This window comes from Melampsora larici-populina, assembly GCF_000204055.1.
Source record: "Melampsora larici-populina 98AG31 unplaced genomic scaffold MELLAscaffold_67, whole genome shotgun sequence".
NCBI lineage: Eukaryota > Fungi > Basidiomycota > Pucciniomycetes > Pucciniales > Melampsoraceae > Melampsora > Melampsora laricis-populina.
The window spans coordinates 240,146-382,357 of record NW_006768831.1 but is presented as its reverse complement, the minus strand read 5'-3'; the positions used below and the strand labels follow the sequence as shown (position 1 = coordinate 382,357).

Here is a 142,212-nt window from a genome sequence, read left to right as displayed (position 1 = left end):
AAAGAAAATGACAAGAATTCTGAGATGTGACATAATCAAAGGTAATTACTTCTTTTGTGTTATCTGGATCATAAAATCCTGACACATCTTGTACCCACTTTTCTCACAAAACTCAACAATATTCCCTGCCAATCCAGCAATTTTCACTTTTATAAAAATTCAAAATCAGGACACACTTGATTGTGATAATGAAGGAAATACATGTTCATCAATTCTGAAGGGACTTGTGAGATTGAATTGATTCTCATCAATGAAGTGGGTATTCCACCAACATATATAGTGGTTTTGTAGCTTTCTATAGCAATGATAACACTTACAAGCCCCAGTAGGAATGGGAAATAACAGAGCGGCGCCCGCCGCCCCAAAAGGCTAGTGTAATGTGAATCTAGAGGATGAACAAACGTTAGCATTATTGCACGCCAACCACAAGATTACCACAGGTACCCTAGTAAAATACATCACTGGGATACAGTCCTGGCAGTTATTTCACAACCTACCTTTGCCACCAGAAAATGACAAAATGGTTAAATTACAGCTTAAAGCCTCAAGGGTGGCAGATGCAAAAGCAAGCGAACTTACCACTACCAAGAAACACCCGGTCCAATTTTGCCACCAAGGGAGACCAAAAAGAACAAATTGCCTTGACAGTGGCCTTGGTAGCCTTCTGAGGGATGGCACGACTTGGGGAATTAGTGACTGATAATGAATCAAAGCAGGTGATTTGTGACAAAGATTTGATAAACAACCCAACTTGCACTTACATGAAGATCACCTTACACAGGGCCAAAACGGTGAACCCCGGGGAGATTCAGTGGTTACACCTGCCAAAATTGGATTTGCTGTTATGTCCTATCGCGGCCCTATCTCAAATGTTTTCTGAAGGTCACTTACAATCTATCCACAAGGTCACTCTTTCAGACTAGGTGGAACAACTTATAATTGGAATGATAAGCAGCCACTCACAGATATCGTGGAATTTGGAAGGTGGGAATCGACTGCGTACCCAGTATACCTTTGAACATACTCAGCTGAGGAATTGGCTGATGTGAATTACATTTGGGATCTTATGAAGAAATAAAAACAAAACAAGGAATGAGTGAGGAGACTAAAAAGAACAATTTTATACTGCCGATCAAGGGGTGTGGCCTTCTGTAGAAACTTTATTCAAGTAGTATGTATGACCAATGGACCCATTCTATGAAGGCAGTTGATTCCATATGGCATAGATAATTACTGGTGGCAGCCAAGGTGCTCCTGGATGGTGCAAGGCTGTGTCCATCAGTATCAGATTCACATATTCATCCGCCTGTAATTCATTTTCCAATGCATCCTCATGTTCATTCGTCTTAACTTCTTTGAACCACATTTTGTCAAACTCCAGTTCTTCCAAGAATGCATCCTCCGGTGTAGTATTAAAAGCTCAACAAAAGCTTTACAACACCTAAGAAGGGATAATCTACTAATGTAAGGATAAAAGAAATTGCCTAAAGACTGCCTTCTTCAAAGAAACCAGCACAAGGGCACTTGCTGACCACTTCATGATAACGAAGAAAAAGATAAAGGCACCAGAGAACGTTTCTCAATACTGTTGTAAATATCATTCCCAAAGAGACCTATAGTCTTTAACACACATAAATAAATTTCTCCTTGTGTTGAAAGGGCGGATTTAAGTGATCTCAGTACAAATGTAGTAAATAAATGATGATTTATAACACTACAACGGTATAAGATGCAGAAAGGAGAACAACAATCCCAAAATTGTTGGTGAGTATATACATTGATGTGTAACAACTCCTACAATGGTCAACAGCCTCAAAAACAAATCAATTCCGCCCAAAAACCCCTAAAAACTATGTGATGACGCAATGTAATGATCTTGTTACTAATGTATGATGTAATTTACACAGTCAAAAGTGATCAATGACTTAGTTGAATGATGTACAGAACTTCTTATGATGAATACAGGTGATTTTTTCCTTGTAAACTAGCTGAAAACCTATTTTTGAGATTACAATTTTTTTCAAATGGGCCCAATTTTGGATTACTAAAGTGCATCTTGTAGAGCTCGTGTTACTGATCAATAATTGGTGCCATATCAAGGTTTGCCAATTCCCCTTGAGTTGTCCTCCGCTGGCCCCGTGTGTGTACAGACACATCATAAACCACAATGACCCCTTTCAACATCACTCACCTTCACCCTCACTTGTAAGCCTGAGGATCTGTGACAAGGGGCGAGATAGTCTGACAGTCAGAATCAAAGGTTTTGAAGGCAATGTGTATGTATGTAATGGTGTACTCAAGGGAAATTGGCAAACGTAATGCTAACATGTGGTTTATTTTATAGCTTGTTAACTGAATCTTAATATCTTATATCAATAACTAGAGAGATCAGTGATGAATCATAATAGTAGCAAATCTATAAATGGCATGGGAGGCGCGCCAGAGTCAGAGAGGTGAAGAGGCAGAAATTCTTGGCTTGAACACAAGCCTTGCCAATAGGGGATTAAACAATGAGAAAGCTGAAGACTGTGAGAGACAACTTTCAGCTACTACCATGTATGTACACCACAGGGTAAACATCCTCAGCCTCATCTGGTGCCGGGGACTTTTCTAGATAAGACGATTCCGACAACAAAGTCAGAATGGTCTCAGTCACGGAACGTACATTAACCATGGGACAATCAATTTTGTTCACCCCTTTTTCTGGGTTTGAAAAGGTTGAAAAACATGGTCAAAGAGGGTATGAAGGGTGAGGAAGACCTGGCTGAGATCATATCTTGAGCCAAGTGCAAGCATCCTATCAGGATGCAATCATCTTATCCTCCTGAATCTTTGCCTGGCTGAGCTTTGATTGATAGGTTGGATAAAGTCTGATACAGCCTGATTTCCGGTGACTTGTAATGATTTCAATTTCATAAAAACTTATTACGTAACAAGATAAAAATCATACACATATTGTAAAGACTTATTTCAAATAAAGTGTTATGTGGATAAGTTTCAAATATGTTAGAGTATTTCAAAGATCTGATAAAAGATTTCGAAGTTAGATGTTTTAAAAGATGTTATTGGAAATAGGTTGCTAAAGCAGAATATAGTAGTTAGGAAATATTTGTAAAGGATATGTGTATATATATGTTGTGTCAAGTTTTATGTTAGTTCTCTTTCTTCATCAAATTATTAACATATTTTGTCACCTTTCAAAATCTGAGTTAAAATCTTGAATAACAGGAATGCGTTTTGAGACCCTAGACCACGGCCCTTACATGACTGTTATTGTTCCGGGAGCGATGTTTGTCTGGTCCCATCTAGAAATGTCTCAGTCACCGTTCTTTTGAATTGAAAACAAGGGAATCAGTTGTGGGTCGTTTGGCACTGGGCACGCATGCTACCTACAGAGGCCTGGGGGCCTGAATTGCAGAATTGTGTTTTAGGCCTGGGGCCTGAGAAAAAATGAGAAGTGAGCACCACTGCCCTCATATTGTGTGAGAGTCGTTGATGGTAGGTATAAAGATTGCTTGATGTAGGTGGAGCTTTGGTGTTGTGAGACTCTTAATCACTGTCGCGGGCAACCTACCTGGGTAGGGAGAGCGGGTCAGTGTTGTTTACAGGGCGGAATTCCACTGGAATGACTGCGTACTGGCTTTGGGAATCTGGTGTATAGATTTTGTCCCTGGCTAGGCGTAGCCAGCTTCATGACAAGTCTATTGTCACAGCAAGCATGGTCAGTAAGGTAGCTCGAGCGTTTGGGGCTGAGAGCTGACCTTCACACTGTTGCCTCTGGTCGAGGTGCTCCTCGTCTACATCGGAGGGGGAGGAGTTCATTGTTTCTGCGTGTAGAAAGATGTCAGCGACAAGTAGTGAAGTCTGTGCAGAAAAATCACTTATGAGAGCTGTGCGCAGAGTTTTCTCCTGCAAGCCTTTGGAACCACAATCTGTGACTTTCATACAGTGGCTGTAAGAAAGAGAACCAGAACTGGTTGAGCTAGATTAACCATTGAGCAATGGTTGTAGACGTACAGGAGTTTTTCCCGGGAACTGGATATGCTCCCCTACTGATAGCCCGATTTGCGGCATGTGTTTGACGGCTTTCCTCATGTTGAGGATTGGGTGATTTCTTACGTAGAGTGCGTAAGAGTCTCCCAGTTGTTATGTGCTCACGTAACTGTACCGGTACAACTTTATATAGGGGTTTTAGTCCGCTATGTTGATACTAGGAGCCATACCTGCCTCCCCACATGATTGGCATACAGTGTCTATAGCTCAATGGTCAGAGCACTCATCTGGATTAAGAGGGTTGTGGGTTCGAGTTCTCGTGGTGGGCGCGGGGTTTGAATTCAGGGCGCGCCCAGCGCACCTTTTCAAATTTTTTGAAGGCGCGCCTGTAGTGAGGGCGCCAAGGGCGCGCCTTTTGGGTACACAAAACCAAGAAAAATCGAAAAAAATCGCAAAGATGATAAAAAAATTGCAAAAGAACCGTTCAAAGTGTTGAAAGAGGAAGACTGATTCTTGCAGATAACATATTACTTGAATAAAGGACAAAGAAAATGTTAAGAATCAAATAAAGAGATCATCTTTGTCCCATGATTCATTGTCAGAATCATCCACTACCATGACATCTGTAAATACTTGATTGGAATTATTGAACAAAGTGAGGTCAAACAAAGATTCTATGTAGCTTTGTTCCTCAATTGGAATGTCATCGAGTTCCACTGGATGATCAAAAAGAACTCCGTCTTCAAATTCTTGAAGCTGGTCAAGGTCTTCAAACTGTACATCTCTCTTGATCTCATCTTCATTATATTTTGTGCTTTCGACTGTAGATTTACCACTTGGGTTTTCAGCTTGAAGATCCATTTCAATCTGAGAGATCATCTTCAATGTATCAACTTTCATGCGCGGTCCTGACTTGGTTTTTTGAGAAGACATTCCCAAGAAAAGGCTTTTTGGGCATGATTGGTGGTGGGGGGGGTGAGAAAACGATGAGAAAGCTCAAGACCGACAGTACTTGCTCAAAGGGCGCGCCCACCCCATATTTTGACTTCTCGGGTGCGCCCGGGCGTAGGCGTGGGGGCGCGCCTAAAAGGCGCGCTTTTCACGCCACGCCCACCACGTGAGTTCGAGTCCTACTAGACACATCATTTTATTATTCCAACACTTTTCATAGGAATGCCAGCCTGGGCTAGAGCTGTTGCTCCTCCGGCGCGAAGAGAGTGGCCGGTCCGCTCACTGCCAAAGATAGAGGCCAATTGATCCATGAACCAGGACCTGGTCGGCAGTGATCCGTTGTCCTTGACTAGGAGAAGGAGGTGTGAGGGGAATTTTTGGTCTCAGAGATTGATGTATTGTACGAGAGTTCTAAACGGGCAGAGGCGGTTGCCTACTTGTTGCACGGCTACCACAGGTGTACTCTTGTATTTCCTGTCCGCTTTGTGGTACGGGAGAACATAAGATGCCGCCTCCCCTTTCAAGGCAATTTGGACAGAGGAATGTCGGATGGATTTTCTTGAGTTACGAAATTTGATGATGTCGGGTGTTACAAGTTTGCCGAGGTGATGTAAGGCCACGAACCCTAACGCGAGGATGAGGTTAAATAGAAGGTTGTCAAAGGTAGAGTTGAATTTGTTTGACGCTATTTCAAGGTCAAGGAGGGAGAAGGGTGGGGCTTGCTTGGACGGGGTCGAGAATTGTTTCTCGCACCCGACGATTGAGTTTTTGATTTTGTCGCTGCTTCTGATGGTCACTACTTCTGGAAATTCTTCTTTGAAGTTGCGAACTATTCCTGTGAGGTAGGTTTTGACAGTGCCTGGTTTGACTTCCCTTCCCACTACTGAAATGAAGTGGGCGAGGTGAATCTCAGAAGGGACGGCAGGTTCGATTTTTTGGCTGGAGCAGAACACAAAGAATCGCCGGACTCCGCATTTGTATTTTGCTAGCAAAGATGGTTCGAGGCAATGTTTCCTATCCAAAGATTTCATGGTTTCTCTTTCTTCAAATGAGTATTCTTGGGTGATGAATTTTTTAGACGGCATGGTGGAAAGTTGGCGATTATTGAAAGATAAGGCAGATAGAAACAATTTTTTGTAAGAGGGGTTTAGCTTTTTCCAGAGAGAATGATGTTTGAAGGAATTAATCAGTTTTAGTAAGAGGTGAAAGTTGTGGGAGGTCACTTTGCTCGACGTATGCCGCCGTCGAGGTGTTTGGGAATGGGTGGGAGGGTCTTGTGTACGCGCGTCGGAGGAGCTCCCTCGTCTGAGATGATTTTTTGCCATGAAAGTTTGTCTGCTATGACGTTTCGTTCACCGGCCACGTGCCTGACAACAACGTTGAGAGAATTATCTAGTATTGCTGTAACTGCGTGCCTGAACAGTACACGCGTCAGGTCAGTTGGTGAGTGGGATCCAAGCAGATAACAGACTGATTTGTTGTCTGTAAGAATCAGAATCTTCTTCGCTTTTGACAGCACCTCTGAGTCTATAGCTAACACCACCACTAAGAGCTTGGCCCAATAATTGTCGCAAGCTGGTGGGGGAAGGAACAGATCCCAGGTTTTGTTCGATTGTGGATTCCAAATGCCGATGCCCGTAGGGCAGGCGTCACAGAAAAAGGTAGCTTCTGCCAGATGCAGTTCCCAGTAGAAGGATTCCATGATCAGTCTGCTGTTCCACGCTTCCAGCGAATCAGCAAGCCAAGATAGGTCCTCTTTAGTTGCTTTGTTAAGGGGGACGTGGGTGTTTCTCATATTATTCCCTGCAATTTTATCCCAGGATGATTGAAGAGACCATCTACCTAACGGAAAGGTGTTTAACGCCCAGTTTGCTCAGCCTGTAAGCCGTTGCCACTCGACTAGGGGCTGAGAGGTTGAGGAGGCAAAGGATCGGAGTTGTTCCACTAGGGCTGATTTCTTTTCTTTGGTGAGGGATATGATCATGGTATTGCTATTGATTAGATGCCCAATCACAGCCCCCAATCACAAGTGACTGGCAGCCCAGTACATCCCGGCGACCTCAACAAGTTTTCAATTTGTTTTCAATTTGTTTTGAATAGGTTGTTGAACTAACATTGCACAGTCTTTGACAAGTTTTTGGTTGACCAGTTATCACATATATCTTGACTGGTCATTGTAATGTTCTTGACTAGGCATGGACCATATCTCCACAAGTGGTTAACCTGATCTTGAATATATATATGAGTCATAATGAGCTGACATAATCAATTCCCCATATGCATCCTTTCCAGCAGCACAGGTGAAGTCCAGATATAATGCCTCTCAAAATCATAGATACAAATTGGCATCATCTACAAATCAAGAGTGTTCAAACAGAATGGATACCCTGGGTCAGACCATTTACATCATCCTATGACCGTTCAGCAGCAATCATCCATCCATATCCATGCTATCATCCTCATCTTTGCCTTGCACAAATCCCTGGTCAAACCACAAAAGTCAGTCAAAAGCAAAAATCCCAATCAATTCAAAACTCACCAGATTCATCAATTCAACTGTTGAGAGTGTTTTGCTTTGAATTTCAAAAGTCCCTTTTTCATTCTTGATGACAACTAGCTGCCCAATGACCTTGTTGCACTCAATGACATGATATCCTCCATGCTTGTCATATAGCACTGAGGCATTCAGCAAGTCTGGCAAAGAATAGTACGGACTTTTGCATTTGTCATCATCAGAAAGAGGTATCAATGAATTGACAACAAGGAGTGGATGTTCAGAATTGGGAAGCTTGATAATATCCGTGATACAGCCTTTCCTTTTACATGAGTTGTGGAAATATGAGATGTAGCTATTTCCAGGTGTCTTCTTGTAAGTGCTATGTGGCTTGTTCAAAATGAGGATCCTTGTGGTCACATCAAATTTTGAGCGTGCAGTGTACTCTGCCCCTATATGACCATTTTTTCGAAGGGTCTCAAAGGCAATAGGACTGAGTTGTCTTTCTTTCCACGATGTCTGACGCTTTCTTAAGAGGTATTCTCCAATAATAGAATCATTCTCAAAGGCGGTGTGATTGTTATTGATCATGGCTTGGAAGAAGCTACGTCTGGAATAGTGCTGAAGTAACGACTCGCCCTGCCGTTCTAGTCATGGAAAAAGGACTTCAGCTGAGTGTTTATATGCCCAATTTTGAGATAAAGACATACCCTTCTTGCCATTTTTACGTGCTGCAACTAGGCTACCAATGATCCGCTCACCTGCCCAGCTAGCCATATAAGCAGGCGGCCCAAGAAGTGTTGAAATGGAGCCTATGTGTTCAGCAAAATGCAAATTGGGCTTTTTCATCATATGGGGCCATCCATCCCCAAGGATTGCTTGGTGCTTTTCAACCAACTCCGTGAGCTTTTCTCCGTCACCACTTTTGAAAGATCACAAAGTACATATGTTACCAATCTGAATGAGCTGCAGGAGGCAGTCAAGTATTTTGGAAGAGGTCTCTCCAGCCTCTCCAGAGCTGAAATGTGGTACCCAAGCAAGTACTATATAGACTTTGAATAGATATTGCCAGTCTGCTGCTTTGGGGGTACCAGCACTGGCCATTCCAAAGTTAGGCTTGGGTCGAGTGGTCCAAGAGGGGGCAATGGCATGTTCAAGGCAGTGCTGAAGCAAATCCAGTTCATAGGGGGTGACTGATGGAACAATAGCAGGTACAGGTGGTGGGGGTGTTGGAGATTGTTCCACTCTTGCGCGCTTCTTCCCTTTGATTGTGCGGTCAGATCCACCTGAAGACAATGGGAAGTTATGAAGGTCCAACGGTGCTGCGGATCTAGCTTTGTGCAAATGGTGTGATCGCGGTTTAAGTAAAGACTTGCCCTGCTGTTCTAGTCATGGGACAACGATCTTGATAGGTCAGATGTTGAAATGGAGACATCCACTGATTTCTGTTTTTTGTGCAGCAAGTTGGCTGTCAGTTAAATTATCCAAAAGCAAACTGGGTGTTTCCATCAAGGGTGTCACCTTGGCCTGACATGCTAGAGCTACTCTGATCATTCAATCACTCTTGAAAGGAATGTGAGAGTTATGGATGTGGAGCTTCCATAGCTGTCAAACACTTGTTCAACACTCAGTTGAGATCTTGCCAGTGACTGATCAGCATTTGTATGATGACTGGAGAAGATCTCTATGATAACTGGTTGAGACATGGTACACAACATATTGAAAACATCTTAAAAAAAACTAAAAACAATTTAAGAACATATTGAGGTCATCGGATGTACTGGGCTGCCAGTCACTTGTGATTGGGGGCTGTGAATGACCTCCAGTTTAGCTCCCCAAATTTGCTTCTCCCAAGCCCAAGGGATTCCCAGGAAGTCGAATAGGCTGAGGAATTTGGCTTGATTAAGTGGAATCAGGTGAGCTTTCAAGGAGACCACCTCCTCTGTGCAGCAGGCTCCCCAGGAATCGTCCATATAGGAGTTGATACCCTTGATTCCTAGCTCGTAGAATGCAATCCATAAGATGAGCAAAAAGAAACTGCACCATATTTTGGGGGAGCTGGCGCATCCAAAATTTACGCAACGGTCTATGTGATTCATGTCGTCTATGCGGATTGCCTGGCGAAGTTGCCACTGACAATGCATCCCTAGAATCCAGAATGCTGAGTCCATGTCTGATTTCCATATCAGAATTTTCCTGGGCCTTGGCCTCTGTTTTCGAGTCTAGATGAATTTGGTGTTTTCAATAGAAGGAATACTGTGCTGCTTTTTCAAATGTAGTAATGACGGGATGAAAGAGGGGATTGAATCAAGCTTTATTCGGATTTGGTTTCTGTTGATGAGCTCGTTGGGCCCCGGATTTCCGTAGCTCATGTTGGTACACATTTGAGTTTTTCCGGAATTCTTGTTTGTTGCCAAGCATAGAGGAGCGGTCTTCATGCCCCTGAATGGTGAATGAAATCCTTCTGAAAATCTCCCTAATTTGACTTCCTTGTCTCTTGTTTTTCGCAGAATCGCCAGACCCTCTGGGGTGTGAACGTGATTGTTGTGCTTCACGGTTTTGTCAGAGGGTAAGGAAGACATGGGCCAAAAGCCTTCTGAGACACCCTTCAGTATTGACTCAACAAACAGCTGATTGGGATGTGAGGCTGTGAGGGTTCTAATTCTGGACGCTTTGATTGGGCATACGACTTTAAAGATGTCTGGACTTTTTTGTATTGCGTAAGCTGCTAAGGGATCTGAATCGAGTGGAGGAGCTGATGGTAACGGTTTGGCGTCTAAAGAGAAGTTTACAGATGAGGAATAGTGGGAGGCGTCTTCTTCCAATTCTAAATTCCTGAGGAATTTTCGTGCGTTAGGTCTATTGGTGTGTGATGCCTCCTCAATGATCGGCATTGCATCCCACTTTGTTGCATACTTGATGTTGTTGCTTGCAGTCACCGTCCTCATCCATCTTCCACAAACTGGTGTCGTTGATTTCGTAGGAAAAATTAAGCCTAGATTTTTTGGGCTTTGGTGTGGTGGGTTTTTGTTTAGGGTTTGACCATGACGACAACTGGGTTTTCAAAGACGATGCCTTTGGTTGGTGAGTTTGTGTCTTAATGATCTCAGCTCCTTCATTAATTCGACTAATTTTGCTGAATAAGATTTTGTTCTCGAGGTACTTAAGTTTGGGGTTGGTCCAATCGCCGAACGCAATCCAGGAGTGACGAGAGAATTGAAGGCGTAGCACCGAGTCAAAGTCTCGAACATCGATCCAGTGGATGCCTGTCGAAGGATCGCTGGCCAATTCCAGAATGTACTCGAAGTAACTTTTGATATTTTTCTTAGCTGGGGGAAAGGCCGCCTGGTAAGTAGCGCTAAGGAGAGAGACAAGGTGATGCCAATTGCTTTTGTCAAGGATGGGGGCACCTTTGATCTTCTCATCAAACTCCAAATCCTTAGACTCATTGATTTTGATCATCTTGATGGCTCCCGGTTTGCCATATATATCCGCATAGACTTTTTCCAGGTCCACAAATTTATACTCCAAGAGGTCTTTAATCTGGGAATATGGCCATTGGTCTGGCTTTGCTGGGCTAGCTTCAAAGAGTTCTGTTTCCCTCTTGATATCATCTTTATATTTGACCTTGATTTGTTTGATTTCTCTAGCAATGGTATCAATGATTTTGTCTTGCGGTTCTTCTTCTGCTGATTGAAAGGCGAACTTTTTTGATGATTTTCTAGCTGAGCTGACAAACGTTTGAAAGGCTTTTTCAAATTGAATACCTTTGGGGTTATATTCTGGAGAAGAAGAAATTCTGCATCTTTTTTCCTGGCTGCAAGACGGGGGATCTTCTTTGCCAAAGCGGTTGAAAATAGACATGTTGATGCGGTCCAACAGAGGTACTTGAGGGGTTCTATCTGGAGATCCTTTGAAGCGTGTTCTTCTACTGGATGATGAGGCAGGAAATTCTCTACGTGGTGGGGAGACTCTGCTAGAAGAGTGTGAAGGCCTGGGGCTGTAATCTTTTCTGGATCTGTGCCTGGGGCTCGGGGATCTCCCGGTTGACCTGGCTGGACTTATACCCCGTCTACGGGAAGTTTCTGGTGATGATGGAGAGGAGCCGTACTGGTTAGTTGAGCCAAATTGACGTCGAGGGGACTCCTTGAGAAATGTCGACAAAGATCTTGGCTAGCCTGGCAATGTCTTTCTGGGCTGTGGCGGGAACGGAGCTCTGGGCTGGATTGCTGAGAGTGACGACGAGGGCTCCTGGATTTACGAGGACTTCTCGATTGACGGCCTTTACCCTTTTGTTGAGAGGATGAAGGAACGGGGTTGGCACCATGTCTCGCCGCTGAGCTGGCCTTGGCAATGTCCAAGAGTTTTTTGTTAGAGACCGAGCAATTGATTTCACCTTCCAATGGCCTTCCGAAGGCGCACTGAGTGCTAAGAATCGCTGGCTCAGCTTCCATAAGGCTTCTGACGGAATTTGGCCATATGTGGTTTTTGCCCACGAGCTGGTAAAGTGGACGTCCCGCTTTAGAGTCGAGTTCCACGGCGGCTCTCCCAAAGACGGAGAAATTGTAAATCCATAGCTGCAATTTTTGGTCTGTCGGAGGGTAGACTTCAGCGAACAGCCCGCAGAGGACTCGCATGGGAATGACTCTACTGCCATTCGCTTTGTCGTAATCAAAGAGAATAGACTTGAGTTTTTGGTAAAGGCTTGTCGCCCTATTAGCGGAATTAATTTCTTCAGATGATAAAGGTTGATCATTTTGCATATTCGAATGGACGAAATAAAAAATAAAAATTGAAACTGATAATAAACTAAGTCTGAATGACTGATTTTGAATAACTTGTACTATAATAAGGAATAATGATGAAGCAAGTTTAGTCAAAATTTATACTACTATTATAATATTCGTCAATTACAATTTTGATAATTTGAAATAGATGAGGAAGAAAGGACGGACAACAAAAAGGAAAGAGACTGAAACGAAACATAGCCATACATCGCTAACCTCTCACTCGACCCGTTGGGGTGAGTTTGATGTGTAGCTGGGTTTTGTTGGTGATCTTTTTAGAGTAGCTGCTTGCGTTCCCAGATGCTGAGATTTCACTCCCCTTTCACATATTCCGTTTTGTTAACACCTTGTGCCAACCTCGAATGTGTCAAAAACCGGTCTCAGCCCGGCTTTCGGCACGTCCCACTTACCCCGTGGTGTGCTTGATGCAACAGGTCAATAAAGTAATCCGTTGCAGCTACCAGCCCCGACATTACAACCATAGTTGCATCCGTTAGCTTTGCATGCCGAGCTATCTTTGCACAGTACTGAGCCGCATTTGAATTCAGCAGGGGGCCGGTTGTGTTCGTCTTCGAGTTCAGTGGGTCTAATTCTGGAGAAGCCCATGATTTCCATTGAGTCTTCTGAAAATTCGCAAATGGTTGGGATGATTGAAAGACTCAATACTAGGGACTGGGCGAAGTTCGGACGAGCACAGGATTTTGCCACCTGAATTAGCGCAAGTATAGCAAGGAAGTTGTCCGAAGAGATTTAAACAGGAGGAACATATCACTGACCTTTCGCATGTCCAAGTGCCCCGTTCAAAATCTCATTGGGATGACAAAGCTGAGTCCGGGTTCATTCCCAAGGCCATATTCCCACAGACCCGATTGCTTGCTCAACTTCTATAGGATGTTCCAACGTCTATCTTGCAAGGGGTTCTTCATGAGGACCCCAACCCAAAGGTACAAACTTCCTTTTCGGGCTCCCCCGTGGGCACCACCACCGGAGAGCTCAGGGCCACAGCCTTATCTGTGAAAGGTATATCAGGCAATCCTGATGCGGTCAGCCTAAGGCTTTTGGCTGAGGAGTAGGAAGTTTTGGATTGGAGAGCCCATCAGATGATGGCAACCGGCTATGCGCCACCCTATTTTTTTTAGTCTCATGAAGTTGACTAATAAAAATAGGGAATTTTGATATTGATTCAACAGGGGCTGGATTGCTTGCGATAGTATTTCAACTACGGTTGAATTGGATTTTTGCAGCGCTTCGCCCAGTCCCTACTGAGCTTAAGAGAATGATTTTTTGCAATTGGACACCTATCATTGTAGCACTCTGAAACTAAAGAGAACATATGAGTAATCTGTATTAGTTATGTTTGATCAAATCTGACCCACTTTCAAGAACAATAACTAACAAGGAACCTTTGGTTTGATTGGGGTATGATGCTGAACAATATGAGCAGGGTAAAGGTAATTGGATGTGCCCGTAGAATGGATCGCGCGAACTATCTGTTGAGCTGGGGAATTGTATTTTGGTTCAGCTTATCTGTGTTCTGTCAAGAAAGTATCCAAAAAGTACTGACATGCTGTCCTAAACCCACAAAAAAAAATTATCAAAGGAAGTCAAAAACGAGTGTGGATAGTAAAATATGGTGAACTGATTCAAGCAAGTGATAGACTGATATGGAAGAGAGATGGCAGAGTGACAATCCACTTGGAATGATTTATAGCAAAATACGGAATCCTTTGAGGTTGCCAAAACCATCTTCCGAATACAAAAATTACATAGTGAAACTGGTCGTTGGGGAAATTTACCGAAACAATTGATTTGTGACAATTGCATGAAGGTGAAAATGTAATCTCCCTAGTGAAACTAATCGTTAGTGAAATTCTTTCTATCGCGACTCGTCCTCTAGATTTCTTTTCACCTCACAAGTCGGCGAGCGAGAGAGGGACGGGTCAAGTTTGTTACCTCATCGCAGTCAAACCCTTCCCTAACTCTCCGTGTGACAGATCGGGACGGCGCGAATTTAGGGCACGGCTGGGGGTCGGGTGCTAGAGACTATGAAGACACCCGGGAAACTCAAGCTGTAGACTTCAGTAATAATAAACCCAAACCAAGAACACAACCCGGAATCCTAACTACATAGCATGCGGAGAAAGCAATCAGCCTCGCTCCAATCACCGGTTGTCGAATAATGATTGTGATACGGTTTCAAGGTCCGAACAACACACTCCTTGCAAGATTTTAAATAAAACTGGTTTGTTTCTATCGTAATATATATTATATCCCCTCATGATTGCATGTGATTCAGCTTCAAACCATAGCATCTGACGTTTTTGAACAACACTGAGTGAGACAAGAAATCCTCTGCCTAAGTGGATATCATTTACGTTCAGAGCATAATCTGGATCAAGCGATGGACTAAACAGGATATTATGTTCTTTCACTCAAGGGAGAGCTGCTGTACTAGTAGATTATCATGAGCCATAGACTATTTCCTAAAGGTAGGCTTTCTAATTTCAACAAAAGCTTCAGAACTTGGTTGTCTGGGTATACCTCATCAGTGTTTTAAATCACAACCCATATGAATTGCAAAATTCATAGCATCGCTTCTCAGGGAGTAGAACCTGAATAGACCTCTCACAACAGAACACTATGGTACAAATGATATTACATAATTATATATGTTATGCATGTCTAGGCTTATACACAAGTGTCTTTACAAGATGATCATGCACTACTAATGGTAAAACTCTATAAATTTCTCACTAATTGATTCACGAATATGATTACGATCAAGGAAATCAGATATAAATAAAATTGAAGCATACTAGTACATGAGGTCGGACCAAATCCCCTGTGTCAATATTTGACATGTTTCTTTAATGGTATCATTCAAAAATCTAGGATCAGTTTCTTTACATGTTTCTCTTTCTTTCCTAATATTGCTGGTTGCCATAACACCCTTTCAACTTGAGTCCTTAGCCATTCAATCTTCTCCGGGCGTGAGGTAATCAAGGTACAGCCGGTGAGATCGAGATACGATAACTTTTGCATTGACGTCGATTGTTGAGAAGCAGTTAGTAAATTGGTGATTGCTGTGAAACTGATTCGTACGCATTCCACTAGTCCCAAATGCTCGAGTTTTTCAGGCTTGATGGCCTTTATCACTTCAACACTTGCATTGGTTCGATCGAGACAAAGATGTGTGAGAGGAGGTAAGGTAGTTAGGATTTGAACAAATTGATTCTCGTTTCGTGAGGTTATCGGTAAACCAGAGATTGACAGTGATTCAAGCATTACAAATTCGTGTGCAAACTTGGTTAAGAACCCGAAACCGGCCACCGGGTCCACTTCGGTGAGAACCAAACAACTCAACTGTGATGCGATTGGATTCAATAGTCCCATCAAAGGCTGATCCGTGTCTGATAGACTGACAAAGTGACTCAAAGGCTGGACAGTTCGGTTGATGGTCATGTGTTTAAGATTTGGTAGCGCTAAGCAACCTGTCCAGTCCGAGTCAGCATAACCAACAACATTTTCCCTTGGGTTGCTGCTACCGAAGACAAGCTGTTCAAGTTGTGGAAGACGAGTGAGATCGATGAGGGAAGTGTAAGCTCGAGCATGATCTGGAAGCGAAGAACGTCCAGGTAAAGCGAGCACTCGCAAAGATTCCAACTGAACCGGATCCGCGGGATGGTCAGCAAAGACGATACCTTGCAAGGCAAGGTTTTGAAGTTGAGGTAGATTTTGGGGCGAGTCGTCCTGTTTTTCCAGATTATCCGCGTCTTCCGAATCAAGCTTGCGAACACGAGAAGGAGGTGGTGATCGATGTAGCGCCTCGCACTGCATGGGTACCGTATTTCCACGTTTTCCAGCAATGACCCTTAATTGAATCAGATCTGGGAATTGGATCAAAAAGCTAGAGAAAGTAATAGGACAGTAAATGACTATGGAGGTCTTGATTTCCAAGGTACATAAGCTAGTCGAGGTGGTCATCAAATATTCGATCAAATGATTCAACATCCTAGTGAATTCCGGGAATTCATACATGATTCGATCTTCCACAAAAGTGAAATTCTTGAGATGTTGTATTTCTTTAGATATTAATGTTTTGAAAACAGAAAGAAGTTCCGATAAAGGCCAAGTGTCACTATAGAGGATGGTGATTGACTCTAGTTTGTAAGATGATCCTTCTAATCTTGAAAGCCAGTATTTAAGCTTTGTTGTTGGTTTTTTAGTCTTGAATTGAAGCGTAAGGGACGTCCAGAACTTTGCAGTTTGATAAATTACTGAGCGCCATGAAGAACAAACGCGCATACATATAAAACGTGTTGGGTCGTCGAGATAGTTGATCACTTGTAGGAAAAGTTCAAAAGGTAAACGTCCGAGATAATTGATAGGTGACTTTAACTATCGCCAAATTTAATGATCATCCAGTCAGAAAGATAGTCAAAGGCTTGTTGAGTTAGAGATTAGATCAATACACTTACTTGTCCAAGATTTGCTTGGACCTTTTCCAACTTTCGCACATTTTCACGTTCATCTTTGAGAGCCTAAGAATCATTACGCCAAAGAACGCGTGTCAAGGAAATCGATTAGAGGTGAAGAAAGTCTATATTCTTAACTCGCCTCAACTGAGGATGAACCAGGATCATCTGTTTTTGAACTTTTTGCCAAAGCACGATCGTACATCTGGATAGAGGCTGAAAGTTTTCCAATTTGATGAAACAGACGCGCTGCCCTAATATAACCCTTAAATCAAGACAAAGTAAGCAAATATGAAGGTTATGATTTGATGATTTCAAAGTGATATAAAGCACAGATACCTTTGGAAGTTCAGGACAAAGGTCTATAACACGTTTAGCATCGAGTAAAGCACCTTTGAAATCTTTTAACTTTTCTTTGGCTGCAGCACGACTATCGAGTAGTTTGATTTCGAATGAAGTTTCATGGTTTGAGTTTTGATTGAGTGCCTGATCGAAATGAATGATTGCATCTGAGAATTGTTGTTTTCTGAAAGCTATAACACCTGATTTGAATTGATCTTTGGGATTTGATGGTGACATGATCAATAATATGGACTTGAATGGTACTTGATCACTCGATATCTTTTTTTTTTTTTTTCTTTTTTTTTTTTTTTTTTTTTTTTTTTTTTTTTTAAAGTGTATTTTTGCTTAATTGCATGTTACACTATCTGAACAAGGAAATATGCAAATATATGACTAGTACACCAGAAAATCAGTCCTCTAGTCGGTAACAAGAGTAAGAAGGGTCTTTTGATCGTTACGCAATTTGATAGCTATCTTCTTTTTTTTTTTGAGAGAGAGATTAACAGTGACAATATAGTTTGCTTACTCATCCCCAATCTAAGGTGGAAGGTAAGAATCCTAGGGATTGTGTGTTCTGTCGGGGGTGTTTACCACTCGCGACTTTTCTCTAGATAACCTATAAATGCAGGGAATCGAGCAACAGTGACATCCTAACCCCGCAGACTCATCCCCAATCTAAGGTGGAAGGAAAGGGAAGTTTAGGCGTGTATGTCTCGTCATTGATTGTTTACCAATCTTGACACCGCTCTAATATGCATTAACATTGACATTCGACTTAGTTATCTTATCCAAACCTGTTTAGGAGGATGATATTGTCTTGAATGTGTGTTGAGGATTTATCTTTTTTTTTTTTTTTTGGACCCGCTATTTGCTAACCACTCGTCCCCCAATTTAAGGAAGGAGGTGGGGCGCCTAGCTTGTCGGGATGATAACTTCGTAAGATAATGCTATGTGGGAATCGCGGATCTTCGACTTTCTAACTCTTGTTCCGTGACTGTTTTCTTGAGTCTACGTCCTGTAAGTATGAATTGAAAAATACAAATCGTTTAGTCTCTAATATGAATTCTGAAAGAAGAAAGAAAGCTTTAGGCGAATCAATGAGTTTTCTTGCCACATTCCAATTTACTTTTATTTTTTCTTCTCGTAGTCTAGCACGAAATCGTTTTCTCTCTTTTTTGTACCTGTTACAATAAAGTAAGAAATGTTCAGTAGTTTCTTTCAATTTGCATGTGCTACATAGGGGAGAATCAGTTAGTTTTCTTTTGTGTAGATGGTCGTTGAGTGGACTATGACCCGCCCTCAGTTGAATGATTACCGCTGCTCTTCCTTTTTCCATGTTCATTAAGGTGTCAGAGATGTCTTTGGGCTTTGCTGTGAATGGCTTTGTGCCTGGTTTTAGCGGGTAATTCTTTAAGTTGAATGTTTTCTTCGTTTGTTTCTTCAAACTGCCTAAGCTTGCTGGAAGTTTAATGCTATTGACTTGATTTGTTTGGTTCACGGCTGCTTGTTTGGCTAAGTTGTCCGCTTTCTCGTTATTCTCGATACCTACGTGGCCCGGAGTCCAATAGAGGTGTATGTTTGTATTATCTGGGAGCTGTCTAAAGCAGGATTGAATTTTAATTATCAGATGTTGGCCTGATGTTGCGCGTGGGACGTCATGGACTAGTCGTAATACACTTTGGTTGTCGCTAAAGATTGCTACATCTGGTACTTGTAGAAGTCGGTTTCCGATTTGTTCTTTAGCCAGGCTAGCCGCTAAATAGATGCCTAGAAGCTCGGCTTCATGGTTTGAAAAGTGTTCTGATTCTTTTATTGTTATTGTCTTCTGTGATTCATTAGTTACTGCTGCGGCTCCACCATCTTTTTCATTGACAGATCCATCTGTGAAGATCACAATTGAGCCTCTATTTATTTCTTCTTCTACCTGTTGGGGAACTGCTTCCATGGCTTCTTCTTTTGAGTTATCCAGGTTGTGTAGTGTGCCGTACGTTTTGGTCCAAGGAGGGAATGAATGAGGGTAAATTGTTTCGCTTGATATTTCTAATAATTTACGTAGCTCTTCTAGTTGTAGCATGTCTTGAATAGGGCTTTTGTGTTTTGATAAAGATTGATTTAGTTCGAATTTGATGAATCGGTGTGTTGGATGGTGTTCCGGAGTCGCTAGACGTTTCAGATAGAAATTGTGGTGGTGTCTCATAGTTGTGAGGTAAAAGGGAGGCATATAAGAATCGTGATACAGTAAGTCAGTAGATGAACCTCTAAATGCACCAAGGATGAGGTTTAAAGCTGTGTTTTGTAAGGTGGTTAGGGTGTTGTTGACCTTCCTGAAGTTTCTTGCGGTGAACCAAACTATACTACCATAGAGGATTCTTGGCATTAATACTGAAGTCACAAGTTTCCTGACCTCTTTGGGTGAAAGTCCCGAGTAACATTTGTTCAGCCTACGGAGTTGGTGCATAGTATAATTGCCTATTTTTTTTACATGTTGTATATGAGAGTTGAATAAGAGTTTAGAGTCAAACCAGATTCCTAGCCATTTAATTTCTTGTTTAGGATGTAGTATCACATCACCAAAATGAAAACTGGGTAGATCTTGATTTCTTTTGTTTGTGAAATGAATCAGTTGAGCTTTTTTCTTATCAAAGATGGCTCCGTGGGATTTACCCCATTTGAGTGACCTAGTAGCGTGGAAGTGAAGTTTGTCTAAGTTCTCCTTAAAGGTTTTTGAAGCTACTACATGAATTACATCATCGATGAAACCAAGGGATAGTTCTTTTGTTTCCGGGTCAGGTTTAGATGCGGCTAGTAGGGGAGAGTTGTAAATTATATATAAGATCACTGATAAAGGTGATCCTTGTGGTAGGCCGTTTTCGATGTTGAAACTTTCTGATAGGTAATCCTGGAGTTGTAGGTTTGTTGTCCTTTCCAAAATGAAGCCATGGATTAACCGTATCAAATAGCCGGGGCACTTGTGTTTGTATAACATAAACCACAGTCTTTCACGGTGAACCAATGGGTACGCTGACTTGACATCAAGAGATAAGGCCGAGACGACTTCGTTGTTTCTCCATTTCTCTTTGATCCATGTTGTGAGAATGAGCAGGGCGTCATTGGTTGAGTGGTGTCTCCTGCCGCCCATGTGGCCTGAAGCAATAATTTTCATGGTTTCGGCCCAGTAGGTGATTCTATTGGTAATGATTTTCTCTAAGATTTTACCTAAACAGCTTAAGAGTGCGATAGGCCTATAGGCATTTGGATCGGAGTAGTTATCTTTGCCGCTTTTCCGAATTATAATGGTTATAGCTGTTCGCCACGCATTTGGGAAGAAGCCTAAGTCAAAACAAGCATTGAAGAGTCGGCAAAGTTCATCTTCAATTGCTGGTAAAGCCAGTTTAATGAGTTCGTTTGAGATACAATCTTCTCCATTTGCTTTACGATTTGGTAAATTATCAATTATTTTCTTGAGTTCGGGACTTCTGAGTGTGGGATACGAGTTTGGGGTAGAGTGGATTAAGTCCTCTAGGTTGTGTGGTAAGTCGGATAAATTGGCTTCAATGTGGGCGACCGAAGTACCGTAAAAGAGGGTGGATGACTGGTCTTCTTTTGTAGTTGCAATTGATCCATCTTGCATTTTAAGGGGAGCAATTTCGCCGGTTGACTTGGGTTTGACATATTTGAACACTTTGAATGTGTCATTGTTTGAGCAGTTTGCAAGGAATTGTTTCCAGTGGTTGAGCTTGGTCTTCAGTATTTGTTCTCTAAAGTATTTTTGCCATTCTTGATAGCATGTCCGAGCTTCGGGTAAACCTGACTTGATCATCCATTTACGGGCACGGTTTCTGTTTTTGAGAATTGGGTTCAGTTTGTCCTTATCCCACCAGGCTTTGTGTCTATTGGGTTTAGTTTTGACTTGTCTACCTTGATCTTGAGCCGCTTCGAGTATAATGCTAGAGAGTGTGGAAACTGCTGTGTTGATGCTGGTTGAGGTCGTATAGTTTTTTGGGAGGAGATGTAGTTTTGAGGCGATTTTACTATGAAAAGGGATTGATTGTATGTCAGCCACCTTGAAAGATATATGTGTTTTTATTGGAGATAGGATAGATAAGTCTAGAAAAGTTGCAATTGGAAAATGGTCAGAGGCAAGATCGTTAGTTAGTACATTACAGCTAAGGATCTTTTGTGTAATGTTCCAGCTAGCCCATACTAGGTCAATCGTTGTTGGGTGGGTTCCTGTAGAAAACCTTGTGGGTACCCCCTTTGGTGAGATCAGTTTGAGACCTGTAGAACTGAGGAAGGTGACCAGTTTTTTGGCTTGTGTGTCGGTGATTGTATAGTCGGGGGGGTTCCAGATGTGATGATGGAGATTAGAATCAGAAACTAAGATTGTTGGAATGTGTCGGTCATGATTGGAGTTCATCCATCGTTCAAGAGTCATGATTCCTCTGAGGGATCCGGGGGGATTATACCACGATATGATCCTGAGTTTAGTTTGACGGGAGTCTTGATCTTTGATTTCTATACCTAGGACAATATCGGATGAGCTAGGTAGAATTGAGAACTGAGATGTAGGGATTAGTTTTGACAGGTACAAACAAACTCTTGGTCTGTTGGCCCAGGATGTTGGATTATAATCGTATGCTGTAAGTCTATGCCACGCTTTGTGGTGTGGGAAGCTGAGAGAATGGGTATTAAACCAGGGTTCTTGGAGTGCTAATACTGTATAGTGTGTGTGTGTAAGTGCTTCGTGGGTAGTTTGGATCGAGTTTTGACAGTTGAAGTGTAAAATTGAAAAATTATTGAGTGAGAGGGGGATGTCTGAGGTTGATTCGTATTGAGATTCTTGATCTTCAGTAAAGTTTGGAAGTTGGGGAGTGGAAAAACTATTTGATGTGAGGTTATTGAGATTATTACTCATCGTCGCTTGTGTCTTGTGGTGTAATCGTAAACTTCGTATTTCAGAGAGGGCAACCTAAACTTTTTGAAGAATGAGCATACTTGGGAGAGAAACGGTCAACTTTTCCTGTGGATTTTTGGCAGTCAAAATGAAAGCATCTGGCGCAAACTTGGGCAGAGTCATTATTGGCACAGTCTTTGGAATTATGTGGGTCACCACATTTTGTGCAGTAAGCATAATTATTGCAAGTGTTATGAGTATGATACAAGTCTAGACAATTGAAACACATCGTCGGACCTTGTACATATTGCTTGCTCTTGATGCGATGATAATCAGCGTATAAACCTCCTTTACTAACATTGTGAGCTAATTCCTTGTCAAGTAAGTTGAGGACAATAGTACCGTGAGTTTTTCCTGTATCTTTGGGGTTCTTAAGCCATTTTACTGAGTGAATTGAATCGATTGGGATGCCATTTTGTTCGCTAAGCTTTTTTGGGAAGTCATCGTTTTCAACCTCGAGTTCAGCCGGTACATAGTTGAAGAGAACTGGGTAACACGTTTGAGAAGTTACAAATTCGTCGTGTGCTAGCTTTGTCCAAATATGCTTGTTTTCAAGAAGCCACTTTTTTATAAATCGATTATCCATATACATGACCACATCGCCTGATTTGAGGAGCGAGGCGCTTCGTATCGTAACTTGAGAGCCGTTAACTTTGGCATCGATGGATGCGAGAGCTTTGTTGATTTGCTGAGCAATTTCGGCCGTTTTCAGTCCCTTAAAGGGTTCCGTACCAGGTGTTTTGTGAATGATCAATGTAGCAGCTTTGAAGTTGTTGATATCCGAATTTTTGGGGGGTTGTTTAGGAGTCATTGTTGTGTTTTGCTTGGGGTAAGGGTTGTTCCAAGCACGAGGTCTGGGGGTAGTGGTATTGTTGGTGGCGTGGAGCTCTTTTTGTTGGGGTGTTGAGCGTTCCTTAAGGACTTTGATTTCTTCGCGTAATTCTTTGATCGTGTTGTTGAGCTCGTTGATCGTGTTTTTGAACCCGTTCATCATCTTGATCATGAGTTGAATAAGAGCATCATTCAATTGAGAGTTTCCTGATGAAAGAGATCTTAGGTCGCACATCATGGAGTCCACGTCATTCGATTGTCGCAAAGTCGGATTTTTTTGGGGGGGAGGGTTCGGAACACCTTCTCCGGTGTCCGGTGGTTGTTTTTGAGGCATAAAATGCTGAATAGATTGTTTTTATAGGGTGATAAGAGGGTTTTTGCGTTCGAGTGAATGTTTATTTAGAGGGTCTGCGTCCTCACTCGATATCAGTTCTTCAATCAACAAAGACTCCAAACCGAATTGTGTGGTCCGGGGCCAAGTCCGGGTGACAGATTACAGGCTACAGGTTACAAGCTAGCTGTTACATATGAGTTTGACCACAGTCTAGCCTTTGGAAATTGAAATTCAGGAAAGTTGTGATCAAACTACACGGATGGTGCATTTCTTTACCATCATCATCAACCAATTATCAAACTATCATCATGCCACTCAAAAGAAAAGTATCCAATCCAAAATCACCATCAGATTCATCAAAAAAAGTCAAACATGATCAAAATCAAAATCAAAATCTAGAATCCAATCCAAAACCAAAATCAAAATCAAAGAAATCCAATGAGAATCCATCTTCAAGTTTATTAAATTCAGTCGAAGTTGACTTTCCTCGTGGTGGTGGTACTCATCTAACAGCTGTTGAAGTTAAACAAGCTGGTCATGAAGGAAAAACAGATGCAGATCAAATCTTCATTCCTGATCCCAAGCCAGTCAAGGATACTTCTTCATCAAAGCGTAAAAGATCTTTACTCGATCCTTCCTCCCATCAACGTATCAAATCTAACAATATCTCAGCATCTCAAAATACACCATTTCAAAATGCATATAGAATTGAACATCTTAATCATCGTCGGCTTACATCTGGGCTCAAACTCGCTGGTTTGATCATCGAAATCCGACCACTTGAACTTATTGTGGCCTTGCCGAGTCAATTGGTTGGGCATGTTCCAATCACCGAAATCTCTTCTTACTATACTCAAAAACTTCAAGAAAGTACCGATCAAGATGACGAGGATACTGACTCTGAAGATGACCAAAGCAATTCTGACAAGGCTGACGATTATCAACACAGAGTGAAATCCGGTGGACTTCAAGGATTGAATGAAATTTTCAAAGTGGGACAATGGATTCGCTGTATGGTGTGAGTGAGATCCTCTAAAGCTTCTTAGAAGTACCTAAAACTGAAGCAAAAAAACTTCTCTTTGCGCTATCAACCAATTTGATCAACAATAATGTCTTAGCATCCATACTACTTCCGGAACACCTAATATAGCTCATCGTGCCTCCCCCCTGGTTCGTGCTGCCCATCGTGTCAAATTAACCATTGACCCAGCTCGTCTGAATGGCGATTTGGAAAAGAAAGACTTGTCTGCAAACATGACATTGGATGGTGCTGTCAAATCAATCGAAGACAACGGATACGTGGTAGATCTTTGCGTTCCAGTAAACTCATCTCAGCAAGCCTCTTCATCTGCACCTCAAACTGTCACTACCTTTGTCCTATTCTCTGATGCCATCAAGATCCCCCAAACTCATCTTCACAATCGTGAGCTTTGGCAAATTGGACAAATCGTTCGATGTCGAATCGATAAAGTCTCCAAGAGTGGATCTACTTGTACCGTCTTTGTCGACCCGACCGGTATCGCTTCATCCTTGTTAACAACGGCTATCAACATTGACTGCGTTTTACCTCTTCACCTTGTCACCTGTCTTATCACCGCCGTAGTGCCTGAGGAAGGTTTAAACGTAGAATTCTTAGGCTACTACAAGGGTACAATCGACTTGTACAATCTTGGTGTCGGCATAGGTGGTACCAAGGTGGAAGACCGTTTCAAAGCCGGTCAGAAGATCCGTGCTCGGGTCTTATGGCATACTCGATCCTCTTCACCTCGTGGTTTAGGCGAGGATGATGATGTGGATGTGCTAGGAGAGAAAACTTTTAGCTTAAGCTTGCTGGACCATTGCGTCAATATGGTCACACCAGGTTTGCCACTCTTGCTACAGAACGACACACCAAACGGCTTACCTAGTGAAAGCATCGAACATCTTATGCGATTCAACATTGGATACACTTTTCAATCCACTAGAGTTTGTGGTGTCGTCAAGGACTGGGGGTTATATGTCGAATGTTTAACCGGTGAAAATGGAGATCCAATCATCACCAGCGACTCAGTAGACTCTGACAATTCAAATCAGCAGCGAGTCATAGGTTTCATTCACATTTCAGCCATTCGCGATACCCATCTCTCTGACATCTTGGTCGAAGGTTCTGGGCCTTATAGACTCGGTACAACTCATAAAGCCAAAGTTGTAGGCATCTCTCCCATCGATGGCATGCTTCAACTCTCATCACAGCCCTCAGTGGTGGAGCAGCCTTATATACGACCACAGGACGTTGCGGTGGGTGAAATCGTGACAGCAGAGGTGACCAGATTGTGCTCTTCGGCATTGTTTCTGTCAATATTTGGTGGACTTGATTGCGTGGTTTGGCCTGATCATTACTCCGATGTGAAACTTCAACACCCTGAGAAGAAGTTTCAAGCTGGTATGAAGCTCACAGCCAGGGTAAGATCCTTCTACTGATATCACCTATTAGCAAACATTATATGTCCCTTTATAATCACATTTTTGATGATCTTGTTGTTATCACATTCACAGGTACTGTATGTCAATCCCAACAAGCACCGAATTGCTCTCACTTTGCGGAAAAGTCTTCTGGATCCCACGTTTTCTTCTATCACCTCTTATGCTACAGCACAGCCTGGTATGGTCACCGATGCAGTAATCACCCGCGTTAAAGCGAGGCACCTTGAAATAGAATTCTTTGGTCAAACACGGGGTGTGATTCCCATTCGCGAAGCAGCGTGAGTAATTTCGGGTTTGGTCACCTTCAGAGTTTCTTTTTGGGTAGCTCAAATATCTGATCCCACACTCATTGTATTGACTGTATTGACTGTATCTGATGGATGTTTCAGGGAGAAATTTAGCGAGTCGTTGTCCGATTTCAGGGCTGGCCGAGTAGTTAAGGTCCAGATTCTCTCCGTGGATCCACTGGCTCGAAAGATTTTAGCGAGCATCAGATGCGCTCTAGACACAGAAGCCTCAAAATTAAGGGAATCGGGCAATGTCGGTGATGCAGTCTTTGCGACTGTGAAGACGATTGGTGATGACCACACGATTTTGACCCTTCGGCGAAGGCTAGGCAAGCGTAACAAAATGGGCGGAGAGATTCCGATTCCAGGCCTCATCTCTCTCAGTATTCTTGCGTGGCGACGTAAAGTGACGATCGATCAACTGAAGGAACAACTCCATGTCGGTGATGAGATCGACGATTTAGTCATCACAGCTAAAGATATCCAGAGTAACCTCATCATCTTGGGTTACGCCAAGGGCTCAAAGAAGCAGAAGCAAGAGCCGGAGACGGAGCGACCACTGTTCAACTCGTCGGCATTCGAAGTCGGTGACTTGGTCACAGGGACGGTCTTGGACATACACGCCAAAAACCTGTTAATGTTTCTCAAGAAAGATGGAAGCGAAAATGCATGTGTGGGACAAGGCTTTTTGTCCATTGAAAAGCTTGCTACTCGTCGACAAATGTTTTCTCAAGAACTCAAGGGTCAACTCAAAAAGGGAGATCAGATCGAAGATTTAATTGTCAGCCAGAAAGTCACGGAGACCCGTGGTATCACCATTCTCGATTTTCGTCCCACAACGTCTTCACGTCAGCATGAACTTCATCTCAAGGAAAATATGTCGTTAGTCGGTAGCGTCCGTGCGATTCACGACAAGAATGTCATGCTATCACTGCGGAGTTCGAAATGTGACGAGACCTGTGGTTTGCAACTCGGTTTGATCTCCAAAAAGGTTCTAGCTGGACATTGGAATACGACAGAAGATAAATTAGATACTAAGCTCTCCTTAGGCGTCGAAATACCAAAGCTAGCTATCAAGAAAATCGATAGTGATAAGGGACTTGTGATCCTTGGATTTGAACATCCGCCTCAGTCACAACCCACTCGATACTTTCCTGATACTTCATCTACCCAAGACGAGATCACATCAGCTGACCAACTGATAGATGGTACTATTGTAGAAGTATTGATTGGTGATAAGACCGCGGAAGGTGTACGAGCTCAGCCTGTCAAGTTGAAGTTTCCGGGTTGGAGTTTTCTCATTGATTTCCCCGACCTACATGACGATTATGATCAATCTCCTGAATCAGTCAAGAAAGGTGAAAAGAAGAACTGCGCTGTAGTCAAGGTTGATCGACAGACTTCCAAGGTTTACCTTACTTTGAGATCATCTCGTTTGAATCGTGGAGTCCAGAAATCGGCCTCCGAGGTACGGGATCGACCGATCGTCTCGATCAAAGACTTGAAAAAGGGTGATAAGATAAGAGGATTTATTCAACGGATTTGTGAAAAAGCTGGTCTGCTCGTTCGGATCGGTACTAATCTTTCTGCCAAAGTTAAGATCAGTGAACTTTTTGATCAAGATATTCCAGATTGGGTTGGAAAGTTTAAAGTCGGTCAAGTGGTATCTGGTGTGATTATCACGCCTGTCAAAGCTTCCCGTGGTATTCAATTGAGTCTTAGAGAAAATCCATTTGGTCCGAAAGTTTCGGATCCAAAGAAGTTGGTCTTGGAGAAATTCCAGGAAGGACAAATTGTTGGTACTACTATTAGAAAGATTGAAAAGTATGGAATGTTTTTGGCCATTGACGATGCCGGAATCAGTGGTTTGTGCCATGTTAGTCAGTTATCTGATGATGATGAAGTCGACCGAAACTGGGCAAAGAAGTACAAGGAAGGTATGAGGCTACAAGCTGCACTGGTCAAGGTTGATTTGAAGGCACGTAGGATCTCTTTATCGATCAAGCCTTCAATTGTCGGCGAGCAAGAATTGGATAGTGGTGACGATGAAGACGAATCTGACGATGAGGACGTAGAAGAAGAGGAGCTTGACCATTCGAATGTTGAAAAGGACGATTCGGTAGATATGGTTGTGACAAGTAAGAGTGTGAATCAGCCATTGGCTGTACAAATCCAAGCGCCATGTCTGGCGCTTCCTGGTGGTTTCAATTGGAACAGCACTGTCCAGACCAGGGCTGCTGATGAGCAAGATTCAGATTCAGAAGGGTCGAGCGACGAAGATGATCATGCCACATCTAACCATGTCACGGGTCAAGAGAAGGAAGTATCGGAACCTGAGCATAGGAACTCTTCACATCTTGAGAACGGCTCAGTGACCACATCAATAGCAGACTTGGAACGACAATTATTAGGTTCTCCTAATAGCTCATTGCTTTGGATTCAATTAATGTCATGTCATATCCAACAAGCTGATCTGAATGAAGCACGAGAAACTGTGAAACGAGCATTGAATGGGATTCATTATCGAGAAGAATCGGAAAAGTTGAATGTTTGGATAGCTTGGTTGAATTTAGAAAACGCTTATGGAACTGAAGAACAGATGATGAAAGTGTTTGGTGAAGCTTCAAAGGCTAATGATACGAAAACGGTTTGGTTGAAGATGGCGGAGATTTATACTGAGAGTGGAAAGATTGAGGTAAAGATCTCTAGCCTGATAGTCTGCTCTTTCTATGCTTATACTTATGTTTTTTATCATATCCTTGACGACTTCTCACATCTTAACAGAAAGCAAATGAGCTGTATACTAAATTGGTGAAAAAGTTCAGTGAAAGCTCAAAGGCTTGGTCTCTGTACGCCCGATTTTGTTTAACCAACAAGCAAGAAGCTCAAACTCTAGAGTTATTAGCCAGAAGTTTGAGAAGTTTACCAAAGCACAAACGTAAGTGATGAATTCCAAGGGCTAATTTTGATGATGAGATCAAAGACTGACGAAGGTTGATGAGGATTGAATAGATCTTAAGACGATGAACAAATTTGCACAATATGAATTTAAACATGGTGAGATTGAAAGAGGTAGAACGTTATTTGAAGGTTTGATTGCTAGTTATCCAAAACGAACGGATCTTTGGAATGTTTATATCGATTTGGAACGAACTCGATTAGATCGAGTTAGAGCTCTTTTTGCTAGAATGTTGTCATTGAAACTTAATCCTAGTAAGTGATAAATTCAAGTTTAAGCTTGATGTGTGATTCGCTAAAGATTTATTGATGTATGGTTTGATTTATGATATGACAACAGAAAAAAGCAAATTCGTTTTCAAGAAATGGTTAGGTATTGAAAAAGAAGTAAGTCTTTGGTATTCATTTAAGATTATCAGCTTACCAAAATTGAACATTGTTTGTTTCTTCTGCGTTTCTTTTTTACAGTTTGGAGATGAAGCTAGTCAGAATAAAGTATTAGAGCAAGCTAGAGCTTATGTACAAGCTTCTCAAAGTAATTGTACAAAGGAAGAGGGTGCAGATGAGCAAGATGATTGATAAGTAGGATTGTGGTAGTTTGATTGATTTGGAATTATAATTTGATTATTACGTTGAGCTTGAATGAATCTTTTTGCGCAAAAGAAGAATCGTGATTGGATTAAGTGAGTTTTGTGCATCTTGAAAGATGAATAAGTAGGATCGACAGACACAGAGAGAGGATGGATGGGAGTTGTTTCTTGCCACAATGATATGCCCGTAAATTTTGCGCGAGAGCTATAGCGTGGTTCAAGTGTCACTCAATGCATCATCCTATTCAGCAGAATGGCAACTGAGTTGATGAGATAAAGATGCAAACAATAAATCATGAAATACTCTGAAGCTAAGCAACCCTGCAAACTATCAAGTATACATTATCATTCGATGTTGAATACTCGAGGCCACTTGCAAGAAGTTTCATGTGGTGATTGGGTGATTATGCATCCACCATACACACGCTGTTAGCTCATGGCATCAGAAATATGGTCTTTTGATGTTTGAAAATATCAACAGAAGGCAGAATATAGGTTTGATTGTCGAAAATGATTGAAAGACTTGTTGCTTGGAGTTTGATAGATAAAACTTATCTTTTTGTTGGTGTTTTATTGAATTATATCGTGTGAAGGTGTCTTGATATGATATTGGTTGGGAAGCGTAGGTTGCAATTAATAAAAAGGCATGTCCTCACGAGCATCAGCAATATCCTTGTGAGTTGTTTCTCACTGTGAGGAAACTGCGCGCAGGGGAATGGCGGCACCACCGGTTTCATATCATGGCTCATGAGTCTGGTGGGTGCAAAGTTAAAGTCGTACTTCAAACGAAGGGGTGACTCGATCGAACTGGACTTGAGATGATCAACGTGAAGGATTTCCAACCTGTCCGGCTTGAAGATACGATGACTGCTTGACATCACTGACTGCCTTCATTGGTCCAGATCAATTCTCTCAATAGAGCCTCATCTCAATTTCAATCCGGCCTGAACAACCGAGGAAAGCAGGCTGGACATCTCGCCAGATGCAACTTTTGCCCGGTTCTGGTCAAAATCCTTTACTTCAAGTCTATCCCGAAGAATGATCAGCCCTTTGAAAGAGATTGACTGGATTGCACGCATTGTGCTCAGCAAGAAGTCATTGAGGGGAGGACTCTTTTGAGTATAAAAAGACTCGTTTGCCCCTCATTCCTTACTGTTCCTCATCCTGCTCGTTCATCAAATCGTATTTATTTGCCTTCCTTCATATCTATTCATCTGCTCTTCATATCATTCAAATCACTTCTACTTTCACTTCTTCGAACACATTTCCTACACACCTTACATACTATCTACTTTCTTTCACGCACATATCATTTTTTGATTATAACACAATTTCTATCAACTTATCTATCATCACATACTTTTAACTTATAACACTCTCAACAATATGCAACTCAACATCGCTTACGTCGTCGCCGGTCTTCTTGTCTTCGTTTCATGTAAGCACACATGCCTTTTCAACTTTCTCTTTCCATTTTGACGCCTCTTACTGAAGTCACTCCACTTTTCAGCAAACTTTGGTGAAGCCGATGCTCGTATGATGACTACTAGCCACAAAGGCGCAGAAGCGTTAGTAAATTCTCTGAACCCATGGCCAAATAAAAAACACGTTGACTGACTCTTTTATTTCCCCCAGTCACCTTGAACACAAACGTCAAGCAGTTGGGTATGTCCCACACACTGCTGCTGCTAATGGCGGCTCCAACAACGCCACCACTGCTCAACCAGCTATGGGAAGCGGAACCGTTCATAACGTGGCAGCCATGCCTTCATCACCGAACATGGAATCCGTCAAGAGCTCTCCTCAAAACTCGGGTTCAATTGTTTCGCCTATTTCCAAGGCACCCGTCTCTGCTGCCACCCCACCGCCTCCCTACTCGCCGCGTCCTAACGCTCCAGTCGGAGGTCCAATCCCTGCAGCTTCAACCCCAGAAATCGTCTCACCGACTTTGACGCGTCCTGTTGGCGTACCTATTTCACCCTCTTCAGGAGCTGAACGTCCAATGCCAATACTTGTTGGCGGTGGACAAACCAACGGCTCATCCAGTGCCCCTTACCACGGAAATCCCATCACCGCCCCAACTACCGAGGCTTCTTCTGCCCCATCAGCAAGCAGACCCATTGTCCCGTTAGCTGGTTCCGTATCTTCGCCAGTCGGTGACGTCAACGGATCACCCGTCCCTATCCCATCAGCCGGTGCACGAGGGACACCCATTCCATTTGGAAACAACGCTCCTCTCCCGATTGCTGGGCGACCACTTGTTGTGCCGGGCGTCGGCTTTGCAGGACCTGGTCCTATCGTCGGAGCACCCATTGTTGGACTTGGTGGACCTTCAGCAGGCTTTGCTGCTGGACAACACGTTGGTGTTGGAGCACAAGTTGGCCAAGGAGTTGGGTGAGTACATACATTCTCCTTCCGCATTCGAATGAGATCGAGTCATTGATGTTTCTTTTTCTTTCAACAACAGCGTTGGCCCAGCAGGTGTCGGAGCCGGTGCTGGTTTCGGTGCTGAAGCCAACGTCGGTCAACATGCTGGGTAAGCGCAACATCTTCATTTTTTTCAATCAGAGACACAATACTTATTTATTTCAATCACAGTGTTGGTCCGGTAATCAGCGGACCTGGTGCCGGCTTAGGTGCCGGAGCCCACTTTGGAGCTGGTGTCGAACAACACGTTGGGTGAGTTTTAAGCGATCAATTTTGCACACTTCGTCATTACACCTGAGCTAACATCAGGATTTTCAACAGTGCTGGTCAAGCTCTTGGTGGCTTAGGCGCTGACCAATCTATTGGAGCTGGTGCTGGAGTCGGTGTTGGAGTCAGGCAGTCAGTCGGCAACGGCGTTGGGCTTGGTACTTTCCCCGGTGCTGGGCTTGGTGCTGGAGCCGGTGCTGGAGTAGGTGCTGGATTCCATGCTGGTGCAGGAGTCGACCAACATGTCGGAGGAGCTGGTCTAGGTGCCTTCCAAGGTGCTGGATTCAATGCTGGCGCTGGTTTAGGTGCTGGGGTTGAACAACACGTCGGGTAAGTCCTAATTTATCACCTATGAATACGTGGGAAGCAACATGACCATTAACCTTACAAATCATGAACAGTTCTGCTCAAGGCTTAGGTGCTGGTGTAGGCGCTGGTCAATTCGTAGGAGGTGGTGCTGGATTCGGTACAGCAGCTAGGCAATCAGTTGGTAGCGGTGCCGGGCTTGGTGCTTTCCAAGGTGCCGGATTCAACGCTGGAGCCGGTGTAGGCGCTGGAGCCGGTGCTGGACTTGGAGCTGGAGCAGGTGCAGGTGCAGGATTCCATGCTGGAGCAGGAGTTGACCAACATGTTGGCGGTGCTGGCCTAGGTGGTTTCCAAGGTGCAGGATTCAATGCTGGTGCAGGTCTAGGTGCTGGTGTCGAACAACACGTCGGGTGAGATTTACTTGCTCAACATGAATACTTGCGTCATACAACATATACTAACTTCACAAATCTTCAACAGCGCTGGTCAGGGTCTAGGTGCTGGAGTCGGCGCTGGGCAATTTGTGGGAGGAGGCGCTGGGCTTGGTGCTGGCGTAAGACAATCAGTCGGTAGTGGCGTCGGTCTCGGTGCATCCCAAGGTGCTGGATTCAACGCTGGAGCTGGTGTAGGTGCCGGTGCCGGTGTAGGTGCTGGAGCCGGTGTAGGAGCCGGTGCCGGTGCTGGACTCGGTGCAGGTGCAGGATTCCATGCTGGAGCAGGAGTTGATCAACATGTTGGCGGTGCTGGCCTAGGTGGTTTCCAAGGTGCAGGATTCAATGCTGGTGCAGGTCTAGGTGCTGGTGTCGAACAACATGTCGGGTGAGATTTACTTGCTTAATATGAAAACCTCTGTCATACAGCATATACTAACTTCACAAATCTTCAACAGCGCTGGTCAGGGTCTAGGTGCTGGAGTCGGCGCTGGGCAATTTGTGGGAGGTGGTGCCGGGTTTGGTGCTGGCGTAAGACAATCAGTCGGTAGTGGCGTCGGTCTCGGTGCATCCCAAGGTGCTGGATTCAACGCTGGAGCCGGTGTAGGTGCTGGTGCTGGTGCTGGACTTGGTGCAGGAGCCGGTACTAGAGCAGGCGCTGGATTCAACACTGGTGCCGGAGTTGAACAACACGTTGGCGGAGGCGCTGGCCTAGGCGGCCTTCAAGATGCTGGATTCAACGCTCGTCAACACGTCGGCGCAGGACTTGGAGCTGGTGCCGGCGTTGGTGCCGGCGTTGGTGCCGGAGTTGAACAACACGTCGGCGGAGGTGCTGGCCTAGGTGGCTTTCAAGATGCTGGATTCAACGCTCGTCAACACGTAGGCGCAGGACTTGGAGCTGGTGCCGGCGTTGGTGCCGGAGTTGGTGCCGGAGTTGGTGCTGGAGTCGGTGCACGAGCTGGTGCCGGCGTCCATGCTGGTGCTGAGCAACACGTTGGTGCTGGAGTGATTGCATAAATTCATAGCGTATAAATTGTTTTAAACATCTTTCACTACTCACATTGCAAATACAACTTGTAAAGTCTTGCTTATCATGTACCATTCATATCAAAATCACTTTGTATATATGAGACCATTGACATTATAAATTATAAATCACACCCACATTTTCATCACATTACAACCTTGCGCACCTCAATTGCTTTTTGACACTTCCTTAAGTTCGTCTTTGACATTCAAATCGCGCTTCTTTGCGGCAGTGATCTAAGTAGGGTCAAAACTTTTTAGTGATAACACCAAACTATTTCTATCACCTTTCTGGCAACCTCCATTCATAGATTTTGCCAGCTCAAAACCACACCATTGCTACACACAACATATAACGTGCAAACATCTGAAAAGCCATCCTTCAACTGAAAAACTTTGTTTAGATGATCAATCATATTTACCAGATCTACCCTTTCAAACTATCAAGACAACCAAGCTAGACATCCTGATATACCAATGTAGAACTGTAGAATCTGTTTATATCAAATAAGTTCAATACCATAATGACCAAGCTTACGTTGATTGAAACCAAAGCTGGTTCAAAATTTTGCAGCATCAACCCGACAATGCTGGGAGCTTGCTTCAAGTCATAGAGACAATTGCAATCCTGGTGTAAAAGCCACGATTGGTATCTTTGTACTAGGTTCCAGGCGGGATCTACATCCCTGGGAAAAGCCGCGCTGCCTGGTTTCTTGTAGAGTAGATTGCTCTTATGTGACAGGCTAAGTGTTGGGTTTGACATCAAAAGGCGCTTCTGAGAATCAGCCCTCAGTGCTGTACGGAATACGTCGCGTGCTTATTTCTAGTAGACGACTTAGCCTGGGTTTGTGAAAGCCTCATCATTAAAAATTGGTGCGCTCAATGGATATTACAATGTGTACACCAGAAGCTCCATATCTCGGACCCACGTCATACCGAGGTATATATATCCTCAAGGAGATCCGTTCTCCGGAGCTTTATCAACCTGAAGTACAATTGATTTACTTGTCTTTTTGAATGCCTCAAAACTTTTTCCGCTCATCTTTTTGAACAAATATCACTGGACAAACAGCGTCAGTAAGCACAGTAAAATCGCGATTTGAAAAACGGTCACTGACGGTCAATGTCTCCTTGGACCAAAATGAGTGGTCTTGCCACTGGTCAGGTAATAATGAGGCTTTTACTCTTTGTCTTGGGAGCATTATAGTTTTATCTAACGATTCAGACGGGTTTTTGTTGACTTGTTCAAGAAACCATATTTCCTTGACCTGATGTTGTGTCAGATAGTCGAGTACTCGCGCATAATTCATGCCGACCTGATGCGGACCATGTGAATCATCAGAAAGAGTTAAGCGACCACCAAACTTGGAGATCAACTGAGAAACGAAGTAAGACCATGAATGGAATTTTGTCAGATTGTGAAGTTCTAGAGAGCAGAAGACGAAGAGATCTGTGAACGCACTTTCAAAATATCCGGGCTAGGATAAGGTGTTGACCATCCTTTTTTGAGTGCAGCAGAATTAACTTCGAAAAGTGCGCCATAGGACATACCAAATTTAATGTTTCGTTCAACTTTATCCCATATCGATTTATCTTTCTTTAAATTCAGATCAGGGTAATATAACAAACATAAGTCGAAATGTCCAATGACTTCTGGTTGAAAGCGGACCATGAGAGCATACTGAGCGTCAAAGTAATTAGAGCAAAGTTTATAAAGGCTTTCTTCTGTCGGATTCATCGAACTATCGGGGGTCAAAGATTGACAAGCTTTATGAAATGTTGGTTTATCAAAATCAATTGGGATTTGATTAACGTGATGAAGACTTCCAACTAGATAATCAATTGAATCTCCATGATTTTTTAAAACTTGATCGAGTAAGGATGTTGTTACCTCTTCATCAATCATCTCCGTTTCGATTCCGATTAATAAATTTATTTGAGATGAGTACTTTGATTTCAAGTGATTAGCTTCAATAATAAACCGCTCGAATTGCTCAGATAGTTCGTCTACACCCATATCCCGCTAAAATAATTTCAGAGATCATGGATGAGGATAATTTGAGAGATACAATAATAAATTTTCAAATCAAGATACACAAATATATAATGAGTTTCTCGCACTTCTTCAGGATAAAGATCCATAGACCGATTTCGTGGCATATGTTCTGAAAGGCCATAGCTGATGAAACCTTTTTGGATTGCAGTCTTAATCACATCCTCCAGATTTCCAGTAGCGTGTTTACAAAACTGACCAGAATGAGAATGAAGACTGATAGGCATCGTTCGGTTAATTTGATTTTCTTCAATGCTGAGTTCCAAGACTTTTCCAGTTGAAGCCGCAATGAAAAAGCCGATGAATGTATGCGGGGTCGAGATCCGAGCGGCCCGTGACCCGTTATAAGCTGACCCAAATCACATCCACAGGAACGCTGAAAGATTCCCAAAATATCAAAAGTCGAGAATAAGAAAGAGATGATACCAACACCTGACCTCACTCATATCAGTCGAAGGGACTATGATGATGTTTATGAGCCAGCAGGTGCGCTAAGAAACCATGTTGATTTGTATATTCTACATCGATCCATCAAATATTCTCTGATCTAATTCCATTTTACATTCAAGAAAATCGTTCTTAGAAGACACATTCATCTTGTTAGATGCCCTCGAGGCCGATTTGGATTTTTTGAAAGCTCTAAGACCTTTGATATGTGTTGAGATAGGGTTTGTTTCTTGCTTTACCACAGGTTGAATGCTTGTGGAGTCTTCGACTGACATTTATTTTGCTCGATGATGGGCTTCGTAGATCAGGTAGCGGTTGTGTGTCTGTTTTTGCACAGAAAATTTTATCTGGGATCCCAACATGTGAGACGTACTTCTAGGCTCGCCTCCTTGAACATTGCTCCATATGTTTAGTGGTTAACTCCCTTGCAAATATCATTGTACCGAACGACACCTCAACTTTTTTTTATTGAAGTGCATATATGCACAGATATCAACGCAAAAGCGCTTACAGTGACCAATTCCACCTTTCAAAAGAACTCGCTCTCAACACCCAATCTAGTCCGAACCTCTCTCCTCAACTCTCTTCGACTCCAATCCTCCGTCGATCTTTTACTCTTCAATCCTCCCTACGTGGAAACCTCAACGGAGGAATATGAGCAAGCAACACAAGGTCACATCGAAGCTAGCTGGGCCGGTGGAGCAAATGGAATGGAGCTCACCAATCAACTCTTGGATTCACTACCTTCAATCCTGTCTCCTAATCGAGGAGTACTTTATCTAGTGGCAATTAAACAAAATAAGCCAGAGGAAATTGTTTTGCGGATGAGAAACTGTGGCTTTGATGCTCGGGTCAGTCAACTTTCTTTACTATCCATGACTCCGCATTTCCTTGATTTCAAAGAGCCTTTTGGGCGGGAGAAGTCTATCTACTTCACAGATTGACATAGCATCACATTGTGCCTGCAGATTATCCTTCAACGTCGAGCAGGGCGCGAGCATTTGCATGTCTTACGGATTTCGCTGTCATCTACAGAGAATGAAATATAGATGACATTTTCTGGATCAAGAATTGTAGAGCACTCGGAATGTTTTGGCAGGCAATCAGTGTTGAAGATGTTACAACCAATTTGCAAGACAAGAGTGGTCATCTTTCTCATTTCAATGACAGAGGAAATGATACTGGGAAATCAGACTCCAAGAAACCAGATGTAGCCTATCCTTAATTGATCACTTCAGATTTTTGGGTACCTCATTATATTGGCTATGCGTAGTCAGAGTTTGTTTGGGGGCCCAGAGATTCAGAGTTGTGATTTTTGATTGGATTGGATTGGGTAAACAAGGACAAGGCTTATTTTCACTTCCAAGATCAAATGCATTGGAATTGTCAGATGAGTTTTGTTTGGCTCCCTTTGTTTATCTGCCTGATTTTTCAAAGTTGATTGATAACTCAAGATGACAGATTGTGATGCTTGGAACTTATGATGACCATGCGCTAAGGGTTTGAATTGGTCCAACAATGGGAGTGTATCTATCCACTATAAGCTCTGCAGCTCTTGAATATCCCTCATCAAGCCAGTTTTGCCATTGGTCATCATAATTCAAGAATTGCCATCTTCTTGGTAGCCAACATGTTGATCAAATGTGTGTCACTCTCAGTTTCTTCCTCAAGATTTTCAGGTCCTTTGTTGACTAAGTGTAGTTCATGCTCTCCAAATTGCCAGTGTGACAGCAATTGAGTCGGCTTAAAGTTATTTGTTGGAAGGAAGCTTATCTTTCCAATGTAAGTGGAATGTATGAATCTTCTGTGTTGAATTGCAGGGTCTCATTGCTGTTGGGAATTGTTGAACTGGTAGGAGCATGGATGTGATTTTGGTTTAAGGAAAGAAAACCACTGTCCAATGTGCTTCATAAGTATGCCTTATGACTTTGAGGATCTCATGAAAGTGCTAAGCTTAAGTAGGCCTGTACTCCAACGTGGCCACATCCACCTCACAAGAGGGGCTTAGAGCATCCACAGTGGCAACCCCCAAATCTGGGCTATTGCCAAATATAGCAATAGGGCCCCGGGTTTTTACTGTAGTGGGGCACCCTATTGCTAAACATATTCAGGGCCAACTCCAAATTTTGACCCTTGGTTGTCAAATTTGACAACAACAGTGGCAAGCCCCAAATTGCCACACTTGCCAAACTCCATACTTCACATGTGTAACCACACCCATAATTGGGGCTATGACCGGCCCTGACCCCAACCACCCAAGCCTGCCCAATGAATTCTTGGAGACAAGCGGTACATGCCCCGGGTCAGCTAAGCTTGCCCTACAGAGTACCAGGAGCCCCACAATGGGCCTGGGCCCTCAGGGCGCCGGACCTAGCATTTTTGGTCCTATCCATCTAATACAGGCCCAAAAAGGCCCTGGTTTGCTTGAAAATGCAGCTGAGCCTTTCCAGGGCCGGGAGGTGCCCCAGGGCTGGCCACATTGTGCCAGGGCCAGGTCATAGCCCTACCCATAATACACCTCAGAGTATGTGTAACCCATACTCTATACCAGCTTGGAGCCCACACCATTGCATCCCAAGTGGTATAGGGCCCCACTAAAATTGGGTTTGGTCAATGCCATGCAATTGGTTAGGGCAGTGTTGGAGGTATGAAATTTGAATGATGTACAGCTGTAGTTCCCTACAGTATGTCTTGTAGCATATTTTGTAAGGTGAGTTATGGATTAGTTGATCATTGAGGTGTATTATTTGTAGACAGTCAGATTGTACAAGCTGGAGTTGACAGGAAAAGTGAGGTACAAAAAGATTTAGAGTGCAAGTAGACAAAGAACAAATTTGGCCTATTTTGGCATAAAGAATTGCCTAAGCTAAGTATGTATTTGGGGTCACACTCACACCCAGTGCCACAAATTCTCAAGTCTTCCTGGAGGGGTGCATGGCAAGGGCCAGGGCTTAGGCCACACATGACCCTCACCCTGAGCCCTCCATGGCCTTCACATGGCATTAAGTTCAGCTAATCCCCCCTAAAGGTTGTCTTAAGAAGGGAGTAGGAACTAAAAATGAGTTGTGCTATGATCGGACATTCTTTGTGAGCACCAACCAAGGCACAACTTGGTGTAGAGGTCCATGACTGAGTGACGTGTACAGATGTGGAAGTTCACATATGCTTATAATAGCAGAGGAACCTTGGGCAGAGGTTCTTGGTGAAGCAACATTGAAAATTTTATATTCCCCACGTTAGCACCACCCTACGCAACTGCACACACCACATCTGCTCACCACTCATCTCTCATTGCTTAGTGTTGAATCAAATCTTAAAAATACCACACAACCCAACCAGGCAATTTTGAGACCACAGAGTTTTTTCATGTGCTTTCTTTCTCAAGCAAAAACAGGCAGCCGCCGGCGGCAATACCGCAACCGCTCCGCTTTCAATTGCGGTTGCGGAGCGATTGCGGAGCGCTTTTGAGAGCCGCTATACCACCGCTGTTTATAGCGGTGACTGCGCTCCGCAATGCCTAGGTGAAAAATTCCATAGCGGCAAACCCGCTCCGCAATGGTAAGGGGCTGGGTTTGCCCCGCTATATAGCGGCGCTTCTAAAGAGGCTGTTGTTTTCGTTCCTAGTTAACACTGCCTGGTCTTAGGTTCGAATCAATTTCCAATCCTCCTCGTTTTTCTTCCAATGAAGATCAAGCAACTATTCAAAAAGGAACTTGAATTTGATTAAAGATAAAGAAACTGCAGTAGGTTCAACTTCTTTACCTGAAGACTCTCAACCAAAAGACGTGAATATAGTGATTGTAGGATTAAATTATACATCTAAAACTCAATATAGATCATTGGTTTGATTAGAATATGCAGAACCAATCAAGATTTGAAAGAAGTTGATTACAATATTTGTGAGTGGAGATGAAGGCAATGCTACATAGATCATCTGTTGATGAAAGTTTACCAATCGTTTATTACCTTTGATTCAGGTTAATCAAGATCTTTTCAATAGCTGAAGAAGATTTCTCAACATCACAAGCGGCAATCAAATTAAAATCGTTTAAGAACAAATTAACCTCATACCCTCAAACAATTCAAACTTATCAAATCAATCATCATCTTTTACAATAACCTTCAATTCAAATTCAATCAACAGAAACTCATCTTATAATCTATCAATCAAGACTCATCTTTGGATTTCTTTTGTTTGAATCACCATTTTTTATGACACCCGATTTACTTCATTCACCAATTTACTTTGGATCTTATTCAGGTTCAAAACTTCAATGTAAGCTTTTTTGTTTGAATCTCCTGTTTGATTTCTTATTTTTCAACTTACATTATACATATACTCCAGAGGAGTTGATCATGAAATGCCACAATATAGCAATATCACGCAGCAATTTGCTTATAGCGCACTATGTAGTGATTTCCACTATAGCGCGCTATATAGCAAAAATATAGCGTTTCAATCGCTCCGCAAGCCTTGAAGGGAAAAAAATTGATATATAGTGATCCCATTGCGGAGCGATTTATAGCGCAGGCTCCGCATCGCAATGGAGAGGGACCAAAATTCCATAGCGTTGCGGAGCGGTTGCAGTGTTGCCAGCGGCACCCATCCTGAACCGCTCAACTTGATAATGAAAAGACACCAAATTGAGCATGGATGGTACTTCTAAGTGTGAGAAACATTGAGCACACAATCCAAAAAAAATGGATTATATGGCAGGTTGTGCCAGGCCAGGCCGTGGCCTGGGCCACAAAAAATGCAGCGGATGTGAGTGTGAGTTTGGGGTAAGACTACACATTGTACCTTTTAGCTATTAGTCAGCACCCGCTCTCACTGAGCTTTTAGTCTTTATGTTGCAATCTAGTCATACTAGCAATAAGATCTTCACCCCTCTGTCCTCTCATCAAGGTCCTAGCACAGTGCACATTTGTGGATGCTCTTGGGGCTTTATACCCCAGCTTTGGCCTGAAACCACTAGGATTTTCAAGGAATCAGTCTTTTAGCTTGGGTGGCAACGGTACTGTGAGAGTTACACTAGAAAAAGTTTTTGGCCCTGAGGGCCTAAAATTGTGCATGTGATTTTGGAGCTAGCAGTGCTGTGGGTGGCCACAACTTGGTGCTGACCCCCCTACTTCTGAAAAGAGAAAGTGAAAACTGTGGCCTGAAACTTAACCCTTGTCTGACAAGAGGGTGGTGGGCGGGAAAATAAAAAATGTTTTGAAAAAACAAGTAAAACACTGAAGATATTGCTACTAGATTATACTGAATCCAGAATCTGATCATTGAGCTACTGAGATGAAAAAGGAACTGCATATGTTTTTGGTATGTATAATCCATTTGTATAAAGAATTTTTGGATGTGTGAAACTCAGGCAACTGATTAGTTTTGGAACAAAGGTGGGAACATGAAGAGGATGGAGCCTCAGATGAAAAAATTGAAAACCTGGAACAAATCCTCCATTGGGGTGGATGTTGAGTTGTCATTCTTTGTTTCACCTCTTCAGAGAGAGGTTCTCACGTTTCTCTGCTTGCCTCATTGACCCTTGCTATCCACATGTTCCACGATGTTGATACCCTGTACCAACTTCAAAGCAATTTTGCTTGAGATGTCTATTTGAGGGCTCTAAATGTCATTAAAGCTTGCAATAATTTTGGCGGAGCTTCTTCAAGGTCTTTTGCTTCTCCTTGTACCACATTTAGCCTGTCACCACTGATATACCTTGAGGCTATTTGATTCCAATACCAAGTGATTTTCACATGTTCTGCGCGCGTGTTGGCCCGCATGCTGAGTATGAGCCAGATTTACCACAACTCAACAGCTCAATCTTTTCACTTTACTCATGTAAAGTGGTGCTTAAATTAGCACAAGAGTGTCTACAGTCAACTCTCGATATAAGCAAGCCCCATCACAGTGCCCGTTGAAGGTGTCCTCGACGTCAAGGTCACAGTGCTAGCTGATGTTTCGCTCGCAATTGAACTGTTTTCAAACAATATCCATGTTCAGCGTCTACTGAGGACAACGGCTTATGCAGTCAAAACTTAGCCTTTGACTTAAAATCAACACCTACTGAGTGTGATGGTTGACCAAGCATTGATGCTGAGACTATGATGAACTTAGCAGCTGATCACGTGTATGTACATACATAGTCACTCATTTTCAAGACTATTGATCAACGTTGAGAATCAGAATCAGACTTCGACCAATAAGCTCATTACGACATTGATCGATCCTACTACTCAAGCTGATTCTCTTCAAGAACATCACCATCATCAAAGACTTTCCATTGGGAGCAAACCTGATTCAAGGAAAGACATCAAACGATTTCAACAATTCACAACTCATCTCAATCGAATTCAGAACCGTTATCTTCATCAAGTGCAAATCATCGAAGTATGTCGTATCATCAAACTGACTATAATCAACTTCGGAAGCATACTCCACTTCAAGCACCAGAAAACTCCTTTGATATCTCTGAGCCTTTGTCTCTATTTGTTCTGTTATCTTTCCTAACTCGGATCAAGTTCCAACCCAATCTGTCATCACTTTAGATCTATAAGAGCAGGTGTTATCTTTGAGCCTTTGTCTTTGTTTGTATGTTTTGCAATGAATTCAGGTAACAAAGGATTGTTGATCCCAAGACCAATGGCTTTACTTCGAAAGTTTCCGAATCCAGCTCTTGACGCTAAACAGGTGATCATCTTGATCAATGTCTTCATACGTGATTCATCAGAGTAATTACACCAAAAACTAGTTTGTTATTTTTCTTTTATTGAACCTTCCATAGTCGGGTTGAATCTTCTTCATGTGAATAAAAGATCTTTTCTTATACATTACTACCAAGTAAACAAGGCAGCTGGATATGAAGTTGTATTTTGTATAACAGTTCTTTATTACCAGACAACACGATATTGTTTTTTGCTTGTTTGTATGAAACCCTTGTTTTTGTCCTCGTTCTGGTCTGTTCAATTTTGTTTGAGCGGCAGAGCAACACATTTTTTGTTATTTTTGTATAGAAACGCTTTTTGACAACAACAAAACAACTATGAAGTGCACTGACCCAATAAAACAGCAAAACAAATTGCTTTGATAAAAAATCAAACTCAAACTTGAGTGGGAACTGAGTAGTTTGGCTTGGAGTCCCTGACGGTAGGTGAGCACTCAGGGAGAAGGGGCTGAACAACTTTGAGTAAGAGTAAAGTTACCTTTGTTTGTCTCTGAGCGAAACCTGGCCTTTGTTTGTGTTTCTCAAAGACATGTGTTACATATGCGAACAAAATACGAACAAAATTACACCCTAGCTGTGACCTCGACATTGAGGACGCATTCAACGGGCACTGTGCATGTATGCATATCGCGATGTAAGCAAGGGTTGCCACGCGATTTTTTTTGGTATACGTGAGTGCTCCGCCAAAATCAAATTGCTTGATGCATAATGATTAAAGCATAAGATTGGCAAAAATATGCTCTTATCGCGAGTTTTTCTCTGTGTATACAAGCATAAATCTCACAGGAGAGGAAAAATATGCTTTTATGGTGATTATTTGTGTGGTAAGTCCGATTGCAGGGCGGTACCATATTGACTCGGCGGGGCCGGGCTGGCTCCGCCCCGCTCAAAGTGGGGCTTATATTTGCGCGCCGGGGGCCCATTCTCACCATAAACGCATAATTCAAGCCAAAAAAGGGCAAAACTTGAATTATGCTTACTTCGTGATTATGCATTGCTCGATGTAAGCACAGCAAATCTGTCGACGGTCGATATGCTTACATCGAGAGCTGACTGTACAAGGCCTATAAGAAGCTTCTCAATTTATTTTGAGGTTACACAATGTTCAAAGTCTTCAAAAAAGGTTTTCAAGCCAAATTGCGTGAAAATTGGTCCAAGTCGGGGTGTAAGCCCTAAACCCCTCTTTGAGACTGGACGTGGCCGCGTTGGAAGAGGAGCTTAGTCAAGCTTATGAAGGTGTTGATTAACAAAAAAAATTGGCCAGCATCAGTTGGGTGGAAGCCAACATTTGAGCAATATGCCAGCGTGTGCGGGTTTGACTGTATGCATTCAAATTTCACGCTAAGTTCTATGTACATGTCACTTTTTGGTCCTGTTAGTTGTTTTTTGAGGCCTTTGATACCAATTTCATCGGTAACATCCGACGGTTTTTGCCTTGATTTGGGCAGTTTTGCTCCTTTTCCGCTGGTAACATGCTGTATTCCGCGGGTTTACCTCTGTGACATGCCATTTCATACAGATTCGATACCTGTATTGCTATTTTACGTCGGTATGTTGTTACAGCTCTTTTTTGAAAATTGGCCGATTGATACGTATTTCGTCGGTAACTCAGCCAAAATCTCGACCCCCGATTGATACGTTTTTCGTCGGATGGTTCCATAGGGGCTTTCCGGGGTCCTCCTGTTACGTGTTGATCAGCCTGGCCGCGTGAAATCTACTGTATAAATCTCACTACTTTCTCTGAATGCCTTCTTGACTGTTTACCAAGACTCCCTCATCAAATCTCAACACCACTTCAGCTTCTTCAATCGATCTCCTTGAACATCCATTCAAACTCTTCATCACCATGAGTTTCTCTCAAAGGACTAGAGAAATCTTCTCTAGTGCTCGTTTTCAAAGAACCCTCTTTTGCTATTTCCCTGCCACTTATTTCACCATCGTCTTCATGATGTATGGAACTTACAAAATCATTTTTGGACATCAAATTCCCGAGATCTTTTTCATTCGCTTTCTTGCCCAACATCTATGGCTCATCCTTGCTTGGTCTTATCTTATTGCTCAAACCGTTTATTCTACCTTCGACCCATCTGCAAAGAAGAAGTCTTATGTCAAAGTCGAAAAAGATATCGAAAAAGCCGAAAAAGGGATCGAATTTGTCGAAAAAGATATCCAACTTGGTCAACCTGAATCAGCTCCTGCTCCATACCTCCTCGTCACCAAGTTCCACGTCTGTGAAATCTATTTCACCAAACACCCTTCCACCATAATTTGTTGAAATCGACCCTGGTCTGTCATCCTTTCTGTTGTGATCATTCCTGCTCCGTTTTGATTTCATCCTGACAGTTTGTTCCTCATTATATGATTCTTTTTAGGCAAATGTCTGTCGAACACCGGTCTTTCTGGTCCCGGACTTCTCATGACCTTCAGGCTGTCCTACACCAACACCACCTTACCATGAACTCGCATCCAAAGATTCATTCCGATTGTGACACCATGAATAAGATCCTTTTTTATCGAACTCAATTCGATTTGTTTCACACATTCTTGCTTTCCTTGAATGTTATTTTATATCATCCTCAGTCTCTTCAAACGATGTTTGAGTAAACCCATGTATAATCTTAGTTTCAGATATTGTTTGGAGTGGCAAAGACCTCTGACATCACACTATATCTCGTCATGTATACGCGCCATGCTCGAGAAGGCGCGACTGAGGACTGAAGTGACAATGAAATCTCATTGATCTGCTGTAGTAAAGTGCTCTAGGATGGATTCGTGCCCCGCTCCCGCTGATTCCAAACATACACTTAACAAAGCCTTTCATTGCGTGACTGGTCGGCAGATGAGCCGTATTGAGTCTACCCAAGGTCAAATTCACTTCTCACAGTGCAAACTATACTACACCACAGACAAAACCATACGCATCTTGCATAAATCTCATGGTTGGATTGGACGTAATTGCAATGGTATCTGTTTACAATATAATAGAAGACAGCGCGACTTGGCAGATGAACACGAAACAGTAATGCTTTGATATTTTTGAATATGGCAACACGCCATGAGCCGTCACTGGAACCGACTCTCTGCCCGTCCTGAATTGACATAGCTTATAGTGCTTCAAGTAGGTGATTATAATCAAGTGAATTGAAGTTGGAATCCAGCGGACTCATTCGATAAATCGAAAGATAGTTCATCAAGAGAGACGAGAGATGAGGAAGCCTTAAGTCTAGTCACCCATCACAAGTTCAGGTGTATCATCGTCTTGGTTTTCTTGATTAGTAGTAGTATGATGTATATCTGAGTTTGAACTCATCAACATACTTTCAGTAGCACCTTTCTGTTCTTCTACTATGGTTGTTGTATCGTTTTTGAAAATCCTAATTAAACGAAGTCTAGGTAAGAATGAAGGATCACTTGAAACTTCTTCACACCATTGTCTAAGAAGTTTTACACTTTTAGGACACGTTAGATCTGGTACGACTAAGAAACCCCCCCGCCCAAGAAAAAGAAAAAGATGTATATCGAATCAGTCAACAAAGTTAATCTACTTAATGAGGAACTCGAAGAGATTTACCAAATCCAGTAGTATACTCAGCTTCTTCTGTTTCTTGATCGATTTCAATCCTTTCCTGTGCAACAGATTTCGTACGACCAACTCGACGTTGTTTACGTTCAGATTCTAATTCAGCAGAATGACGATGAATGAAATCTTGAACGATTTGATGAAGTTCAGGTAAAGTACAAGATCCAATCGAAGGATCTAAAGCATAACAAAACCAAACTAATCGATTAACTAAGAAGAAAGAAAAAGAAACCAATTTAAATCAGCTTCAAACTGATCAGTTATTGAATCATCAAAATCGATTTTTCTTTTTTATTGATTTGTTGATTTACTTCTTGAAACTTCGTGTTTTTTTCTTTCTCGTTTTGCTACTGATAGTTTATCAGTACGTAAAGCAACCTAAACCAAAATCCTTCGTTCATCAAATCAAATCATTCCATATATATTACGAGAACAAAAGATGAAACTTACTCTACAAATCTGTTTAGCTCGTCTAGAATGAGGATGTAATTGAGCCAAAGCAGCTTTTCCTTTTTTACTTTGAAGTGCTTTTGTAGTCTTAACCCTATAAAAAAGAATAAATAAGATCAATCCAAATCAGTTTCCAAGAAAAGATAATTTGATCAAAACTGAAATTAAAGGTTTACCTGTTGTTTGGCATTTTCGTTTTCGTTGGATTCGTATGGTTGGTTCTTGCGTGAGAATCGAATCGAAAAAAAATTGGAGCGAGTTCTAAATTGTGTGTATTTTCCGTGAAACTTCATACATAAGCTACTAAGATCTGTCACAAGACTGTCACAATGTATCCTTGCTTCATGCACAACTTCCAAGCCATGTGATCAAATATTGTCTTTTGACCAAACTTCCTCAACATCAAACTTTGCAAGACTATTGAACCCATATAATTTTATCCTTGATTCATCCATACCTATCAACAATATCATTTCTCAACCAAAAAATCATCACCATTATATGGGAATTTCAATTGATTCTGTCATTTTGGAAACTTGATTTTTTTTTGCAAACTCATCTTCCAAGAATCTTACTTGATCATTCAAACAATCCAAAAGTTTTGGTTTTGTCTAGAAGTCAAATAGATAGACAAGCAATATGTACTTCAAATTCCTTAATGTCAGATCCAAGTGAAGAGCTCAAGTACCTATCTTTATAAATTCCAACCCCCCTTTGAAACCTTGTTCAAAATATCCACACTTGTCTGCTGCAGCTCATCAATATCTGTTTCTTTATCCATCCCACCCAATAAATTTCCACAGAATCATACCCTATGCAAGTATGTATGCCAAGAAAACCCCCTAGAACCTCAAATTTCCCACCAATCTTCAACTCAAGCACCAAAAAAAATCAAGAAGTCACATGAATAAATACCTTTATATAACCTGATTAAACCCAATTAATAAACCATTATACCCAACCATTATACCAAACCATTATACCATACCATAGCAAACCATTGTACCAAACCATTGTACCAAACCAAAGGAAACCAAAAAAATCAAGAAAAAAACCAACAAGAAAAACTTATGAATTGAACCCATATCAAACCATATCAAACCAAACTAAAATAAACAAACTTCTTCTTCATCTTTATCATGATAATCAAGAAATTCAAAATAATGTATCATCAACACAACTTAAACGTAAAAAATTCAATCAATAGAAAATCATTCATCACATACACAACTTCAATCAATAAGAAACAATTTCAAACAAAAAGACAAAGTATATAAAATTTATATAATTTTTTTATAAAATATATAGAAACAGAAGTTAAACAAAAAAGAAGTTTAGAATTAACAAAATCAAGGTAAAGATCAAGATCAAGAAAACCCTTTAATTTCACACACTTACACACAACTACACACACATGTTTTTAATTTCATTTTTTTCACCATTGATTCTTCATCCACACAATCCATCTGTTTAATTAAATCTTCTTTAATAACCTTTTTTTGTGATTCCCGTTTTTCTATTTTCATCAAGTACACTGATACCCAAAAAACCCATATTCAAGAAGACTCTATTATCCGATTCATGATTCTCAATTTGTCCATTTCTTTCAGTTTCTCTAATCATATTCTTCCCACAAAATAAGTAAATCAAAAAATATGACGAGCACCCATCAACCTAGAATTCATCAAATGAGGATGATCACGTGTTCCTCCACTTCTACCAATCTCATTCGACCCAAGCTCATGACCACCCACAGACCCCACCCCCCCAGCTCCTCCTGCTGCCCCTCCTACCTGATCCTGAATTCCACAAGAACTAGGAGGTCTTCTAGTGGTGGCATTGATCGAATGAGAACTTCCTCTTGTACTTCCATTTCCTACGAGTCCATGACTTACCATCTGACTCAACTCAGTTGAATAAAAACTCAACGATCTCTTCTTCTCTTCATCATCCCCTCCTGCCATCTTCTCATTCATCACATTCCATTCTCGATGATCTGCTTCGGCTGCTGCGGCTCGTTTAGCTGCAATCAACTTTCGGATCTGTTGTTTCTTCTTCTCATCTCTTATTCTTCTTTCTTCTGGACCACTCATCATGTAAGACCGATCATAAGTATCACCAAACTGTTTTGACAGTAACTGTGCCTGTGACGAGAAAGAAAGTTGGTGTTCTAGCAAACTTCTTTCACGCGCAATCTTCTGTAACAATTCTCGTTCGGCTTCTTCAATCTCGGCTATTGTCACTGATGATCTAGCTACTTGTGGTGCTTGTTGAAGAAAATGAGAATGTTGTCGATGGCTCAGTGGGCTTTCGGGGTAGAGAGGTGCTGAGCTTTCTCGCATGGTGGCTGATCTTGTAAGACTAGTGGTGGAGAAATGATTCGGTGCACTGTGATTGCCAGGTCGACTGATGACCGGCGTAGTATGCTGTCGGATCGGAGTGACCACTGAAGTAGGTGTGCCTGTAGGATGATTCTCAAGTACAGTTCTCGAAAGAGGTAATGAACCATGACCAGACGGACGAGACACGATGGGCACGGTCTGCTGACGAGTAGGTGCAGGGGTGGTGTGCTGCGTATGAGCACTGTTCGAAGGATAATCTGAAGCGGTCGAACTACGACTTCGATTTGAAGTCTGAGACGAAGGTAGATTGATCCTACTTGAGCTATTCAGCTCAGTAGAAGTCGTATTTGAAGCCGCTCGATCGGATGTAGGATGTGACGGGCTCTTACTACCACGACGGGTACGACCGATGACCTTTTCATCCATAAGTTTTTGTAATCGAATCGACCCTAAAAGGAACCGATGGAGGGCGCGTAAATCAGAGAGTTGTCTACCTCAAGTTCAACCAAGTAATGATGTATGTGTTTGTAAAAAAAAAAGAGAGACATATACAAGATAACCTGCTTGTGATTGCAGACGCCCCAATGAGCAAGAAAGATAGATTAGGAGAAAAAAACAAATCACTCAGACCAACCCAAACTCACAAACATCAAATGCATGAAGATCGATATGAAGTCGATAGTCTACCAAGGTAAGGAAGACGCGTTCGTTTGAGTTAACCTCATTGATTGGTAATCCCGAGATTTTAGCCCCTGATAAAAGAGATCAGATTAGCTCAAGATCCCGAGTGTTCCAATGATCAAAAGTCTGATCAACTCAAAAACTCACAGGCTCGATTAGAGAAATTACAATCCTGAAGATACTTGCTTGCACACATCAATGAAGCCAAAAACATTTTTCTGCCCGAGAGAACCGGATCCTTCATAGCAGTCACTAATCTTTCCAAATCAGCCCCACTCTTCTCATCCAAACTCCGATGATGATTCTCATACGCCAGTTTAGCATGATCAGATAAAGCCAGTCTCTCACGTATTGACCTTCTAGATTGATGTAAATAAAACAATCCGATCTTAAGTGTGTTAGGATTCGTACGTGATCTTCGAAGGACTTCTTTAATAAAGTAAAGTAATGAATGAATCGGAGCTGAATCCACATCAGATGAAATCGAAGATGGTGAATGGTTCGCGTAATGAGGCCAAATGGATTCCAAGGCGATCAGACTAACATGAAGAAGTGGATCATAAGAGCGAGGAGATTGAGTTGAAGTTGAAGTGGAATCTGAATTTGAAGAATTCGATCTAGGTGGAGCTGTGCCACTCAGATGACTTGGTACGACTTCTCTAGAAGCACTCGATGAGAATCCCATACGACGATTACTTGGGGATGGAACAAATCTAGGTTCAGGTTGAGATTGATTAGGATCTTCATGAGACGGACCTGAAGAGCGACGAAGTAAGTTTGGAGAAGATAAATAATGACTAGTATTCTGATTGATTGTTCTAGACCGGTTTGTAGGATTATCAGCTTGAAATGAAGAATCTTGATTCGAAGAGGATTGATTGAGGATTGAAGTTGATAGTTTGAGAGAGGATGAAGTGGGATTTGGTCGTTGTAGTTGAGGAGTACGAACTGGAGTGGTAGTACTAAATGAAGCAGATCGAGTAGGAAGCCCATCTGAATTATAAAGTGAACTCCGATCACGAGATGAATGATGATTGTTGATGATGGGAGTATGATTCGATTCAGGATTATGCTGCTGCTGTGACTGTGACTGATGATGAGCAGCAGTAGATTGAAGAGAATCGATGGATGAATGAGTTGAATGTTTTTCTTGATGATGATATAGAACACCTAATTCTTTAGCTAAAGCTTCATCTATGATAACTCTACTAAGACTAGATTTTCTTGAGATTGAAGAACGATTGATTTGATGGTTTGAAGAAAGAGCCAAAGAACCGATAGCAGCAGTTGTATCTTGAATATAACCAGGATGATAATAAATTGAATTAGTCGTACTATTAGTTGGATGAATTGAACCTATACCTAATGGAGTCCTATCATAATCGCATAGAGGAGTATCCAATTTATGTAAAGTAGGAGCACGAGGATAAGATAAGACGAGCATGTTGGAGTCCATCTTGATTATTGAGTTTTGGTTCTTGATGGTAATGAGATTTGAAGTGGATCGAATCGAATCAAAGAAAGAAAGAAGTATCAAGTAAGAAAAAGAAGATAGGAGATCATAATAATATTAATGATAAGTTAGTTAGTTAGTTGATTAGCTAATCCATCAAAGAGTCAAGAGTCAAGAGATGAATACCCTTTCTCCTTATCAGAAACTACAAATCAAATCAAATCAAATCAAATCAAACTGAGAATCTTTGAATTGCCCTTTTACCATTCATCATCATATCACACCCTTTCTTCTTCTTCTCCAATCTGATCTGATCTCATCAAATCAAACCAATTCATTCATTCCTAAATATTTACACATTTACAAAATCATGATTGTATAAGAAAGAATTACATCATCTAATTGGTTCATCACTCATTCTGGAATCTGATCTGTGAGAAAAAAATCAAAATCAAAATCAAAAATCACTTTGGATGACTATATGGGAATCGGAGTCACATTAAGCTTTGAAAATCATTATATTCATCATCATGCAATCAAACCTATCATCAAAAGACACAAGGTCAAGCATTCATAAATAATGCATTGAGCCTTCAAGGTTGATTTGGACTTTTTAACTTCTTGAACTTCATTCCCCTACAGTAAAACTTGACTTTATAAAACAACTGCATAAATCCTTTCTTAACCAAGGTCTCATTACTTATATCCACAGCAATAAATTTCACTGATCAATCAGAAGATAAAAAAAATCACAGCTATTAACTGGTCATACCATGAGAAATGGGATCTTGAAGCCCACTACAAGACTGTCAAGGTTAGAATCAAGCATGATGGGCACAGATTTTAAAGACAAACACGTTCCAAGTACTGCGTAAGGGGTTCAAAGTTTACATTTTTCAACTGAGCGTGCCACTGCAAGAACTGTGAGATCAATATCATCAACTCAAATATATATGAAGCAAGATCAATCAAAGTCAACTAGAACCTTAATTTGTCAAATATCCTCTCATGCCAATGGCTCGAGTCCAGGCTCATGATGATGATGATACATGTGGTCTCGAGGGCTTTTCTTTGCCCGCTTGTGACTGAAGAGACTTACAGCAAGTTAGATCATTACTCTAATCTTCACTTCCTTTCGGCCCAGGTTACAATTACGCCAACTTACTACAAAAAAAGTGGTTGAGATCAAGTAGGGTATCAATGAGACCAAGTTCATGTGGACTCATGATTTATGATGATATTTACCTCAACTCAAGTTGCTATTTTGGGGACAGCCACGTGATCAAATTATCATCACCTGTGTGATCTGACCCCAACAATTTATTTATCAATCAACTTCATATTTTTCTACAAACTAAAGTATACATTACAAGACGATTCAGTTATTGAACCCATCAACAAAAGTATAGCAAACCACGTCGATAAATGTTTTCTTCATTCATAGTGTCCCTGTAGAGATAGAGATACATACAATACAATACAAATCTTCTACAAACCTCATCAAAACAAAACATCCATAGTTAATGAGTCTTAGTCTTAACACAACCACCAAAAACCAAACTAATCTTTAGAAAAAAAAAACAGATTACTACATATTAAATAAGAAAGAGATCCAAAGTCTAATGATGATGATCAATTCCAAACTCGTTTCACATATTGTTCAATTAAATTCGGAATAACCAACAAGACCGGAGGATCGATTATGATTTCTTGATCATCTTTCGATTCCATTCCATTTAAAGTCTATAATAAGTCATCAAAACAAGTCAGATAAATCTTCTACTAATCATGAATTCCCGTTACAAGCAAAGAAATTCTCAAACCTGATGAATGCCTAATCTACCTACCCATTCCTCTTCTCGTACCCACCATGCCCAACTTAACATATCCTTTCTCTCTTCAACCCGAACCCGTTGTTTGATGATTGGATCCAGTTCACTTAATTCTTGACACGCTGATCTATAATCTTGATGGATTTTAGCATCACATCTTTGTGATCCTAAAATATCGATTCTCGATTGTAATTCTCCAATCGCTTTTACACATCGATCATACTCAGCAATCGAACGTGCTTCTTTCAAAATCTCTTCCCTACTTGTAGATGAACTTTCAATGATTTCAGTCAACAAACTTTTTAGTTTCGGTGGCTCATTTGATTCTAGATGATTGAAATCAAAGTTTGGTGATCGGTTGCCTTCTTTGATCAAATTTAAGATTTTCTGAAACCATTCCTTTAATGATTTACACAAATCATCATGCCCAACGATCTAAACACACCAATCTCAACACATCAGCCTCTTATCGAGTGTTATATCGAAGGCAAGATGGACAATGACTTACCTCATGAATAAATCGCCAATATGATTCTTTATGTTTATCCAAGAGATCAATCATATCAGCTACCCGAACTGAGCCCCGTTTCAACAATTCAATCAAATCTTTGATAAACGCTTCCGTATCCGAGAATCGCCGAGAAAGATCAGTGACTGCTGCAACTCGATAGATTGTAGGATAGTAAATATCTAAAAAGATCTTGATAGTCCGGATTATATAGTTGTTCGGCTCCAATACCATCTCAATGATGTGTTCTCGATCACGCTTCAAGGTTAATGAACTAATGATCAAGCTCCTCTCTAGTCAGCCAGAGAATAGAAGCTGAGCTACAAGGCAGACGAATATGCATAGACAAATAAGACACTCACCGCAAGATTTGACTGCATTTACGGAATATCCTTGATCCAACTGTATCGAGATCTTTGTAGTAATTTTCTCGTCCTGAACTTATTGTTTCAAGTTGTGAAACTGTTAATCGGTCATCGGCTCGTGACAAGATACTCATCACAATATCTTCATTCTTCGTTTCTAGATTTCACAACGTAAGTTCAGTTTGACCAACTTGTTAAACGAGTTTATGATCAATAGAATTCACATCTCACCCAATTCATCCCACACACCCCGTTTCTCCCGACCCGAGATGTAAACATAATCTTTTAAGGCTTCGAATGCAGCCAAGACGGTTTCTTTTTCTTCTTCCTCTTCAAGAATTACCTCAATCTGTTTATCAAAAGTACTAATCTGATTCTTCAACACGATTTGTACCATTCGTTGGAATAAACTTAACCCTCCGACTACCCATCATATAATACATTCAACACCAATCTAAAAATTCAACGGACGGAATCCGGATGATGTAAGCTTACATGGTTGTCCTAGAAGCAGGGTCACCACACTCTTGATAGCAAGTACAGGATTTACAATCTTGAGTCCTTGTCTAGATAAGATTCATATGCAAATCATGTAGTTCCATCAGCAAACCAACGTGATATATATTCAAAATCATCAGAAAAAGTTTTGTTTACTTTATAAGCTCATATGGCATCAAACTATCAAGCTTGATCACCAGTGCGCGGATTTCTTCAGCTGCGGGTCCTGTTACATAGATAAAGCTGATTTGGATGATTTGAGAAAATTGGTTTGGCCGGAAACGTGATCAGTCTTCAGAACTCAAGTACTTCAACCTCAAATGGCCTTCAAGATATAGAATCTCTTCACACGTTTCATACGCTTAAGAGCTCAAGTATTTCAACCTCAAATGACCTCTCTTCACACGTCGCATACGCTTACTGACTCACTGTAGTTCTGATGCGAGCCAAAGCGAAGCCCAAAATTCGGCATTTCTGTATAGTTTCTGCTCTTTGGTGAGAGCTGCGAGGGAATCATATTGAGCCACCATTTCGAAAGTACGATCCAGTTCGCCGTCTGTCCATTCAAACAATCGCAAGTTTAAGGTCTAAGTATTCAATGTTGACAGTTTAAGTAGAAAGATATGTCGTCTGACTTACCTTCATAGATTAAACGATGAATAAAATCTCGATAACCCTGCTTGGCCTGAGTGATAAGTTGACCGGCACGGACCCATTCTTCTTGGGCTTCATTTTGATGTCTATTGATCAGAGCGCTGGCTTCGTCACTGAGAGATGGGAGCCGATAAGTTTCCAAGAAGCTTGTTAGGTTTGGATCCGAAATGTTTTCCTCTAAACTCTGATCTATAAAGTTGAGCTGAGTGATGTTTAAATCTTTTGCATAGCTCTAAATGTCACTTTATCAATGATTAGCCATTCCAAAGTGAGAGTGTAGAACACACACACACAACAAGTGTTTCAATGAAGGAGAATTGAGGCGAAATGACCAACTTGTCGTAGGAATCGGATTAGTTCTGAGCTTGGTATTGGTCCATAAGACACTGATGTAGTTGGAAGGTGAACCAGAAAAGTATCCTAAAATTCAACAAATGCATCAGAAACATATAAAAAGATAGACTAGGTAGAATTCAAACCTACGTGTTTTTCTTCATAAACTGCACGGATTGAGGCATCATTCAAAGGTAGACGAGCATAAAGTTCATCGACCAATTTCATCAATTGATGATCAGGTCTAGCTGGTTCTGGAAACTGATCCATGAAACAAACAATCGAACCAATATAAGTGGATAAGATACGAGTATAACCCATCGAGATGATAGCTCTCTTCGTTAGCTCTTGTCTTTCTTGACTTGTGGAGAAGTTTCGAGAGTTAAAGTCATGAAAAAAGTATTGAATGTTGTCCCAGCATTCGGCTAAATAATCAAAAGTTTTCTTCAATATTAACTTCATTTAGCATTATCTATTATGATTTAACTTACATGAAGCCGTACTGAGACCTGGAAAGTGATATCCTAATTTTTGGAAAAGGAAAGATAGCATTGGAATCTGATTCTCATTACGTGATTCAAATATCTCAGAGTTATTTTCGCTGTTGACTGAGCTTGAACGATCGAGTTTCTTTCGTCTGAGAGTACTTTGAAAACTCGATTGAGAGCTACGAGATAATAGAGTGAATAGAGATCTTCGTGGTGGTGTGGATGAAGGATGAGATATTGGTAAAGAACGATGAGGTCCAAATGGATTACCGAGTTGATGAACTTGATCGATTGTTGAGATAGCTTTCCATTCTCGTTGCAATTCTAGACTAAATATTCAGATTCAAGTAGTTTGATTAGCTATGATATGGTTTGAAAGGATAACAAAGGAAAGGAAAGAGACTTACCAAACTAATGCTTTGTTGATAGCATGTAAATCAAATGGATTAATGATATCTTCCTCCATCTTGAATTTCTGAACATGTGTGTGTGTGTGGTGCTTTCAGGAGCATAGAGTTCGACTGCGACTCAGCATTTAGGGGATTGGAGACTTTATGAAACTTAAGTACAAACGTGATCATTCAAAATTCAAGTAGATTTCATGAAGCTTGGCACAATTCACACTGGTCTCTACTTCATCAGCTTCTCATTTCCAAACCATATGGTCATGATGATCAGTGCCAGTGGCTTGTATTGAGATTTTTAGCCTCCTTTCTTCCCTTCTTTCTTGAGTTCAACTAAGCCCCTGTCAATTCTTTGTTCTTTTTCAACCTCTCTGAATTTACTCGTTTGGTCACATTAGTCACTATTGCATAAGTGACACTATCAAGAGAATGACTCAATGATCCAACCAGGAAAGCAAATCAATTGCTCAATCATAATGTTTTATGATCAAGACATATCTTTGTATCACTCATCAACCAATTGGGTTCTCCAAAGTCACCATTGGAGTCTTCCATCTGTACAGGATTTTATGCCAATCAACACGGCCACCATGATTGCCGCAATTCCAAGGTAGCCAGATCAAGGAGCCCAATATAGTGATACAAGGGATCGCGATGGGCTAAATTTATGGAACCCTCAGGCTCTCAATACAGACACAAGTGATTGGCCAGAAAGCTTCAAGCTTGAAAACCACAGACACTGGTGACTGTACCAACAACAGGCGGTCAGATACCTTAGGGTGGGGAATCTTACTACTATGCAAAGATGTCACAAGTGGACATAGGACGTTTTATGACCCGCAACTGATGCGGAAGGCAGAGCGAAATTCAGTGGAAGGGCTAGTTTGATACATTTGTCATGGATCCAAAGTGCGAGGACGCGTCAAACAATCATCAGTTCATAGGTGATTCACTCGAATGGTAACTCTTTTAAACAATAGCCCATTGAAGTACGCGGGTAAGCGCAAATTTGAGTAGACACCGTAGCGGGCCCATGTCAGGCTGCGTAGAATTTTTTCATCGACATGGTTCAATCTTCGAAGGCTAGAGAGTGAGGCATGGAATCAAGGTAAGCACCAAGACATGTCATAGCAGATTCAAACAAAATGTTTCTCACCATCTCCAAATTCATAAGCGCCAGCCCGGTTTTTCTTAGCTTCGGTTTTAGCATTCTGAAGCGCACGATACATATCCGGATAAGCCGATCTGTAAGGGGCTCCATTGTCTATCAATGCATAACCGTCTTGGACCAGAGTGGTATTGATAGACGAAATCGACGTGGGGGAATCAGATGGCTCATATAATGATAGATGAAGTAAGCCTTTCTGTGCAGGATCCCGGTAGTCGATGTTGGCCACCAATGTGCGACCCTTCAATGAGACCGAGAATATCAGTCATGGACATTGAGCAGGGGGGTTATTCCCAACTTACCTCCACCAAAGACTTGAACCTGTCCATGGCTTCGACTCCATACTCCGAGTCTGTACCTAGAAGCTTCACAAAGCTTAATGTGGCTTCCTTAGCCTGAGCTGGCAACGTCTTGAATCTGACATCTAACGGTCTGAGATTTGAATGTGACACCGTCTCGGAATTGCCATAGTCGATGAAGACCACATCGGCTTCTTTCCTGGACATCATGTTCTTGCAAATCCTTGCACGGTACCATGCATTATCGACCGAAAATTTGGCTGAGACCAAGTCTCCAACGCGATACTGACCAGCATTGGGCGTAGTCGATGCCGTGCGGTGATGTAGCGAGAAATCGGACATCAGCTGTGTCAATTCAGGAATGCCTGCCGAGTCGAATAAGATGATCTTGGGGAATAAGTAAATGTTTGTGTAGCTACACGGTAATGAGGCTACTACTGACCGCCGTTCTTCAAGACTTGAACTGAGAAACTTAGCCGAGTCCCTTCCGAAGGTTCGCGCACGTCAGACCTATTGATCAATCCCAGTCAGCAAAAGCGAGAAGGCTAAGGGTTTCAATAGACAGAGAGGCTTTGATAGGCGAGCAAGAACTGACACAAGGATATCCACGTATTCCTTGTTAGGGCGAGCTGCGCCATCTTTCACACCGTTCGAGGCGTAGGTCAATGCTTCCGTATTCTGCGTGTCAAAATCTCGCCAAAGCTAAATTGTGCATGATTGTCAATTACAATGATAAATGTCGAATGTTCCGAATCATGCAACGGTTATACATGACTTACATTTTTGCGATTCTTCTTAGCCTCTTCTTCAGCAGCTAGGAGCTCCTTTCCGTAGGGAGAACGATCCAGGGAAAATTCATTACAGCTTGCCAAACCCTCACGAACGAGGAGGACAGAGAGGTTTTCAGTCTTGTTGAAAAATAGCGAGCCAATGAAGCCTATATGCATCAAATCCATAATCAGCACTGTCATAATAGAATAGCTTCAACACGATGATCATAGTACGTGACGGTCACCTAACCTCCACTCTTGTCAGTAGCCTCCACCTGAACATCGACGTCACGTTGTAAAATCAATTGATTGACAAAGTCCAAGGCCTCAGCCCCAAAAGGTTCGCTCTTTTCCCCTGGGTGTCTTGCGGTTTTGGGGCATTTGATGGCGCTCAAAACTAAAGTGAATTTCAAATCTTGTTTTGGGAACCAAATCTTGAACCGCGATCCACTGGCTACGTAGTCAACCACACCTGGCATTTTGGTCTGGCGCTTCCAGCCGGAAAGGTAAGAATTGGCTCGGTTCGCGTTCTTTCGAGACAAATCATCAGAAGCCGCATATATCAGTAGTGTTCAGGTTATACTTCAGGTCAAAACACACCTCAGAAACATCGGTGATCTTCGGCAATGGAAATTCCTTTCCAGAATGAAGGCCCTTGCCCTCAGTTTGAGCCCTATCCATCAACATTTGCTTGCGTAAGCTAGTGCACATGTGCGTTGCCAGGACTCAATTCGACATACTTCATTTCTGTCGCCATAAGTTGATCGTATTCAGACGAACGATCCTCGCCTTGACGATGTCGTAAGACAGTGGCGTACCCACGCTCAACCAGCAAGTTGGCCACGTTTCTTTGTTACAGTTCAGCTCGTCAGAAATTGTTCAGCCGCTGAGATATAGGTATACAAATGGACCTACACTCCGGCAGGCAGCTTTACGGTGGCGCATTCCTTTTCTTCGTAGTCGCCTTCTTTGGGCCGGATGTAGTCGATGGCGACTTGTACTTGCTTTCCTATCAATTTTCGCCTCAACATTTCGCGCGCATCTGAAGCCAACCCTCCCATCTTTGGATCTGTGGGTCTGCTCGAGACCGAAAGTCAAGCTGAGTATGAAAACTGCATAGAGGCGCGGTGTACCAGCTGGTAACTCACCTTGGAAGTCGAACACTGCTGAGCTGTATCTTTCTTTCTACAATTTTTTGCCCAGGGGCCGAAACTCTTATGCTCAGCTGCTCCCCACTCCACACTCTTGCAACCGTGCCTTCGAACTTCGTCTTACTGCTTGAACCCCCGGGAACATTGTCTTTGGAAGTAGCCGATCCGCTCCCGGCGACCGCAAGAGTTTTCCATAGACCTCGTTTGGTATCTCTACCTTCTTTTTCAGCCTTTCTCAAGCGCTCCATACCACCCCCAAGTTGTTCAGGTACCGATGACAAAAAGCCTGCATGCCAGTCCACAACTCGGGCCAATCCATTTGCTAACAACAAGGCTGCAATTGAGCCTGCTGGGTGTTGAACGATTCCAATTAAACTTCCAACTGTCACATTTTGTTGTACTTGGCTGGTCTGAGCGGCCAAATTAGTGGCTTGAGGGCTTGGCAAAGAAATAAGCACGACCGTAACCTTGCGTTGTAGAAGTCGTGTCTCGGTAAAGAACCTGGCTTCGTCACCGAAAGGCTCTCCATCAGGAATATTCTGGCCTTGCGCTGCAGAATCATTTGTTGCATTGGTATGTTGGCGTGAGCGAGGCGAACGAACGCCTGCCATGGTGAGGGTGATGAATTGATGTTGAGCGGGGCCCAAAAGAAGTCGAGCTCTGACCGTCGTACCGTTCGAGATGGACTCGATGATTGCTGGCATCCGTCATGAAACACACTTGATTTTAACTCTAACCAAACATTTGTATCGTCGAACCAAAAAGACTATCCATGCTACGCACCATCTAATGGTTTTCCTTTGTGCTCCGAAAGGAATCCTGCCGGGTCTTCTGGCATCGAATAGTTGATTTCCAACTGGTAGAATTCGGGTGCTTACATCAGATAAGCTCTTCAGATTGATCAATATTACAGCATAACATGCACTTACCGGTGTAGCATCTGCCCAAATTCCCAAGCCGTCTCGTTTTGCGTTTTCTTCGGCTAGTTTCAATAGATTCCTGCGTTCTTGCTCAGGACCATCACTGACATCGTCCGAATCATTATGTTTGAAAGATATGTTTTCCCTCAATTTTGACCAGCCGTTCTTGACGATCTCAAAAGGGACATCCAAGGGTGAAGTAGGGTTGTCCATCAGATGAATCACTCCAAATTCGGCTCCGGAAGGACTGGTGTAAGAGATAGAACTGTGAAAAGGCGTTGGTTATATTGAAGCGTAAATGATGTCATTTGAAGAAGTGATCTGAGATGATATCAAGATACGAGAACAAACAAGGCCACATCCTTTCCAACTATCAATTGCCTCACAAATTCCCTAGCTTCGAAAGCCCATGGCTCATCCGGACGATCTCGACTTCCGGTGCGTGGTGCACTCAATCTGGAACATCAAAATCCAACAATCAGTTTCATCCCATAGGTAGGGTCTAATTATATCGATTGTGAGTAGCTTACCCATATAGATGGAGTGTACGCTCTTTGGGAGGCTGACCATTGGCAGGGCGACCTCTTAAAATTACCGTATCCTGGAAATTATACATTCTATCTCTCAATATTTCGATATCACCAGCCAAATTCAAATCAAGATATTACCGCAGAAAGAACAGATTTGACAATGGCTGCAAGAGACTTTTGTCAGTAAAGAGTTGTTCATGTATAAGTATTCACAAGCCTACCTCGCATTTGAGTCGACATTTTACAGGGCTTGAGATTTGAAGAAGTGATAAAGGAATTCGGTTAATTTTAATATTTTAGTTTTCAAGAGATTTCAAGTTTGTTGGAGAGTAGATTGATCGAGATTTCAGATTCGATGATGTGACAAGTGTAGCGTGGAAGGAGTTGATCGGCACATATTTACACTGCACATGTAATCAAAAACACCAGTCCCACTCCCTACATACAAGCATCCCTAATATTTCACATGGAACTTGACGCTTTCTGTTTTGAAGGATTCAAGTCAGCAAACGCAAGATATGGTATTTATGATATGATGAGACAAATCCTACAAGGTGTAGGTCCTTATAAGGCTAATCAGAGGCAAAACATATACAATTCAGATGATTTTGTGATCAAGTCTGCAAGTTGCCTTTCATGACCTCATGCTGATTATTTTCTGATGACAGTGGTTTTCAACCACATGGACAAGTGAATCATGGCTCTTGCTAATTATCTGAAGCAAAGCTGGTCATACCGCTTTGAAGGTACTGATTTTGACACTACAAGCAATACATAGGCGGGCTTGCCCGCTAACCTGACCGTGCTCACACAACCCTCCCGCATCAACTTCTCAGTACTTGTCGCGGCGCAATATGTAAACATGCAATGTAGTCGGGGTTCTTATAAGGACCTGCACGTCATTGACAATGCATCTTGAAGTCAGTGTCTTGTTAGAATAAATAATAACAGGCAGCAGTCAAGCTTAGCTAAGCCCCTCTTTCAATGCGGCCTTATAACCCAACTTTGGCCTGAGATCAGCGTGAATTGCAAGCACTTTGGTTTAGAATCCCTTTTTGAGGGCTGTAAATGTTGTGAAACCTTGGAATAAATGCAGCAGAGCTTCTTTAAGCTCTTCTTCTTTCCATTTTAGTATGTTTAGCCAGTTACCACTCCTGGATTGTGCGGAAATGTGATTCCAATATCAACTAACTTTGACAGGTTCAGCTTGTGTGTAGGCCCACACAATGAGTAAGACCCAGATCTACAGTGAACTTTTAAACAAAGAAAACAAAGGGGTGAAGTGGAATATCTGGTTGGCTGAAAGGGTTATGGCACCAATCACAATTCATGGGAGCCGGAAAAAGTTTTAGGAAAAGCAAAGGAAATGATTACAATACAAGATACCCTCAAGCAGGAAAGCAATACAGAAGGACACAGGGAAGGAATTTAGGGTGAAAGCTCTTTTCCCACTGGGTTTTCAATGCTCACCTGTGGAAAGATATCTAATCCATCAAGAGGAGGTTGAGATATGAAGGGGAGTGGTTGTTATGAGCATATTACGCACTTACACATCTTACAAATGCTTATACCATAAATTCAGCGCTCTTATACTGACTAAGAGTTCAGCATTGATCTTCTTCATGTTGCAATCACATTATCAACACACATTATCAACACACATCATCCTTGCTCTTGTCCCAAGTCTGAGACCTTAACAATCATCACCAAGTTATGAGACAAGTACAACATAAATCTGGGAATGCTGTGGATCAAGGCAAATCATCAACATATTGTTGGCACAATGAATCACTATAGACTGAAAATTCAAGCAGTGCAGCCGTTGAAAGGACTTCATTAGGGGAGCCTGAGAGGCACAATATGATTCTCAATGAGGGGGTGGAGTTTTTCAACTCATTAAACCTCCTGCCATGTCAGTATGCCTCACATATAATTTCAGAGTACAAAGAACCATATAAGACCAGAGACACCATTTAGAAGGCATTACAGACCAAACAACCAAAATGAAAGACAACAATCAGCCAGCAGCTTTTGAAAACCAAGCTTTGTCAACACCAAAGGAAACCTCACACTATTAGCATAAAGTAATTTTCCTACAGAAAAAATGGTTACATTTAAAGCATTAGCCGTGTTCAAACTCAACCTGGTTGCATAAAAGCACCATACACCCAGTCAAACTTTTGGCTGGAAGCTATCAAGAGCTATCAATAGATACACAAAGTTGCCACCAAAAACACAACTGGGTGTACATACCGGGTTTTTGTGTCAACTGGGTAAACACATATATTATCTAATAATTGGAAATGCTGATTTAATGCATTTTCAATTGTTTGTTGCTCTAAACGCAATCATTTTCTCTGTGAAAGTTAATTTATGCTGGTGGTGTCAGAGGACCAAGTGCAATCGGAGCCAATGAGGCACACAAGGCAAATTGACAAGGGGTTAGAGGCTGCATTGGACCCAGTAAAGCCCCCAGCTTTGTTACCTTTTTGTAATTTAGCCTGGTTGAGGGTTTTCCTTAATTTAGTTCAAGGGTAAATAATCAACCCTTTGTTTGGTGTCTATCATGATATGTAAACAAAGGGTACATTGTTAGCTACAATGTTGTTAGTGAGTTCAGCCATTTCATAATCATAATGAAGATAAGTTTTTGTAATGCACTCTTGAAACTCAAGTGTAGGAGTGTGTTTCACTAATTTGTACTTATTTAGGGTACTCAAAGCAAGTATGTACGCATACATACTTTTTGCTACATACTTGTTTTTGGTGGGGAAAACAAGACCAAAAGTATATTTTTGTTTTTTCCCCGCCAAAAAAAAGTATGTAGCGCAGAATATCTACGCCTACATACTTGCTTTGAGTACCGTGATTATTTTATCTTTATTATAAGTGATGTAACATGTCAATACGTTTTAGAGGTTTTTACACTGTAAAAACCTAAAACCATTGACAGGGCACATCTGGGCTCCAGAAGCATTTGTGAATCTTTATGTTCAAAATAATCGACAGATCCTTCTCAAATCTGCCTTCACTTTGCATTGACTTCATCAACACCGCATCATCATAGTCATCAATCACCGGCCAATCTTCCCTTGCAACTCCATCACCCCTATTGATTATCTTCTGACAGCTCAAATTTTTATCAAATGACATACAAATGTATCTTCACCTTGATAAGGAGTTCCTTTTTAGACAAAGAATAGGAATTTTAATTGGATGGGACTTTAAAAGAGTTTAAAGGCATAATTGTGTACAAGTAGACGCAGAAAGTATATGTCACCCTGTAGTGATCTTTTGGCCCCAAGGATATGGTATCTTTTCTGTGTCTACTTGTACATAAGTGATCTAACAAATGATGGCACTGTGAGCTATGGTGAGAGCTACTGTGAGTGGTTTTGATGGTCATGAATTGTACTCAAACAACTACCCAACACATTCACACCAAGTCTTGAGATAAAACAAATTGTAATGTTTGATTATTAAGACCTCAATGAAAGATAATTATAAGGGGTACACAAACATCTCAACCTGACCTCAAAAAGACATCCAAAAAACCCGTGGCAACCCGATTGATTTTGAGTTTTTAGCGCTAAAAAATCAAACTTCAATTGAGTTACAATGGGTTTTATTAAGTCGGGTTGAGATGTTTGTGTACCACTATAGTTCCAGTGTCATGATTTCCTCAACATCCATGTTCTCATCAAAGCTACCATCAACTCAAATTGCAAATGATTAAATCCATCTTTTCATCAATTGAACAAGATCTCTGCTTTACAACACAAAAAGATAGTCATTGGCTCTTTTCCATTTTAAAAATTAAGTAAGCCATACTTAAATGCAATCATTGAGACTGATGTGAATAGGAACAGATAAAAAAATCACTATTGAAAGATGGGATAGGCAAGCTCGAGAAGTTAACTGTTGAACTCTGATTGGTTGTTAAGTTTTGATCAATTGCTTGATTTTGATTGATAGTTGGATTTTAATCAATTGTTCAGTTCCAATCAATTGTTTGATTTGATCAATTATCCAACTTAAATTCCCAAAGATGATTTTACATGGCTGTTCTTCTTAGTGATTTATTGAAAGAGATGTGATATGAATTAATAGCAAAATCGATTTTCAAATTAGCAACAAAGTAACCATGAATGAGATGAGTGAGAGAAAAACTGACACAAGCAGTTAGATAGATAGCTCCTCCAGAGATTGGTGAGAAGACCAAGTCAATTCCTTGAAGTGTTGTATGGTAATTGCAGTGCAATTTTGTTATCTGTACATAGAATGAACACATAGCCTGAGACCTGCTGGGCTAAGGGGTGTTTGTGGAAAGACACAAGTCAGGTAATGGCAGGCTGGGGAGGGATGGGTTCATCATGGGGCTCTCAAAGCTATCAAGAAAGGTCCGGAAGTGACATCCAGAACATTTTGGAGGTGTCCCAGAAGTTTCTGGATGTCACTTCTGGACACTTCTGGGGCACAAAACACAAGTTTTGAACACCTCTAACAGACCTTCAAACAATTACAAACGGGTATAACAAGACCAAATGGATATTTTCAAAAATTGTGTCAATCAATGAAACCAACACCAACAAAGATTGATGCAGCAAATACATCACGGAAATTGTTGGCTACATTGGCATCATGTTGTTGTGTAGTTGGGTTAGTATGTCAAGTACATCACGTAGAAGAGCAGTAAGGTACTTAGAAGGTGTGATGCAGGAATGAGGTGCTGATAATTCAAGACTAGGGCAGGAGAAGAAGACTCAAGTTGGAGTACGTGTAGTGTTTCAGGTGGCTTAGATAAACTGGTACCACAAATCCCAATGTAGCTTTTCTTCTTTTTCATCTCTGTTCATTCTTGTCCAAATTTGTATCTGTCTCAACTACTTATGTGTGTGTGTTTTATCATTTTCTCTTTGGGATGTGTTTTCAAAATTTTGTGTGACCTGAACTTTTCATTTATACCGGCTCTCTCTCGAGCTCCAGTTTCCCTCCTCATCACGTGGAAACTGAAGCTTGAGAGTAAGCATTTTTTTCCTCTTACTCAAATATCTGTGTGTGCTTTATTACCTGGACTGTACTCACCCTTTACAACAGCCCTTCCTACCACTGTTGTTTGTCCTGCTCTTTTGCAGGTAAGGCGTGATTTCCTCTGCCCTCTTTTCTACCTTTACAAGTTCATCCAGAACTTAACGTACCTGTTCTGTCCAGGTGATTATCTCTTTTTCTTTCTCTTATTTAGTTTTCTATTCTTCTATTTTCTTCACTACTATATGCGTGTGTTTGAAATTCATGATCACGTGGAAACTGAAGCTTGAGACCCTTCCTACCACTGTCGTTCGTCCTGCTCTTTTGCAGGTAAGGCATGATTTCCTCCACCCTCTTTTCTACCTTTATGAGTTCATCCAGAACTTAACGTACCTGTTCTGTCCAGGTAAGGCATGATTTCCTCCGCCCTCTTTTCTACCTTTACAAGTTCATCCAGAACTTAATGTACCTGTTCTGTCCAGGTACCTCCACTCAACAGTGTCAACAATCAATCCGCTTGAACTCATTACACATCAGATCAACTCAAAGGCATTCCAGAGAAACCAGCAGCTGAATTATTCCAAGTGAGTATCATGAATATCTTGCAATGTTTGAGAAATTACACTCAAATGTGCTACCACCTCATTGAGAGTATGAGTTTTGTGTTGACTTAATACCAGGAGCAACTCAAGCCTGCAAAGTGATGCCATTATCACCAAAAGTAGGGGAGGCGTTATATGAAATGTTAGAGAAAGGATTGAAAAATGGAACAATCAGACACACCGCTCCTCCGTGGGGTGCACCTGCATTATTCACTGGCAAAAAAGATTGAAACTTTTGCCCTTGCTTTGATTGTCGGAAGTTGAATGCAGTGACAATAAAAAAGAAGTATATATTTCCTTTCACAATGGAATTCATTGATGGTCTTTTGAATGCTGAGGATGTCATGCTAAAGAGACAAAGCGCTTTCATTTGCAAGGCTGTACAATTCTATTTTGTCCAACAGGTGCTCCAGGATTTTTCAGTATGTCATTCAAGATATTGCACAAACATACATAGGTAGGGATGTAGCAGTGTATCAGGATGATATTCTCTACCATAGTCTCATTTATACAGGACCAGGTGTAAGAGATATCAAAGAAACCAAATGTATGGCTCAAGCCAAAAAAATGCAAGTTTTCTAAGGCATAAATATTGTACCTAGGTTTAATCATTTCAAGAAAGCAAAGCCTACTTTTGGATTAAGAACTCAAGGAGGTGAGTGTACCTTTTGTCATCCCCTATCCCACTCCCAATGAAATCCTTACTCATATCCTCTTGTGCCCTTTGTAAGACACCAAACAAATTTAAATCATGAACTCATGCAATTACCCACACCCCAAAATGTTAATGGTTTGTCCTCTCATTATAGTCCAATCAGGTTTTCTTCTTTATGACATTCAACCTCAGGCTACAATGCCATACTTTTTCAAGCTACACTGTGTTGATATTTGAGATTAAGTAAGCCCCTCACAACACGTAGTTGAACCATTGCTTTGATCAGAGCCAAGATACCTCCACATGCAATTTACAAGAGCAAGCATACATAAACATTTGTCACCATTGTAGTCCCATATTGTTGCCATCTCTGTATAGCTACTTGATGCCCTCTCCTCAAAGATCCTTTCACTTGCTTAGCCCAGATTCTTCCTCACTATAAGAGAAGTACACACCCAAGTTATGTAGTGGGCGCGGCACAATTTTGACGCCCCGGGATGCACCTGGTGCGGGTGCACCCGGGCATGTCTTTTTTGGTCTGAATTGGAGTGGGCGCGCCCATGAACCTAAGCATGTGATCTACAAGGTTTTCTGCTGAAATCAGCCCTCTTCCACCTTCAAATCATTTCAAATGAATCAATGTGTGTTATGGGTACCACCCCGCATCATATTCTTCCAGTCATGGAAGCATTTACAGTCTGGATTGAAATTTACCCCAACAACAAAATTTTGGACTACATTGATAGCAACACATGTTCATTGACCTTTTTTTGATTTGGTTGATTTTTGTTGTACTATTGCTGTTGAATGTGTTTATAAGGTGTTCATATGAGTTTATCAATGTTTTCTGGGATGTAGAAGATGTGGCTGACAAAGCATCATCAAATACTTGTGAAGATGTAAAGTTATGTAATGACTAAGCTCAGAGGAGCAGTGTGGTGTTGCCAATAAAAGATAGAACCTGGGGTAATCAGGAAATGTGTAAGTCAAGGCAACAGGCCACAAAAGCTACATAGAGCTAATCAAAACATGACAAACCTGTGTGCAACAACATCAGTATACATAGTAGAGAAATAAAAAGAAGAAAGATTAAAAACATAAACCTGTGTGCAAGCAACAGGATCACAGTACGTTCAAGTGAGGTAAATGAGTAAAAAGCAGAAATACTACAAATATGTATATAAGAGACTTTAGTTGTTATAGTTGTTGATATGAGAGTGTATAGTGAAAGTACTTACAGATTCTTTTCGATAAGGAAAAGAATCTGGGTACAAACAACAACAACTATTCAAGTCAAAATGAGAACACAAGAGCAGCACAAATTAATCAATCACATTCGAAAGAAGACACTCAAGTCACACACGACTTATTCCCAAAACAGACACAATAATACCTCATTAGGTTCCTTCATAGTAATCTCCTTACTCACACATCCCAACTCGTACATATCTTTGTTAATTTAATTTCATTAATTTGAATAACTCCTTCTCTTGTCACGTAACTGCACACCGGAAGTCCTTGGCCAATAGGACAAAAAGACATCATTAGGTAATACCAAAAAGACAGCATTAGGTAATACCACAACAAAACTCTTTTTTTTTTCTTTTTTTGTCCTTTTTTTGCGCCTCCTGCGCCCTCTTGCGCCCCCAGCCAAAATGAGGGTGTGCCTGACCCCCTCCAGGCGTGCCCGGGCACTTACTTTTTCCCAAGCTTGCGCCCACCACATGACACCTGAGGTTCACAATACTTGTATAGGGAAAGCTGTGCTTAGATTTCCCTGCATGGTCCGGATCAGATCCATCACCTCTTTGTATCTCAGAATGTGGGATGTCTTTTAACATTGTGACAATGACTTGCATTCATCCACACAATGGCCTTGGGGGGTGTGATGATCCTACACCACATCTGTCAACAAGCACTTCTGCCAAACTTCTACGGTCCAAAACCTCACCGTAGGGGCTTTTGCAGGGAGCCTCTGTCATTTGCTTTTATCTCATTCCACACCAAGGATTTGGGTATGGTCCAAAGAGAAAAGATGGTACCTTACTCTGGCACATATTGTACAGATTTTCCACCGAGGAAACTGCTCCCCTCCATGAACAAAATTGCTTCAAAGCTTTGGCTTCAATAGCAATTGTACATGTAAATTACGCATGTAACTGCTGCAAATGGGGAGTGTCGGTGAAAATGGTCGATTTTGTTCATCTGTTATCTGCGTAATAAGAGCGCTTTCCTCGGTGAAAAAATGTACAATATGTGTCTTACTCTGGCGCATATCCTTCTCTTTGGACCATGCCTGAATACTCGGTGTGGAAAAAGATAAAGGGGATTGAAGGAAGCTCCCTGCAAAACCCTCTACCGCGAGGTTATGGACCGTACAAGTTTGGCGTAAGTCCCTCGCTCGCCTCAGCCGTGGGACTTTGTTAAGTTTACCAGAACACGTGTGTGTGAAGCGTGACTGATGCGGACGTGGGAAAGCTATCCAGAAAAACCCCAATCCGTCAGGCTCTGCGGCGCTCTCACTTCTGCTAAATTGGGATCTACCAGGATCTACCCTGTCGCTGTCAATGGTCATGGTCTTTTCAAATCGTTTTTAGTGTTCCTCAAACTCTACATCTTCTTTGCCGACAGACAGAATTGGCCAAGTCCGTTGAGGTCAGGCTGGATTAGGATTCGGATCGATTATTCGCCAGCCGCGTCCTGTTCGGCGCGGTGATCACTGATTAACCCAGGTTGAATTCCGTTGGGGTACATGTATTGGCAAGCTATCCGCAATAAACGCGTGGTCATCCACGTCTCTTTATAATTCGCTTTGAGTTTTACGCTTTGAACATGAGTCAAGCTCGTCTTGGACCGGAGTCACCACTCACTTCTATGATACCAGCAAATGATACACATTGGGGTGAAAATGCCCAATTGATCGTCAACAATCCACTACGGCGCGCGCGATTGATAACTGCCTCATTCATGAAGGTGCTAACCTTGTCCAACGAGAATCCTCCTGAATCCTCATCCTTGCTCGTCAGCGCATCGCCATCTCGTTAACTGTTGCCTCAATTATCTGTTGGGGAACAACGTTGATCTCTTCTGGGTCGCTTTGGTATGTACCTCATCTTATCTAGATACATCACAACGTAGAATACACCGGCAGCATGCTTGCCTGTCTTCATGTCTGTCCACATTACTTAATTAATTTACGTTTTTGTATCCAGTGACGTCCCCTGAGACGTTTTCCGTCCGTTTTGCTGGGCTGATAACGTCCCGGACTACCTCCTATTGTTACACTTCAAGCGCATCACCATCAATCTTCTTATCTGGCCTTTTCTCATATCCATATCTTTTGTGCGTTCCCACCAGCTTGGAGGCTCCTCATGACATTATCTCGCCCTTCCCAACCTGCTGCCTTGCGAGGCACTTCCAACGATCCAAATGGCTCCCTATCTATTGGAGTCCCACTTCAGCAATCTACTCACCTCAACGCTCCAACCGAACCGGGGTGTCCTCAGCTGTCCATTGGAGTCCGTTCAGTCCCCGTGCCTGCCACCAAAAAAAAAATCAACATGCGCAGGGTGGCGTCTTGGATTGAGGATGATAACGAGGAGGACGATGAAGAAACCCCTTGTAAAAAACGCGACGTTCGCACCTTGAACGAGAAACAAGCTCACTGGGACGTTCCGGAGACACCTGTGCGGACATACGACATTCACCCAGAAACTGATTTTCTTTACGGATCGGACGTTGAGAGTATTGACCTGGATGATTTACCCGCCTCGCCTCCTCCGCTACGTTACAAATCTTCCCAGTGTCCTCAACAACTGCCTTGTGTGGACAAGATAGAATCGAAAGTCAATCTAGAGTCTCGCTCAGATTCAGAAGACGGAGATCAAATCACCCCGTCGAACTCATTTTTTGTGTCACCCCAATCGTCGTGGATGAAACGTCGACCGAAGCGTTTGAATAAGCTTGGTCATTCGATCTCTTTGCCAGCCTTGCACACTAGACATAGCCAATCCATTTTGATCTCACCCACCGGCTCCCCAATATTTGAAGAAGAAGAGCCAGGTAATCTTGTGCCAGTGAGAAAACACAAATCACATTTCCCATCAATATTCTTTGCATTATGGATATACCCCATCATAAAGTTTTTCATGACAATTACAAGGCTGTCTCAAAGTGCATTACAAGGCCTCATCAATTTGGTAGACTTCCTTCAACGGGTGATTGATTCTATTCAGCTTTACTTGGAAGATTTGGATGCCACCATCGATAGCATCAGTCTTGCACTCGAAAACCTGGGACGATTAGTTCAAAGAGAAGAACAACGGTTAAAAAATCGCAGTCAGATATTCCAGGATAAGAAAGCTTGACATCCTACTCCCTATGCGCGAAATTCAGATTCATGAGAGCTTCATGATGATATCAAAATAGTTGGTGAGTCATTTCTGGATTCAACGTAGACTATGAAAACGGTGGCGGTCACACTGACATATAACTCTTTTGCTCTAGCTAGTTTGTATTTCCGGCAAGTCTTTCTTCCTCGTTGTTATCTTTCATTGCACTTTTCTTCGTATGTTCACAAGATCAAAGATTTGGTGGTTAATGCATCTTGAAAAAATAGCTCTAATGCTGGCACCAACCCTACTATCTTTGCTTCACTGCTCTTTTCACATTCAATTTTGAGCCAATATCAATACGCAATGTCATATGTATACAACATGTACCAGTTTAATTTCACATAAAACCTTAGTACCTGTTTCAAATCTAAAAAATTCTCGCAAGTAATTAGAAACATGTGCTTTTAACCCATCACCATTGATTTGTCGTTTCATGATCCCTACATGACTGCACTTGAAGTGCAGAGTCCTATAAAACCATGAATGGCCATTGATTCCAGTCAGACGGGCTCAGACTGTAGTTTTCAGAATGATCAATTAAGATTACTACATTCCTTGTGTGGAATACATCAATAACTCAAAATGTACACACCCAATTCAACACTTTTCCGTTCACCTTTCAAGTTGCTTGCAAGTCAGTTTCTCTTGTACAAAAACTGCGCCAATAATGAATGCCTTTGTCATGATTGGAGAAAATCTGAAAGGTGCTGTGAAAAATTCTGTTTTTTTGTGCTCTGTGTTGAAACTGAAAGTGAATGATCTCTGTATCACATGATGGCTCCTAATTTACCCAACGCGCTGCACATATGTAGTGTGGGTGCTATGGCTCAGGTGTGTAGTGATCAATGCTTTACAACCAATTATAATTCCAATCAATTTCCCGTGCTCAATTGAAGGGAAGTTGTTTGATGTTTGCAGTTATGGGTTCTACTGCATGCCTTGCCTTGGGCTTGAATAGAAACACCCCCCTCGGAGCAGCCTTTTGCTTCATTTGCCAATGTTTCTGCATCACTTTGTTCTGCAAATTGGCACAAAAAGCTTCTGCTTGACATGTTAACAAATGTTGTTGAAGATTTACATGTAAGTCTATTTCTTTTACTATACTTGAATATCAAGATTGGGTATGACCGGCTTTTTCTTTGTAAGGGAATCCTGGGTAAATTAGGTCTCATCCACAAAGTCTGGACAACCAAAGTAAAACAACTTGTGTTCATTGGCGTCTTGGTGAAATACATTCATTCTGATTGGAAGTTTTGCTGCCATTGTCAACAACTGAAATTCAAACTGGCTGTGTGGCATCACTACATGGAGCCCTCCTGACTTGAGCAGTTGCCTGTTTTCTCATCAAACACGGGCTACATAACAAGATTGGTATTGTCAAATTAGTTTATTCTTTTTATTCTTTTAATCATTTTTTATTGTTGTTTATTTTTAATTTCTTTATATAAATGTTGGCACAGACCACTGATTCAGGTGCAAACAACTTTACTGGGAGTGGATGTACCTTCCATGATGCTACATCATTGAGAGTCCCCACCCAATATTGAGCCCAATTTTGAAAACTCAGACTGTGAAGGCCATGTGCATTATCAAGAAGATACTGACACCAAAGATTGTGACTCTGAAGCCAATGAACCACCTGACCTCAATTGGGATCAATAACAACCTTCAATGCATGACTCTGTGGCCCCATCAGGAGGTTGGAAGCCTGATGATGTTTGGTCAGCAGGTAATGAAGTGTTTTTTTTCCAACAAAAAATGTTACTGATGATGGTTTTGTTTTTGTTATAGGTTGAAAAAGAATTCCAATTGATTGCTTCTGGCAGATCTTGATGTGACTAATTCAAACTCATTATGAGTGCACATAATTAAGGGATCATCACCAGTAGCTGTCATTAGTGAAATGGTAAGCACAAGGTGTGCAAATGTGCATGTGATGCTCATAAATTAAGCTTTCATTCTATATATATACTAATTTTATACATTTGAAAAACTCCTTGACACCAGGCCATCAACCAGATGATTGCCAAGGATTCCAAAGAACTCTACTATGGCAACCTTCATATAACTTCCAACAATTGGGCTTTGGTCAAGGCTTTAAACAATGTTACTGTGGTAAGTTAATACAATTCTACACAGTTATTCATACAATACTCTCTATCTGACTCAAAGCTCCTTGATTGTATAAGAGTTTTTGACAGGGGAATCTGTGTGTTGGAGGTGATACACCAACTGCTGGAATTCTCCTCCTGGAGTATCAGCTGATCAAGGAGTCTATTTTGGCCAAAGCAACAATCTTACCTTACAAGAGCTTTCAAGATATGATTGGTGTGATGATCAAGAAGCTCAATGGTTACCAAAAAGAAGTAGTCAAGTCCAGTGTGGTTGTTTTTACAACTATGCTGAACCCTTCTTTACATCTGGGCTTTTTCACTACATAATTTCCAGACAAAGTTAAGTGTGTGAAGCAATTAAGTAAAAATGTATTCAAAGGTGTTAACTTTGAATCCCACAAACCACAGCACAAGGCTCCAATTCAGCTGAACATCTCATCTGATCTACTCACCCTTACAATGCTTTCAAGTTCAATCCAAAACTAGCAGTGCAACAGAATACAGACAATACCAAAATTCAACAATATCTGGATTGGGATCTCAATGGGCCCAGAAAGAATCAATTCATGTTAGAGTGGTGGAAGGTAAGTTGCTGATTCACATATTCTAATGTGGAATCACACTCACCATTTCATATCTTTAGAGATACTGCAAGATCTATCCAGTTGTTGGCATGATGGCTCAAGATTATTCGAGGTGTCTGGGTTACTTCATGCATAATAGAGTACACTTTCTCTGCTGCAGAAGGTATATACACTACTAAATGTGGCGGCCTTGGACCCAAGAAAATGGAGCAGGCTGTTGGCTGCCAGCTATGGTTGATATTGGGTGTGAAAATTGAGTGTGAAACCCAAAGGCGCATTTGAGGAGGCCTTTCACTCATTGCTCAGGATTTTGCTGGTAAGACTAAGGAGAATTCCAAGCATCAACACCATTGTACATTTCTATTTTGGATCTTTACTTTTCTGTTATTGCTTTCTCTGTTTCTACTTTTTCTTTTTTCAACTGTTGTAGCAATACATGCAATAAATTCCAATATATCAGAGTCACAGGATCTGTAGTGCTCTATAGCGCTCCCATAGTGCTCCTGGCGCTATATTGCAGTGCCTGGTAGTGATAAGGCACTCCATTATTCCTGGGCCAATAAAATTGAAATAGATAGTGTAGTATAGACTTAGTGCTTGAGAATATAGTGGGACTGCACTACACTACCAAAAAATGAGAATATAGCCAATTGTAGCATAGTGGTTTGGTGTAGATGAGATCAATGAAATAAGTGGGGAACAAGACATGGTCTTGTGATGCCTGTCATCAGACATTTTTTGACTGAATGAGAGTATGAGATTATCATGAAAGAAGACAGATGATCTGACATACCTGAAGAGCTTTCTCTGAACTCAATGGATTGGTTGAAAAGTCAGAGTGCGATGACTGTCCACCAATTTTGGCTAAACGGCCAAGGTAATAGTGCATACAAATAAATATCAGATAAATGACTTGTAATGTTTATACACATCAGCTTTTGATCACAATATTAGTTGGAGGGGTGGCACAGAAACTGGACAACATAGTTCCTCTTGTTGATGTTGATTGAGCGTCAATACCAGATAGAATAAAAGACTTGATTTCAAAAGCAATAACCTGGTCCATACAGCCTGTACATACATCACTTGTGTCACCAATGATTAGGCATGACACTACCTGCAAAAGGCAGGTGGTGGGGTTACTAAGGGGGGATTGGCCATTCAAACTTTCACTCGACTAGTAACAGGTATTCATTATAAATTGGTGTGCCAGATCCTTGACCAGTTTTTCCAAAAAGAAAATCTGAGACAAGTTGATAATGTATAGGTTTATGCAACATGACCAGCCTCTTGAAGGACATTTTTCTTCATATACCCAAAATTTCCAGGTCATTTGTGCATTTCAATCACCAACATCCAGTGTTTTTCTTGGAACCCCTATGCGTTATTATATCACAGCTGTTTCAAGAAAGATTGACAACTTTTTTTTTGGAGAAAGCCGTCTCTGCAGCAGGTAAAATCAGACAAACAACTTGTTTACAGGTTTAATTTTTTCTGTATTCTTCCAATTAGCAGACAGACAAAACCAAGTGAGAGGTGTTACATACCAACAAGATTTTTGAAAAAACAAACAATCTATGTTGAAACAGCTGTATGCAATAATTCAAAATTTGGCGCGCACCAGCCTGATGGAACCCCACTATGCAAAATGGCTGATTATGAATCTGTGCGGGTATGCATTTGCACAGAGTTGACTGTATAATTCAAACAAGGGGGGTTTGTTATGACTTTTAGGGGGTGAAGGTGAGCAAAGACATTTATTTTGAAATATCAGGCCATGCTTTCTTTTTGTCTACATCATATCACACTCAAAACTTGTCACAAATCAAACCTCTTACCACCTTCCATTATAATCTGAGCACAAACCTCTGTTACAAATTTTGAGGTAGTAGCTTACGATGATTTTCCAGTCACTTGCAGTTGAATTCTGAATTTGGTGTTTTGGGAAATGTTATGCTCATTGTCTAAGGCTAGGGAAGGTGAAAGTCTACGGAAAGCCTCAAAAGTTCAAAACAAAACTTATTCAATTGGTGTTTCCATTGCCTGCCTGTCTCCAAGGGGACATCTACATTCACTACAATAGAAAGATATGCTCAAAGAAGCATGGCCATGGCTCTAATTTGAAGGAAGTTTGAAGCTGACATTGGACCTGGAGGCTGTCAAGGGACAGACAGTCAAGTCAGGGTGGAATTGACCGCCTCAAATTCCCCTGCTGGATTGAGGGCAAATGACAAGATGATACATCACAATATATCTGAGGTTGATCCAACGTGTATAATTCGTCATATTCAAGGCCAAACAGGCAACATACTCTGAGCGAAGGTGATTACACTTGACCAATTCGACAAATAGGCTCAAAGCATCCTTCAAAATTCTCGGCAGTTTATTCAATAGCGTTTTCTCGTTTTTGGCAGGACATCAAGGCGTACACATACACGGAGTATCATTTCCCTCACTTCCAAAGACACGTTAACAAGCAGCAGCTTTTTTGCAGCGTGGAAACATCAAGTTCAAGAAGCACAATAAAAACAAGTCGCACAAATGAAGATGCGCTTGTTGTGATGTACCTTGGCTGTTTTGTTTAGTTCCAGTTCCCAGCCACTGGTTCTGGGCGGTAATTAGATTGAGAAGGGTTTGGAGGTCCTCGGTTCTGAAATCCTCCACCTCCACCGCCTCTTGGCCCACCTCGACCTCCTTAAAAATGGTAGCAAGAGGAGAATAGTAGAACAGTCAGTCAGTTTGACTCAACAGGATGATAGGTCGGAGTCAACGTACGATATCCGTTGTTAGGAAAATCTCCTTCTGGTCGGGGTCGGTAGTTACCCGGACCGTCAGGACCAGCTCGCCATGTTCCACCTCCACTTCCGCCACCGCCACCACGGTATCCACCAGGCCCACCCCTATGAGGCGGACCCCCTCGATAGCCTGAACCTCGACCACCCCGATAACCGTCGTGGTGAGGTCCTCCTCGTGAGCCACCGCGATATCCACCGCGTCCACCATTGCCTCTGAAACCCCGACTGGGAAAAGTTGGCGGAGCTGGTGTTACATCAGGCGCTGGCACCTGAGTATCTGCATCAACGACCACATCCTCCGCCCAATCAATCGTACGAGCCACAACCTCAGCCTGATCGCTGCTCAACATTTCCGTGGGCTTGGACCAATCCGAGGATTGAGGGGCTTCTTCTTTCGAAGGGTTGGCGTTCCAGTTCTCAGCATGATTTGGCTCTGCACTGACGATCTGAGCTGTTTCTAGGAGCGCCTTGTTTCTTGCCACGTGGTCGATTGAAAGGTTGGGAGAGGATGTAAGGGAGTGGGATGGAGGATCGACGGGTAAATGGGCTGGATCTGGACTGGCTGCTACGCTAGGTTCTTCAGCAACTTCGGAATGTTGAAGGAACATCAAATTGTTCTTTTCGGTGGAGCTTGGATTCGAAATGTCAGCAGCTGGAGGTGCCGTGAGTTGAGTGATCATTTCTTTGATTCGTGCGACTGTGAAGTTTGAAAATGCAGACATGGCATAGAGTCAGTAAACGAGTCAAGGTGTGGCAAACACATGAGACTGACATGGAACTCCTGGAATCACTTCGACCTCTGCACCGCTGGCAAGACTTTGGATGCTTTGGAACGCATCTCCGCCACCTCCAGCAATAGCTAAGGATTTTGAAAACAATGAGCTATGGGACTGGTCGATGTATCCAAAAAACTAGACTATCGAAAAACTTACGTCCGTTGGCCAATTGGTGAAAGAGCGCATTGATGGCAGCAACTTCCTGACCCGTGGCGGTCTCGAGGACCGGTGCCATGATAACAGGAGCAAACGATTCACCAGCTTGATTGGCAGCGTTGAAGAGTGAGTAGAGGTGTAGGAATTGGAGCAAGAATGTCAAGTTAGACTCGGCATTTTTCTGATTATCTCACACGAATTTTGTAGAGTCAGTATGGTTTGTAGGTGTACTGATATGCAGCGTGATAGCTAAGAAAAAAATGTTGTCTCAGAGAACTCACTTGCTCAGCAGCTATAGCGGCATCAACCCGTCCCTTGACTTTCCTCTCCTCTTCTTCTCTTACGGCATTGATTCTCTGTTCGTCTAGCAATTCATCCTCCTGAAGATACGCGTATATTTAGGGCTCTTGCATCCCAAGCTTGGAGAATGAAGTGAAACAAACCTCTAGGATCTTGAGTAGGTCTTGTAATTCTTTCACGGTAGCTTCCAAAGCTGGCTTCGAAGCAATTGCTCGTTTTTGATCCTCGTTCAAGGGTGTTGAACTAGTCTCGTAGCCAGCAATTCGTTGCTATCATTTTGAGTCAGATCAGTCAGATCTTCCGATCGAGGTGCTTTAGTATAGTTAACAAGATCACGATACCATTTTTTTGGTGGCAGCCCGGATCCGTTTCTGAACTTGCTGAACAGGCGAGACAATCTGGGATGGGATGGGGGTAGCGGTAGAGTGGGAATTCAACGTGAGGGAGGGAGGTTCAAGGGTGATGCCAAGCCCTCCAACCATGACAGGAGCTGAAGGTGCGCTCGCGTTTTCAGCATTTTCGGTAGCAGGGGTGATAGTAGAGGGTTGCTCGGATTTGGTTTGTCCCGAAGTGGAGGCTGTCTTTTTCTTACGGGATCGCTTGGAGGCTGAGGTGGCACTCGGTGGAGCTGAAGTGAGGCCAGGGATGACACGACTAGCTTTCAATGTAGAAGTCGGTGGTTGGTTGTCCACCTGAGAAGTTGTCTGAGATGTGGGGCCAGGCATGTGAGTGTCTAGAGATGATGCTGAGAGTGAAGCTGTGATGATAAAGGGAAGTAGGAAAGACAATTTTTTATCAGCTAAGAATCGAAATCGTTGGGAAGAAGATGAGAAAGAGAAAGAAGAGATGATACAGACCAAGTTGAAGCGAATTGAAGAAGATGGAAGTCTATGTTTCCTGTTGTTGTTGATGATATGGTTCGATCGAATCCTTTTGGTGGTTTGTTGATGACAATCTTCAAACCTCGATCATCTTACAATCTGCTTATTAGCATATGTACCAAAATGCTACTACAGGGTCATCCTGGTATCACGTGAGTTTGACAAGTCATCTCATCTTCACTTTCACTCACAATTCCCCATCTCAAAGCAAGCATCCATTGACGCAAACTGTGGAGACTAATCAAATGGCGGGCAACACCAGTTGAAAACCAAGGGAGTGAGCTCCCTACATAGGACCGCGCATCTCGCGTTTCAGGTGACAAAATCCAGCAAAATCTTTGTCAAATGTATGTGGCAGCATCAATTGATACACACCTGTGAAATAACACAAATGGGTCTTGTTTCAACACAAACAGGATCAGAGTATGTTTTCTGGACAGCTCATTCAGAGAACTTCTGTGTAACAGATCAAGAGCAAAGCCTGTGTTGAGATTCCTGATTCCATGCTGGGAAGAACCATGTACAAGTTGTTGTTGACCATTGTTGGACATTGGGAAAAAATGATGAACTTTTACTGCCTTGAAGAAGATTAAACTTCAAGATTTGCCACTGAACACCAAACAATACAGTCTTTGCTGTGTTAGATCTGGCTCAAAACTGAACCTTTTTTTTTCTCCATTTTTTCTCAACATTAACATATAGAATGGTTGTATCAACTTTGTGGCAGATGCAAGGCCCAATCAATGAAACAACAGCAGTAGATATTTGGTTCCAGGTGGGTAGCATGAGTAGCATAGATTGAACACCTGATTGAGAGTGCACATCAAGACATCTTGTGTGGAACAATAATGTCCAAAGCCATTGTATTCCAAGATATTTCTTTCATTGTGGATTGCTATCAGTTCCACGGACCACAAGTTATCAAAATCAAACAAGGTCATTTAAATCTTGACTCATTGAAAAACAACCTAGTGACCCAAGCTGAGAAATCCACTCAGGAAGAATGCTAGAACACCTCATCCAGTTAACCAGCTTGACTGACACTGTGTCTATTCCCCAGCCATATTGGTAGAATATAAAACCTGACAAAGCTTTCTCATTGATACAGATCTCATTAATTTTGTTCAATCCACAATTATCAACTTCCAACTTTATTACCTTCAACCATATCAGGTCTTGGCAGATGAAAGATCCATTGAAGAGAGCCCCTAACAAAGCAAGCCAGCAATTTTTTGGGTCACTATATTGGGGTCCAATCACCTTGACAGCCATCTCAAAGTATATACAAGGAATCATAGCTTTGTTCTTGATATGATTTGCTTTGTAAGAGTTTTGAGGGCACTGGCTTTGGGATTCTATGGTTTCTGTTATTGGATTCATTAGTTTTTACAATTCTTACATTGTTATGATTTGTATTTCATACCATGGGGAATGAGATTGTATGAGCTGGCTGCTGAGGTAGAGCTGTCATAAATGGAAAAATAGTCATTGTTTGCACATGGCAGGATGTGACTACACCACATCCCTCATCTTTCTTATGTACCCTGAGATTAACTAAGCGCCTCACAAGGGTGTTTGCTGAACATTTGGAAAAGAGGCGCTTACAGCGGACTCATCTTTTTGGAGGAGGACTTCCAAGAATTGAGTACCCTTATGTGATTTTTTGACTACACCTGTCCACAAAAAGTTCCATAATTCAAGTGTGTTGTTCTTTGACGCTTCCTACATTGTGATTTGCTACCCTACATGTTGGTTCAAATGGAAATGAGCTCTGATTTCAAAATGTAACATTGGTATTTCTATACTCCTAGATTCATTGGAGGCAAATGTATACAGAGGGCTTAGGCTGTCTGAGGCCATTACAACATGGCATAAGGCCTGTTTTCTACACAGCTCAGCTGGTCAGAGTAACCTGGTGGCATCAAAAGTGGTGCCAAAATATGTAGAACCATTTGGAGAACAACATTCCAGAATTCTGATTTTTTTTGTGGAGAGGAGTAAAAGGGAAGTCAAAAATAAGGGTACTTCATTCTTCAAAGTCCTTCACCAAAAAAACCAAGTCTGCTGTCAGCCCCTGGCAAATGTGCTTGTGATTTATATTTACCTTCTTTGCCTCCACAGAGTCAATGGTGGCTGAAGTGCAAGTGGCTAAAAAATATGCATTCAGCCATGAAACAAAGGGTGTACCTTGCACACCCTTCTTGAACCTGGCTTTGTGTCAGAATTTGCATTTCCTCTACATGGGTGCAATCTGTTCTAAACTCATGTTGCATCATATGAAAAGAACTCATGATGGGAAGCCAAAATGACTCTGGTTCAAAGCTTGACACATATAGCTGGTTTTCAAGATGTCAAGTTGAACTCAGATATTTAATATCAGCTGGGCAAAGCTTTTATCAAGAGTTTGGGATAGATTATCCCAATCATTTCTTGGACCCTCAATGATTATGAATGTGATTTTCAAAGACTCCTTTTATAGAAAGACCTTTTTAAAATTAGTATTCTGATTACATACTTTGATATGTCTGGAATATTGATATATGTGACAAATTCAATGGTAGCTGTTAAAGGAATAGCTTTATGCCATGATCAGATGTTGAATAAAATAAATTGAAGAGATTTCCATATGTGCATTCTTAGACTCCCATCTTGAAATGAAGGGTTTACAAATATCCAAAGCTCAAAGTACTAGTTTCATACACAAGGAGTTTGAATCACTTGTGGTGAAGGGCTCTTATCCTCACCAAGACCTTGATCCTATTTTGTTTGAAATTCCATGAGATAAAAGGTCACACCGTACCAATGGATCTTTGTCAGTCGTTATCACCGTGTTCTTTCTGGGTACTTATGCGTTGTTGGTTCTCGTTGCTCATTCCACTTTCCACCATCATCAATTGGTGTTTGTTGCTTTTACAGCGGTGGAGGTGCGCCTCCCGCCAAAATAGCGTGCGCATCTCAGCGGAAAGTCCGCATGGGCTTGCTTAGGCTTGCTTCATTCCGAAAAGCCCGCACCTGCCTACCAGTTGTGACTGTTGTGTTGGGAAGGGTTGAACCACGCTGTCAATCTTCTTTAAAGGTAGATGAACGTCTTTCTAACGACTATTTCTTGTCAAATCTACGATCTGTCTCATGTGCTGCCTTGTTTTCTTGAAAACCCATTGGGGATATGTATCTAAGTTGCTTCATGGGCTTGACTTTGAGATGTGATTGTGAGTTTGGTAAAAAAATAAATGGAGAATCAGAGTATGAGGATAATTTTCTAGTTTGGGACATGTGAGTAAGTTGATATTCAGAGTTAATGAGTCTAGAGCCAAAGTTCTATAAATGATAGATATGGTAATTCTTGAAATCCTAATGAAAGGAATTGCCATTCGACAAATGTTGAATTTGTGAAAGTTTCAACGGATAACGCGATGTTGATGTTATAAATTTGATTTTAACTTTTAAATTTGAATACAACCACACCATTCACCTCAGCATTCTCTCAACAATTCTCAATCTGCTCAGCATTCTCAAGAAACATTCTATGATCAATCATTATTCATCATCAACAACACATAGAAGATACTGACCAAACAGAATATCATATCATGAATATCTCAAAAGAATCAAACTCACTCCCTTCATCATCTTCAACATCATCGTTATCTTCAACATCATCATCAACTACACCTATGAACATCATCACTTCAACTTCAACCAATCTCAATCATCATCCTAATCGAAGCTCTAACTACCAATCACCTTCTTCTAGACAAATCACAACAAAAGCACTTCGTCATCTCATCATCATCATCTGTCCACTTCTCTTACTCACCAGTCTCTTCATCATAGCAATTCATCATGACATCATCCCTTCTTTACCTTCAATCCCACCACTTTCATCTTCAGATTTACGATTACCTGCTACCACTGCACGTCGATATTCATCTCAGTTCTTATCTTGGCTAGACACCGTACCAAGCTCAATCAACCTTCTTCTTCCGCTTCCTAACTTTTTACATTCTTCTTCAAAGTCAGTTGATCAACAACCACAATCACCACATCCGATCTTAGCACTCTTACTCTCAGCTCGGCTTTCTTGGAAAGCTATTCTACAATCTCAACCAACCACTCTTGAAGCTGCAAGAGCTTCTTACATTCGACGATATCATCCTCTTCAACCTCCACCAGGATTTGATGAATGGTATCACTTTGCGCGTAATAGGAACTTTACACTCATTGATCGATTTGATAGTCTGATGTCTGATCTCGAACCATTTCGTGCGGTTCCTCCTTCTGAACTTCGACGTCGTACACAAGAACTCGCTAATCTACCTGGTGTATCCTTGATTCAAATCAATGCAAAGGGTGAAGTTGAAATTAAATCTCAAACTGGAAGATTGACTCCTGGAAAAGCTATGAAGGACATGTTATCAAAAATCATCTCAGAGGGTCATTGGTCTTTTCCTCAACTTGATTTTGCAATCAATGAAAAATCTCAGGCTAGAGTTCTACCCAAAGTCACAAGACCAGTAACCGGGCAGGAATTTCATTTCTTGCCTCGAAATCCCTCCGGTATGTCTTTCCCATCTTTATCATAGCATTAGCACTTCCTTACCATCAATTCCTTTCTTAGGCATGTTCGACCCGGAGGAAAAGCCTTCGTTGACTGATTTCAAACCCGAATGGGGAAATGAAGGCAATGTGTGGGATGCCTATCGCCGAGCATGTCCTCCGGATTCTGCGGCGCGTCGTCTGGTCGAGACTGTACGCTCAACTGAGTCTCAGACAGGGGCTGTAGCTGCCGGTGGCGGATCAGTGGTCACTAGTCAGAAACCATTTTCCCTGCAATCTACGCGACGTCGTCAAATTCAACCCCCAGGCACAGCACCCATTCCACCTCGAAGAGAGCTGACCTTTTTGGAAGATCTGGAATCCGGCGACTCCTTCTGTGACCGCCCATCTACTCATCATCTTCATTCGGCCTTCTTCACCGATCTACGCTCAATTGAACATCTCTATCCACTCTTCTCGGCTGCCAAACCGGCTGGCTTCGCAGACATCCTCATTCCATCTCATTACCATTACAATCCCACATCTGAGTTTGTTTATGAAGACTCACCAGGTCAATCTCAATCTCCTACTGATATTGAATGGTCTCAAAAAGCTTCGAAACTTTACTGGCACGGAAAGTTAACTCGAGGGGCCAACACCCCACCTGGACACATGAGTAGTTTTCAAAAACAGCGACTTGTGAAACTTGTTTCCAACGACACTTCGTCTCCGAGCTCCCAGGAAGCACATCATAAAGGAGAAGCGGACCCATCTCAACGAGGAAACCTCAACCGTATCCTTGTTACTCTCAATACTAGCTCCTCTGGTCTTGAGTCTGTTTCTATCCCAGCTACAGTTGTGGATCCTTTGTTACTTGACATTGCAATTGCCTGTGATCCACACGCGGGAGAGTGCACAAATCTGAATTCTCAAGGATATCATACTGAGGACCCAAGACCATTGAGTGAGAGTTGGCGCTCGAAACTCGCCCTCGATTTGGATCAAGTAGGCTTAAGCCCTCGATTTGGAGCGCTTATGAACTCTAAAAGTGCCGTGGTGAAGATGAGCGTACAACAAGAGTTTTGGCGTGATTGGGTTCAAAGCTGGTGAGTCCCTTTGCCCGTCATTTGCTGCAAGCTCCTGGGGGACGGCAAGAAAAAGGATGCTGATAGTCTGTTACGTCATAGGTTACATTTCATACCACTGTCTTCCTCGTTTTCCGAACTTCATAATCTACTCACTTTTTTCCTTGGGTTACCCTCCTCAATCCGATCTTTGGCCCTGCCAATCCATCAAACCCGAGACAGGCAGGCATCCGGGGACACAAATCCGGTCGAGGGCTTTGTGGCTGACGAGGAGTTGAGAAAGATAGGGCAAGCCGGTCAAGATTGGAAACGAAGACACATGAGGAAAGAGGACATGGAAGTCAGTGTAACCCTTGAACCACTTTGAACCCTACGAGTGGTTTCATCGATGACTGACGATTTCTTGTTTTGTTTTGTAGGTTTATATGTTCCGACTTATGATTGAATGGGCCAGGATTGTGTCAAATGAAGAAATCCAGAAGAAAACAAATTCTAATGAGACCGTCTCATCAAACCTACCATGATTGTTGGCTTCTTCTGAACCAAAATAACAAGCTCTTGATATCAATTTTCGAAAGCTGGATATGAACATTGTATTCAAACGGACACCTGTGGTAAAATCATCATTTTGCATCTTCTTTTTATTATCTGTCATTATTGAATTTATACAACTTTAAACTGAATTTGAATGATCAGTTGGCTGGGTGTACATTTGGGATAAGTAATCATGTTCGAAAGCCTTTTTTTTTCGGTTGCTTGGTTTCGTTTTTTTTATTTATGCATTTCTTATAGCGCCTCTAATTTGTTCTATATTGAAGTGGTTCCGGGTTTTTCTCTATGATATTCTTCCTGAAGTGTTCTTTGCTTGTTTTTGATGAAATTTTGGCCTTCGACTCAGAGTTCAATGTTTGATATTTGTTTTTCTATTTTATCTCCTATGGATCTATGTATGATCAGTGTGATCCCGTCAATCTTTTGTATGAAGGGACTTTTTCTATCTAAAGTTACATCCTTATCATAATATTCTCTGGAGTAAGTGGACTTTTTCCAATGGATTTGATGCCTCGGGCAACTACATTCAAATAAATTGATATGCACATCACATTGAAACACATCAGCTGAATGTCAATCATCCTGTGTGTTTGTACAAGCTGAGTGTACCTTTGTAATTATGTGGGACCACTTCTGAGAACCCTCTGTTTGTGCGCAAAGGAGAAGATCCTTATGAGATTTGATTTTAACCTCCCTATTCACTGAGGATAGAAAGATCCAGAAATACAAAAACCTCCAAATCTAGAATTATACAAGGATCACCAAGAGGGGTGGATTCCAATTTGCAAGAATGCATTCCAAGGTTATGGCAATGTAGTCTGAGACCCAGAAAAACACGGTCCAGGGTGAGACCACGTTAGTGCTCTTTCAAGTTCCCATCATCTCCACATAGTTTGCTTGGTCAAAGGCAGTGAAGAATCACCAGATCAAGATGGAGGCTTTTGACCAACATGTTAGACTCCAGCAGATCATCACTCAGTATTCACCGGGAATTTGAGTCATAGAAATAAGAATCATGGCCTATGCTGGACAGATACATTGAGACCTGATTACATAGTCCGAAGTGATCATCATGGGTACATCAATATTTGCATCGAAATAAAAAAAGTTCTTTGTATGATTTTTTACAGTCAGTGAGGACGTCAAAACCGCAGATTTGTTGGTGAAAGACGATGTGAAATCCAGTCAAAGTTTTATTACTCATCCCTATACATGAAAGTCCGTTATGCTTGGTTCCAGTATCAAGCAAATTTGTGGATCCGAAGATTGAAAAACTTGGCGGGCTCATCTCTTCAGCGCCGCGTACGAGCACAAAGACGAGCAAGTCGAAAGACTGTCTCTCCGAACTATATTTCTCACGCTTCGTATCAGTATATTGGAAACCAAACAAGAGTGCAATGAATGACCGACCATATAATATAAGAAACCACAGAACCTTATCGCTGACAATCCAAAGGTAGACCACAGAAGACCCTGAAAATAATAACTGTTTTGCCAAAGTAATTAAGGACGTGATCCGGACAGATAAAAGTGCGATGAAACGTACGTTCGAGTTGCGGATGTCAACCTGCTAATAGCAATCGCCAATATCGCATTGGTCAGGAGCCATATCGTAATGAATCTGGTTCTGAAAGTCTTGTTCTGGTCGTCAGAATTAGGTTTTTCGGCTTCTGAATTGTCTTTAAAAGGCTGCACAGCTCGTAAGACGGTTTGTTGAAATTGGGCATCCAGGTCCTCTTGATTCTATTTGAAAGGCAGGTTTTGTCAGCGGCGAAAAGATACGTCCTTGACGTGACTCGACAAAGATCTTACTCGGCGGATATCTTCAACGACCTTGGCGCCACCTTCTTTGGCACTTTGTTTACTCGAAACCGCGGGCAGTGCATCGACTTTGTCCGAACCTTTGGTCCCCCCTAAAATTTGAAAGAAAGATGTCAGTTATCTTTGTATAGGCTGGCAATCCGCTTCATGAACAGGTGGACCAACATGAAACATCGTGCAAGTTGCAAAAAGCGTATATCTGCATGCACCAGTAATTTGTCAGCAAATGTGTAGAACATGAGACAAGGAAAACAATTACATTCAAAATATTAGTAAAAGACACAGCCACCAAAAGGTAAGGAATCATCGAGTGGAAAATGTGCCACGGACTGTCGTTGCGTAGCATTTAGTATCCAACGTAATGTGCAATAAGAAGCTCCACTCAATGGCTTACTCCATGTACATAAAGGAAGACTACAATCACCTCATGATTAGTTATAGATTGATAATGAATATATGTAAAACTTGTCTTACCACAATGTATATTCCAAACGTGCCAGCAAGACCAGCGAAGATAGGACCTGGATATTGAAGATGCATGTGGGTCTCACACTGGAATATGACCAAAACATGGGGTTAAGGAGACACGATTATACTGACCATATGTTGATCCCATGAAAACCCCAACAGTACTTCCTCCTTTAATATGGATTTCGGCTACTTGCATCGACATCGGACAAAACGCTTGGATTGTGAGAACCTGACCACACGAGAAGATTAGCACAAGCCGGTCTACATATCCGCTATGAAACGTACTCACCAAGGTCATACCAAGCAAGTAAAGCGCAAACAAGCCAAAACTGGAAAACTACTATCAGAAAGGCTACAACACAGACTTATCACGGGACTTACATGACAAAGCATATTATGTAGGTCGGCTGCTCTCCTTTGGGTCTGTTACCAAGTGCCAATATGACCTGTAGGGCAATCAAAGCGAGCTATTTTCAAATAACGCATCCATGATCGATCAGACCCGAGACCAACAATGGTATCCCAGAGAATCTGAGTACATACATAAACCATCTTCAACACCAAGTTGACTATGAATAACCAGTCGAACTTGGAAGCCACGGAGTTGTCCTTCAAATGAGCAGAGTTGTCAAAAATCGTCCCAGACCTAATAGAAACATTTCAATGTGATGTACGTCGTCGACTATGGCACACGTGACAAGCTCCTATAAAATATCTACGAGCAACTGACCAACACTCCTTGATCTTCCATGCGACTGCCGCTTGGGCTTCTTCGGTGGTGCTGGGGGACGAGGTGGGCGCAGTCATATTATAATCGGTGATCATCCTAAAGCATCAGACCATGAGAGAAATAGGATCGACATTAATTTAGTTGAGAGGCAAGAGATACGAAACATAACCCACGCGGCACCGTACTGGTAAAGTGTGGCACGAAAGAAAGAATCAGTATAACACATATCACTGTGGTTAGAAGGGCACGGACTGACTGGATCACGCCAATCGTCATGGACTGCATCGAACATTCGAGATGGCAGTATCAATATATCTGCTCCGAAGGATCATGATTCATAGGGTCACGTTACACACCTATATCAATGATAGCTGTGAAGGTTATGAACCAATTCGCCAGTGCAAACCAGCTCATGAGTAATCTGAAAAGTATGGAGTCAGTGGGCAAGTTGAGCAAACAGTCTATCATACTAGATCAAAAGGTGTTTCTGGGTGATTATTTATTTACTGACCCAAAAGTAGTATAGAATGCCTGTACATGTAAAAAGAACATTCGGATGACATTGTGGCGGGATTTGTACATCCTTGGGAAATGCGCGAGTGACTGTATGTCGTCATTTATCAACACCAGATTCCAAGATAGGGCTTTGTCGAGTGTAAATTGATAGAAGCAAGAATACTGACGTAAATACCAGCGGCAAAAGATCCTGCTCAGATAACAACAAATGTATCAGCTCCACGAGAACTTTATGCGCATTGGGCTGCAGCTTACCGTTGAGCCACCTTCGTCGCTGTCCAATCAACTCCGCAGCGGACTCTGGAACATCAGTCTCCCCTTTGGCTGGTTTGACATAGCCCAACACCCACTTAGCGTCGGCTTTTGCGACCAATTCGAAGCAAAGGATTCGATCTTCGGCCAAGAACATATTCTGGCATACCTCAATGTGTTAGCAGCACTTCACATGAGAGAATGGATCTTTAAAAGCCCACCTTTTTGAAAATTCCCATTCCCTGATGACGAAAGAGAAGGCGAATCAGAACAAGGATCTTTATTTTGAGCATCACGAATACTCGAGGCTGCTGACCTGGATACCTTTTTTTCCGAGTCTGTCCGAAAGAGAGTGATCACCTACAATTGATGACATAGAGTGCGTAAGTTTGGTTATAGCTCTTAATGGTCAGGGATCTCGCCGAGGTCTTTGAGAACACGGTTCTAAAAATCACATACCATGGAAATATTGTTGAAGGGGCCTGCCCTGAATTGCGTTAAATCTGTAGGCCGAAAAAGCACCAGGTAGTACTGATACATAACCGAACGACGACTCCAAAGGTTTGTCGAGCACATCTAAAGAAGATGTCAAATCAAGAATTGGAGTTTGAACCACAAGGAGAATGAGAAGGGATAACTTACTAGACATCTGTGTTGAGGAGAGTTGATATCCAAAAAGTTGGACATTCAGATCAGCAAAGCATCGTTGTCATCTGTTCCTTCAGACGCACCTTGTATTCGAAATTTTGAGCAGCGACCAGAGGGTTAAGTAACTTTTTACCCCGGGCAACTGGAAATACGAGCGGTGATGTTAAGTGTTCAAAAGAATGAGGAATGTTAACACGATAGCAGATGCTTTTTGACTTACGCATTGCATGAATTTCTCCACAAGCACCTCCCAAGTCAGGATTATGATGAAAAGCTTCCCATAGATAGTACAAAGAACGATTGCCGGGCTTTGTTCCAGCATCGATCAAGATACAAACTTCGGGTTCTAGATGTTTCCCGATCGCATTGAACAACCATCTATGCGAGTTGATCTTTTTCTCATTCTAAAAAATTGCACAAGTGACATCAGTCGTGGTATAGAATGGAAGACCATAGAAACAGGTTTGCAGCTTCGTGACGTTACTTTTTGTTTCAAGACCAAAGTCATTTGGACAGGGACCATGTTGGCAGGATTGTTAGCATGCGGTTGGATGAGCTCGGGCTTAGGGCTCATTGAGAGAAGCGTAGTATACTGCGTTGTGTGATCAGAGTAATGAGCACATAGTACGAGATCAGAGCTCATCAGTTATGATCACACATTTTATCAAAGCAGATCAAAGACATGAACAAAATATGACTCACCTCAAAGACATGAGCATGGGTCTGCTTACCGTCAACTTCACGTTTCATCACTCCATCTTGATACAGACCGATTGTAGCCAGGACGTCTAATGTCGCTTTATCAGCAGGTTCAATACCGTCAAAAACTAGAACAACTGAAATCGCCTTCCACGCTTCTGTGGCTCCCGTCTCTAGTCCACCTCTTTACCAATTCAGAATCAGTCAGTTGACCCTCCGTTGACATGAATGCGAGGAACCCAAAGATCAAAGCAGGCACTCCACTTTTCGGCCACCTTACGAAATTCGCTCCACTTGGCTTTGCACATATCTCTCAAATTCAACATCACGCCATGTAGGGTACGGGCTACCAAAATCTTGTCCTCATTGTAGTATGTCTGCAATGAACGTTGGTAAGTTCAACACTATTTTTCCCGAGAGCAATCTGGAAGAAGAAAAGCACAAGAATACTGACGATAGCTACCAACAATTGAGTCTCACGACCGTAATTTTCTGTACGGAGCGTCCATCCTGCTTCTCTGGTAAAGTCATCTGGATCACAAGTCACAGCAGAGTAGCGCATGTGGGAGAACCTGTGTTGTAGTAACAAATGCAAATCAGATCTGACACAATTTTTCACAAGGAAAGACAGGAGCAAGATCTTCGACGAACTCATTCTTCTCGCCCGTGTAACCACCCGCCAGGTTTGCGTTCAGGACCGGAGCTAGAGACGAAGAAGGCTCAAGTCATAAGAAAAATAGAGGCATAGGAATGAGAAGAATAGAAGGACCAACTTGGGACAGGATATTCATGAACAAAGTTTCCTTGTTGAAGTTTTACTTTGATCGTCTTTGCACGGTTAGGATTGATACGCTGTCGTTTCCCCCAAGCCTCAGCACTGGTTTGCGACCTGTACAGACCGGCGGCACTACTGTATTGAGAATCGGCTGTATCACCTTCATTTCCAGAGAATGAAGGTACGGGAAAGCCGAAAGCCTTGACTGGATCGATGTCGGGCGGATAAGCTCCATCGCCAGCCCCTTCGATCTTGAAGCCCCCAACGGGTGGGTGTTCGGTGAAGCCACGACTTTTCAAAGGAATTTCTTCATTGCTAAAATCTCCATCGAAAGTTTGATCATGCTCGTACTTGTTCATGTCTTCGTTTGAATCGTAATGAGGATCGTCAAACGAATTCGGTTGATAATGAAGAGAGTTGGAGAACTCGATCGGCGGAGGATCATCTGCCTCAGAATCTCTCTCGGTGTATGAGTGATTCTGAGCAGTATGTTGGGAGAAAGGGTCACGATATGACATCTTTCTCAGAGCTTCTTAACGAATTTCAAGATGGAAATTGAAGATAGGAAGAGGGTTAGAGATTCTTGAATGATCCTGAAAAGGAAAGGTAACTCAAAGGTAAATTGGTGTCAGTATACCGATACCAATGGAGACTTGTGGCTGTGAAGGGAGTTAGAGAGATGGAAAATCAAATCTCGAGGAATAGCGAGTTGAGATGCAATTAGGCACAGGGAAAGAAGTCATGATGACTTGAGATCAATTAGTAACTAAGACAAAGGAAAGACTGTAACTGACCTGATGATTGTGGCAAGATCAAGAAAGGGAAGTTGTCAACTATACGCGTATAAAGCAGTGTAGAAACCAACCAAAGTGTTGATTTTGAACTTGAAGATAAAGGAATCTCTGAAACTGAATTAATCACCAACCACTTTTACTAGTACTGGTAGGTGAAAGGGCAAATAAACCAATCAACAAACTGGCGGGGTTACAATCTATGATGTGATGAGTTTTAGTTTGCTTTTTTTCATCTCAGTGGGTCATAAATTATAATCCAATCTGGACATCTCCCTTGAGAATACGCACACTTTTCTTGAAAATCTGGCGTACATACACATCAAATCCGAAAATCCGCCTTACTTGAGGACTCCAGACACACGTAAGATGACGTTATGATCTACAGGCTACTTACGTGGAATGACATCGTAATCTATATTAATCCGATCTTAAGCAATTAAGAATTCACACAAGCATCATAGTTCGATGAGGTTTGATGTTCACTTGTGAGGATAGGATGTGTTCCATATTCAACGACCTTTCTTAACAAATTTGAATGGAACATCAGCGTCATCTCAAACATGAATCTCAACTATGTACAAGTACTGATCTATCCTCTTTCTAAGCGCCAAACGCCGGTTTCCGGCCAGTTCTTATAAATTGTCGAGATTGCGCCCGGGACGCCCAGGAAGTTATCAAGTATCAAACCCGATGGATGAGAGGTTCGGTGGCCGGTTCCGCAAGTGTACGAGTTCGCCATAAGTTCGCAAGTTGCCCTCAAGCCACGTATGTTGCTGCAGTAGCTGGCCAGCAAGTTATGATACATCCCCCTTCCCATCTCTTGTTGAATTATGCATGTCGGTCAATCTCATGGATATGAAATATCTGAAGTTCAATTTTTGTCTTACATAATCAAGCCTTGAGACTCGTTCAGAATCACAAGTCTCATGCCGAATGGGGTTGCCAGAAGTTTGCCAATTTCCCTCAAACTATTTATTTTGTAAGTACACTAGAGAGCAAAAGAATATACATACCCATTCTTACCCCTTCTCTTTGTCTTGTTGATTTGTATTGGGCCTCAATTTAGGACATCAGAATATTGGATTTCTCTTCTGAACTGTGATCTTGAATATCAAAAACATGACACTATAAAACGAATTGTTATCTACAGCCGGTCCTATAAACCTTGGACAGTTGTCTTTTGCTTTTGTTTTTGTAAATGAGCAAAAAGCATTAAAAAACACTTCTACACCACAAAGACACCTTGTTGCAGGAGGATGTCCCAACTGTCCTACATCAAGACATTGGGATGGCATCTGAGATGACCCTGAGGTGGGTCATCCTCATGTCATCCTTATGGCGGTGTCCTCAGTCAAAACACATTTTGGAATGCGCTGTGACGGTGTCTGAGGGGGAAATCCGGTGGACTCCTTGCAGGAGACCGTGTCAGGAAGTCTTGCCCTCTGCACACAAAGAGGACATCCTGGATGTATCTGAGTTTCCTTGTGGTGTATATGCTGTTTTTTTGTTCATTAGCTCTCCTCTATCAACACTGCCACAATTACAATACTGGTATCGTATCGACAATACTCAGTAAAGTAACGGTTCTACGATACTGAGGAATCCGATTCTCAGTGACGTATCTGTAAGCACAATATGATACTCAGTAAAGTATAAGAGACAAGCTCAGCTGCTAGAGCTCTGAGTTCCACAAGAGAAAGATGTGGAACTGGAGCTGATGCTGACTGCCGGCTCTTATAGAAGACCGATTGGGAATGCGCCGCGGTCGTGCCACGTAGGCATGAGAACAGACTACAACATAAAGTATCGCGGTGACAATACTATGTCGCCCAGGACCCAGTAATTTATCTTGTCATGATACCAATCGGATACTGATACTGTATTGTAGTATTGCACTTCCAGACATACAAACAATAGAGATTGTATACTTGATACTTCCCTGGGCCCATTCCGGTATCAGCCTGAGCCCCGACCCGAAAAACGCGGGTAATGGCCTGCCCGCACCCCGAACCGATATCCAGTAGGCTCCCCCGCGCCCAAACCCTACCCGAACCGATCAAAACCCGGCTTCCAGAAGGCCCCCCGACCCCTAACCCAAATGCCTAGAACCCGCGGGAAGCCGGGGGTCCCCGCGGATAAGATCGGGGGTTTGAGGACTAGCCCCCCCCGCCCCCGAACCCTACGGGGCCCCCGATGTACTGGGGTCCCAAAAAAGGTGACCGAACCCGCACCCCGAGGGTTCGGGTCTCGGGGAACCCTCGGGGTGTCGGTCTCGGGGCTCAGGCTGATTCCGGTATTGTACTCGGGGGGCAATACGATACTCAGTAAAGTACCACCATCCACAATACTGCCAGGAGGGTCGGGCAGTAACATATCAGTGGCTGCAATACTGATACCAACAATACAATACTGAAAAAAAAGTTACGATAACGTTACTTTACCGGTACTGGTAAAGTAATTATGGCAGTGTTGCCTCTATCAGTACTCTGGAAGAAAAAGTGATATTTTATAAGTATATACTGCTGTATTTTTTATTTTTTTTTATTTGAAAAGCACAAAATTGGCCCCGTTATGAGTTTTACCCAAAGCTGGGTCTGCTGGCCAGAGAAATCAAAGCCTTGTGCAAACCATCTGGCTGGCCTGCAAAATTGGCCCGCTGCTGGTCATTTCACATGATGTACAGGCATTTTGCATGTATTTGAATATGCCTGTGTGTCACACAATGAAAGGGCTTACCGAGTACCTTCTCAATGGCTATCTACTATATCTGTTTGTGTTGAAATCATTATCTGATTGAATTTTTCTTCTGGGTGGGCTTTTTTTTGACTCAAATGACAATTTAAAGAGACCCAGAAGCCCGTTGAGTCCATCCAATGAACAAAGCAGTAAACAAAAAAGTCTTAACCTCAAGGAGCCAAATCAGTCATCAAGACCTTGGCTACCTTGACTTTTTCAATTTGTTGGAATTAATTTATTACAAACTTCACAAACTGATGATCCACCTTCATTGCTAGAGTGTTCTTTACCCAATGTTTGGATTAAAGAAATTGATAGACTAGGAAGAGAGTTCTATGTAAAGGAAATCACTCATCAAACAAGCTTTGAGTTTTCTTAAATTGAAGATGATAAACTAAATGTATAAAGAAAATACAATTGATTTCAAAAACCTCAAAATCACCTCTTTTTCTTCCTGACATTGATAGGGAAGAAATTACTCAATATGATCAAAACAGTCAGACTGGATCTCCTTCTCTTGACCTTTCATCTACTTCTGACAGTCAAGATATACCTCAAAGAAATTGGCTAGATCTTGAATCACTTGGACATCTTCAAACTTGGTCATCATTCAGTAGGACAATGAAGGTGATCAACTATGTAAAACCCTGGTGACCGTTCATTTCATTCTAGGAGATCACAATACACAGGACATTGGTTTGAGGAAATTGAAAATTGCAATGTGACTGCGTTGACAGATCTGTAATTGGATATGTCTACGGTGTTGGTTGTACTGGCCAGCGCCCCACAGCCTGCTCTGGTTAGTCGCTTTGCACAGGGCTGCTATTGCTCACATCCAGCCTCACGAAACCATCCACTGTCAAACACTTCCACCACGGATCTTGATTCATTTCTCATAATTTCTCTTCCTTATCTATCCAATGGGCTACATCAAATACTCCCCTGACATCAAGATCACCGCAGTACACCTCAAGATAGAAAATCCTCTGCTTCATGGAATCTGAGAGTCCTCTGTACGGTGAGGCATGGGTTTGGTACAGCACCACAATGATGTCTGATATGACCAACTGCCTGACAGGTCAGACGTTCACACAGCCTTCAACTAGAATCCATTTCAGACCTTTCCAGCTATGACTCTCTCATCATTCGATGAGATGGACACAACTGTATATCACCACCAACCCAGTTTTAGCCAATCCTCAGTTCTACAAAGGCCAAGGCGCTTCAAACATACTCTCAGCAGGCCAATGAGGATTCATTACAGAAATGCTCAAAGATGACCCAACATTGTATCTGGACAAGATTGCTGAGCGTCTTGAGGCTCGGACAGGAGCCCTGATTTCAATCTCTGCACTTGTGATTGAAATCTGAGACTGTCTGGTCCTCACTCGGAAGGTTGCAAGAACAGTACATCCTAACCATTCACCGATCTGCCATGGTGAATACCTTTATGAAGTTGGTGGAATTAGACCAGAATGTCTGGTATTCCTTGGTAAGTCTGTCTGTTTCTTTATCCTAGTCTCAATCCATCCAGCTTACAATCTCATCATTGTAGGTAGATGAGAGTGCTATAGCCAAGTGCTGGCTGTATCGTTGGTATGCCCAATCTATTTGAGATCAACAGACTGAGCGACTCCAAAGACGTTACCAACTCCACTCAATTCACTGTACTGCCAGCAATCTCGCTGGAAGGGAGTATTGCTCTTCAGGTCAAAGAGGGGTCTTTTAAGAGAGTGGACTTTGAATCCTATCTTGAGAATAATCTGGTAAGAAGACTCAAAACTATCATTCTCACACCTCAATCTCACTTCTTAACTAATATGTTGTTTTTCACATTCATTCATAACTTAGCAACCAATGATGAAACCGTGGCCCAAGGTCAATAGCTGTCTTGTACTCGATAACACTCTGATCCACCATGGTGGTGAGATCAAGGATCTGTGTGAACAATTTGGTGTGCAATTACTTTTCCTTGCCCCATACAGCCCCCACCAAGAAGGCTTTCTCAGTCATAAAGAGTTGCTTACGTTGGACACAAGCACTAATTAGTGATCTTACTTCTGAAGAAGAAGCTGAGATTATTTATACTACAGCTGAAGATGTATTAACACCATGTTTGATACATAGCCTTTATGAGGGCTTGGTTTATCTGTAATCAAACAGTAACACAAGCAACCAGACAACAAATTGAATACAAATCACAATTTTCCATCATGAATCTAACTTCAATAACAACTATATACATATCTCAATCTATTTCATCTTTGAATTTTTCCTTTGAAGATATTGTGTGAAGTGATTTTTACTAGTTCTATTCAACTGGGAAGACTTTCAAAAGAGTTGATAAAAATTGATTGTAGATTCTGATGTCTTTCTTTGGCCTTTGGTCATGTACAAAGTTGAGTGGTATATTAAATTGTTAATTGAATCTGACAACTTCAATTATTCTTAATTTCTTGTTTTTGTAATGGTGATTATCTTTACAAGCAAAATTCAATGAATGATATATATACATTTTGTAAGTTGGTCTACAAAAGAAGAAACTTCCACGTTTTGTTTCCTAAGATTTTTTTCATCAATTACAACTGAGGACAAAGAAAATGAGAATAGAAAAAATTGACTTATAATCTAAAGAAAGAGCTTTGATTATGATTCATCTTCTTCATCCAGTTTAATTGTATACCTCTTTATACACTTTCTTTTGTAGCTTTTTCCAACTATAAAAAAATTAACCAATTTTAGTTAAAAAACAATCCAAAACAAACTAGCTGCATTAGACAATTTAACATAATTACTACCTTCAGCATTATAAGTTCTAGAATCCTAAAAAATCAAAATCAAATCAACCAAAAAATCATCAAGTTTGGAATAAGTAACAGATTCCAATTTTATTCAGTGGATTCTAAATCTTTAGATTGGTTTCAAAATCACTTTATAATAATATGTCAGCCATGAGGAGTATTCTCAATACTCCCATTGTCAGAACAACAGATCTAGTGTACAAGAATACACTGGTCAATGGAAACATAGCTCAAAGGAGCTAAGACCCCATTGTCAAGGTGTGACAGTGATCCAACAGAGGGAGTACCTGTTACTGGTTTCAGCGTACCAGATAAGAAACCTGATGACAGCATCCAGGAAAAACCTGACAGTCTAGCTTGGAACAAATGACTCACTCAAATATATAAACAAGGATTCCATGCATCCAAAAAGAAGAAAACAATCTTAATATCATACCATACCACTATTACCCCAGCTGATCCTTGAATTAATATTTTATAACAAAATCCATCTTCCTTTATCTTTCATTTGAAAGAAGACTTATTTAGAATTCTTATCATTTACTTAGATTCCTTTATCACATCTTCTTTCATATCATGGATACCCTTTTTCCTTTGAGTCACTATCTCTTTATCAATCAATGGTTTCCTTACTATTGAATTGATATTGTAAATAGTATATTGTTTTGATTTTGATGATACATTCATCAAACTAACGCTAAAGCGTCACCTAACAAATAACTACGAATCCCTTTGTATTCACCTTGGAAGGCTATTAAGTAGCTGTACTCCAATAAGCTTCTGGCAGCAGAACACATTCTGCACCTAAGACAACTATAAATAACAACCTTTTTTACTTACTTACAAAGAATTGAAAAACAATCTCCCTCAAGTTTCAATAATTATTGTCTAAACCTTGATATAATTACATTTTGTAAGTTGTTGGAATAAATTGATTCTGTCAAGAACTTGTCGTCAAGTATATTCATAAAGTGTTTTCACTAAAAGTCAATTCAACTTAATTCATCTCAATGGCTATTGTGTGAAGAAGAGCAAATAGTGAAAAGTTTATTGGTCATCAATGTAAACTGATTCAGTGGTCGGAGTAAGTTGAAGGAGTAGTAAAGGGTGTATGTGGATGTATTTTGTTTTGAGTGATCTGTTTTGTTATACATGTTAATCATTTATATATGTGTTCTTCTTTCCACCTTCAGAATCTTGTTCCCTCATCGAAGAAAAAGATTCTAAAGGTAAGGTCTTATTTCTGTTGTCTTTTTCTTTTGAACTTTGTTATTAAATCAATAACTCTCTTTGTCTTTTATTTCAATGTTACATCATTAGTGTTATATCTTACTCTTTGTTCAGGTCTGTTGAGTTTTTGTACTCCATTGTCTAAGTCTTCAGCTTGTGTCTTGTCAACACAATAGCTGAATTGTTTTGTTGTACCTTTGTCAAAGGTTCCTGTCACAGTTTCAAATTCTTACATAAGTACCATTCAGCTCTGAACTACCAGTCATCTGCCACAACTTAGAGTCTCAGGCTGAAATGATCTATTACTTCTTCTGCATTCACTGGTTTTGAAAATGGGCATGCAGGATGAGGGTTTTTCAAATTGGTTAAAATGTGCTGTGTTGGATTATAAGATGGTGATTGATTTGGTGTTCTTTTTCTGAAAGAAAAACAAATCAAGTTTTTAGTGTTTGTCAAAATGTGAACTTGAGATTGAAATGACCTGGTACTTGAACACTTGGATCAATTGGTTCGAGACCCAGTGTTTCATCAGTTAATTGAATTGGTCAAAAGGTCAAAAGGAAGTCATTTTGTACTCCATTGTTTTTGTTTTGTAATGAAAGCAACACAAGGTTCCAATCAAAAGGGTTTTATGATAGCAACGAGTTGATTGAATTTAAGGACTTGAATTGTCTTAAAATGAAAGTCCAAGAAGGTTTGAAGTACACCACCAGGTCACTATTCCAGTTCTTGAACCGGATTTTGCCCCGGTTGATTAACGGTTTTCCCTTGACTGGTGAAGAACCTGTTTGGAACGAGTCCCTCCCAACCGTGCTGCAACGGGGGTTTTTCCCCGGTTTTTCAGCCGGGTTCACTCAGAGAAAAACCCGATGTTGAGCGGAAAATACCCAGTCCTTGAGTTAGGTTGATTCTGTGCGGTCAGGTGGCTCAGTTTTTTATTGTATGGATCCTGCGAGGAGCAAAGGTTTAGACTAGAGCACATATATTGGTTAAATTGCAATTAGTAAACTTAGTTGAAGATACATGGATAGACAATACAGAACTGGATAATTGTTTAAGTAAATCAGTGAAGAGAAGAAGCAGGTGGTTTCAAATTGGATGGTCAATTGAGAAGCTATGTAGACAATTTGATTGGTTGCTAATGCAAGCTATATGTCTATATGTGATAAAGTCCCGTTTGGAGTCTTGATAAGATTTAGATATAGGATGAATAGAGATGTATATACATAGCACGAGTTGAATCTGATACACCAGTCGCGTGATCGGTCTGATAAGAAAGCGAACTGAAGATGACCAGGGCTACGTTTACTTTGACTAGTATGTGGTCATTACATAATTCAGCTGATCTGAATCAAAAGGTAAGTGTTGATGAGAGTTGCATTGAGAAGGAGTAGGCAAAGGATTTGTTGAATGATAACTTGAAGGTGGTCGATTAGATTGAAGTGAAGGATCAAATGATGAAGAAATCAAAGCATTAGCAAAATGATTATAAGGAGATGGATAAGTTTGACCGAGTGGATCGATAATCTGTTATGCAGAAGTGAGAATCAAAATGATGAGATTAGTGAGATATGAAGTTGAAAAGGGTTAGTGGAATTAGACATGGTGATGATGATGATGAATGGTACTGAGAAATTGGTGAACTTCAAGTTGTTTATGAGTTGACTGATTGAAACTGCTTTTTGAGAATTGAAAAGGTTGAGAAAGCCAAGTTGGTTGTGTAATTTTCTTCACTTGATTCGTTTTTGATGATGATGGTAATTAGTAACAGATGTCTTGATTTGGTTTTTAGCTTTTTTCTCAAGGTGAGAAAGTCAAAGACCTTTCATTGAATCGGGGTAAGCCCCGTGGCTTGCGTGCTCAGCGACAAAAATGGTTGAAACCCCGTTTTGAATCCGTTGAAGCTTGACCCATTGCGGAACCGTTGGTATCCATCACGGTTTTGAAAACGCTGCACCAAATGTGGTTGATGAACGGTTGATCCAATGGTTGATCAACCGTTCCTGATCAAACCATTGCAAAACTGGTTTTGGACGGTTGCAGAATGGAGTATTCACCGGATTGTACTTGGTTTATTTTTTCACCTCTGGAACCCGGTTGGTCAACTAAAAGTGACCTGGTGGTTTAGATTCCTTGGTGATGGATTTTGTGGTCTTTGATTATATTGTTCTATCACAATCTTGAAACATTATGGAAGCATGACTTATCAAGCTTTAAGTACAAATTACAGCATTTTTATTTATTTCAAATGAAAATTTTGGGAGTAGTCAAAATAAGAGTACATAGACTAGGTAAGCTATGTGAACAAGGTGACCAAATCAAAAGAATACATGAGCTGGTGACCTTCAATGAGCTTCCTGAGAACAGGGTGTGAAAAAGTAGGAGGGTTGCATCAATTATATTGTACAATCAAAGATTGATGGGTTAAAAGCCTCCTTTCCAAATGGATTCTCTGACTCTCTGACCAAATTGTTGAGCACCTGAAACAAGTTTTCTTGAAATGGTGGGCGGGAAGCCTTCTTTGGCAAGTTCTCTATACCAAATGAAGTCTCTTCATTTGATTGAAGATCAAAGTGACAATGTGCCAGCCCACCCGTTGATCCTGAATTTGGAGGAACAAGGAATGCAATAATGTCAGATATTTGGTTTGATGTTTGGATATAAGGTGAAGCTGGTAGCTTACTCACTATAATATTGGCCCAAATCTGTGCCTTTTGCGTTGTAACACAAGAATAGTTGAGGTGATTGTCTGGATTTTAGCAGAAAGAATGATCACCCTCTCAATGTTTGCAATTATAGCATCAACAAGCTCAGAGCGCTTGTTTGCTGATCCTCATACTGGGAAGTTCAATGGCATCTCTAGATTGGGATGCTGCCTTGTCAATCTGTTCTTTTCTAAATTGTCTGATGAACCGTTCTTGAGCTTGGATGCCATCTTGGCCTTGTTGGACAAGTGAGGGGTCAGGGATCTTCAATAGAAGATTGACGTAATGAGATGGTCCAAGGTCTTGAATGATCTGAACAAAAGTATCCCATTTGTCCTCATCAATATTGTAAATGGGACCAGCTTGTTTGGCAGTTTTTTCAGTTGCCATCCACAAAAGCTCTTTTGGAGGATTGGGATTGGTAAGGTAGAGTGAGAGACCACTGACATATCAATCAACCTCCATCATTCCAAGAGTTTTGAACTCTTCAGGAGAGGTTTTGAAAGGGTCAATTACAAAAGAATGAAGATGCTTGACACCTTTCAGTGTGCTGCAGACCTTCTTATGAAGTGGTTCAATTGGTTTGATTGGACCACACTTTGATGTTTTTTTCCTTTTGTTCCTTCTCCAACCAAACCTTATACCCAACCCAAATACGCACATCTCTCTTTTCTGAATCTTCATCTCCATTAGATTTTATTGGTGAATCTTCTTCACTTCCATCGTGTTCAGCCATTGGTATGTTGGTTTGCTTGACTCAGAGATTTTCATGAGGCTCAGGCTCATCTGGCAAAGAAGATGAAGCGAACACCGGGCTGATGGGCCATCCAACATTCAGTGGACTCTGAACCTAGAAGTGGAAGTTCAGTTCAAGGTTAACTACTAGACAAATAAACAAAGACACATACCTTGACCTCTAGAGCTGTTCCACTTGTTTCAGATAGTTTTCATTTCTGGCCCTTGCCCAATCCACTTGGTGGAGGTGCTTTACGTTTCACATTTTTTTCTTTTTTCACAGGTTTTTCTTTCTTTTTCTTTTTTGAAACATGAAGATTCAGGTTGGTCTTTGAGATCATGAAAGATCTTATTGCTGTGTTTGACATCTGGTAGAGTTGGCTTTGATTCAATTTTCAGTAAAGTTGGCTTTGATTCAACAGGTTCTTGATGTGCTGGTGTTGCTCAAGGTCTAAGTTGAGGTGCTTTAAATTCTTTTGACACTAGAGGAACTTAAATCCTGGATGCACTATTGTTGATTGGCTGCTTACCATCCATGCCAGAATTGCTCAAACATGACAGTCAAAAAAGTCAAAACACTCACCTCATAGAACCACCAATCGCTGGTTTGGCTTCAAGAGAGGGTTTGGCTTCAAGAGCGGGTTTTCCATACTCAGCACTAGTGAAACTTCAAACAAAATGATCATCAGTGAGTCTTTGAATATTTCTGAAGCTGCTGGAGAACTTCTGAACTCCATTAACCCTCATGTGTGCATTGAATCAGACTTCTTCAAACACTATGTACATAACATGTTCTTATAATGCCAAATGATAGGATCCATCTTTACATCTTTAATTGCTTCATATCTGAACCACAATGATCAGCATAAGATTTGAAATCAATCTTGATATGATTTGAAATCAATGTCAATACAATTTGAAGTTGATTTCTCTTGGACCGATTGGACAAAACCAAAATGAACTCTCACTTTTGATAACCTCTTTTTCTTTATATCATTATCTTTTGAAGTCTACTTTTCAAATATGTAAGACCAAATGCATAAATCTTTGCAAGGGAAAAAAGATCAAAAGGAAATTGACAAAATAAAACCAAAAATATGGTTGTTTGTTATGTTGTAGTTTTTTCCTGTTTGTGGCTTATGATTGAATCCTTTTGGTTTTGATTGGAAATAAAAGGGAAGGGGTCTTGCACGTGTGTTACAATCCTATCCAAGTGACGCTTGTACTTACACATATGTGACATGTATGTTGAGCATAGCCAAGGCGCTTGTGATCAGTAGACATTAGTCCTCACTTAGCAATCTAACTAGATTACCAGAAGACCTTCTCTCTCTTGCATCTTGACCAATCACGCTAAGTGCTATCAATGTGATTGCAAATGAAGATGAAAAGGCGTGAGGTAAGGGAGGTCTTCTGGAAATCTGGTGCCCAAATGAGCATCACCACTTGATGGGGCTCTCAAAGTTATGAAGAAAGTTCCAGAAGTGTCACTCAAGAAAACTCTAGAGCCACTTCTGGATGTCACTTCTTGACACTTCTGGAGCCCACTTATCAAATCTTAAATACCCTGATTGTGTTCTTGGTTTTGTGGCTATATAAACATCACCTCATGAAAAAGAAAAGGCTGTTAGGAAGAGTCCATTATGTGTGCTAGTGCTTGAAGCTCTCCAATATGTCTTTGGGAACTTGCACTTTTGGGTGGTCCAAGATTGGAGTTTTCCACCAGTTTCTGAGAAATACAGACCCCAAACCCACTCCCTGCTCAGGAAGGGGCAAAGTCAAGTCACAAGTCACTGAGCAGCAGAACTTCCAGTCCACAAATGGAGCTTCTGAAAGTTGGAGCGTTGTAATGGCTTGTGGGCATTATTTTACCTCTTTGCATGAAAGGGACTTGAATGAGCCAAAAAAATATTAAGAGGTAGAGATTCTTTGCTGAATACAGCCTGCTTTTCGCGCAAAAATTTGGGTTTTTGAGGTAAGTCCCTTGCTCAAGCCTCAGGCTGTTGGTGAGGGACTTATTTAAGTTTGGGCAGGTGGGCAGGCAATGAAAAAATCTAACCTGGGGTCCAACTTGGTGTATAGCAAGAGTGTGAGATTTTTAAATGAACTGGAGGAACTAAGGTCTGTATCCTAAAATAACTAGAATTGATAGTTGGAAATATTGTAAAAATTATTGAGAGGAAAGAAAGAATTTTTCGTAATTTTTGAAACAACAATTTCTTTACTGAAAACAACGGGAGTGTTGGAGTGTTCAATCAACAAGGGAAAGAGAATTAGGAGATACATGAGATTACCAAAAAGAGGAGGAATATTAAAATCATTTTCAAATTAGGAGGATACATTAGCTGTGAATTGGCCCCAATGCACCAAAATCATTAACTCCATATAGTTGCTATCCCTGAATTCACTCGACTCACTTGTGATTTTTCTTTTCAACTTCAGTTTTATTTCTTTGCATGATGTTATATGCTTATTGACAAAATATGTTATATGTGGTTTTGATCAAGTAGAACAGTCCTCTTTAGATCCAAAGATCAGTTATCTAGCAATTGATAATATATATACTAATCAGATTATCATTACTCTGTACCATCTTATAGGTCAGAGGTTTTCAATCAGGTTTTTGTTCAAGATTGCGCTTATTGGAGCTGCAGTGCATACTACTAGATGCCTATTCCGGGACTCCATAGAAATCCATAAGAAGAAATTGAGCGGACACTGAAGAGAGATGATGAACCAGTTCTGAGGGAGCTCCGCAAGTTTAATCCTTACAACAATCCTTTGTGAATGGTCTCCTAGTTTCCTCGTCTGTCAACCTAGCCACCCTTTTTGCCTTTTTGCGCCTATGCCTTCCCCCATTCCATTTAGTCAACACTGTGTGCCAGCTTTCAATTTAGCCAACTTGATAATTTGACACTGACACACATTGATCTCCATTTTTCTCTGCAGAAAGTTATTGCCGTAGCAGGCTAAATCTCACCACAACCTCATTGTAGGCTTGAGCTACATTCATTTTTAGCATCAAATTATGGCCTGGGAGACACAAGGTCCAGGAGGTGTTCTGCCTCACAAGAAACATGGCAACCTGAATGGAATAACCAATATCATCCGCATTGTACATCAATATTGTTATAAGGTCACATCTTCACTACATATACTTGTAGCTCTTCTCTAGCAGAGTCTCTGCCTTATAAGGGGATGGATCACTGAGTTGTCATTAGGGCTCTAGATTGTTTTGAATTGATGGTTTAAGGATTGGATATAGTTTACAAAGGATGACATTTGACCGTGATATAGTGAATGGACAATATGTGGATAACACATAAGTGAAAAGGAAGATAAGATCCCACAAATGAAGTGGAATCTGAAAACAAGATCTGACAGAGTTTTGTTAGCAGTAGCCCAAGAAAGTCTGTGCCACAGTCGTGTAAGCCACATGAGTTTACAACACAGGCATGACATAAAATCCTGAGATAAGTTGCAAAACTGAAACTAGACTGAGAAAATGATCACCTCATACATATGGTGAAATCACTTCATGCAACACTTACAGCCTGCGTAGGGAATCAGTTTGGGTTTATTTGGCAAAGTTCCGTGTACTACTCATGACGGTCGGAGGCCTGGATTGCAGCATGTTTTGGCCTGAGTTGTGGGGTGCAGGAGGGGAAAGGACTGGGAGTACTTGCGGGTGGCCACACTGGGCGCTGAGCTACCCCACTAGAGTGCTCCCCAGTCCGCATTACAGTCTAACCCGCGCTAATGCATAATTTGGGGAGACTCACTTTCCTATGCAATTAGACGGGTTATGCTTTTTGACCTACACCCCCAAAATGCATAAAAATATGCATTTAGATTTTGGGGTGTATTGCATAGAATTATGCATTAGTACGGTTATTGTATTACCCCACCCATATGGGACAAGAGAGGGTGAAGGTGGGAAAACTTCAGTAAGAAAGTGTTTAATTTTGAGGACATTTGTTGTCTATTTAGTACGATATGTACAGAAAGAAACAAAAACAATTGTTTTCAAGAACATGCTTTATCAAGTACAATGTGTTACAAAAAACAGTCAACAAACAATAACTTTTGAGGACTTGTGCTTATTTGGTACGACATGTACAAAAAGAAAGAAATTGAAGTATTTTTGAAGGCTATCGATAATCAAGTGTTAGATATAGTCACACGTTGGAAGAAATCAGTTATTGCCACTTGTTTTTTGTTACCAAAAAACAGCTCGGACTCAAGCATCTCGGCATACTTCTGCAAAGAGTTGTCCAATTTGAGACCAGAAGCTGTACCAGTGCCCTCTATGTGAGCTAATTCCTTGTTTTCAGTAGCAGACATGATGAAAAAAGATGCAAATTGATCTAAGGGAGCCGAAGATCGTGTGAGGTGGGTGATATCACTTTGCTGATCATTCCAAAGCACAACTGCTGTTGCTTTTTGTCAGTATCACCACCACATCACTGGGTTTGACCTATGCAATACCGCTTCCAAGATATAATTTTTTTTGCTTTGACCCTATGCATCATGCAATATGCAATTAAAATCTTGTTTTGGCCCGCACCAGCGTGGTGGAGACCAAAACCTATGCATTTTGGCTGGATATGCATATGCGCGGGTATACAACAGCGCGGGTTAGACTGTATAAAAAAGAGAACAATTTTTAAGAATATAACTGAAAAGCCCCTTGAGAATGTCTTGGAATACGGTCTAAGTTGAAAAGAACAAACAAGTTCACAGTCTTATCTTGGGTCCGATAAGGATAACAACTAAGAAGTCTTCTTTTCATTGATGGGGAAAAGAAGACCCATCAAGAATAATATGTTGTTGTATATATATGTGCAAAGATTGGGGTGAAATCTGCTATAAGCATAATCTAGGAGCAAGATCATGTATGCTTGTGTTGATTGAATCTCAACACCCCTTAGAAACTTAACACTAGTCTGACTTATAAGAGGGTGGTGGGCCAAACTTGTTAAGTTTGGTGGTGGGCGGGAAAAAGAAATTTAGATAACTATATAGATTTTATGAAAACAACTGAAAGATTTTTTTTTATTGAAACTTTCATGACGCTGCTGATGAAAAAGATATACTGAAAGTGTATTTTTGTAGATTATTGATTTTCTTTTTTCTGAAGTTGTTGATAACGAGTTTAGCAAAAAATGAAGATGAAATTTTTCTGACAAACAAATTCTTGATGGAGAAATGAAAATTGCATCAGAATGTTGAATTGACAGACTCTTTGGGGGAGACTGCCATTTGTCATCTTTGTTGCACCTCTTTAGAGGTTTTCGTACATTACCCTATTTGCCTGGATGTCATTCCTCCTTTGACACTCCGCTTGGTTAATACACGTACCAACCTACGACTCAGGTTTTCCACAACAAACTGACCAAAGAAAGAATGACCCTGGACAAACACATTCACACTCTGGCTGAAAACCCCAATCATATCTCCAACTTTTGTGATATCCTTTGACTTGCTTTGGGTACGTATCTTGAACTCGGAGGCTTACGAATCCTATGCTACATTTCTTATGCGCTTGCCAATGTCCGTGTTGTGATGGTGTCTGGCAGCGCTCTCAGACAAATGTTCAATTTTCCGAAAGAAGGTTGCTTCTTATTCAGCCAATACTTCCCCAAGCCTCCCGATAAGTCGGGTTCCAAGTGACTTTCAAAACTTTGCGCAAGCATCCGCGAAGACGGATTGATGGTATCAAAACGCAGGGCTCCTGCCAAAGTCGTCGATGTGGATGAGTTACATATATGGATACATTTTATGGAGGTTGCTAACGGAGTTGTTTTCGATGTGGTAAAGGCGAGCAAGATAAAAGAACATACGGAAGACCGTGATTTTCTACTGAATAAAAACAAAGTTTGAAGTGGCGATCAAAGGAAATGAAGGAAACGAGGGATCTGGATTCGAGGGAAGGCGAAAAAACAATCAGGTTCAAATAGAACATGCTAGCTTGCGCTCAACTTCCACAAAAGGGGATCCCAGTTGGACTTCAAGTTTGGTAAGATAAGAAAAAGACAAATGTATTGAACGCGATTAAATGGTGGTGAAAGATCTTGGTTTTATCGACAAGAACTTTTATTATTACACACATCACAAACGTCCGATCAAAAAAGTCAAGCTTCAGTTTTGCACTTCAAACATTTGTAGATCCGATGCCTTCATGGTCTCGCCATGAGCATTCAAATGAAGAGGTGTTGTACTAGGAACATCTTCCAAGGAGTTGCATGAACACATATTGATAGCTTGTCTCACACAAGGAACCTAAAACACCTTCATAAAAGAGTGTTATCCACTCAGCGTCTGATATGTATCGACTACTCAACCGAAGTTGGGAAAGGTAGACTCACGTTTGGGAAATCGCATTCCTGAAGGCTGATAAGCAACGCGGAATTTGCTCTAGCCTTGGGGGTCGCGGTGATATTTCCACAAGAGGCTCTAGCTTGGATTTCCCAAACCCATCCCCCTCAACTATCACTGGATCGTCGCCATCCACGTCCGAAGAATATCGGCGGCACAGGTGCTCATATTGTAATTTGCGTTTCAGAGATTCCCAATGGACCAGATCGTCCAGTTCGCTTTTGAGAGCGTCATTTCCTGTGGTTGGAAGGATTTGAGGCAAGAGTACAGGCTCCGAGAGACCGCGTCTGAGAAACATCATTGCCGTCCAAGCCCACTGAAAGATCTCTTCGAAAATTGAATCATGAGTATGTATGGATCGTATCCAAGCATAAAGGGTTTGCTGATGGCGATCCAATAATCGAGCGATGATGCGGACTGATTTCTGGGGATCTGTAGAATCAATTATAATCAGTGTTTTGTAGTTAAAGGGGTCTGAGGCAAAAATGACAATGATGGCTAACCCTGGATCCTGTTTCTTAAAGCAGTTAATATAGTTATAAGCTGTTCGATAAACTTTTGAGAATCATCTACCGCTTGTGGTCCATTTCCAATCTTGTAAGTGCGCTTAAGAAACTCAAGGAAAGGCGTCACTAGAATCTCAAATGCTTCGAGTGTGCTGCTTTCGGAGAAGATTTCCTGGACCTGCTTCGTGTCGCGTTCTTGGCTGACAAGACGGAGATACAACTTAAGATCCAGAATCAATCGAACACTGATGTTTTCTGTCATCGACTTCGTGATGCGGTTGCGGTTCTTTCTCAGGAGGGAGGCATATACCTTCGAGGCTCGCACGACCCTCTCCAAGTCATATTTGTCTAAACGGGGCTCTTCCGCGCTGCGCACGATCGTTACCACCAGCTCGAGTCTCTCTGAATCTGTTCCAAATGAATCCGGAGAGATGTTCTTTATTAGTCATAATCAGATAGTCAAAAATGATGTGACTAACCGGCGTATGTTCGGAAAAGTTGTTTCGTTTCGCGGTCGGCATACGCAAACTTGATCAGTTTTTCGCACATCGTCAAACTCTGGATACGTGCCCGGCAAGAATGTATACGCTTCTGTATGGAGAGGGGGTCTTCTTCGTCTTCATTAATAGCGATGTTGATGAGGCGTTGCATCAAACTTTTTCTGCCTTTATTGAGTGTACCCTTTTTAAAGAACAGCAATTCTACTAGAGCCTTGCACATCAAGTTTGTTTTTGGGATTTTGAGAATGTTTTTGAAGAGAAACCACGGAAAAGAAGAATTATAGCTCAAGAGCTTTTCGAAAAATACATCTGACTGCTCACCAATGACTAATAAGTCATGTATGCCTTGAGCAATATTCATCTGAATCCATTCTATTGACTTTCGAAACCTGTTCGGCAATTCATCGATCTTGCGGCATTTCCTGATTTCATCCGAGAGGTTATTTAATCCATCTCCGCTTACAAACTCCTCAACAACTTCTCGCCACCATTCATGTATCAATTTCGCGCGTTCTGCAGCACCTTGAGCTACCAAAATCCTCCGTTCTCTGCGATCTCGATCCACAGCTTCCCTATCCCGTATCTCTAGTAAGTCAATTTCCTTTGGTATGATGCTGTTCAGGAGTAAGAAAGCTGCGGTCTCTCGATGATGCCCAACCATCCTGATCGAAAGCGTGTCACGAAGCCAACCCCTCAATGCTCGTCGATGGGCGTCATGCGAAGCCTTTGATGAATTTTTGGACAATTTCCTCGCGAGACCAGTGCTGAAATTGTTTGGCTTGCCTGCACTGGTAGATTCTCTATTCAACTTTATCCTGTCGGGGAGGTAAGAGGGTTCGGTTTGCATTTGAACCCCATGATCTGATGGAGTTTCAAGGGAAAATTTGGAATGGTGGTTACCCCCTCGAAATAGTGAGCCCAGCGTATTCCTGCGTCGAATTGTACCAGTGGGAGTTACATTGCTCGAAAGCCTTTTCTGGTATCCATCGATTCTAGTATCCTCGCCGGTACGTCTGCCGGAAAACCCATTCTGGTCGTTAGTCCGTGTGGTATTGATAGTGCTCGGTGGCTGAACATTGATCCTCCAGGCCGGACCAGTTGCCTGTTTTTCAACAGCTGAGTAGGTTTCGTTTTTTTCTTCGGTAGAGTGATCTTGCCTCTCAGATACACGGCCCAAGTCAAGTGTCGGACGCAGAAAGAAATCCGTTACTTCAACTGGGTCGATTACGTCATCTTCTGGTCTGATATCACTGCTCGGTATCCTTCTTATTACGGCATTGGGAAACTCCTTGTCTAGGACCGCGAGGTAACGTTTGAAGTGGCTCTCATCGCGCAGGACGTATTCATCCATGCGTGACGGCCGTCGAACTCGGATCAAGAATGACTGCGAAGCGTATAAGAGGAGGAAATGAGATTGTCTTTCAGTTCAAGGTCGCAAAAGGGTATGTACTGAAAGTCTTATGAATACTTTTGCGCCGAAACTGTGGTTGATACTCACGTGTCCCCGGAATGTTTTTCGCAAGCCGACCACATCCACTTCAAAGCCACCCCAAGAGACTTTGTGAATTGGCGTGCCTTTCCAAAAAGGCACAGGATGTCCCCAAGGCCAGTCTATTCCTTGCTTGCAAACAGGTGGTAATTGTTTCTTTACGGGCTTGCTTGGAACCTTCGGCACAACACCATGTCGATATTGTTGTTTCGATGAACTTTGATACAACGTTTCTGGGACTGCCATGGCAGCATAGAAACGATGACGAGGCTGATTTTCAGACATTTCAGATGAGTTGTCCGTGTTGTCTCTTGAGATTGTTGGAGACATCGCGTTTATTGACAAGTGAGAAGACGAAGCGGGGGCAAGGCGCGATGTGGTAGGAATATCCACTGGTTTATTGGCGATATCTTCCGAGCTTTTGGGCGGTGTGTTCATCCAACGTGATATCGAGCGCAAAGTAAACCGTCTTTTCCTCGAAGATGTCCCAACCTCCTTTCGTGACACGTCACTAGCTCCGGGTATCTGACCAGAGACATGTTCTTTCTCGGCGCCATCTAAAAGATTGTCATCACTTCTGCCGGCGTTTTCTGACCTTTTCCGGTAATGAGCAGATGATGTATCATATACGTGAGGCGCCTGGAGCTTCTGAGATGACTCCAAATCAAGATGCAGCGTCGACGAATCGGGATAGAGCATGGTGTCAGGGATAGTGTAGCCTTCTACAGGCGTCGGTCTCTGGTACTTCGCACGAGCGCTCGGAGAGCATATTAAGGAGTCGACGGAGCTCTTTTCGGCTTGCGCATTTAATGGATTATCAGGATATCCCGAAGCGTCCCCTTCCCTAAGACTCATTTCGGAAGGGGAAGCCATGGCGCGATGACGTCCGGACCCAAATCGACTGAGAGAGTTACTCATTTGATGCGAATGCGAGGTTTTTCGGCCCATATTATCAGTTTCTGAGCCTTCTAGTGCTAAAACATACATTTGATGTGCGATAGAATGTGGCTCAGACTCTTCTTTTGATCCATCAGCAGTCTGGTCTGTGGGCGGATGGCGGAAGTTGTCGGATTCATGACGAATAGAGCTACCTACAGTATCTGAAAGATTCATTGCGGGTGCTTCAATTTGATTGAATACATTTGGTAGCCAAGTGGTGAGATCAGAATTCGAAGCGCGCGGACCCAATCGCACCTGGCCATATTCAGGATCCGCCGAAGGGGTTTTATTGGCCACGCGCTCGTAATTATTTGACTCTTCAATGTCTCGATGACTTGACTGATCTAATCTTGAATCTGCACGCGGCGAGATTTTACCAATGTGATAAGAGTTGGAGGGTGTCACGGTTCCGATCTCCGCCCGTTGGCTAGCTGCGTGGCTTCCGGCCGAGATTCTTTGCCACTCTTTGCCGATACCTTTCATCTGTTCTCCATAACGACTCAGAGAGGTGGCACTCGCATCCCGAAACGAAGGGTCCAATCTTGATGATTCCAAAGTATGCTGCAAACTTTCACGCTTAAGATCGACGGGCTCGTCCAAAATCTTTATACCGGTTGAAACAAACCGCTCGATGATACCCATGACATGAACACCGCCCATGATTTCAAGGAAACCGCGGCTTCCCAAGTCGATCGATGTGCTAAGATTGGCTTGTTGGAATCGTCGCAGAATAGGGATTATTCCAGCGGTCCAGTATATTGGAATGGTAGGAGAATTGTCATTATCCTCCTGGTTCGATTCGCTGGCATTGATGTGAGTTGGATCCACTGAAACAATGTCCCGAATTATGGGAAATGTAAGGAGAAAATGCCGAATGAGGTAGCGTAGGATAGGAAAATGATCCGAAGACATGGGCTCTGTGGTGGAGCTGGAATCATGACTGTAAGTACTCCTGTATGTCAAAAGTAAATCAGCAAGAGATCTTGGAAAGCTCATCATTGCAACTTAAAACACGAGGAAATGGGACTGCCAATGGCGACATTTTCATTACTCACCCATCATCGTTTGGTAAAGCATAGTGTCCCATGATATTATTATTATTATTGCCATCACGATCGCCTTCAATATGATCAAGACTCGTTAGTTTCCAGGCACGCGAAAACTCCCATCGGAGCTCTAGGCCTACTAACACCCGTAGAAAATACCACACGTGCTGAGGTGATGGTAATGATGGTGTGTCACTACAAGCACCCGGCCGGACTGGTCAGAAATATGGAAAGGTAAAATAGAACAGGCTGATGAGGGAGATCAGCTTACGTCTTAGAAGGCTGGAACGGTGAAGTTCCCTCCTTCGTTTCATTCATCATTGAGCGTACCGAAAGCGCACGTTCCAGATTAGGAAGTCCACTTCTGCTTTGTTCAGCGTCTTTCCACGAGGGCTTCGGACGGCTTTTGGAGGGAGGCTTGGGGAAAGGAGGAAGAGGTGGTATCTCGTGTAAGAAGAGATAACCCGAGACAGGTTGGTCATCACGTTCGTCAGGACAGCTTGCGGCACTAGACGCACGACTTCGGACGCTTTGAGCACGTGAGCGGGAGTGGGAGGACAGCGATACGCTAGGAGGTCTAGAACCAGCCATCCTAAGACTTTTTCGGGTGCTTGCCACGTTGCTTCTCTGACCATAATATGACGTCTCGCTGGAGTTTGCCTCGTCTTCGTCAGGGAGAGGTAGAGGTGCGGTTTCTGCAGCCGAGTCATTCCGCGAGAGAGTAGGCGCAGACTTCATTCGTGAAAAGCGCGGGCGTGTAGGGTTTGAGGGGAACCGCGCGATGGTTTGTGAAACAGAGGACATGTGTGATGGTCCTCGACCAATTTCGGTCTCGAAAGGATGGATAGTGTGATAGAGAGTATCCTCGAATTGTCGATCGACGTGTGACGCAGTTACGTTCATCATTGTAGCAGTTGGAATCTTCTCGGCGTGGGTTGAGCTACGCGCAACCACTGAGGTACTAGAAGTGCGTTTGATTTTTAAAGGTTCTGTCACCATATCATCATCTTGGCTGGTGAGGCTACCCGACCTGGTAGTGCGTGCTGTGAATTGACGCACGGGGGGCAGAGTGCCTGCGTCTGTAGAAGTACTTGATGGCTTGTTCTTCGAGTTGGGGTGATTGATCAATAATGGTCTTGACGCGGCTAAACGAATGGCATCAGCAATAAACGTGCTGTGGGGGCGATGGTCGAAGTCTGAGTCGAACTCGGAACTCGACTGATCAGAGCGTGGCCTTGCACTCATGGCGTAGAATCTTCAAAGAACGGATTGAGACAAGCGAGTGATGAGGGATGTGCCGCGTAACTTCACGGGTGGTTCACAAAGATTTAAGACGAGCAGCAGTCGCAAATGCTGTAACACAAGACTCTTCTCCCTATCGCCTGTACGTGAGGTAGAATGTATACCAAGATATCTGTTGACCAGAGGCGAGCTGTGACTGGATATCCTGCCATACATAGGCTGCTGCTGCCTGGTGGTTATGCGCATTGAGGGTGACGTTGAAAGTGACGTGCCTCTGCCAACCGGTCGATGTGAGCTCGTTTCGCCTGTAAGGGCTTCGTAAGTGAAATCACAACGTGAAGGAAAAGACCAGAGACCAGACGTGTTCAAAGCGAAGAGTTTCGAGCTTCTGATTCGTCTTTCCCATCCCGACAATCGATGATACGCGCGTTTGGGTCAACTGTGCTGCGCGTCATGAGTCTGCGTCATCGAGGCCTTCGAAACAGCATTGATACCCTCACGGGTACAAACTAGTCATGAAGCTTGGCACATCTGGGGTCAGAGCTCAAAAAGCACACAAACCACATGTGAGCTGGTTGGCTCGGATTGTGCACATTTGAGACGTGAATTTCGTTTGGAACCGTATTTCTATGTCTGTCTGGCAAAGTGGTATGTATGTATCTACATTCTTGGGAAGAGAAGGCATGCAAGCAATACTGGAACTCAATCATTGTCGTGATCATTGTAAGCTATAATTAGATTATACAATACTCCAGGACTCGTTATTGTAGACTAACATGACCAATTCATGAGCATTCGTCTCACTCGTTATCCCGTATCTGATCCATGCCATCATTCTTGCATTACAATTCACCTATCAAATATATATGTTAGACGTGGATTGGGGGATAGCTCAACCTAAAAGAGGATAAAGTCTTCCGTTTGAACAAAGGCACAACAATACACTGTACCGTCAGTGTCGATATCACGTCTCAAGTTAATATCAATGCGAATGTCGTGTAATGCCGGTAGAAGTCGATTTTCCCCAAATTTTGGCGGATTGATTTAAAAGGTATTGGCAGATCTTCCACTAGTGCTATCACTGATTGCAGGCTCAAGAGGAGTACTGTCACAAGGGGTGTTGATGAGCGGTCCTGAGGATGGTGGAGGATTTGAAGTCACGCCATTGTCTTCCACGATCACGGATACGGTCTTGACAATTTCTATCGGTAAGCTTGTATCCCCCGTGGAATGTGATAATGTTGACGCCGCTCTAGGCTTGGAAGGCTTGATAGGAAAATACTTCATGCCATTCCTACTGCCGGGGCGAGCACTCAGATTCTTACAAATCGCACGCCTGAAGTTTGTGGTGAAGGAAGTAGTTAAGTTTTCGGTCGAAGGGATCAGAGCCTCAGGATTTTCTAACGACTCGACAAATGAGGTGTGTCGCTGTTTCTCATAGCGCTCAAGGAATGTTTCACGTTGAACAAACCGGACCTTTTCCTCCTCGTCCGAAAAAGCGTTCAAACTCTCCATCGCTTTAGAAGATTGATTGTTGACCAAAGAGATATGCTGGGCCCGACTTGATCTAATTGGGCTGCTGACAAGGATATTGGAGGTCGGAGAATGGAGTACGCTGCCTCCGGAGGTTTCCTCTGAATCATGAGTCCAATTGGAGTTATTGGAGGGCTGGCGAGAACGAATTTCCGGTGAGCTCAAGGGCGATGACTGTGAGTTCGAAGGGCGTAAAAGCATGAGCCGAGGATCCGGCAAGTCATGAGTGATCTGGGCAAGAGCTCTAGCCCGCGCTCGGCGTTCGTCCCAAGATATTACGCCCATGTTCGTCTTGATGGATAGCGACGCTACCGGTGTGTTATGCGGACACTGGGTTGGCTGTTGCCCACGCATGCTTGACGAATCCCACCTTTCACGAGATAAGTCGCAGGATTCATCCGGATTACCTGGCGTAACGTAACCCGATAACGCAAGCACTTGCGTCAGACATAAACCTTGACGAAAACTAAGAGCATGTTTCAGACTTACCCAGGTGTACAAATGGCCGGTCAGATGTAATTGTACACTGTTGACACCATGCAGGCATTTTTGGATCGGTGCTGGGTATCGATGTACTGGGTCTTCGTGAGACAGGCGGGGAAGGATGCTTGGCGGTATCACCACTCTCACTTGAGTTGGGTCGGAAATCAGTCGCCATATCGGCGGTCGAACGCCTATGTCCGAAGCATCCCGGTGGCATCTTGAGATAGGTTAAGGAAAGTAACAAAGCAACGATGTGATTGAGCCAGCCAAAGTATCAGAATGCGTGAAGTCTGCCGATTGCTTAAAGGATTGATGGATAAGAGATACTGTTGTTCTCGGAAATCTTGTCCTAGTTTTCCTGCAAAACTCGAGCAATTTGGCGGGAAAACTTGGACAAGCTTTTCGAGAACGACAGTAAGTTTCGGCATTCAGCCTTGCAGCCGCTCGGCCACTGGGGCGAAATATGTGTCACATTTCAATACAATGTGAGCCATTGCATTGGAGCCATTATGTAGTCAATCTGACTCACGCTGTACATAGAATCTTTTTCAAATTGCTTGTCAAAATGGCTTCGACGAGCCTCGAGGATGAGAGAGTACACTACGGGTCAACAGTTTGTATGTAGATGTAAAGCGTCGTGTAACGCGAGTGAAATAGCCGATCCAGCAGATATCACTCGACTGGGAATATATGATGAGATCGAAAGTCTCACAGAGTACTCCGAAGAGTAAGAATATATGTAGATGAATTTGATAGTGATTATTATTATGCTTTATGATAAAACACGAACTACATACATTATATACAATAGATTCTGGACTGAGGAAAAGGGTCAGAAGCAGATTCTTACAAATGAGCTTGGGGAAGACTCAGCATTTGAGCATCAAGTCTGAGTACTGAATACTGAAAGGAAGTGTCGAGTATCTGTGATACATACTTAGGTATCAACACAGTTGACAGGTCGCGATATCGCTTCGTTATCCTCCCCGGAATACTCGAAGGCTTGCGCAACCAAAGTAGCTGCTACTGGGTAGCAGCTTTTTTTTTTTTTTTTTTGCATTGCTTAAAGTGTTTTTTGAGCCGTTAGGCTATTAAACACTATGTTTTTATGTCCAGCACCTGTAAAACCCCTCTGGCTGTGTCAGGGGAAAGGGTTGCTGTTGGCTGTTTCATCTAGTTTACACGTGTTTAGTCTGGGTATGTATTAGAGGCGGTGAAGTAGGGGGATGGATTTTAGAAACAATCCTGTGGGGGTGTCGTGTTTTGGGGGTGGGGTTCATTGGTGGCCTTAGCCCATGTCCAACGATGTGCAAACCTCCATGTGGAGTTGCAAAAGGTGGCAAGAAGTTTGAAGCTTTGAGGGCTGGATAATATTTGTTTGTTCATTTTCTCGTCGGTGAGGCCTTGAAGGTCGTGCTCGAGTTTGTTTCTGTAGCGTTCGTGATTCTGACATATGAAAAGAAAATGGTCCACGGTTTCTATGCCTTCTTGGCAAGAACACGTTGGGTCAATGGGTTGTTTAAATCTGTTAAGGTAGACGTTGAGGGGAATGTGTCCAGATCTTAGCTGTGTTATAGTGGCGACTTCGTGTTTCAGTAGGTCGGTGAGGCCTTTCAGGTGTTTTTTGGGGTTAGGCTTGTGTCCTAATCTTTTGATTTCGTCTTTGGTGAAGGTTTCGGTTTGTGAATTCTTCCACTCGTTGATTGCAGAAATAAACGCTGCTGAGTTGGGTGTGTTGGTGAACGTGCTCGGAAGGTCACGTTTCGCCAGGTTGTTCGCTAGTTTATCGGCTGCTTCGTTCCCTGGTATTCCTTTGTGGCCGGGACACCACCGTATTGTGACTTTCATCGAAGGAAAGCTGTGGAAGATACATTTCAGTATTTTGAATGTTTGTTGTCGGTTATCTAGGGAGGAGACATTGGACGAGTTCGATTTCAGATCTTTTACTACTCCTTGATTGTCTAAGACAATTGTCGTTCGGTGCGTGGCCGGGGTCGCCAGTTCTAGAGCCATTTTCAGGCCTAGTCTGACTCCACAGTATTCTGCCTGGTATATTCCTTGAGTTCGCGCAGGACCCAAGTGTACTGATTCTGATGCTTTCGTGTTTGCGCACCAAGCCGCTGCTGCTGTGTTTTTGGTTGGGATGCGGGAGCCGTCCGTAAATATGAGGATGTGGTGACTACTGGGTTTCAGCATGAGTGTACCTGCTGTGGCGGTGTCTTCGTCCTCTTGGATAATTGTCGAGTAATTTGGTGGTCTGAGGAGCGTCGAGGCTGGGTCAACTGGAAGTTGGACTACGTGTTCCTCGAAGTGTGTGTGTAGCGGGTGTTGGAAGAATAGGTGGAAGGGGTTACGGTGGCTCTTTGGATTCGTGTGCTGCGCTTGTTGGATGAGAGAGAAGAAAGGATGTGTTTTTGATTTAGCAAGGGAACGCGCCATAAAGCTAAGTACTTTACTTTGCAGACGGATCTTTGCTGGAACTAGGTGTAGGTCATGTCTGAGGAAAGTTGTAGGCGTGGTTTTTAGCGCTCCAAGAGCCGCTCTAGCGCAAGTATTGTCGATTTGGGACAACTTTTCGATGAGGAATTTTGGTGGTTCCGTTGGGTTCCATGCCATGGCGCCGTAATCGGTAGCCGCGTGGATTGTGGTGGTCATGAGAATTCTCATCAGCCTGGGCGGGATGCCCCATCCTGTTCGTGACAAGCCGGCTAGAAAGCCTGCTCGTTGTTGTCCTTTGGCGATGACGTCAAGTCGGTGTTGTTTGAAACTGAGTTTGTTGTCTATTTTGATTCCAAGCCACTTCGCGAAGGGCACTGGTTCGATGAGTTTTCGATCTGCAAAGTCGATTGTTGGAATGACTTCGGGGTTCTGTAAACTAAAAAGGACCCAAAAAGTCTTCTTGATGTCAAATATAGCGCCATGATTTTTGGCCCATTGTTGCTGTCGGTAAGATAATGTCTGCATCTGTGATCTGAGCTGGTGAGTGTCGTTGGCGGTGGATAGTAGCACCACGTCATCGATGAAACCTAAAGCCGTGGCAGAGGGAATATTGTCAGTAATTTCAAGTAAGGAGGAGTTATACAATAGGTATAATAGTGGTGAGAGCGGGGAGCCTTGAGGTAAGCCGTGGTTCAGGGGAAAGGGGTGTGACGTGTATCCATTAAACGTGAGCGTGGTTGATCTTGAGGTGAGGAAATCATGCAGTAGGTTCAACGTCTGCGTGTTGATGCCTTTCTTTTTGAGGGTGTCGAGGAGCCTCGGGTGGTGTACTGACGGAAATGCAGACTTTACGTCCGCAAAGAGGGCGCCAACCACTTTACCTTTGGTCCATTCCTTCCTAATCCAAGATACCAGGTGGACAAGAGCCTCCTGGCTGGATCTTTCGGGGCGGCCTCCGTAGTGACCGTTATGGAGCATATGCAGATTCTCGGCATAGGCTGAGAGATGGATCGTGAGGAGCTTTTCGTAAATTTTGTTGAGCGTGACTAGCAGGGCGATAGGTCGGTATGCTGAAGCTTGTGTGTAGTTGGGCTTTCCTGGTTTAGGTATCATAACCGTTACGGCAGTTTTCCAGGCCTGTGGTATGAAACCTGTGAGCGTGACACATCTGAAGAGGAACGTAACATGTGCTTTTGTTTGGTCCCAGACCATCTTCCAAATCCAATTCTGGATGCCATCGGCTCCAGGGGCCTTCTTTGGCGGGCTATCGTTGATAACTGACGCGATGCTCTCTTTGGTGATGGAGTTCAGGAACGGGAGTGTTGTTTCTGCTGAAGGGCGATGGTCGCCTTCAAGCGGGAAGCTGAGAGTGTTGGTGTCAGTCAACCTGCACGGCGCGGTGGCCACACAGGTCGCTTGGAAGAGCGCTTCGGCCTTCTCGTCATTGGATGAGCATGTTCGTCCTTCGGGGGTGATGATTGTGCTGACCAACGAGGATGGTTTTTGTCCGGATGCGATTCGTTTCGCCTGGAAGAGGTTAGTGTGGTCCACTCCTGAGAGGAATTGCCTCCAGGAGTTTTCTTTTTCTTGGTCAATCGCGCGATTGAAGATGTTACGCGCCTTTTTGTATGCGGCGCGTGACTCGTTGGTGTCAAGCTTTTTCGCTTGTCGCCTGAGCCTGGTAGCTTCCTTCCGGAGAGGCTCCAGGACCTCAGGATTCCACCAGGCCTTATGCTTGCCACTGGGTGCTTTTCTTGGGGAGTTGTCGTCAAACGCCTTGATTATCGTTGCTCGGAGGGTTTCGTCGAATGTTTCGATGTCCTGTTGTGTGAGGAGGGGTACTAGCTTTGGTAGGTTGTTCGTGACCTGTTGGGCCATTAATATTCGGTCAACTTTATGCCAGTTTTTCTTGACAGGTGTTTGGGACTCAGCGGCGTTTTTATCCTCCCCCTTTGTCGAGAAACAGGTCACTATTGCCTGGTGATCGGAGTGGTGGTTGAGTATATCGTCTTCGTCTATAAAACAGGTTAGCACGGCGTCATCAAAGTCTTCGTTCACCCATACCTGATCAATGGATGTTCCTTTGGTGTTTGATGAGCGTACCCCAAAGGTGGGTATGCCTTTTGGTGACCTCAGCGTGAATCCCCACTCGGTCATGATGTCGATGAGTCTTTCGGCGTCCTTGTCCGATACCTCGCTGTGGCTTGGGTTCCACAGCGGGGAATGGAGATTGGAGTCAGCTACACACACGGCAGGCAGGAGTTGGATCTCCAGCGGTGCCTTGTGTAGAATGTCGGTGAAGGCCTCAAAGCCTAGAAGGGTCTTGCTTGGGTTGTACACGCTAGCTATTACAGTGGTGAAACCTGCAATTGTTACTGTACACGCCGCTACATTTCTTGATAATGAGTGAATTGGGTTAATTATTGGGTTTAAATCTTGTCTAATATAAAGACAGGCCCGGGGTCTGTCCTCCTCGGTCAGAGTTTTCGGGGAAGGACAGACCAGAGTCCAGTTTGTGTGATTTAGTGGTAAGTTGTCAATAGGATTGACGTAAGGTTCTTGTAAAGCAATTATAGAGAAAGAATTAGTGAGACTTGAATTGAAAAGTGAAAGAGTGACATGTTTGCTGTGCCAGCTGTTCAGTTGTAGAATGCCGGCAGATTGGTCAATGTTGAGTTTTCTTTTCATCTGTTGCTCTAACATTGAGCGTGAGATGAAGTTGTTTCAGCGGTTACCTCTATATAAGGAGATGAGCTAGGGTTATGGGGCGGGAACTGACTGGCAATTCTCACAGGGCACGTTGGTGAGAAGGGATGATGCAAGAAGTCTGCATGGTTCTCTTTAAAGAGCCGTGTGATATTGGCGCTAGGGTCAACTTTCAACTTGCCGCGTGCGCAGGCTGTGCATTTCAAGGCAGTTGCACCCTTTACGGGGCAACTGTGTGAGTGATGCTCTCCTGAGCAATACGGACACATGGGGGGCAGTTTACAAGCTGGGGCCGTGTGGCCTACACAACGGCAGTTGAAACAACGAGTGGGGGGGGGACCACAGAGTTCCGTACGATGACGGCCTCTCCCTTGCCAGACTTTTGTGCGCACTGCTAGAGTGGCTTGGTTCAGCGTCTTGAACCCAATCAGGAGGGAGGAGTGACGTTTAGCCATGTCCACGGCCGTATCTTTCTTTAACCACCTCACGAAGAGGGTGTCATCGAGGAGATCTCCATTGCTTATCTTCAGAAGTTCAATGTCTTCTGGCCGGGTGGGGTTGAAAGTAGTGGGGACTCCGTGGACGATAACAGAGTGAACCTCCTGCTTAAGTGACAGGTTTGGCGAGACTTTTGGGAGCCAGCTGGAAGCTTGACTTCTCAGCGACTGGGCGTGTTTTTGTGATTCGAGATAAATCACCAAGTCTCCTGAGGGGTGTCGATGAATGTTCCTCACTAGGATGTGGGTTTCATCTTCCGAGTTAACCTTGATGTTGTTGATTTTGAGGGTCTCGTTGAGACCTTTGAGCAGCTCCGGGATGGTCTTTCCCTCACCCGCGATATTTGCTGGGTCTTGTTGAGTAAGCGTGAGCGCGGCCTCTGACTTTGGGCGAGTGCTGTGCTTTGGGTTAGCGCGGGCGCTAGGTTGTTGAGTTTGGGCCTGTGGGCCTCCTGGTGCGTGTTTTGAGGCTGCCGAGGCGTAAGAGCTCTTCGGCTGACCCGGGCGCGTGTTTTGAGGGTTTGGTTGGTTTTGGTCTGGGATAATTACAGACACCAACTTCGCCATCTGGCTAGCCAGCGTGTCGACTTTGTCTGACAACGCATCATGGCGGAATTCGAACTGTGCGTTCGCTGCAAAAGATGTGGGGGCTGGGGCAGTCTGGCAATTCGGATCGAAGACTACGCGCCTGGCTTCCATGATGTTGGCCTGGTCTTGAATCAGACCTGCGACTACTAGGATATCGGCCGCAGATTCTACGTCGACATTTACTGATTTAGCGCGTTTCGATTTTGGGACAAGAGCAGCTTTTGATATATCAAGCAGTCTTTGAATCAGAACCCCGAGTGGCTTAGATGTAGCTCCTGATGTGCCTGGGAACAGCCTGCCAATTCGGATCGAGCGAGGGGTCCCAGTAATGTCTTCAGCTTCGTCGAGAGGACTTGGTGATGGAGCTCGTTGTCGGTGGCGCTTCCTGGAGCCTTCCAGCGGAGCTGGGGTGCTCGATGCTGAGCCAAGGAGTGCTTGGGAGGGCAGGGTGACCCTATCGATCGTTCTCGTTGACGATGATGGAGCTTTGGGCGTTTTCGCTGGCGTCAGACCCGTCAGGTCTGACGCGACTAGCGCGTCCATCGCGTCTTCATGTGTCGACGCGTCGTCCCGAGCTGTCGAATCATCGCGCATATCGGGATTGGGTGGTCCTTCGTCCATCCTAGCACGCGATAGAAGAGAAAAGATGAGGGGAAGTGAGAGAAAAGGGTGAAAAAGAGAGAACGATTGGGGTGAAATTTGTTAGGAGAATGAGGTGGATGGCTGCTTGCGCAGTCACGGAGTGGTCACGTGACAAATTACGAATAATTTGGTTCGAGACAGTTTCCTCTAATGGTCGGGATGGTCCCGACTGAGGAAAAGGGTCAGAAGCAGATTCTTACAAATGAGCTTGGGGAAGACTCAGCATTTGAGAATCAAGTCTGAGTACTGAATACTGAAAGGAAGTGTCGAGTATCTGTGATACATACTTAGGTATCAACACAGTTGACAGGTCGCGATATCGCTTCGTTATCCTCCCCGGAATACTCGAAGGCTTGCGCAACCAAAGTAGCTGCTACTGGGTAGCAGCTACTATCTACTACGTAACCCTTTCTGACACGCAGGCATCGGAAGTGTCCAGCCGTGAGACCTACATCAGTGTACAGTGTGCGCAGACTGCAACCATCCATGAACAAATTCGTATTGAGCCTTCCCAAGCTTTTTGTTTGGCCGCTCACCACTGCTCCACCCTTTCAGACTGAAAATGAGAACATCACATTACCCATTAGAAGCGGAAGCCATGGAACAATAACTCTTGCTTCACTGCTATGTTTTACACCCCACACCAATTCACCCAAATTCTTTTCACATTGCCAACTGAGTTCACAAAGATTGTATGTATTCTTTGAATAGCTTTTATGGTACCAAAAGTCTCACCAACAAAATGATTGTTTTGTAGTATTTTGACTGTCTGAATCATGAAGCAGGTTATATCTCTTGACGTGTGCTGTGTGGGTTTGAGGTGATGGATAGATATTGTCTGTCCATACAAGCGGCCCTCCATGAGGGAATGTGACCGGGTGTGGAGGATTGGCGCAGTGATGGTGATACAAATTTGCATCAAAAGGACGGTGAGGAGTTGGATGAGCGTTATTGACAACAAAGATGGATGGGGATTGAGTTTGGGTACATATTTCCAAAAGGGGGGTGCTGCGGTTTTTTTGGGTTAGAGTGCAGAATTGTAGTGGGTAGCCGTAGCCGCTACAAAGTTGCACAACCCTTCGGTTACTCCCATCCTCCCCAACAACATTGCGCCAGTGACTGCAAGATACTTATCCTTGCAATGTCTTTTGGGTCCTGGCCTGTCCCGGCTGTCAACAATTTGAGTCCGTTTGACACCCATCAAGGTGAACATTTGCCCTAATGTGCAAGCCAATTCCCGCCAGCGGGCCAGACGCATGTACCAATGCATCCTTCCACAAGAAGAAGCCGCAGCCATCCACAGTTTCTCGTACGTTCCAATACGTTTGACAGTGTACCAAAGGATATTGACATTTCCACACCTCAAGACCAATATCCCGCCCTAAAATCAACTAAGCTTCCCATCCAACTCTTCCTATTGTTCGAATCTTGTCATCGCAGCCTATCAACATCATATCATAATGTATGATTCTGAACAATTAGGGCAGGTAAGTAGGCCACTTTTTTGCTCGTTTTGGCCCATAAATGAGCAAAAAAGTGGCATACTTGACCTGCCATGTTGTATTTTATAATAATGTGATTGAAGGACCTTGCCAAAAAGGTGTCCACTACCTATCCTGAAATATCAGAATTGATAACCTTAGCGCAGCTCACCATCTTTGCAACACTGTTGGTGGATTGTCTGAAAAGGGCCAAAGGTTCCTTACAACCCTCACCTGTGTTGTGCCCACCTTGGAGAGATCCTTGATTCCGCACAACCTCAGTCAACAAGGGCATTACCAATGGCTGAATATCTCGCGTTCTGTTTGGGAATTGGTAAATGGATGCTTGTGACCGGATGAGGCATGCTGCGTTGACTGCGCAGGAAATTTACAAATTGTGATCCGTCCTGGTGGCGGGCGGGAATTGGGAATCACAACTCTGCTGATGCTCACTTTTTTTTGCTGTCTTTGGAATGGGTCATTTGGTTTTTCGGATACTAGGTGTATCTGGATCACGCTAAACGGCCTCTGAGGTGAGCTTGATTTTCATGTTCTGAGAAAGCTGGCCGGAAGAACAAGTACTAGAAGATTTGAGAGTAAATAGGAAGAGTTCTGAGGGCAGCATATGGGTCTGACGCACCAACTCCTACTTGTACATGTTTTTTCTGACAAAATTTTTTCTGACCCAACTGGAGAAAGAATTTTCTCGGGAAATTAACAACTTAATAAGAATGTGAAACATAATCAATGAAATTAAGACAATTTAAAGTATATTACTATTTTTAGATAACCTTTCAACAGCTTGGGCGGGTGGGAGGCAACAAAAAATAATATCTCTGATAATTGATTTGACTATGTAAAAAATGATTTCTTGTGATAATGTAAATGGATGAAATATAATTTATTATTTTTGACAATTCCTGATGTAGAGAATTGGGAAATAGGGAAATGAATCTTTCTTCCTATACATCCATCTTGTCATGACATCATAAACATATTCACTATGAGAAGAGAGAAAAGATGATATTTGTCTGAGATGAATGGATGTGGTGCTGTGACCCCAATTACTCCATTATCCGACAACCCTTTTTTTACACCCATTCCCATTTGTCAATACCCGTACCGACTACTAGGAATGGGTCATTTGGTTTTTTGGATACTAGGTGTATCTGGATCACACTAAACGGCCTTTGAGGCAAGCTTGATTTTCATTTTCTGAGAAAGCTGGCCGGAAGAACAAGTACTAGAAGATTTGAGAGTAAATAGGAAGAGTTCTACCACCCACGTAATATGTAGAGTAGTGATGGTATTTATAAGAGTAGTGATGAGTGAGATTGGTTCTTTGCTAATTGAATAGGTGTTGAACTCTATGTATCTACTATGAATTTCAGATTCATCAATTTCATTTGTGAAAGAAATGATAAACGAAAGTACTATGCGTTAGCTGTCTATGGAATACGGGATTTATCAAAGTTCAGCATGATTCTGCTAGATTACTGACAACTTTGTTAAAAATGTGGGAGCCAACATTTTTAATGCAATTAGGATGATAGAATAATCTTTCCTATGATAGAAACCTGTCAAAGAGAGGTTTCTTGATTTGTTAGCGTAATGAATCGAGGTTTATAGTTTTGATGGAACAAAACTTACTCAACGCTGCCCATGACTGTGTGTAGTCAAATGGGATTATCACTACTTTCTGGCGCACGGCTGCAGGGAGAAGAACATGATGAAATGTCAGTACTGTGACATGAAAAAGTCATGAGACTCTTTGATAAGAATGAATTCTTATGAAACCGAGCTTACGAGAACTGCTCCAGGAAACTGAATGTGTTCTCCCGTGATAAAGCCAGTTGTTTGAGCAAAGCGTTGAGTTTTGTTTAAATTCAATAGAGGATGTGTCCTTATGTAACAACAAAAAGCCTCCAAAGTCCATCTTCCGATGCATTGAATTGTGTCCCTGTCCATACCATCCTGCCAGTGAGTACGTCCAGCTCAACCCAATCTCAATCCAATCTCAAATCCATGTCAGTTCAATATCAATCCAATCTCAATGTTTGGCCTAGAGTAGCAGACAAACAACCTTCCAAAATGAACTGGAATAAAGTTTGGTTGCATGTCCACACATGAAGGTGTCAGAATGTCTGGAAGGTTTGTGTGATTATGCAGCCCATGCATATCCCCCACTCAAACATCATTAGAGGTCAAACTGATATTGAACTGACATTGAATTGAGATTGGATTGAGGTGAATGGAACTCACTGGCCTGCCAGTGACTAGTAAAATGACACTGTGCTTGTGGTAAGGTAAATTGTAACAGGCTACTGATCCGCACAGAGAGATGATGAGGGATGATCTTCTGATTGACTTTTGATCCTTCTGGAGGTTGATGGTATTGGGTATGATAAGTTCCCCTAACCTATGTAATCCTGAGAAACCAAGGCCTAAGATTGTATTGAATAAGGCGTCATCATGGGTTGAGTTATAGTAGTAAGCTGAGTATTGTATGTTGTATATAGTAAATGCATTTGCTTGAACGACAGGTGTGTAGAATAATTTTTGACATCCCCGTAGGGATTCCTTGACATTGACAGAGAGCCGAGCTTGGACTACCAAAGGAAACTTTTTGCGCATGGAGAAAGAGATTACTGTAAGGTACTTACTGACAGTGTCTGTTTGAACTTCTCAAGAAACGACAGTGATGAAATGAAAGAGATTGGTCTTGCTTGGGTAAAGTCGAACATAATGATCTTCACAAAATTTCACGAAGCAACAGTAACCTGAGTTGTATTTAGCAACAGTTGATTTTTCCAGATGATTAGTGATGTCTTTCTTGTTGAGTTCTTCGCGTTATTTGAAGGAGAGGTGAATCACTTCAGTCTTCTTATTGCGACCCATGGAGAAAGAGTTAGATTAGAGAAGGCAGGGAACGGTCTTGGTGGCCTCCGACGATGGTAGAAGGGTCAGGGAAGAACATTCTGATCTGAATACACTACACAAGATGTCATCTTTACCAGGCGGTAAAGAAAACTACTGACATAGAAAAGTCCTGAGGAAACAGGAAGAGAGCTAAAAATCTGAAAAAATATGCACCTTGTTCCTAGATGTTGGGGCGTCATGACGAGTATTTTTTTGTATTTTACACACAGATATTGGTTAATGTACTAACAATAAAGGCTGAGAATCATCAAAAACCCACCTGTAACAATACCTGAAATTTGGCCCTTGACTTTGAAGACAGGATTTTGGAATCTTCAAATATCAATAACTTTTGAAGTTCTGGATCAAATCACTCGATTTAAAGTGCATTGCAAAGGTGAGCCTTTCCTCTACATTTTTCATTGAGACATCATATCTGTAGCTGGTCTAAAAAAGATCCTACAGAGCTATTCATGCAGAACTGTTTGAACATATGTAGAGTGTTTAAATGACTAGATAGCACCTTACTAACATTATGAAGTGTGAAGGAGAATAGTTCAGCTTTTGAATGAACCAAAAATCGAGTTATTTGGAGCAGAATTGCAAAAGTTATTGAAGTTTTTAGACCACAAAATATTGTCTTCATACTCATGACCCATATTTCAGGTATTGTTACATGTGAGTTTTTGATGATTTTCAGCGTTTATTGTTAGTACATAAACCAATATCTGCGTGTAAAATACAAAAAAATACTCATCATGACACCCCAACATCTAGGAACAAGGTGCATATTTTTTCAGATTTTTAGCTCTCTTCCTGTTGCCTCAGGACTTTTCTATGTCAGTAGTTTTATTTACCACCCAGTAAAGATTACATTTGGTGTAGTGATACGTGGAAGGAGGGATCTTGCTAAGTCTAATTGTTGTTTTGACAAAGCGTCTGCTATTTTGTTATTTTCACAATTAATGAATCTGACTTTGATATCGATTGAATGAGACAACATCAAGTCAACTGCATATTTAAATAATGATCTAGCAACTGGTGTAGGGCGGTGAGAACAGAATAGGTAAGACACTGATTCTGAATCCGTGAAGATCACCACTTTGGAAGCTTTCAGGTTGACGTTCATCTTGATTGCTGAAACTACTGCAAGGAGTTCGGCCCAGTAGCTATTCCTGGAAGGCAGAGGAATAGAATAGCTCCAGGCACAGCTGTTGGACGGTTGCCAGAAACCAAACCCGGAAGGACAAGCATTTGTAAAGAACATGCAGTCTGCTTTGGGGATTTTCCAGTGAAGGTGTTTCAGAATTTGTCGACCAGGCCACACTTTGAGAGAGTCAGCCAACCAATTCAGGTCTTCAACATTATTCTTGTTCAGTGGTATATGAGTATGATGTAAAGCTTTACCGGCTATCTTATCCCAGGACAATTGTAATGCCCATTGTCTGAGGGGAAAGATGTTAAGACCCCAATTTTCCCAACCTGTAATTCTTTGCCATTTGACGAGAGGATGCAAAAGTTCTGAGGTGAATGATTGAAGGGCAGCGATGAGGGAAAGTCATTTTCCTTCTGGGAGAGAAATTGAGAGTTCTAAACAGTCGACTGAATAGCCAATGATGTCCAGAGTGCTTCCAAAAACTTGTTTTTCCCAGGCCCAGGGGAGGTTGATGAAATCAAAAATTGGCAAAAACTGAGCTTGGTTCAGATGGATTGTCTTGCCTTTAAAAGAGACCATGTCCAATTCTAAACCAATACCCCAGGAATTGTCCATGTAGGCATTGAGGTTGGTGATGTTGAACTCGTAGTATGCTATCCACAAGATGAGTGAAAAGAAAGCACACCAGAGTTTCGGCAAGCTTGAACAACCAAAATTAACGTTTTGGTCTGCGTGAAAAGAGTTGCCAATCTTGACAATTTGGCGGAATTGCCACTGTCTCAAAACTGGTAAGTTGCGGAAAGCGGCATCAACATCGGACTTCCATAAGATAAACTTGTTTTTGCCAAAGTAGTGATACAAGAGGAAGGGGATGAAGTAAGGAATTCCGTCAAGGTCAATTTTCATATCTTCTTTTTTAATCAAGTCATTGAGGGAAGGACAACCAAAAGACATATTGGTACACATCCTGACTTTTCCGGAAGAAGGGTTGGTTGCCAGACAAAGTGGAGACACTTTCATGCCTGGCAAGAGGGTAAAAAAGGGAGGAGAGAACCTATTTAATTTAAGTTCTTTGTCTCGAGTCTTGAAGAGGACTTCTTCAGCTTTGGGCCCTGAGGCGTGATTGGGGTTAAATACAGTCTCTTCAGAAGGTTTTGAAGAAATAGGCCAAAAACCATCAGTCAAGCCTAAGATAATTGAATTGACAAATGGTTTGTTGGGGTGATTTTTAAGTAAAAATTTTAAATTTTTTAAATAGATTGAACAGTTAATTTTGAAAATATCAGGACGTCTTTTAATGGCATAAGCCGCAAGAGGGTCAGATGATAGAGGAGGAGCAGCAGGGAGGGGATCAGCGTTGATAGAAGAGTTAACTGCTGCTTAAAAACCTTTATCTAAGACGTCGATTTCTAAACCTCTGAGATAAGAGCACGTGTTAGGCTCATTTGTGAGCAACACTTCCTTGATGAGATTCAAAGCAGCCATCTTTGTTGCATACCCCGTGTACTCGGTCGCAGTCATTGTCGCCGTAGGGACACACACGAGCATTCCAGTTATTGCAAGGTTGGTCAGCCACCGGAAGAGAAGACAAATCCCGGACTTTGTTCGATGGTTTGACTTTGTACAATGGTTTGACTTGTCTTCCTCGTGCCTTTTTGGAGGCTGCTGAATGAGAAGAAGATTGAGAGGCTTTGGGAGGTGCTTCAATAGCGAGCCAAGCTGGACAAAGACTAGGCTGTGGGGATTGGTATTTAGGAGCCGGAATAGCAGCACAACCAAGTTTGCTGGTACGGCTGTAGAGGATTCTGTTGTCAATACCTTTGAGGGACTTGTGTTCATAATCTCCCCAAACAAGACTAGGTCTTGAAGCAAATTCTTTGCGAAGTTCAGCATCACAATCCCTGACATCTTCCCAGTGTACGCAAGCTTGAAATAATCCTGGAAGAGAGAGGATATAATCAAAATAGCCTTTGATTGAGATGGCTGCAGGGGGGAAGGCGGCAATGTAGGCATGTTCAAGAACCGCAAGAAGGTTCTGCCAATGATTGTTGTCGGTAATTTCTTTGGGAGAAGAACTCTCGAAGTTCTTGAGGTCACCGTCAGCATTGATACAAAGCCTGCTTTGAGGAGGATTGGAGGAGGCAACGGCCCATAAAATTTCCGCAAGTTGACAAAGTTATACTCCAGTAAATCCTTGGTAAGTGAATTTTGCCAATTCGCCGGTCTGTTTTTACAGGAGTTGAAAGCAGCAATATGGTGTTTGATGTCCGATTTATAAAGTAAGGCAATCTGATTAACATGATAGGAGCCAGGAGAAAATTCTTCTGGCACAAGGTGCTCATTGTCATCCATGTATGGAGCCGAAATGACTTTATCCAAAACAATGGGACCAGCCAGAGCTGGGATTCCAGAAAAAGATGGTGCTTCTGGAAATGCCGGTGCTCCAGAAGCAGCTGGTGCTGGCCAAGGACGGCAAGATGAAGTATGAGAAGAGGAGGGAGAAGAAGGTATTCTTCTACGTTTCCCTTTGTCGATCCGCTCAAAGATTGGGAGGGAAGGGACAGATGGTAAAATTTGAGGACTTTTGGAAAAATGAATCCTACAAAGTAACGAGGGGCCTGAAGGGCCTGGGACCATCGTTTCGGGAGTCCTATCCTCGTTGGAATGAGCTCCACAAGGTAGTTGTGAGGGTGCTGGCCTGGGTGGTGGAGGGGGAGGTCCGTTCAAATTCGCCGGAAGGTTGGTAGGAAACATTGAGAGATCCTTGAACCAAGGAGGTGAGGGAGGAATAGGCCTCTCCAAATATCCTTTGATTGTACCATACACGTCAATGGTAGGGGGCAAAGAAAAACGGTTGCTGAGGACAATGGGAGGCATGGCTTGAGGGTCAGCGTTATCAGGCCATACAGTTGTGATGGGATAGCAAGGCCAATGCTCTCTAACATCCAAGGAAATGGCAGCACAGGCAATAGCAGAGAAGTGGAACAAAAAGTCGGGGTCCTTGTAATGGTAAATGGACGCGACTTGAGTACGCAGCTGGGCCATAGAGGTGACCTTACTGCCCCCTGTGTTGTCATAATTTGTGAGAATCTTGTTGATATCATCAAAGATAGCGGTAGTGGCATTTGTCAATTCTACGGCAGATGCACCGGATGTCATACTAAGACTTTGAAAGGAAAGGTCTTTGTATGAAAACAAAAGATAATATCTCTGATAATTGATTTGACTAAAGAAAAAACGATTTCTTGTGATAATGTACATGGATGAAATATAATTTATTATTTTTGACAATTCCTGATGTAGAGAATTGGGAAATAGGGAAATGAATATTTCTTCCTATACATCCATCTTGTCATGACATCATAAACATATTTATTATGAGAAGAGAGGAAAGATGATATTTGTCTGAGATGAATGGATGTGGTGCTGTGACCCTGGTTACTCCATTATCCAACAACCCTTTTTTTAGACCCATTCCCATTTGTCAATACCGTACCAACTACTAGTACTCATCTTTTCTTATTTCTTTGATTTTCATCAATCTGTGCCGTGTGTAAATGTGTTGTTTTTAGTATCATTATCAGGACATCCCTGTAGGTTTTCAATTCTTCACCCTTCCATTTCCTTCTGTTTACGTTGCAAGTTGATCTGATTCTTATAAAACATCACCTCTCTTGTCAAATTCCTTTCAATTTTGTTCTTGTTTTTTTCTTTTTCTTTTTGGTCTCTTTTTACTCTATTCATTTAGATTTGTCTATTTTTTTTACAAGTCTTGTCTCATGTTCTTTGTTCCTCCCTTATGTTCATATACATTCATTCAGAGCTGTCTCTGTTTTATTCAAGTCTTGTCTCATGTGTTTTGTTCTTTTTTGTTTTCTTTTTATCGAGTGTTTTTACTCTTTTTGATGATCCCATTGGATGAAATCACGAACTCATGCTCACTGTGTAATTTAAGACTGGTCAATTGACCCTATTGCCCCAAACCAAGAACCAGGAAAGGTCGTACTGGGCTATTTCCTGCACCCAGAACCCAGTTCAAATGATTCAACCATTTGAACTATTTGAATGGATCCAATCCAATTCAAACAGTTCTCCCAGCATTCACGGAACCTAAACCAACAATATTGCGCTGATGTCCTCAATTTCATTGTGGCGATATCGTATGTGAGGATAATAAACCAAGATTGGCCCGATCTTGCGGCAATATCGCGAGACACGATATGGCCGCGATGTCCTGATTGGGCCGTAGTGTACAAAAGGAGTTTCATGGAATCCAAAAGGCTGACCATGACCAAGGCAGAGATCAGCTTTGCCTGCATGTAATGCAGTGATACAGTTCAAAGTCTGTATAACTATATATTGATCTCTATTGATCTCCCCCTTTTGGTATTGCAATACATATACAAACCTATACAGACAGCCCTTTGCTGCCCTTTGTGAACTCAAATTACTCAATACAGTCAAACCCGCGCAAATGCATACCCGCGCAGCTGCATAACCCGTGATAATGCATAGAAAAAATCTTGAATCTTGATACATTTTACTGCCACATTTGACAACAGAAATGCATAACCTGCCAAAATGCATAGCAAAAGTCTTCCACCCAAATTATGCGTTTGCGCGGGTTTGACTGTATATATCCGCTTTTGCCATTTCATTTGCTGCATGTGTTCACTGCTCATACAGTTGTTATAGGACCCCGGAAAGCTCCCCCTGAACCTACCGACGTAAAACCTCAATTTTTGAAATTTTCATACCTGAAAATCACAGGTTTTGACCATTTTCATACCAATTTTGTTGGTAACATCAAAAAGCTGGGAAAAAATCCCTTCATTTTTGTACCGACTACGTCGGCAATTTTAAAAAAAGTCTTTTTTGCATGATTCACAAAATTTCATTTTTTCCAAAAAAAAATTGCTCAAAATACACAAATTTATGGTAATAAAAACTAAGAAGTAGAAGACGCTTTCATTTTTTTTATGCTTTGCATTGAGTGTGTCCTCTACATCAGAGATATATGCTGGACTAGACATTATAGTCAGCATATGTCTGACATTTTCTGGTAAGACTACACAGCCAGCTTCTCCTGAAACCTATTTTAAATTCTGACCCGAGGTTCTTGGAAAGAGAAAGTGAATGTATGAACACTTGCAATGAGACCAAGTCCGGTGCTGAGGAGTTCCGCGACAATAAGATGCCCGCATTGGAAACCCAGGTTTGTAAAAGAACATCTCCAAAGCCATGTGGGAGACTTTGGCGTGATTTTCGGCGCTCATTTGCCAGTCGTGCTGTCCGTTGTTGAAACTAAAGACAGCAAGGATCTTTCCTATGTATAATATCTAAGCCAAGACCAAATTCAAAATCAGCTACACATTTTTCATGTTTTCATTCAAGATCAAGAATGCCTTACCTTGTTCTTGATGACAACTACATATTTATTGGCCTCTAACGGGTTTGATTTTGACACATCTCCTTGACCAAAGAGGGTCTGAGTAGTGTACGCAAGTTGAGTTGTTGAGTTTGATGAGAGTTGATGCAACTTCAATGGAACGTGCACGTTCCATCGATGTAAGCGAGCCACAGTCTTTTCAAGACCTTTGGCATTATTAACAATCATAGAAACCAGCTTACTACATGTACTTGCATCGAGTTTGTCTGTGGAACTGTGATCTTCGGATGTGGCTGCAGTATTGTTTACTTCCACCGGCTTTCTACACTCATTGCCCTTCTTCTTGCCAACCTGACTTTCATGTTTCTCTCGCATATTGAAGACTGAACACATGTTCAGACAACCATTGCAATTGATAAGTGATTGTGATGATTCCCGCCCGAGGTCAATGGATGGTTGAGTGTTCCTATCTGTAGGCTTGGCTTTTAGAAAAATGGATAAGGGATGAGTTTTGGGAATTTGTTAAATAAGGAAGAAGACTTACAGATTGGGTTGAGCAGGTTTTGGATGGCCATGTGATTTCCAGCCAGATAGTCTTCCTCAATCACATCATTGGTAAGCTCAGCATCATCAATCTCTTGGTCTAGGTTTTGACGTGTGGCTACAATATTGGCTGCGCCTTTCATGGCTGTGCTTTGCTTGCTGTGAGGGCTGGGTATTCAAAAGAGTACTCAAGACTCACTAAAATGGCAAGGTAGGTTGGTAATTTTTGATAATTGAGGTTATATTTCAAATATAATGTATTACAATAAATTTATTAAGAAAGGAGAGAAAGGGGAAGAGGGGAACTGGTCTGTTTGGATACACCCAGACAGACTACAGTTAAATGACTCCTAAAAAGGAGATTCAAGGTTGTAATTATAAGATGTTATAATTGTTGAAAGCTGGATCCAAGGCTCCCCTTCAATCTTCAAGGTAACAGATTGAAGAGTGATATGGAGGTCACTAACCTGGTTGTAATAAAGTCACCAACTTATGGTTATTCAAGAGGTCACTAACCTGGAGTTGATGTAGGTCACTCACCTGTAGTTGTTCTGAAGGTACACTAACCTATGAATTGATATAGGTTACTAACCTGTAGTTATTCTGAAGGTGACTAACCTGACTGTTTATTGGAAGGCCACTAACCTAGTACAAGGGTTCTACTTGAGGGAAGTAGAGGATCCAAAGGGGGAAGAATAAGATTACTTTATCTTTTAGTCAGGAATCTACTTTAAAGATATGAAGTGAATCACTAGTCTTATATTTATAAGACTTTTGATTATGTACTTCAAAGGAACTTTAAATTGTTCTTTAAAAGAGTAGTTGTAATAAATTCCTTGAAGGAAAGTCCTTGAAGGCTGAGAGAGGAGGGGTTTATATACTCTCCTCTCCAAACCTAATTGTAGTGATATTTTTTGGTATCATTGCTGTGGTTTAGGGTTTAATGATTACTATTTATTATTATTATTATTAATATTACATAATTACATATATGTGTTATGTAATTTATGTAGTATAAGCATTTTAACTCTTGACACTGAGTTATGAGGTGTAATTGGTGTATTATTACATGTTACATATGTTTTTGAATGTATATGTATGTTTAATTGATGTTTGTATATGTTTCATTATATGTTACATGTGTTTTATAAGCTGTATGTACATGTAATTAGGTTTATAAGTGAAAGTTCAATATTATAAGTTAGTTTTGGGTACATGTATATGTACCAAGGGCTGAAATTCCCCACCCTCAAAGGAGGTCATTACTTCTTTTCAGAAGGTTTATGAGCTCTTTTTTGTGCTCTGAAGTCTCTCAACGTTGTTTTGCCATTGGGTACTTTATCAGCTGGTAGCCATTCATCTTCATCTGCACTTCTATTTTTGTATCTTACAAGATAAAGTGTTGAAGATTTACCATTGACTTGTATTTCCATTTGCTTTATGATATGTGAGAAACCTTTTCTCCGTCAGTTTCAAACCTGATAGGAGCTTTCTTGGGTATTTCCCTGTCAGGGAATTTGCTCTTATCTGAAGCATATTTTTTTTATTAGTGAAATTGGGAATACTGGGTGTTTCCTCCCAAATTGCTCTGTCAATGCTACTTCTACTGCATTGCTTCCATGGAATTTTAGTATCACAAAAGGTCCAACAAATTGGTCTTGAAGTTTCTTAGGTCCTTGAAGATTAGTAAAGTTTGGGGTGGAGAGTAGAACTTGTTCTCCTACTACAAACTTAGGTTCTTTATGTGTTTTATTCCATCTTTCTTGATTGTAAGTCACGGAATCTTCAATACATTGCACTGCCCTAGCCCTTCCTTTACCAAGCATATCAAAGAAACTCAAGGAAGTTGGATGAAATTCAACATTTTTATTTTTTATTTGGTCTTTTGGTAATCTAGGACAATAGCCTCTTTCTACTTCAAAAGGTTTCTTCCCTGTTGTGCTATGTATACTGCTATTATATGCTAATTCTAGGGCTGGTAGCAATGTATGCCAGTCATGTGTGTGTCCGTCTTTGTCTGTGTAACAGAGTCCTTCTGTGCAATACCTCCTAATAATCTCAGTTAAGGTACTAATATTTCTTTCACTGAGCCCATCAGTCTGTGGATGGTACACAGTGGAAAGGGCTAATGTTGTTCCAATAAGTGCATGCAGACTTTTCCAGAATTCAGAAGTAGACTTTGGATCTCTGTCACTGATGATTATTTGTGGTAATCCTACATCACTGATTATTCTTTCCCAGAACAGTAATGCAATATCCATTGCTGTTGCTTCCTTGTAGCATGGTAAAAACCTTGTTCTCTTTGAAAATCTGTCCACAATGACTAGTACACAATTGTAATTGTTGATCAATGATGGTGGAAGACCAGTAACAAAATCCATGTTAATAACTTCCCATGCATATGTTGGTTCTTCTATTCTTTGAAGTAAACCAAATCTTTTTCCTGTGGCTTTATTTGCTTTTTGGCATCTTTCGCAAGTTTCACATATTCTTCAACGTCTTGTCTCCAATTTGGCCACCAAGCTGTGCTTTTGATTCTGTCTACTGTCCGGTCTTCTGAGAGAAGTCCCGACATAAACTCATCATGGCATACATGCAATGTTTGTTGAATGTGTTCCGCATTTATTATTACTGAATTTGCAGTATGTTTCTCTCTAAAATATAGTAGGTCAGATTCAAGTGAAATTTTCCCTTGAGCTAATCCATCCTTCCAAGGTTGCTCAAGTGTGCTTGTCAGGCTCAAATCAGTATGCTGTGCAGACAATATTCTGGTCAGTTTAGCTGTGTTACTATTCTTTTGGTAGCTAGCTTTTACTTCATCAAAATGTTTCTTAAGACAATTCACACAAGCTGATTCCCATTACGGGAATGTGTCTTTCCATTTCTTCAGGTTCCCATGCTGGGTTGCTAGAATCATTTGGAAATGCCATTCTACTCAGTCCATCGGCGTTATTGTGGAATTTTCCTGGTCTATGAGTAATTGTCATGAATGGTTTATACTCTTGTATTGCCATCATCCATCTCAACATGTGTCTACTGGGAGATTTGAGATTTGTCAGAGACCTTACTCCAGTACAATCTGTTATTACTTCAAAGTAGCTGCCATCAAGGTAGTAGTGTATTTTTTCTAATGCCCAAACTGGTGCTAAAGCTTCTAGCTGGGGAGAAGAATATCTACTTTCAGTGTCTGTCAGTTTTCTAGATATAAAAACAATTGGGCCTTCCTTTGGTTTTCTGTCAATTATTTGTGTTTGATGGAGTGCTGCTCCTAAACCTTCAATTGATGCATCAACGTAAAGTTTAAAAGGTTTCTCAAAGTCAGGATGAAACAAGATCGGTGCAGTTGTAAGTATTTGTTTTATCTTATTCACTGCATCAATTCTTTCTTTGGTCATTTCAAATACTACGCCTTTAGCGTGAAGTTTGTAGAGGCTACAAGTAATGATTCCAAAGTTTGGAATGTGAGCTATGTAGTACCTTGTAAATCCTACGAATGAACTCAATTCTTGTTTGCTTTAGGGCAAGGTTTTTGTAGTACTGCTGCTACGGAGTTTTGGTCTACTGCCACCCATAGTCCTGATACACAATGACCCAGGGCTTTGCATTCCTCAAAACCAAAGTGACATTTCTTTAAGGATATTGTCATACCCATGGCTTTAGCTCTTAACAATACTTTCTCCATTGCTTCTAGGTGCTCTTCCCATGTAGTATGAAAAACTATAATGTCATCTATATATACTTTGAGCCATCCTTCCCTCAATTCTTTTGAAAATTCTGTATCCATCATTCTTTGCAAGAAAGCTGGAGCATTTTTTATTCCAAAAAGCATCCTTATATATTCAAAGATTCCTAAATGACAAATGATTCTGAGGTATTTACTGCTACATATCTCCATGATGTTCCAATGGAATCCTTTCATTATATCCATTAGCGTAATATATTTTGCATTGAAAAGGTTAGTCAATGATTGATCTATCCTTGGCAAGGGATATCTATCCGGCTTGGTTTATTGATTAAGAGCACAAAAGTCTCCACAAAGTCTAGATTTATCATTATGCCATGCTATCAGAACAGGCGAAGTTATATCAACTTCTTCATCCCTACCTACTTTTCGTATTACGCCCATCCTCAGTAGTTCTTCAATGTGTTTTCCATTTCTTTTCTACTTCTTGGGCTAGCAGGATATGCACCTTTTCTTAAAATAGGGGGGTAAGGTTTATCTATTGTGAGTTCTATTTTCACCGGATGGTTCTTAATGACTCCTAGAGGTTGCTCTCCCAAACCAAACTGATCCTTGTATTTACTTACCATCTGAATTATATCTTCTTTCTGACTATAGGTAAGATTGGGTCCAAACTCAGCTTCCAATGTTTTTCCTCAAAGTTGATTTATGTCTTCATTTGTTGGAGACTTCATGGTATTGTCAGGTTTAATTGATAAAATTTCTTTGTGTTGCATTAAAGCAGATTTAATACTTTTGTTATTATTGCCAATAGTAAAATATCTTTCTTTACTATCAAATATATCAAATCCATATTGGCTCAAGTTTTCTGCGCCCAATATGAAGTACTTGTTGTTTGCATTTTCCATCACTACAAATTCAGCATTTATTCTAATTGACTGTTTAACATGTGGAAATATCACGGGTAAGCTGATGACGCCTAGAGCATGAAGTTTACTACCAACTCCGGAGAACTTCACATGACTACTGGGCATGATTCTTTCTTGCCAGTCTGGTATAATTTCAGATAAGAAATGTTTTCCCACAATTGAGCATGATGCTCCGCTGTCCAGTAGTATTGGTACTTTACAATTATCTACTAATGCTTGAGCCATTGCATGATGTCCTAGTGTATGTGCCATTCCGTCTGCTGGTTTGGATTTCAGTAATCTTGCATCAATTGTATTCCCCATCTGCATGTCATCTTGCCATGAGTGAGGCACATCTGCTTCCGCTTGCAATATATTGATGCTTTTCTCATTATCTTCATGAGTATCAATCATGCAGACATTCTGTTGATGTTGATTTTGAGGATTTTCTCCTTCACTCTCTGAGCTTGAATCCCCTGAAAGTTGTCCTCCTTGAAAGTCAGAATCATCATTCATATTATCACTTTCTTCAGTGTCTTCTTCAATCACGTTTATTTTCTTATCTTTACATCCTCTCCATTGATGTTTTGGATCTTTACTTCCGCAGTTTGACCATGCCCTGGAAGGTTTCCTTTCTGATGTACTTGGTTGGACTCTTGTACTGGAGGGACCTTGTAATTTATCATCTTTAAAGGTGGCTCTATTGTCAATAAAAGGTCTTCTTGGTCTATTCAAATATCTTTTCTTAGTGATGATGGTTGTATTTTCAAAAATATCTTTGAACACCATCAGAAACATATCCCACTCGTATGGTGTTGTACGGTATGCGAGAGGTGTCAAGGTGACAATGCAAAAATCAAAAAACAAAAATCACAATCCCCGGGTGTGAAATTCAAAAATCAAAGACAAAACTACAGAAAATACTCAAATACAGGGATAAAACCCCTGTACTGGGGTAAAAATCATGGCAGAAACCCCTTTCAGACCAGGTTACGGCCCAAATTTCAGTAGATTTACAACTTGAAACTCAACATTTGTCACCCCATTGTCGCATTGACACAAAAAGTACCAGGAAAACACAAAAGAGGGAATCAAAATTCAAAAATCAAAAAATTAAAAGTCAAAAATCAAAAAACAAATGTCAATAATCAAAAAACAACAATTAACAAACCATAAACAAAGACCCCAAGTATGAAAACTTCACATTAGATGATGAAAAGTGTACCTCTCTACCTCTCAACCAATCACACAACCCACACACCATCACCGATCATCTTAGTCATTCCTCCAACTTTTGTCATAGTCTCCACCCATCCACTTATTCAACCAAACCTACACTACACTGAACTTCTTTGATCGTCTCCACTCTTCTTCATCCTTATTTGATTGTCTTCACTCTTCTTCATCCTTATTTGATCATCTTTACTCTTCTTCATCCTTCTTTGATCGTCTTCACTCTTCTTCATCCTTCTTTGATTGTCTTCACTCTTCTTCATCCTTCTTTGATTGTCTTCAATCTTCTTTGATATTCTTGGATTGGGTTCACCCTTCTTCAATATTCTTGTATCGGCTTCATTGTTCCTTAGTATTCTTCAATCTTCTTCAACTTTGGTTTCTCAGAGATTCATATTTTACCATCATGAACCTTCCTACTTGTCCCTTATGTCAAAGTACTCTCCGCACTGCCGGCATATTTGGCTCGGAGACAAACGTCCGAGGACTCCTCGGACGGCGCCCCCGAGGAAAAGGGCACCCGAGGGATAAATCCGAGGCAAATTTTGGCCCTGGCCGTTGCCTCGGATTGGATCCTCAGATGGGGGTTAACTCGGAGCCAGAATCCGAGGAATCCTTGGATTTTTGGCTCCGAGCCAAATATGCTGGCTGTGCCGTCAAGGCAAACACAAAATATGTGGACCCTGCCTTGAAAACATCAATGCAGACCAAAACAAAAAGGTTCCTTCTCCCCCCCAGCAGGCACCCACCCAAGCTTCTCAACCCCGCCCTGCCAATCTCAAGGTCATCAATGCCAAAGCAGCTGTTGCAGCCCGTACCTCGACTTCCACTGGTACTCATGTCCACCAACTTCAAAGCAAGCTGCTGCCAAGAAACAAGCTAGCAGCAACCGCATGTTTAATGGTCACCCAGCAGCACCTAAACCTCCACCTTTCACTACTCACACTGGCCGAGTATGCTCCGTAGGATGGATGGTGA

The 142,212-nt window shown here is 42.1% G+C and overlaps 18 protein-coding genes across 18 annotated transcripts; 6 read left to right on the top strand and 12 right to left on the bottom strand.

Annotated features, from left to right (window-relative positions):
* Nucleotides 1–10,318: 10,318 nt before the first annotated feature.
* Nucleotides 10,319–12,201, bottom strand: MELLADRAFT_112556 (uncharacterized protein; the record flags this gene model as incomplete). The annotated part of the gene is made up of 2 exons (XM_007417052.1): nt 10,319–11,220; nt 11,550–12,201. The coding sequence occupies 2 exons, from the start codon at nt 12,199–12,201 to the stop codon at nt 10,319–10,321; spliced, it is 1,554 nt and encodes a 517-aa protein (XP_007417114.1).
* Nucleotides 12,202–15,040: 2,839 nt separating this feature from the next.
* Nucleotides 15,041–17,279, bottom strand: MELLADRAFT_94208 (uncharacterized protein; the record flags this gene model as incomplete). Its single annotated transcript, XM_007417038.1, has 7 exons — nt 15,041–15,067; nt 15,133–15,372; nt 15,514–15,528; nt 15,649–16,623; nt 16,704–16,766; nt 16,849–16,965; nt 17,040–17,279. 7 exons carry the CDS (start codon nt 17,277–17,279, stop codon nt 15,041–15,043), a joined length of 1,677 nt encoding a protein of 558 aa, XP_007417100.1.
* Nucleotides 17,280–23,613: 6,334 nt separating this feature from the next.
* On the top strand, nt 23,614–29,448 carry MELLADRAFT_22369 (uncharacterized protein; the record flags this gene model as incomplete). Its single annotated transcript, XM_007416986.2, has 11 exons — nt 23,614–24,179; nt 24,280–24,929; nt 24,969–25,166; nt 25,215–25,603; nt 25,697–25,902; nt 26,014–26,624; nt 27,270–28,606; nt 28,696–28,849; nt 28,924–29,124; nt 29,210–29,256; nt 29,338–29,448. Coding segments are annotated over 11 exons (4,470 nt in total), but the record flags the coding sequence as incomplete, so codon positions are not given.
* A 1,397-nt stretch (nt 29,449–30,845) lies between these two features.
* Nucleotides 30,846–33,329, top strand: MELLADRAFT_94206 (uncharacterized protein; the record flags this gene model as incomplete). Its single annotated transcript, XM_007417037.1, has 9 exons — nt 30,846–30,897; nt 30,970–31,027; nt 31,095–31,853; nt 31,927–31,995; nt 32,058–32,138; nt 32,196–32,483; nt 32,555–32,869; nt 32,940–33,278; nt 33,320–33,329. The coding sequence occupies 9 exons, from the start codon at nt 30,846–30,848 to the stop codon at nt 33,327–33,329; spliced, it is 1,971 nt and encodes a 656-aa protein (XP_007417099.1).
* A 1,609-nt stretch (nt 33,330–34,938) lies between these two features.
* On the bottom strand, nt 34,939–36,196 carry MELLADRAFT_40166 (uncharacterized protein; the record flags this gene model as incomplete). The annotated part of the gene is made up of 3 exons (XM_007416989.1): nt 34,939–35,292; nt 35,379–35,939; nt 36,038–36,196. 3 exons carry the CDS (start codon nt 36,194–36,196, stop codon nt 34,939–34,941), a joined length of 1,074 nt encoding a protein of 357 aa, XP_007417051.1.
* A 192-nt stretch (nt 36,197–36,388) lies between these two features.
* MELLADRAFT_40156 (uncharacterized protein) lies at nt 36,389–37,465 on the top strand (the record flags this gene model as incomplete). Its single annotated transcript, XM_007416988.1, has 5 exons — nt 36,389–36,455; nt 36,553–36,637; nt 36,720–36,778; nt 36,891–37,267; nt 37,385–37,465. 5 exons carry the CDS (start codon nt 36,389–36,391, stop codon nt 37,463–37,465), a joined length of 669 nt encoding a protein of 222 aa, XP_007417050.1.
* Nucleotides 37,466–44,936: 7,471 nt separating this feature from the next.
* On the top strand, nt 44,937–45,798 carry MELLADRAFT_57798 (uncharacterized protein; the record flags this gene model as incomplete). The annotated part of the gene is made up of 2 exons (XM_007416997.1): nt 44,937–45,424; nt 45,511–45,798. The coding sequence occupies one exon, from the start codon at nt 44,985–44,987 to the stop codon at nt 45,411–45,413; it is 429 nt and encodes a 142-aa protein (XP_007417059.1).
* A 563-nt stretch (nt 45,799–46,361) lies between these two features.
* MELLADRAFT_112551 (uncharacterized protein) lies at nt 46,362–47,358 on the bottom strand (the record flags this gene model as incomplete). The annotated part of the gene is made up of 5 exons (XM_007417051.1): nt 46,362–46,615; nt 46,710–46,928; nt 47,030–47,096; nt 47,169–47,262; nt 47,345–47,358. The coding sequence occupies 5 exons, from the start codon at nt 47,356–47,358 to the stop codon at nt 46,362–46,364; spliced, it is 648 nt and encodes a 215-aa protein (XP_007417113.1).
* Nucleotides 47,359–48,209: 851 nt separating this feature from the next.
* On the bottom strand, nt 48,210–49,150 carry MELLADRAFT_73346 (uncharacterized protein; the record flags this gene model as incomplete). The annotated part of the gene is made up of 1 exon (XM_007417012.1): nt 48,210–49,150. The coding sequence occupies one exon, from the start codon at nt 49,142–49,144 to the stop codon at nt 48,815–48,817; it is 330 nt and encodes a 109-aa protein (XP_007417074.1).
* Nucleotides 49,151–53,276: 4,126 nt separating this feature from the next.
* MELLADRAFT_94200 (uncharacterized protein) lies at nt 53,277–56,788 on the bottom strand (the record flags this gene model as incomplete). The annotated part of the gene is made up of 13 exons (XM_007417036.1): nt 53,277–53,387; nt 53,468–53,911; nt 53,985–54,270; nt 54,347–54,506; nt 54,581–54,772; nt 54,845–54,915; nt 55,004–55,090; nt 55,277–55,403; nt 55,487–55,733; nt 55,838–55,921; nt 55,985–56,259; nt 56,326–56,651; nt 56,730–56,788. 13 exons carry the CDS (start codon nt 56,786–56,788, stop codon nt 53,277–53,279), a joined length of 2,469 nt encoding a protein of 822 aa, XP_007417098.1.
* An 806-nt stretch (nt 56,789–57,594) lies between these two features.
* Nucleotides 57,595–61,650, bottom strand: MELLADRAFT_50645 (uncharacterized protein; the record flags this gene model as incomplete). The annotated part of the gene is made up of 15 exons (XM_007416994.1): nt 57,595–57,809; nt 57,883–58,135; nt 58,197–58,558; nt 58,636–58,703; nt 58,789–58,895; nt 58,973–59,130; nt 59,214–59,493; nt 59,564–59,636; nt 59,704–59,811; nt 59,879–60,040; nt 60,112–60,811; nt 60,898–60,970; nt 61,044–61,299; nt 61,386–61,490; nt 61,565–61,650. The coding sequence occupies 15 exons, from the start codon at nt 61,648–61,650 to the stop codon at nt 57,796–57,798; spliced, it is 2,805 nt and encodes a 934-aa protein (XP_007417056.1).
* Nucleotides 61,651–70,681: 9,031 nt separating this feature from the next.
* MELLADRAFT_112547 (uncharacterized protein) lies at nt 70,682–72,216 on the top strand (the record flags this gene model as incomplete). The annotated part of the gene is made up of 3 exons (XM_007417056.1): nt 70,682–70,870; nt 70,972–71,047; nt 71,207–72,216. 3 exons carry the CDS (start codon nt 70,682–70,684, stop codon nt 72,214–72,216), a joined length of 1,275 nt encoding a protein of 424 aa, XP_007417118.1.
* Nucleotides 72,217–77,315: 5,099 nt separating this feature from the next.
* On the bottom strand, nt 77,316–79,693 carry MELLADRAFT_118251 (uncharacterized protein; the record flags this gene model as incomplete). Its single annotated transcript, XM_007417050.1, has 7 exons — nt 77,316–77,635; nt 77,717–78,433; nt 78,509–78,595; nt 78,669–78,849; nt 78,950–79,048; nt 79,112–79,237; nt 79,310–79,693. 7 exons carry the CDS (start codon nt 79,691–79,693, stop codon nt 77,523–77,525), a joined length of 1,707 nt encoding a protein of 568 aa, XP_007417112.1.
* A 3,628-nt stretch (nt 79,694–83,321) lies between these two features.
* MELLADRAFT_50640 (family 90 glycosyltransferase) lies at nt 83,322–86,550 on the top strand (the record flags this gene model as incomplete). The annotated part of the gene is made up of 5 exons (XM_007416993.1): nt 83,322–84,363; nt 84,485–84,659; nt 84,720–85,491; nt 85,573–85,810; nt 85,890–86,550. The coding sequence occupies 5 exons, from the start codon at nt 83,440–83,442 to the stop codon at nt 85,992–85,994; spliced, it is 2,214 nt and encodes a 737-aa protein (XP_007417055.1).
* Nucleotides 86,551–87,005: 455 nt separating this feature from the next.
* On the bottom strand, nt 87,006–92,898 carry MELLADRAFT_73345 (family 2 glycosyltransferase; the record flags this gene model as incomplete). Its single annotated transcript, XM_007417011.1, has 32 exons — nt 87,006–87,368; nt 87,433–87,508; nt 87,569–87,765; nt 87,835–87,935; nt 88,009–88,042; nt 88,103–88,172; nt 88,238–88,257; nt 88,318–88,364; nt 88,444–88,543; nt 88,604–88,643; nt 88,696–88,781; nt 88,858–88,960; nt 89,045–89,140; nt 89,218–89,228; nt 89,301–89,323; nt 89,401–89,465; nt 89,556–89,647; nt 89,728–89,750; nt 89,816–89,972; nt 90,034–90,054; nt 90,129–90,172; nt 90,272–90,388; nt 90,455–90,461; nt 90,544–90,602; nt 90,681–90,864; nt 90,945–91,052; nt 91,163–91,343; nt 91,424–91,536; nt 91,614–91,731; nt 91,811–91,862; nt 91,933–92,527; nt 92,729–92,898. The coding sequence occupies 31 exons, from the start codon at nt 92,450–92,452 to the stop codon at nt 87,315–87,317; spliced, it is 2,919 nt and encodes a 972-aa protein (XP_007417073.1).
* Nucleotides 92,899–109,204: 16,306 nt separating this feature from the next.
* Nucleotides 109,205–115,038, bottom strand: MELLADRAFT_94195 (uncharacterized protein; the record flags this gene model as incomplete). Its single annotated transcript, XM_007417035.1, has 8 exons — nt 109,205–109,226; nt 109,304–109,745; nt 109,817–110,227; nt 110,299–110,523; nt 110,641–111,703; nt 111,818–113,699; nt 113,803–113,988; nt 114,065–115,038. 8 exons carry the CDS (start codon nt 115,036–115,038, stop codon nt 109,205–109,207), a joined length of 5,205 nt encoding a protein of 1,734 aa, XP_007417097.1.
* Nucleotides 115,039–116,079: 1,041 nt separating this feature from the next.
* MELLADRAFT_68438 (uncharacterized protein) lies at nt 116,080–117,268 on the bottom strand (the record flags this gene model as incomplete). The annotated part of the gene is made up of 2 exons (XM_007417006.1): nt 116,080–117,023; nt 117,058–117,268. 2 exons carry the CDS (start codon nt 117,266–117,268, stop codon nt 116,080–116,082), a joined length of 1,155 nt encoding a protein of 384 aa, XP_007417068.1.
* A 12,613-nt stretch (nt 117,269–129,881) lies between these two features.
* Nucleotides 129,882–132,638, bottom strand: MELLADRAFT_94193 (uncharacterized protein; the record flags this gene model as incomplete). The annotated part of the gene is made up of 3 exons (XM_007417034.1): nt 129,882–130,858; nt 130,938–131,599; nt 131,662–132,638. The coding sequence occupies 3 exons, from the start codon at nt 132,636–132,638 to the stop codon at nt 129,882–129,884; spliced, it is 2,616 nt and encodes an 871-aa protein (XP_007417096.1).
* Between the last annotated feature and the right edge of the window lie 9,574 nt (nt 132,639–142,212).